Below are 117482 nucleotides of genomic sequence, written 5' to 3'. Positions count from 1 at the left end.
GTTACTGCTCTGAGCGGGTCTCCTGGGCTGGAAGAGCCTCCCAGGTGGGCTGGGTGTGGAGGCCCGGGGGCCGCCTCTGGGCTTGGGGAGCCTGGGAATGGGCTGGGGACAGAGGGAAACCTCATCTTCAAAGCCAGTGTTGCCCCCAGGCCCCGCCATCCTGGCCAGCCCCCCACGGCTATTTTAAGGCTGTCCAGGAAATGTCCAGAAACAAAGGGCCCTGTCCTCATACACAGCGTCCCAAGTTGGTGCTTATCTCATCTGCACCATTTTTTTTTTTCCAAAAAACTTTCGCCATCACCATCCCAGCTGTGGAACAAATTGTATCAGATCTGTTATTGGAAAAAACAACAACAAAAATAAAAATGGTCCAGGGAAATGGAAATAGGGCCGTCTGGGTCTGCTGCTTCATCAGAGCCCTTCCCCCACTCCCTCTCAGCCCATCACTTCACTGGGCCTCAGTGTCCCGATTCAGCCAAGGAAGTGGGAGCAGATGAGCAGGGAAAATCTCTCTTGTCCCCAAAATTGAGATGGGGCCTGACAGGGCTCAGCAGCAGACACCACCTTAGCATGCACAGGGCTCCACATGCTGGGTGCTGGTGGCTCACGCCTGTCATCCCAGCTACTCAAGAGGCTGAGATCTGAGGATGGGTTCAAGGCCAGCCGGGACAGAAATGTCCTTTAGACTCTTATCCCCAATTAGCCACCCAAAAACTGGAAGTGGTGCTGTGGCTCAAGTGGCAGAGCGCTAGCCTTGAGCTGAAGAGCTCAGGGACAGCACCGGGGCCCAGAGTTCAAGCCCGAGGACCAGAAGAAATACATGAATAAGGGCTGGGAATATGGCCTAGTGGCAAGAGTGCTTACCTTGTATACATGAAGCCCTGGGTTCGATTTCTCAGCACCACATATATAGAAAAGGCCAGAAGTGGCGCTGTGGCTCAAGTGGCAGAGTGCTAGCCTTGAGCAAAAAGAAGCCAGGGACAGTGCACAGGCCCTGAATCCAAGCCCAGGACTGGCAAAAAAAAAACAAAAACAAAAGAAACATGAATAAATAAATCAAATGTTTCCGTTGTTCTGATCTGATTGATTTGTTTAGAGACAGGGCCTCACTCTGCTGCCCAGGCTGTCTCTGAACTCATAGGCTTAACCACTCATCCCATCCTCCTGCCTCAGCCTCCCCAGTAACTGGAACTACAGGCTCCTCCCCTCCATTTAGTTTTAGAAAGCTGAAAGGGGGGGGGGGGGGCTCTGTGGGAAGACTTGCCCAGTGTGACAAAGGTTCTGGGCTGAATTGTGCAGCAGCACAAAAGAAGTCTGGGCGTTTTTATCTACAAGTGACCACCTGGCCTGGCCAGAGACCAAACTGAGTAAGGGAGGGAGGCAGAGCATCTCACCGCCTCACGTCTTCCCAGTCGTTCAGGTACAGGGAACTGCACAGCTTATCTGGCTATAGATTGGGCAAGTCAGTCCTTATCACTCTAATCCTCATTTCTCAGAAGTTCTGATAAGCAGTTTAACTTCAGCTGGAGCCTGTGGAACTTTGGTCCCAGGAGGGTGTTCGCTTTTTAAATTTTTTGCAAGTCCAGTCCTGGGATTTGAACTCAGGGCCTGAGCACTGTCCCTGGCTTCCTTTTGCTCAAGGCTAGTACTCTACCACTTGAGCCACAGCGCCATTTTTTGTGGTGCTAAGGAATCGAACCCAGGGCTTCATGCATGCAAGGCAAGCACTCTACCGCTAAGCCACACTCCCAGCCCTTTCTCTTTTCCTCTGCAGGAGGGAGTGGTGCCGTGGCCGAGATGGTGGAGCACCCAGCCTCGAGCACAAAGGCTGAGGGACAGTGCCTGAGCCCTGAGTTCCAGCGGGCTTGTCCTGTGTGGTCACCCTGTAGACCCTGGCCCTCAGAATGCACAGCCAGGAACAGCCCACCCCTTTCCCCCGGCCTTGGGGTGCTGGGCACCCTGCTCGTTCTACCCACAGGGCTGGTGGGGACAGCTACCACCTCCTGCGGTAACACTGCTGCTCCGGTGACTCAGATCAAAGCCACAGACCTGGGGCCACCAGGAAATGCGGCCGCCAGGGCTCCAGTGCTGCTCACCATCTCGGGACAGTCCCCTAAAGGCCAATTTGGGGTCAGGGGTGAAATCAGGATTGACTGGGCCAAGGACAATTCAGGCTGTGCTGTAGCAGGTAGCATAGGAGTTGGATCATCAAGTGAAGAATTATTTCCTTAATGAAAGGCTGAAGACAGCCTGAAAGTTCTGGAAAATGGGCCAGCTGTCCACCCTGCCTGGAGCCTCAGTTGCATTCTCTCCCCAGCTCAGGGGACCAGGACCATCAGGCCACGGGCTGCCCTGTGCACCGCTAGGGGCAGAGACTGTGCAGGAAGCTGGGGTAGGCATCTTGTTCTGTCCAGTGTTGTGGCCTCCCTCTTCCAACCAGCCCCTGCCGTCCTCAGATCTTAGCCTCCTGGGTAGCTGGGATTACAGGGGTGAGCCCCCAGCCCCTTCCTTTTTTTTGCTCAAGGCCAGCACTCTACCACTTGAGCCACAGTGCCACTTCTGGCCATTTTCTATATATGTGGTGCTGAGGAATTGAACCCAGGGCTTCATGTATATCAGGCAAGTACTCTATGCCACTAGGCCATATTCCCAACCCCTTTGTTTTTGAGACAGGGTTTTGCTGTATGGCTTGGGCTGGCCTTGAACTCTCCATCCTCCTGCTTCAGCCTCCAGAATGCTGGCATTACAGAAATGCACCATCAGGCCCAACAGAGCACCTGGGTTTCTGAGCCCCTTTGCCCTGCACATAAGGTCTGAGCATGCACATGGTACGTGTGCCCAGCAGGGGGGAATATTCTAGAACCACAGCTGAGCCCTCTTCCAGTCCCTCCATGGGGCCCAGGGTGGCTGCAAAACCCTGCTTTCCAGGAAGCTTCTCGCCCTGGGCCACAACCCCCACTGTCACCCCATTTCATAGAAGAGGAAACCCAGACCCAGCATGTGGGAAACACAGGCCGCCCCGAAGCCACAGGGCGTGCAGCCAGAGGCCGCCCTAGGCCCTGGGTTCCAGCCCCAGGCCAGCCGCCAGCCCATCCACAAGGCTCAGTGCTGGAGCCTCACTGTCATCCCAGCTACTTAGGAGGCCGAGCTTTAGAGTGGTACAGTTCGAAGCCAACACCCAGCAGGAAAGTCAGTGAGCCTCTTATCTAATGAACCAGCAAAAACCTAGAAATGGAGCTGTGGCTCAAGTGGTACAGTGCCAGCCAGCCTTGATGAGAAGAGCTCGGACAGCACCCAGGCAGAGTTCAAGCCTCCCCCACACCCAAGCCAACTAATAAAACCCTGACTATGTGAGCTTCCATAGAGAGGCTTACAGGGAAAATTCCACTCCCAAAGAGGCACCCCAAAAGAAAAGATGTTTGTACCCCCAGGTTGCCAGCAACTTTTCCTGAGAGCTGCTCAAGCAGGTGCCTGAAACCCCAGATCCTTTGGTGGCTTCCCAGAGCTCTCCATTCCTATGATTCTAGTTCTGGGGGGCAGCCAAGGCCCCCAAGATGATGACTACGTTAGTCACTGTGTCCCCCACATTGAGTGGGCTCCACAGGAGCATCGAGTAATTGTGGCCATCAGTTAGGCTGTGCAAAGGCCCTGGGGTGGGCAGTCAGCCCCAGCATCAGAGGCAGCAGGTGTGGAGGTGGTGTGACACCTGCCTGAGGACCCCCAGGACCCCAAGGGGTCCCCACAGCGCATCAGCCAGGCAGCCTGCTCTGCCCACTCCCATCTCTGCCAAGCTGTGTTTGGGTGATGGAGCTCGAGGCCCCAGGGCCTCTATCTAGAAAAGAATCACTGAGTCATATGCTAACTGCGCTTTTTTGCCTTTTGAGGAACTGCCCCACTGCGCTCTCTCCCCTCTCCCTGGCCTCCACCTGTGCCAGGCCCTGGGGGACTCCAGGATGTGCCGGGCCCTGGGGGACTCCAGGGACTCCAGATTTCGGAGGTGGAGAGGAACAGGGCCAGTCCACGCCTTTGGGCAGGTGGAAGGTTCCAGTCAAGGGGAAGAACTGCGTGGATGGGGCCTACCTTGGAGTCTTGTCTCTCCCATTTCAGCACGTCAGGCCCCCTTACATGTAAAATGCAAGGGTAACTGGGCACAGAGGTCACACCTACAATGCCCACACTTGGGCTGAGGCAAGAAGACCCTGACTTCCAGGCCAGCCTGTGCTGCACAGGGAGACACCCAACTCATAATAATGAGTAGCAAGCTGGGGGACTATGGCTCACACCTGGAATCCCAGTTACACAGGAGGCTGAGATCTAGGGGCTACGGTTAAAAGCCAGCCCGGGCAGGAAAGTCTGAGATTCATCTCCAATGAACTGCCAGGAAACACTGGCCACCTGTCACTTTCATCTGCACTGACCACCCCATGTTCCAGATAAGGAAACCGAGGCCTAGGACCTCGGCGGGGGAAGGGGGGCAGGGCAGATAAGTAGCTATGAGGATGAGGTGGCCCTGGGTGGACGAGGGACTCCTGACGCATAGGGGCAGCCAGAACCCCCTGCAGTGCCCCAACCAGAGGCCAGGCGCTGCCCCACCCCAACCCCACACCCCATACAGGAAACTCTTTCCCCCCCAGCCACACCCCAACCTGCAGGGGGGTCGGTGGGGAGTGCCAGTCCTGGGGCATTTAATCACTCAGGGCTGGCGCTCTACCACTTGAGCCACAGCCCCACTCCCAGCTTTTTGCTGGCTCATTGAAGATGAAGAGTATCTACCACACCAACTTTCCTGCCTGGGCTGGCTTTGAACCACGATCCTCAGATCTCAGCTTCCTGAGGAGCTGGGATGACGGGCGTTTCTCAGGGACCTGTTCACCCATCTGCCTGCTTTACAGGAGGGCGCTGGGTGCCACCCTAGACAGGCAGGAATTCAGATTTACCACATGGGCAGTTGACCTGGGCTGCTGATCTTTCAAGAACCTTTGGCAGGGCTGGGCTGGGCGGATGGGCTAGCCCCCCTCCACCATCCCCCACCCCCATGCGGGGCAGAAGCTCCGTTAATCATGGCAGCACCTGCGTCTGCTTTTGGCGCCAGGCCAGGGAGGGAATCCCAGCTCGGTGAGGCAACCGGCTGCAGTGTTTGCAAACAATCTCTTCATTGTCTGCAACTTGGGAAATTGCTACCCAGGGCAAAAAGTGGGGAGGCCAAGAGATGGTCCCCCGGCGGGACTGGGCCCCTCAACTGTCCCTCTGCCCAGGGCCACAGGTGCAACATTGGTCTGTGCTGTCCACAAGAGGACAGAAGCCCCAAGGTCCTGGACAGCCCTCCATCAAGAAAAGCCCCAGGAGCCGGGCACTGGTGGCTCATGCCTGTAATCCCAGCTGCTTAAAAGGCTAAGATCAGAAGATCACGGTTCAAAGTCAGCCTCTCAGCAGGAAAGTCCATGTGTTGAGGCTACTTCAAAGTAACCAGTCCAAAAAGCTGGACTGGAGGCATTGCTAAAGTGGAAGAACACCAGCCTGGAGCAAACAAGCCAAGCAGGAATTCATTTTACTTACACACACACACACACACACACACACACACACACACACACTTGGCTAAAATCTCAGAAACTGCCAGAAAGAGGCATGGTATTTTTTTTTTTCCCAGCTGAGAGGAGGCCACGTCAGTAGAAGCGGACTCGGAACTTTCGCCAGCTCTGGGGAGAGAGGCAATTTATGGCTCAAGAAACTTAAAATAACCCAGGGCTCGGATCTGAGCGGTGGTGTCTCGATTTATAGCAAAACCGCAGCTGCTGCAGCCACACCCCGTGGGGCCCTGCACACCCAGCCTGCCAGCCGCACCCACCCCAGCCCCAGAGGAGCCCTGGTGACCCCAAACTACCAAGTCAGCAGGGGATAGTTTTTGTTTTTTTTTCCAAAAGATGCAAAACTTTTCTTTTTAATTACAAACAAAAACAAGACAGCAAATGTTTTATAAAAACAACCAGGCTCCCTTATTTACAATAATACAATCTGTGTCACAGTCACTATGTACAATCTTCTATAAAAAACACGAACGCCGCAGGCGGGCCGTGGTCAGGGCTGCTGTGTGGAGGCTCCCGGGGAGGGAGGCAGGCAACACCATTATTGCACCTATATATATTTTGCTTTGTTGGAGATCAACACTGGGGCGTCTCCCCTCCGGGGCTTGCGGTTGGAGCGAATGGTGGCCGGCGTGGTGGCCTGGGCCTGCAGTGGCCACGCTGTCCAGCCCGGTCCTGGGGTCCAATAAATACAGTCACAGCATGGGAGCGGGCTTACGGACGCGTGGGACCGGCCACGGCCGCGGGCGGGGTGCAGGGGTGCGGGGCTACATGTGTCTCTTCATGTGCAGGGCCAGGTGGTCGGAACGGGAGAAGGCCCGCTCACACAGGTGGCACTGGAAAGGCCGGTGGCCCGTGTGCTTGCGGTAGTGGCGCGTGAGCTCGTCGGAGCGCGCGAACTTCCAGCCACAGCCGTCCCAGTTGCAGTGGTAAGGCTTCTCTCCTGCGGGAAAGGGACCCGGTCTCAGTTTCCCTCCTTGGGACCAGAGCTCTCCCCCTCCCCCCAGAGCAAATCCCACCCCGCCCCAAGCCGGTGTCCCTCGCTTCCGTCCTCACTCCCAGGTAGACCAAAGAACACAGCCCACTCCCAGCATTCCACACCAGCACCCTGCCGGTCCTGGGGCTTGAACTCTGGGCTGAGCGCCGTCCTTGAGCTTTTTCATTCAAGGCGGGCTCTCTACCACTTGAGCCACAGCGCCACTTAGGGCTTTTTGGTGGTGCATTGCATATAAGTCCCACGGACTTTCCTGCCCAGGCTGGCTTTGAACCGCGATCCTCAGATATCAGCCTCCTGAGTAGCTGGGATCACAGGCGTGAGCCACGGACGACGGGCCACCCTCCAGTTTCCTGGACACAGGGTCCCCCCCATAAGTGTCTTAGGCCCACACTTTTCTCACGAGTCCTCGGCCACGCCGCCACCCCAATTCCCACAGCAGCTTCTCCCAGCACCCGGAGCTTGTGCTCCAACGGGCTGAGTCCAGGGCTAGAACCCGGATGGCTGGGGTCCTCCAACCCCCGGGGGGCTCTGACTGCGTCCCCTCCCCGGTCCCGCCCCCTCGAGGCCCCGCCCCCGTGGGAGGAGCTTGTTCCAGCACTCACGCCCTACTGCCCTGATCGCCCAATCCGCGCGCGCGCCCCGGCCCCGCCCCTACCTGTGTGCGTGCGCAGGTGAGCCTTGAGGTGCGAGCTTTTGGTGTAGGTCTTGCTGCAGCCTGCGTAGCTGCAGGTGTGCGTGGCCGTGCGCTTGCGGGGCCACGAGCGGCGGCCGCGCTTCGGCTTGGCCTCTAGCAGCTCCAGGGGGGACGCGGGAGGCGTGAGGAGCCCGCGCGCGGCGGGGGGCGCCAGGCCCAGGGCGGCGGCGGCGGCCGCGTCCTCAAACAGCCCGAAGGCGGCGGCGGGCGCGGGGCCGCGAAGCGCAGGCCGGGCGCGGGGCCCCCGAAGCCGGGCCCGCCGAAGGATGGCGCGAAGGGCGCGCGCGGGCCGGGCAGGGGCAGACGTGCGGGGCCGTCGGGGCTCAGCGGTGGCGTGTCCGCCGGCGGGGGACGCGCACCAGTGCCCCGCATGCAGGCGGCCGCCGCGCCCGGGCCCGCCTCTCGCTTCAGGCCCCGCGGCCCCGCGCAGCCGTAGCCGCCGCCGTCCGTCTCGGGAGGCTCAGCCTTCACCAGGCGTGCGGGGGGCGCCCGCAGGAAGCGGCCGTGCAGCGCGGGGACCGCGTCCGGCGCGGGCCGCAGCAACTCGGGCCCAGGGCCGCCGTAGGGCGGGGGCGGCTCCGGGTAGAAGAAGGGCGGCGGCGGCGGCGGCGGCGGCGGCGGCGGCGGGGCTGGCTCCGGGGCGGCCTCAGCACCCAGCCCGTCGAGCCCCATGGACAGGATGAAGTCCAGCACGCTGTTGAGGTCGTCGTCCGTGCCGCCCACCTCGGGCTCGGGCCGCGGCCAGCGCTACGGGGACGGGGACGGGGCGTGAGCTTGTGGCGTCCGAACCCGCCGCCGCCCGGGGTCCCCGCCACGCGCCCGCTCCCGGCTCCCCGCCGCCCGGGACCGACGCAGCAGCCCGCGCTCGTGATCCGCTCCCCGCCTCCCTCACCTCCTGGAGGCCGCGCTCGCGGCACGGGCTGGCGAATGTGGAGAAGGACGGCAGGATGGGCTCGGTCAGCGCCATGGCCGGGTCGAGGGCGCGGACGGCGGGGATCGCGGGGACAGCTCTGCCCCGCCGCCCGGCCCGCCCGGCCTTATAGGCGCGGCGCGCGCGGGGGCCGGGCCAGGGCGCCGGAGCGGAAACGCGTCCCGGATGGGGACGAGCTCCGGGCGCAGCCTAAATTTAGCCGCGGTATATAAGCCGGCGGGCGGCGACGGCCGAGGCCTCGGCGGGCGCCCGGGCTCCGCGCGGCCAGGCCACGCCCACCGCACGCCCCCTTCCCGCTGCGGGCCACGCCCCCGCCGTCTCCATGGCGACGGCGTCAACACTCCCTGCACAACAGCCGCGGGACGCCCCGAACCCCGCTTCCCCTGCGCAGCGTATTGAGGCTCGGAGCGGGACGCGCCCAGGGCCCCCCCAGTCCTGCGCCTGGACGCAGCCTCCCCGGCCTTGGTTGTTGAGGCTGGCCCGGCCTCAGAGTGCACCCCAGATCGCTGTTCGCTGGGGACCCACTGTGTGTTTACCCTTTAGACAACCTTGAGTGGTCGGTCCTATCCACGCATGTTAGTTCTCACTGGGCTGTAAAATGCACACCTGCAGTCCCAGCGAGGCGGGCGGCGAGGACCGAGCAGCTCCAACTCAGGGAGACGTGGCCCAAACAGCAGCAATCAAGATCAAAAAGAGGCACTGGGGACGCTCCCCACAAACCTCAACCAGGCCCTACAAGTGCAGGGAAACTGAGGCAGGGACGCTGGTAACGGTAGGAGGCCTGGCTGGCTGCCTTTACTAGAAGCAGCGGAGACACACACAGTGCCACCTCTCTCCCCACAGACACACCTTGGACCTCTGGCCAGGGCCACCACTGCTGTCCCTAGTCCTCGAGTAGGGGTCACCGGGCGCCCGGAGCTCAGGCTGGAAATGGCCCTGCCCCTGAGGGCTGCCCCTTAGTGGAGGACCCCAAGGGCCGCAAAGCAAACCTTTATCCCATTGGGGACCAAAGGAAGGGAAAGGTAAGGGTAAGGTGGTGGGGGAGACGAGGGACCAGGTCAGAGGCCGCCAGAAGCACTGGAGGAAGAGCCTCTCTGGTGCGAGCCCCTTCCTGGAAGCCAGGCATAGAGGTACATGCCTGTAGTCCCAGCACTTGGCTGAATCAGAGGGCTCACGCTGACAGTAGCCAGCTGGACTAACACAGGAGGTGTGCGGGCTCCCTGCAGCTCCTGGGGGATCCCCCAGCCCCTCCCAGCAGGCAGCTTCCAATTGGGCTGGGCTCCTGGGGGTGCGGGGGGCTTCAAGTGAAACAAAAAGGGGGTGCTGGGCAACGTCGGCCCAGTGCTGCCTGTGTGAAGCTGAGCAGGTAGCTTGGCCTCTCTGGGCCCCAAGTCCCCGTGCGCACAGCCGCTGGGCAGGCCCCGTGAGCCGCACCCCCTCTCCGCTACTGAGGGGCTCCTGCTCTGCTGTGCCCGTAGGCTCCAGTGCAGCTGACTATAGCCCTAGCAGTGGCGGCCGCGAGCACCTGGCCCCGTCCCAGAACCAGGCTCTGGAACTGAACTCTGCAAAGAACGAGCCACTTTCAGCACAAGCCACGCCTCCAGGCGGGCTCCGCGCGAGGTCTGCAAATCCCCTCCCGGGTCGGGTCCTGTCTCGGGTGTTTTGGGGCCCCGAGCGTCTTGGGCAACAGCAGGTGGACCAGGCAGGGAAAACAAAGCACTCAACATCGACCACCGCCGCGTGAAGGGATGCCATGCGGGTTCAGGGGCTGGGGAGGGAACGCGGGGCCTTGCACTGGCTGGGCCAGCGCAACCCCGAGGCTCCTGGCCACGCCCACCGATACGACCACGCCCCTTTATCCTAAACACGCCCACCGTTCGTGAGCCATATCCACACTAGCGCTTTGGTGAAATCCATTTGATCTATTTTTTTCTCTTTGCTCTTTGTGCTTTAGTTATGCCCGGGTTGGTCTGCAACTCCATCTCCTTATTTACACTTCCCAATTTAGCCAGGATGAAAATTTTATGCCACAGTTCCCATGTGTTATTGGGATGGAGTCTCTCTCTTTTGCCTAAGCTAGCCTTGAACCACTGATCTTTCCAATTTCCACCTCCTGAGGTGATAGGATGACAGAAGTCAGACCAAATGGTTTTCCAGGCCTTGTTGACCATTCCCCACTGCGGGAAAGAGAGACTGTTACCCGTGGGCCTGACCCAATGGGGTGATTGCTTTAGGAGCCAGTGGCCTGGGGGCTGGGAATGTGCCTTAGGGGGCTGGGAATGTGCCCTAGCGGTAGAGTGCTTGCCTAAAGGTGGAGTGCTTGCCTAGCATGCATGAAGCCCTGGGTTCGATTCCTCAGCACCACATATATAGAAAAAGCCGGAAGTGGTGCTGTAGCTCAAGTGGTAGAGTGCTAGCCTTGAGCAAAAAGAAGCCAGGGACAGTGCTCAGGCCCTGAGTTCGAGCCCCAGGACTTGCAGAACAAAACAAATTAACCAGCCTAGGAAAAGGGGGAAAAGAAGCTAAACCTCCCTCCCCAGGTGTGGGGGCCTCACATTTCTTTGCTTCAGGGTTACGGCCCCACCCCAGTTGTATTTCACAGGGCTGGGGGGCTGTCCACCTCTGTACCAGAATCACCCAATTTCTTTTCTTCCCTGAAGACCAGGGGGCCTGGGGGCTGAGCCCCTAGGTCTGTGCTGATCTGCCTGGGGGGCGGGGGTTGGGGATCAGGTCAGGGAATAGATAGCTCATGGCAGCCCAGGCCCTGAGTTCAAGCCCCAGAACCAAAACACACACACACACACACACACACACACACACACACACACACACACACACACACCCCTAAGTACTATTGTCTCCCCACCCCACCCCAGACAACCCCTCAACTGCAACCAATTTCAGCTTCTGGCTGACAGACATGGAAGGGTATGCCTGTAAACCCAGCAATGAGGAGGCTGAGGCCAGGAGCATCTGGAGTTCAAAGTCAGCCTGGGGCACATAGTGAGACCCTGTCCCCCAGATAGAGGATGGACAAGAAGAGAGAGAGCGAATGAGAGGAACAGGAAGGAAGGAGGGAGGGAGGGAAGGAAGGAGGGAGGGAGGGAAGAGAAAAAGGGAGGGAGGGAGGAAGCCCAGGGTGCCTCAGGCTTCTGTGAGGGCTGAAGTCCTTCTGGGGCCCTGGGTGATTTAGGCTGTGTCCTTAGCCAGGCTAAGGTAGCCTGTCTTCCCTCGCCCCTGCTCCCCTCTCCTCTTCTCTGCCCTCCCTCTCTCCCCTCTCCGGGCCACCAATGTCCTGGCATGCAGATCACCAGCTCTGCTGGATGGGGGGCTTCTAGTGCAGTTCTGGAAAATTATGATTACGTTTGTTTAAGACCCAGATTCAAACTCAGTACCTGACGTTGTCAGTTTTTGGCTGACACTCTACCATCTGAGCAACACCTCCAACTCCTGGAAAATTCTATTTTCCCCTCTGATAATTTTCTCCCCCCCCCTCAGTGTCCCTGATACCTCACTGTGGGGCATGTTTATGGGAAGAACCCCGTGCTTAAGAGACAGCTGAAGCCAGATGGTGGCTCACACCTGTCATCTCAGCTACTCAGGAGGCTGAGATCTGAGGATCTCAGTTCAAAGCCAGCCCAGGCAGGAAAGTCTGTCAGACTCTTATCTCCAATTAACTACCAGAAAACCGAAGTGTCACTGAGGCTCAAGTGTTAGAGGGCTAGCCTTAAGCTGAAGACCTCAGGGGCAGGGCCCAGAATTAGAGTTCAACCCCACGACCCCCGCCCCCCCCACAAAGAGACAGCTGAGTGCATGAATGAGCGCCTTAGGGCCCAAACACATGGAACTCCACAAGAAAAAGAAAACAACTGCTTGTTGATTGGAGTGTTGGTGTTGCCATTTATCTTTTATTTGGGGGCTGGGTTAGCTCCCCGGAGCCACCCCTCCTTCATCACCCCACTAGGTCCCAGTCACCATGGGAGTTTGCTTTCCTGTCACTGTGAGCATGCCTTTGCACACCACCAGTCTCCTGCTATTTCTTTCCACGCTAACGCTTGGAGCGAATCCCGCCCCTCCTCCACCTCCCTCCACACACAGCCAAGCAATGTTCTGGAATATTTTCGGTTTCTGGTACTCCTACCTGGCTCGCAGCCCAGTACCCCAGCCTGCCCACCACATCACACCAGGCCCAGGGATGGACGCTGGCCCTTCCTGGCCTGGGCTGCAGGCTAGTGTGACCCTAGGTGTTAAAAATAGTCACCGTTTATTGCAGGCCTGGGGTAACAATCAGGACTTAAGTCATAAGGGGGGGGGAAGAAGAGAAAAAAACCTTTCCACTGGAAAAGCCATTTCCAAAATATGTGTGAGGGGCTGGGCTTCTTCCCCGGGGACAGCCAGGAAAGGGTTTGGCTTGTTCTGCCTCAGTGTGTGTGTGTGTACACGCTGGGCCTTGGGCTTGAACCTAGGGCCTGGGCTCTGTCACTCCAGGCTGGCTGGTGCTCTACACCTGAACCACAGCTCCACTTCCAGCTGTTTTGCAGGTTCATTGGCAATAAGAGCCCCACACATATGTTCCTGCCTGGGCTGGCTGTGAGTCCAGACCCTCTGGATCTCAACCTTCCCGGTCACCGGGATGGCAGGCATCCTGTCCAGACACTTGGAAAAGCACCACCGCAGGAGGCTGGTCCCTCTGTCAGCCCCAAAGCTCTGGGGACCAAGCTGTGTGGCGGAACACCTGCCTAGCCCCTCAGCCAGGAGGCACCCGGAGGCCTGGGGGCCCCTCAGTCAGGAGGCACCGGGGAGGCCTGGAGGGTCCCCCTCAGCCAGGAGGCGCCCGGGAGGCCTGGAGGGTCCCCCTCAGCCAGGAGGCGCCCGGGAGGCCTGGGGACCTCGGCCAGTGCTGGCGGCCTCCACTGGCCACGCTTCCGGCCAGCGGAGGCTGCGTTTAAATACAAGGAAGCTGAATCAGACCCGGGCCCAGGCGGCTGTCCGCGCTGTGCAAGGTCAGCTCTTTGCCCACTGGACTTCCGACCGCTGGGTGCTGGAGACGAATTTAGAGCAAGTGTCGTCCGATTGCAACGGACCTTCAAAGATTTCTCCAGGCATTGAACTCAACCTCGCTCACCAGACTTTCCTGGCAGAGCCCAGGCACAGACACTAATAATAACAATAATAAATAATAGCAAGCCATCTGGGGTGGTACAACCTATTCTTCCAGCTACTCAGGAGGCTGAGGCCGGAGGATCCTTTGAGGCCAGGAGCTTCAGGCTCCAGAGCCAGAGACTCTGTCAAGACAAGCCACGCCCTAAATGAGCCAGGCCCCCTTACAGCCACCGCCCCCACGTGGAGCCACGCCCCCAAAGCGAGCCCCCGCCCTACAGCCCCACCCACAGCAGTCACAAACCCTACAATGAAGCCACACCCATGTGCGAGCCACGCCCACACCAAAGCCACGCCCCTAGAGCAAAATCGTACACACAGGTGAGCCACGCCCCTCATAGTCACCCCCACAAAGGACTCACTCCAGGGCTTAAGCCACGCCCATAAAAGGCTGAGTCACACCCTTGGAAGTAAACTATGCCCCTCGTAGCCACAGCTACAGCCAAGCCCTGTCCAGAGCATCGACTCTTAAGCCACACCCCCATGCTCAAGCTTATGCCTTGCGACTAAAAGCTGTGCCCCAATACTGAGCCACGCCCCCTCGATTGAGCCACGCCCCTAGTTATAAGCCGCATTTCACCTCTAAGCCACACCCCTACTACTAAGCCACTCTACAGCTTGGTCACTTGAAATTGGGTAACACCCCCACCTAACCACGCCCACTTGGCCACTCGTTTCCAGAGCCACGCCCCTAGTGAGGAGCCACGCCCCTGCGCCCTAATCCCACCCCTCTGCTGGCAGAGGACCTGGAGCCCAAGGTCTCATGGGCTTTCCTGCTCAGGCTGGCTTCGAACCTCGATCCTCAGATCTCAGCCTCCTAGCGAGGATTACGGGCGTGAGGCACCGGTGCCTGGCTGCTTTGGTTATTTTTCGGTGGGATTTTGCATGTAGGTCTGGGGCTGAGCTTCAGATTGTGACCCCCCTTCTGCCTAGTCTCCCGGGTAGCAGAGGTGACAGGCCTCTGTGCCCGGCTAGTGTGTTAAGATGGGATCTTACCACCCTTTTGCCCAGCCTAGCCTCAAATGGCGACCCTCAGATCTTAGCCTTCTGAGAGGTTAGGATAACAGATGGCTTTTGCTCTTTTGTTTTAATTTTTGGGCTGAGGGTGGCCGGATCCTGGGTGCGGCAGCTCGTTATGGGATGTTAGCCATCTTCCAGCCCAGAGGATGGAGGAGGCAAGGCTCACCCTCCTCTCTCCTCACACTCCTAAGTGTGCAGCAGAAAAACAAAAACAAACCAAAAAACCAAGCTTCTGATCTCCATTGCTTTTCATCCAGGAACAGCCTGCAGTGGCATTTCCAAGCATGAAGCTGAAAGAGTTGTTTCAGAAACTCCCAGCACATGGTGCCAGGCCTGGGCCACTCACATGAAGTATTTCCGCCCTTACATCCTGCTGGACTGATTGTAAGCTGAAAATAACATCAATGGGGCACGGTCGTACATGCCTGTAGTCCCAGCTACCTGGGAAGTGAAGGTAGGAAGATAAAACTGAGCCTAGGAATTCAGAATCAGCCTGTGCAACCCAGCCAAACCTCAACTCCTTTTCAACTTGAACTTGGAGTGGATTTAATGTACCTAATTCACTTTTTTAAAAAAGAAGAATTAAAAAAAAAAAAAACCCCTCTGCAGAGCTGGGCTGCCTGGAATGCGGCCAGAACACTGCCTTGGTTGGCAGCCCGGTAAAATGATCCAACACAAAGCGCACTTCATTCTGAATGGCTGAATGGCTGGGTCTCGGGGAATTCATTGAATATAGCCCTGGAAGAGAAAAAGAGAACATTCATGCGAGTTTGATGCTCACAACCCTAAAGTAAAAACGTTTTAAGTTCAGCAGGACACTGCAGGGTATGCCTGTAGTCCCAGCTACTTGGAAGCCTGAGTGGAAGTTCAGGGCCAGCCTAGGTGAGACTCTGTCCATCTCTCTTTCCTTCCTTCCTTCCTTCCTTCCTTCCTTCCTTCCTTCCTTCCTTCCTTCCTTCCTTCCTTCCTCCCTTCCTCCCTTCCTCCCTTCCTCCCTTCTTCCCTTCCTTCCCTTCTGACACTGATTTTTATTTCTTTTGCCAGTCCTGGGTCTTGAACTCAGGGCCTGAACATTGTCCCTGGCTTCTTTTTGCTCAAGGCTAGCACTCTACCACTTGAGCCACAGAGCTTCTTCCACTTTTTTTTTTTTTTTTTTTTTTTTTTGTCGCCAGTCCAGGGCCTTGGACTCAGGGCCTGAGCACTGTCCCTGGCTTCTTTTTGCTCAAGGCTCTGCCACCTGAGCCACAGCGCCCCTGCTGGCCGTTTTCTATATATGTGGTGCTGGGGAATCGAATCGAGAGCTTCATGTGTAGGAGGCAAGCGCTCTTGCCACTAGGCCATATTCCCAGCCCCCTCCCACTTTTTGTTTATGTGGTGCTGAGGAATTGGACCCAAGGCTTCATGCATGCAAGGCAAGCACTCTACCGCTAAGCCACATTTCCAGTCCGGAGACTCTATCTCAAAAAGACAAAAGCAAAAGCAAGTGGGGCACAGGTGGCTGGTGCCTGTAATCCCAGCTCCTCTGAGCTCTGAGGAGCAAGGGTCAAAGCCAGCCTTGTCCAGCAGTGAACTCAAGCCCTGGGCTGCAGCCCATTGCACAGGTGGGAAGATGGAGGCCACAGGAGGTGGCTGAGCCCCAATCCCAGCACAGGCTGTCGGGGGGATCAGGTCCTGTGCCCTGTGCCCTGTGCCCCGTGCCCTCGCCCGTCCTCTCCAGCCACAAGTGCACAGCGGGGCTGCTGGGGAGGCCGGTGGAAGGACGTGAGTGGGGCCGGTGTCTCCGGCTGCAGTCCCGGGCCTGGCCGGCCACCTGCTGCCCCGGGCAGCGCCTGCCCTTGCTCCTTATATACCCGGTTATTTTTACCCCGCCCGCCCGAGCTTCCTCTCCCCACTCCCTCTCAGGAAGCCGGGCTTGGCGGCACTTCCTGTAGCCCGGCCTGTAGTCCAGCTCCTGCCGGCTGCGGCTGGACCAGGGGTGGACAGGGCCTGGGCCCCGCACGGAGCCCCAGGCCCTGTCCAGGGTGGAGATAAGAGTGGGACCCCCTGGTTCCCAGCCACACACAGGATGTGTGCGGAGGCAGAAACTTCCAGAAATGCTTCCTCTAGTTTAGTGTGTGCCCGACTTGGGGCTCGACCTCAGGGCCTGGGTGCCAACTGCGAGCTTGGACACTGGAGGCCGGCGCTCTGCCACTCTGCCCACAGCTCTGCTCCAGGCTTTTGCACTACCGCAGCCCCGCGACTGGCCAGGCCAGAGTGGCGAATCCCGGCTATATTTGGCAATCACCACCCAAGTTGTTTTGATTTTTTTAAAATTTTTATTTATTTATTTTTTTTGCTAGTCCTGGGCCTTGGACTCAGGGCCTGAGCACTGTCCCTGGCTTCTTTTTTGCTCAAGGCTAGCACTCTGCCACTTGAGTCATAGCGCCACTTCTGTCCTTTTCTATATATGTGGTGCTGGGGAATCGAACCCAGGGCTTCATGTATATGAGGCAAGCACTCTTGCCACTAGGCCATATTCCCAGCCCCTTGATTTTATTTTCTGCAAGCTACAAACAGTTGTGGCTGCCACAGGCTCCCGAGCCTCAGTCCAGCATTCCAGGGGTGACTCGAACCCCAAGCCCTGCAGCCAGCATGGCAGAACACAGCCCTTACTTGGCCCCTTGGTTTCTATTTTTTCTTTTTCCTTCTTTTTGCCTGTTCCGAGGCTTGAACTCGAAGCCCAGGCGCCGTCCCTGAGTGTTTCTGTGCCAAGCTGGTGCTCTGCCACTTGAGCCACAGCACCATGTTGTTTTCTGTGGCTCATTGGTGGAATCAGGGCCTCAGCCCTCAGCCCCCCACCAGCAGAGCAGCAGGGGCTACAGGGGGGCCCTGCGGCAGCTCTATTTCTGCTTGCTTTGCTAGTGGAGCACCTGCCAAGCAAGCAGCAGGCCCCAAGTTCAAAGCCTAGTACTACCCAAAAAAAGAAGAAAGACTGGAGTGCATACTTCCAGAGCAGTGGGACACAACTCAAGAACAGAAGGCCAGGGCTGTGGCCTGTGGGGTCAGGACGGGGGGGGGGGGGTGTCCAAAACATGGGGTTCCACAGGTAGGGGGGAGGCTGTCGGGCTGCCAACTGCAGCCACCATGGATGAGTCTGAGCATGGTGGTCCCTGCCTGTCATCCCAGCTACTCAGGATGCTGAGATCTGAGGATCATGGTTCAAAGCCAGTGAGACTCTTACCTTCAGTGAACTGCCAAAAAGCTGTGGCTCAAATGGTAAAGCACTGGCCTTGAGCGCAAAAGCCCAGGAGCAGCATCCAAGCCCTGAGTTCGAGCCCCAGGTCCTGTGGCTGTCCACTAGGACCCATGTGACTGACTGGGTGTGGGGGGCGAGGCTGAGGGAGCCAAGCTCCGCTGGGACCCCAGGGGATCAGGTATATTGGGGTACGCAAAGCTTGAGGGGCTCCCAGGAGCACCGAGCCCTGCTGCATGGGCCACAGAAGCCTGGAGGCCCCACCCGGAGAGACCCCACGCAGCCCAGCCCTGTGGGGGTCTCAGGGTGACCCAGGCTCAGGGTCCCTACACCCCCAGGGATCTGCCTTCCCCCAGCCCCCCTTGTTCCCGGGCCCAGCAGAAAGGCTCTGGAGGAAGGGTGCATTTTAAACGCCTTCCACCTGGGGTAGTAAACTCAGAGGGGGGTGCGGAGCTGGGGTCCCCACCTTCCACCTCTGCGTCTTGCAGTGAGGCATGGGACCCGGCCCCCAGGGGCCCGGCAAGGTTTCCACCTGCAGGCTTCTCTCCCCCCACCGCCGGCATTTTCTTGGTTTTGGTGTAAAACCACGGGTGGGGGTATCTTTCCTGTGCAGCACCACAATCACCGCAATCCCTCAGATGCCCTCGGCTTGCGTCGAGTCCCCTCTGCAACCCAGGCTGACCAGGAAGCCAGCTCCTCCTGCCTCCTCCTCCACCACTGCCGGGCTGGGATTACAGGTGTGTGCCAAAGTGCTCGGACTGCAGGAGAGATGAGGAGAGGAGGGAGAGACTTACACTGTGGACAAGGGAGTCAGAAGGGCCTCTCCCAGCAGGGGACAGGAGGAGCGGCAGTGCAAAGGCCCTGGGGCACACAGCACTTCTGCAGCACTGGCATTTTCGGTCTCCCTGCCCAGGTAAAGAAACTGGGCTCCTGAAAATTGTCTAGGGGAGGGGCTCAGAGGCAGAGTGAGGTTCTGGGGTTCACTGAGTGTGGCACCTAGCTGGGCAGGGGCCTGAGGGTGCCAGTGGGCAGACAGACAGGAGGGAGCAGCTTGGCAGGTAGACAGCAGAGGTGCAGAAGCTGGGGGGCAGGGGGCAGGGGGAAGTAAGAGTGGGGTCCCCAGCTCAGGGTCACCCTGGCCTGCTCGGGTAATGGGGGTCTCACAAACCCCACAGCACTTCTCAGCAGAAGTGTCAAACTTTTCTTGCTTTGTGAGCTTGGGCCAGCAAGTAGCCAGTGTCTCCCCATCACAGCCAGGGTCTGGGTTTGAGCCCCAGCACTGCAAAAATGATGAAAACGGAGATCTGGATTTTGTTATTAAAGCTGGAGCCTGCGGCAGGCTGGAGGGGGACTGGCGGGGGCTGCGCCCCCCCAGTCTGCACCCCTGCAGCCCATGGTGTCCAGGTGGCTGCTGCCCAGGCTCATGTGCTGAGGGGGAAGTGAGCTTTTGGGGTCTTGGGGCCCCCCATTTGCATCAAGTACCTTTACATAAAAACCTTTCCAGGCTGCGCCTGGCGGGCCCTGACCCAGGGTCCGGCCACCCCTGGTTCCTGTTTTGGGGTATGTTGTTGCAAATGGCTTCTTAGAAAGAGCGTGAGGTAGTGGGGGGCCAGGCAGCACCCCAGCTTCACTCTTAGCCACAGGAGGCCAGGGCAGGGACATTCTCAAGCTCCCCCACGCCGGGTTCCCCCAAGCCTGGCAATCCTTAGGGACCATTGTGGGATGCGTCAGCCCCAGAATCTTCCGTTCAGCCTGGAAAGCCAGGCATTGGGGCGGCAGGGCCAGGATCCCCAAGTCCATCAACAAACCCCATCCTGAAGCTGAGGCCGGGATCGCCACACACAGACAGAGGATGAGAGGACAGGCCTCACTCCCAGGGGCTGAGCCAGCGGGGGCAGGCTAGCTAATGGGGGTGCAGTGACCAGACCAGATGTTCAGGGCCGGGGGAGGGCACTGGGCTTCACTTTCCTTTCTGGGATCTGATTTACCCTAGGGGCCTCAATTTGCATTACTAACATCTTTATTTTAAAAGCTCCCAAAATAGCTGGCCACTGCTGCTCACGCCTGTAATCCCAGCTACTCAGAGAGCTGAGGACCCCAGTTTGAAGCCAGCACAGCAGCAGCAGGCAGGAAAGTCCATGAGATGCTTATCTCTAATTAACCACAGAAAAAGCCTTAAGTGGAGTTGTGGCTCAAGTGGTAGAGCACCAGCCTTGAGGGGAAAAGCTCAGGGACAGTGGCCAGGCCCTGAGTTTGAGCCCCAGGACCTTGGTGTTTGGTTAAACAACATAAGTAGCTTTCTATCACTATAAGCTTCACAGCCTAAGAAAAAAGAACAGGCTGGGGATATGGCCTGGTGGCAAGAGTGCTCGCCTCTATACATGAGGTCTTGGGTTCAATTCCCCAGCACCACATATACAGAAAATGCCCAGAAGTGGCGCTGTGGCTCAAGTGGCAGAGTGCTAGCCTTGAGCAGAAAGAAGCCAGGGACAGTGCTCAGTCCAAGGCCCAGGACTGGCCAAAAAAAAAAAAAAAGAGAGAGAGAGAGGTAGAAAGAGAAAGGAGAGGCCCCTTCCTCCTTTTGGTCCTCCTGCTAGTCCTCCCACTCCAGCCCAACTTCCCTGAGAAGCTGCGCAGCTGTTGGCCCGGGTGGCCAGCAGGAGGCAGGAGCCAGGCCACCTCCTCTTTCTCCTGTGCCAGCCTTAGCCTCCCCCGCTGGGAAATGGGCCGCTCCTGGCATTGGACACAGCCACTTTAGGCCACCAGTGTCTGCATGGCCCAGGGGGTGGGACCTGGGCAGTGGGGCCTGGGCGCTGTCATAGGGTTTTTTCACTCAAGGCTGGTGCTCTACCACTTGAACCATAGATTCTGGATTTTTGGAGGGGTTGGGAATGTGGCTTAGTGGTAGAGAGCTTGTCTAGCATACATGAAGCCCTGGGTTCAATTTCTCAGCACCACATTTACAGAAAAAGCCAGAAGTGGTGCTGTGGCTCAAATGGTAGAGTGCTAGTCTTGAGCAAAAAGAAGCCAGGGACAGTGCTCAGGCCCTGAGTTCAAGGCCCACGACTGGCAAAAAAAAAGTCTCATGGACTTTCCTGCCCAGGCTGGCTTTGAACTGGGATCCTTACATCTCAGCCTCTTGAGTTGGGATTACAGGTGTGAGCACTTGCGCCTGGCCCTTTCACACATTTTATTCAAGTATAATCTCTGTACATAGAAACTCCCAAACTGGAAGTAGAAAGTTGTGAAAGTTTTTAGTGAACTCCCTCCTCCCCAGTGTAACTCACACACAGATTCTCAGCCCCCACACACATGCCAGGGCCTGCGTTCAGTTACGGGAACCATGGCTTCCAGGATGGGGGAGGTGAGCCAGTTTCTCTCCATTCCCCTAGGTGATCTCACCCAGCACCCAGCCCCATTACAGTGGAACGACCACAGGGAGTGGAACAGGGAGACTCAGTGGGGGGACAACAGCCTGTCCCAGGTCTCTTCCCACCTGCTGGTCTTTTGGGCCCAGTTGGGCCTGGCTGTTCAGACAAGGTTCTATCTGGCTGCCTGCAGCTGCTTGGCAGAGAGCAGCAACCACAGTCCACTGCCGGCCCAGCAGGTGCTGGGCCACTTTACATAACCACGGTGCCTGCCCCCCAGGAGCCTGGCAGCTTCCATCCCCAATTCGGGGTTTCACTTTTACCAATCCCCCCACATGTGCCCCTGAGCCAGGCTAGGACATTGATGGCTCCATCTTGGGCCTAACCCGCGGTGGAGGAGGTGGACCTGGGTTCGAATCCCAGCCCCGTGGGGCATAGAGCATTCTGGGAGGTGCCAAGCACAACCTGACACGGGCTGTGCAGGTTCAGGCAGCAGCCAAGCACCACTGCCACATGGGCCTGGGGCTTGCTGGGGTTTCTGAGGGGCTCTCAGGCTGCGGAGGGGGGGGGGGTCGGCTGTGATACTATCTTTTTGTGCCAATCCTGGGGCTTGAACTCAGGGCCCCAGCACCGTCCCTAGGCCTCTGTGCACAAGGCTGGTGATCCACCATCGAGCCACTGCCACGTGTTTTGCCAGTTAACTGGAGATGAGTCTCACAGACCTTCGCCCGCTGGCTGTGGCTGCGGAGCAGCTGGGATGTGGAACCGGGGTCTTGCTTTGGGGCCAGGCCTGGCGGGAACTCGCGATCCTCCGGGCCTCTGCTTTCCAGGGCCAAGGTGGGATTTGAACTTGTGGATTTGGATGTGCAGAGTCTGGGGCGGTGGGGGTGGTGTTTCTATGCTGTGGGAATTTCAGACCAGACTCCAGCAGGGCGGAGAGGGGAAACGGAGGCCCAGAGAGGCAACGCAGCTGGGCGGGCCGGTCCGCAGGGCTGCAGGCGGGGAGGCCGCGCTCCCAGGGCCCGGCTACATCGCGGCTCCTGAAATATCCGGCTGGGCTCGCGGGCACGGGCCGTGCTTCCCGCCGCCCAGGTGCTTCCTGCCGATAGCAGAGAGCGTCGGTCGGACGCCGCCTGCAGCCGGGAACGGGGAGTGCGCAGGCCGGGACTAGGGCCGCGGGGCACGACGCCGGGGAGTGGGGGGGCAGGGCCACGGGGCGGGGGAGGGGGGGTCAGGGCTGCGGGGTACGGGGAGTGGGGGGGGCAGGGCCTCGGGGCACGAGGAGCGGAAGGGGGTCAGGGCCGCGGGGCACGGGGAGTAGGGGGGCAGGGCCTCGGGGCAGGAGGAGCGGAAGGGGGTCAGGGCCGCGGGGCACGGGGAGTGGGGGGCAGGGCCGCGGGGCACGGGGAGTGGGGGGTCAGGGCCTCGGGGCAGGAGGAGTGGAAGGGGGTCAGGGCCGCGGGGCACGGGGAATGCATGGCGCAGGGGCCCGGGGAGCCCGGCTGAGCAGGTCGGAGACAGGATGCCGCAGCGGTCTGGCTCTGCGTCGTCCCCGGGGCCCGGGCTGCCAGGCCAGGCGGGGGTGATGCACTCACCCCCGCGCCCGCCTCTCCCGGCCCAAAGGCGGCGGAGGGCGCAGCGCCACCGGGTTATTTTAAAGGATCTCACGCCCGCCATCCCGGCTACTCGGCAGCCTGTTATTTGAGGACCCAGATCCGAGGCCAGCCGGGGAAGGGAAGTCTGAGTAAGAGACTGTCATCTCCAAAGAGCCAGCGAAAACCCGGAAGAGGTGCTGAGGCTCGGGTGGCGGAGCGCCAGCCTCGCGCAGCGGCTCGGGGACAGCGCCCGGGCCAGAGACCGAGCCGCAGGACTGGCAGGAAAAAAAGCAAAGCACAGCGCAGCGGACGTCACCCCCCCCACCACGAGGAGACCGAGGGGGGGGGGTGCGGTGATGGGCCAGGTTGTCTCGGGCGTGCGGAACCTTCTGGAATTCTGGTCATTCACAGGCCGCGGGGGCGGGCCCCTGCGGACCCCGGGATGGCGGGGACAGGACAGTGAGGGCGGAAGCGGAGCCGGGCTGGACCCTGACACCTGACCCGCCCACGGCCCGCGCGCGCCCCCTGCCGGCCACCGCGGGCGGAGCCCGCCCTTCCCGGGTCCCACGTTCCGCCCCAGGCAGAGGGCATTCGGGGCGGTGTGAGGGGGCGCAGGCGGGCGCCCTCCCACACTGAGTGGGGAGTCGGCCCCCATGGCGGGCACGCGTGGAGCGGAGCCGGGCGCAGGCGGAGAGGCAGCCGTGGCGTGAACATGTTTAATGCGAATGCTGCCCAGAGGGCCGCGCCCCCTCGGCTGGGGAACACTGGTGCGGCCCAGGGCGGGGTTGTGGGCTGGGGTGTGGGCCGCAAAGGCCGGCGCCAGGCTCCCCACACAGGGCTGGAGTTCCCGAGCCACCAAGTGCTGCCTGGCAGCGGGCTGGGTGCAGGACACTGGGAGGGAGGGCGACAGCATGGCAACAAACGCACAGAGGCAAAGTGGGGACCCCAAGGGGACCCAGAGCCCATGAGGTCCAGGCGGCCCCGGGAGCACGCAGGGCCGCAGTGTCCACGTGTGGCGTCCAGGATCGCAGTGAAGGCGGCAGAGTCGAGACAGGGCTCACTGAGTGCGGAGCTGGTAATCTGGAGGGCGGGGCAGGGGTCACCGGGGTCCAAGAGCCCCATCCCCAGCCGCCCACGTACCTCTGTTCTGGGTCGTGTAGTGCACCCCACTCGTCCCGCCCACTGCTCACCTCCATTCTGGGTGATGTAGCGCACCCAGGGCAGCGCCTGGTAGCCGCTCTTCTCAATGATCTTCAGGTAGCGCACCTGGATGCCCGACGTGGTGAAGTAGGGGATCTCAAACTTGACGCTGATGGGCGGCTTCCCCTCCTTGTCCTCTGCCTCCACACTGGGCAACCCGAAGTGAGCACGCATCAGGTACTCCTTGCCGCCCTGGAGGGGGGTGGAGTGGGGGTGGTCAGGGCCTGGGGTGGTAGTGTGGGGGTCTGGGTGGGATGGGGCCCCAGGCCTTACCGGGAAAGACTTGATGGACCAAACAATGTCGCTGTTCTCGGGGACCCACTTGACGCTGCCCACTGTGGTCTTGAACTTGGGGGAGTCGGCGTCGTTGGGCACAGGGATGTGAATCTCCACATTGTTGGCTGTCGAGCGCCGCTTGAACTGGCTCTTGGCCTGAGAGGCAGGGAGGGTGAGGCCTGTCCCCTCCCCTGTGCCCTTCCCAGGCCCCCTCACCCCCTCCCCACCTTGATCATGTACTCGATGCGGCTGTGCGAGTGCTTCTCGATCACTGATTCAATCCAGATCAGCGGCTTCACCTGTGGGGTACCAGGAGGGGGAGGCCTTGCTGCAGAGGGGAAATGGAGGCACGGGCGGGGCAGGGGCGCGTCGGGGCACTCACGTGGGTGTTGAGGCGGTAGGACATGAGCTCGAACTCGCCATCAGGCGGGATGAAGGAAATGGTGCGGTCGTTCTCAAATCGTGAGAGCCGCACACACTGGTGGAACTTCACATCCTCCAACTCCACAGACTTGCTTTTGCCGCCTGGGGGAGGGGAAGGGACGGGTCAGGATAGGCCCCGCCCCACCAACCCAAGCCCCACACATATCCCAGCCCGGCCACCAAGCCCCACTTAGAGCTCCAAGCCCCAAGTTCCTCAAGCCCCACCCCAGCCAGGGCCAAGCACCGTGACAGCTCCAGCCCCGCCCCTAAGCCCCACCCACACAGCCTAAGCCCCGCCCAGACGCCTCATGCCCCGCCCAGACGCCTCATGCCCCGCCCCTCCCCAGGGACTCACGGCCCGTGTTGTCGAACAGGACCTTGTCGTTGAGGCCCAGCCGCAGCTCTGGCATGCCCGACAGGAACACCCGCATCTTGATGGAGCCCACGATCTCACTGCGGAGCACGTTGCCATTGGCACTGACCTAGGCACAGGCACGGGAGGGCGGCCGCCTCTGCACACCAGGACTACCCAGGACCACCCCCCCCCAGCACCTGCCCACAGCCATTCCTGAAGCCCCGCAGAACAGGCAGGGGTGTGACTCCAGGGCAGCCCTGTTCAGCATGGGATCGGTCTGGGCCCCCAGAATCCCTAACCACAAACACCACGAGTGGGCAGCCCACGGGTCTCGAGTCAGTGCAGACACCTGCAAGCTCACATGGGGTCCTGGCAGGGGCAGGGGTGGCTAGGCCACTGGGGGGCTCTCAGCGTGGGGCTCACGCCTGTAATCCCAGCTACTCAAGAGGCGGTTCAATGCTAGCCCGGGGAAGGAAAGTCCATGAGACTCTTCAACCAACCAACAAAAAGCAAAAGGCCGGAAGTGGCACTGTAGCTCAAGTGGTAGAACATCAGCCTTAAGCAAAAAAGCTCAGGGACAGCGCCAAAGCCTGAGTTTAAGTCCCAGGACTGATACAAAAATACAAATGAGGGCTGGGAATATGGCCTAGTGGTAAAGTGCTTGCCTCCCATACATGAAGCCCAGGGTTCGATTCCTCAGTACCACATATATTAAAAAAAGCCAGAAGTGGCGATGTCGCTCAAGTGATAGAGTGCTAGCTTTGAGCAAAAAGAAGCTGGGGACAGTGGGACTCAGGCCCTGAGTCCAAAGCCTAGGACTGACCAAAAAACCCCAAACAACAACAAAAATATAGGGCTAGGGATATGGCCTAGTGGCAAGAGTGCTTGCCTTGAATACATGAAGCCCTGGGTTCAATTCCCCAGCACCACATATACAGAAAACGGCCAGAAGTGGCGCTGTGGCTCAAGTGATAGAGTGCTAGCCTTGAGCAAAAAGAAGCCAGGGACAGTGCTCAGGCACTGAGTCCAAGACCCAGGACTGGCAAAAAAAAAAAAAAAAATATATATATATATATATATATATATATATATATATATATGTATGTTGAACAAATAAATACAAAGGAAAAAAAAGTCAAACAGAAGCTGGAGGCATGGCTCAGGATGCACACCCAGCTCCTCAAAACAAATGAACCCGGGCTGGGAATATAGCCTAGTGGCAAGAGTGCTTGCCTTGAATACATGAAGCCCTGGGTTCAATTCCTCAGCACCATAAGGCCCAAGGCTGGCAAAAAAAAACCCCCAACAACAAATGAACCCAAGCATTTAAACTATGGAAACTCCCAGAACGCCCACACTAAACACTGAACTCTAGAGCACCATTTTGGGGTCTGGCTCTGTGGAAGTGGCCAGTCCGAGGCCCAGGCAGGTTCTGCCCTTTGCTCATCCCTTGTCCTCCTCTGCCTCTGCCAGGAGCTTCTCTGCTTTCCTGCATTGCGCTGGGTGGAGGACCTGGACCAAGAACCCCGACCAGTTGGCAGACGCCTACCAGGAGGTTGACAGACTCGATGACGTCAAGGAACACCTCGTTTTTGCGGTACTTGATGCCCTCGGAGCGCCAGGACACAGCATTGGTGACAGTGGCAGGGGGCCGGGGGGCCCCCGTCTCCAGCTTGTGGCCTTCCTGAGTGATGTACCTGTGGGCAGCCGAGGTCAGGGCACCACGCAAGTGCCTTGGGGACAGCCCAAGCCTCCCCACGGGCGGCACTCACTCCTGTAGGATCTTGCTGTCAGTGGTCTGCGGGTATCCGAAGTCCATGAGCTCATCCAGGAGCTCGTAGATGATGACGAAGTTGTCGCGGATGCTCTCCTCCTCCAGCTCCTTAAAGTACTCGGAGAACACCTGTGCATGTGACCACTGTCAGACCTGCACCATCCACACGTGGACATGGCAGCCGCCGCTGTGTCCACCTGGCTCCAAGCCCTCGTGCCCACTCACCTGCACCACCTTGTAGAGGAAGGAGAAAACCAGCGACACACATGCGTTCTTCTTGGACGTGGCCACCACTGCAAACATGGTCAAGGAGCCTGTGGGGGGACTTGCGCCCGCCCCAGCCCGCCCCCCAGACCTGGTGCCTGCCCTGCATCTGCCCGGGCCCCCGCCCAGGCTCCTTCCCAGCCCATGCCCGAGGATACAGTAAAGGTTGTTGTGCTTGATCCACATGAAGCGCACAGCACCGTGGGCCAGGATGGGCGACAGTGCGCCCTCCTCCTCCTTCTCCATGAGCGAGGGCATGAAGTGCTCCACCTCCGACATGTCCACGTCCCCACGGTAGTTCCGACAGATTAGCACCTGAGGGCATGTGAGCTCTGTGCTGCACCTCTGCCTGGACCCCCGCCCCAGCCTGCAGCCCCTGCCCTGGCCTCCAACCCTGCCTGCAGCCCCGCTGGGACCCCTGCCCCGGCCAGGACCCCTGTAGCTGGGGCCACAGGGTGTGGCTGGCACCCATTCTGCTTTGCCAGAGCTGGAGGTTTGAACTCAGGACCTGGCCTGGCGGGTGACCGAGTCACTCCTTCCACTCTTTCTGGTTTTCTGCCCTATCTATCTTTGTGGACAGGGCCTTGCAGTGTTGGCCAGAGTGCCCTCCCATGTTCACATCTCAGGTGGATGGGACTACAGGTGTGTACCACCTCACCGGCATAGAAGCTTCATTGCAACAGTCAAGACCAGAGACCGTGGCTGCTCCGGGGCAGGGCACAGCAAGGACGGGGTGACTGGCCCCCACTGGCCTCCGAGGCCTGCCCCAGTGCCCCTTACACGACCCTGTCCTCTAGAAAGTGGCCACAGCAGACTCAGTTTCCCCCAGCACAGGTGTGGGCTGTGGCAGTGGAGGGACAGAGGCCACCCACTTGGCACACCTGGGGGGGTGGCGCTTACACAGAAAGTTCTAGATCATGGGGACCAAGACTCGGGCATTGCTGGGCAGTTGGAGGTACTCTGCGTCAAGGCCTGAGGGGCCAGTGGGTCGTGGATGTGTTGGGGAGCCCCTGGAGAGTGGGTGTCAGGGTGCCTGCCTAGCCTGCCAGTGCCCTGGGCCTCCCCATGAAGCATGAAATGCTGCAGGGCCACCTGCATGAGCCTCGTGGCCAATGCTGCCCCCATGCCACAGGGCCGTGACACCTTCTTGCAGCTACACTCTGTCCACACTGTGGGCCGGGTGGCACCAGGCCCCGGCTCAGCCTCCCAAGAGGAATGCGTACCCAGAGACAGGGCCGTGGCCACGGCCTCTGCCACCACCCACAGCGCAGTCCCGGCCGCCCACCAGGTACCCATGCCCTGTCTGGACAGGTGGCCCTAGGCCTGCACGGCCGGGGACATGCTGGCCATCAGTTCCGTGGCCTGAGGAGGCCTGATACCCCACATCCACCGCCGGCCCAGCACCAGGAGGACACCTGTAGTCCCTTCCTCACCAGGGCTGGGCCGAGCCCTGCGGTTCCTATGCCTCAGGGAGCAGTGGGTCACCTTGTCCACACGGGCTGGGCAAGCCCACAGCAGCTGCTCGCGCCCAGGCCCGGCACCGTGTGGCTCGCGCGGGGCACCTGCTGTGCACACCTGGGCCCTGGCTTCCACTTTCCGCACACCAGACACAGTGCGCATTTGAAGGAGGGTGTGGTGGCTCACCCTGCAATCCCAACTACTCAGAAGGCTGGGAGCTGAGGACGCCAGCCTGGGAAGGAAAGTGGGTGAGACTCGACTCCCCAGTTAGCCACCAAAGAGCCAGAGTGGCTCCAGTGGTAGATCACCAGCCTTGAGCAAAAGGGCTCGGAGCAGCTCCCAGGCCCGGAGTTCGCGCCCAGGTCCGCCCCGGCCCGGACGGTGAGAACTGGCCTGCCCCAGTCCGTCCGGCCTGGTGACTCGATAACCCTCGGAGGTTAATATGCAACGGGAGAGCTCGGGGGCCACCGGCCACGCCACGTCTCGAGTCAAAGGTCGCGGGGTTCCCGGCGCCCGCCCGCAGCATCCTGGCCCCCAAGATCCGACCTAGGCATGCGGGGGAGGGGCGGGGTGCGGGAGGTCGCCTAGCAACGGCGGCGACGTTACCTAGCAACGGGGCGGGCCCGAGGGGACCGCAGGCGGGTCCCCAGCCCCGGGGAGGGTCCCGGGGAGGCGAGGGCCTGCGCCTCCGCCCGGTGACGGGCAGGGAGAGAGCTTCCGTACCTTGCCCTTCAGGTCCAGCACGTAGACGGCGCTGGCAGACATGGCGGCGGCGGGAAACCTCGGCAGCGGCCGAGGGCAGCAGCGGCGGCCGGGACTGCCGGGCGCTGAGCGAGGCCGGGCGCGCCCCGCAATACCTCGCCAGCACTTCCGGTTCGGAGAGTCGCGCGCGGACCGTTATGTCCGGCTGGGGTGGGGCCAAAGAGACGCGCATGAGCACGACGGCATTTACGCAGGCGTAGTGAGCACCGCGGGACCGTTTTTCTCGCCTACGACTCAAATACCCCGGAAATGGGTTCGGGGAGGCGGGGCGAGGCGGAGCAAACTGGACCTGGGTGGTCCCAAACTCGGGCGGCGGGCAGAAGCGAGGACCGCCCCGAACCGCCTTCCGGGGGCCCCAGCAGGCGAGCCCTGGATGGGGGCCCGTCGGCTCCGTGAGGGGCCTGGTGGCGGCTACTAGATGAAGACTTAATAAATCCACTCGGCCCTCGGCCCCGCCAGTCACCTGTCAATCACCTGCCACCTGTCTGTCAGCCCTCCTCAATGAAGGTGAGGCGTGCTGCCTAGGAGCCGCCAGGCAGGAGGGGAGCGCGGGCCTCCGCAGTTGGTGTTCCCCGGGGTAATGGGGATTGAGGCTGAGTGGATTGATTTCGAGGTGTTGGGTATCGAACTCCTAGTCTCACTCCCCACCTCCACTTTGGTACTGAAGTCTGAGGAGGAGGGCCTCAAGTTCTAGGCCATTCTGGACCCACACAGAGCAAGCAGCCAGGTCTCCAGCCTCACCCCTGAGCACAGGCGCTGTGCTTCGGCTCAAGGCTGGCACTCTACCATCTGGAGTCACAGGGCCACTTCTTGTTTTTCTGGTGAACAAGTGGAGATGAGTCTCATGGGCTTTCCTGCCCAGGCAGGCTTTGAACCACCTACCTCGGATGTCAGCCTCCTGGGTAGCTAGGATTACAGGAATGAACCACCAGACCTCCACATCCTGCAGTCTTACAAAGCAATTAAAAAAAAAAATTCAGGGGCTGGGGATATAGCCTAGCGGCAAGAGTGCCTGCCTCGGATACACGAGGCCCTAGGTTCGATTCCCCAGCACCACATATACAGAAAACGGCCAGAAGCGGCGCTGTGGCTCAAGTGGCAGAGTGCTAGCCTTGAGCAGGAAGAAGCCAGGGACAGTGCTCAGGCCCTGAGTCCAAGGCCCAGGACTGGCAAAAAAAAAAACTCACTGAAGAAATGCTAGACTCTAGCCGGCAAGGTGGCTGGTGAGGCCTCCTTCTGTCTCTTCAGTGGCAATGTTTGCAGATGTTTTTGTTGGTTTTGGGGCTGTAACTCAGGGCCTGGGCACCATCCCTGCGCTCTCTTGTTCAAGGCTAGATAGCGCTCTACCACTTTGATCCACCTTGCCACTTCTGTTTTTTTTTGGCCAGTCCTGGGCTTGGACTCAGGGCCTGAGCACTGTCCCTGGCTTCTTTTTGCTCAAGGCTAGCACTCTGCCACTTGAGCCACAGCGACACTTCTGGCCATTTTCTGTATATGTGGTGCTGGGGAATTGAACCCAGGGCCTCATGTATAGGAGGCAAGCACTCTTGCCACTAGGCCATATCCCCAGCCCCACTTCTGGTTTTTTGAGTGTTGAATTAGAGGTAAGTCCCACAAACTTTCCTACTGAGGCTGGCTTTAAACCATGATCCTGACCTCAGCCTCCCGAGTAGCTAGGATGAAGGGTGTGAGCCACTGGTGGCCGACTTGTAGATATTTAAGATCAGCACCAGGGGGCCTTTAGCTATGGGACAGTGGTTGCTAAGTGTCCAGGGGCATGGTTGTGGCAGTCCTGTGTGATCCCAGCACTTACAAAGCTGAGGCAGGTGAATCTGGAGATTGAGACCAGCTGAGCAACATAGCAATTATGTCAGTAATAAAAGCGTCAAAACGAACTGTTCCAGAGTATAGAGTGACTACCCTTAAGACAACAGTCCCACATCCAAAACAGGATGCAAAGAGAATTCCACACCATGAAACTGTCTCATGCTCACAATTATTAAAAAATACACTTCACTACACATGTCCACCCAAAGGGTCTGCAATGTGGAACACTGGTTCCAAGTGTTTGGGATAAATGACACAGTGTCCATCTCCCTTAGATGCCTACAATAGAACAGTTAGACCGGGAGCCAGTCAGTGACTCCTGTCTATAATCCCAGCTACTCAGGAGACTGAGATCTGAGGATCATGGCTCTAAGCCAGCACAAGCAGGAGTTTGTGAGACTCTTATTTGCAATGAACCTACTGAAAACTGGAAGTAGAACTGTGGCTCAAAGTGATAAGAGTGCTAGCCTTGAGCAAAATAGCCAAGGGAGAGTACCCAGGCCTGAGTTTTACACTTACACACTCACCCACATTCTGCACCATTCCCTGCCCTTTGTAGACACACACGCACATTCTGCACCATTCCCTGCCCTTTGTGGACAATACATTCACATTCATGGTAGAGTTCTCATGACAGCCAGACCTCCTGTAGTGGCAGCTGATACTGGTTAGCTTTATTGTACAGGTTACACACAGCCTGAGGACTGTTATTGGGGTTGCTTACTTGTTTCAGGGTCTGTCTGACCACGAGGTACTTGGCGACCCTTAAAGACCCTGGCTGAATACTGGCCCCAGGCATCACTGGCCTGCCCTGCTCCTGTCACTCATAAAGTGTCTTCAGGCCAGGAGGCCAGGCAGCCATACACAGAGGACAACTGCACACATACTTGGGACCCCTAGGTTCTCTCCTGACTGATCAATCAGCAAGATCTGCCATGGTGGCAGAGAAGGGCCACTCCCTAGCGGTGGCTCAGGAGCAAGGCTCCACCCTGGCCTTGAGTGGCTACTCTGCCATGCAGGCTGCCTGGCCTCGGTGTCCATGGCTTGGAGGTCACACAGCTGCAGGAGCCTGGATGGAACAATGAGTCCCAAGTTGGAGGGAGGCAGCTGGTGGAAGCAGTTCCTGGAGGAGTTCCGTGAGGGCAGCCTGTGGGGGTGCACCATTTTACAGCTGACTGGGCCTCTTCATATAGCACCCACCTACAAATGACCTTTCACCCTGGATAAGGCCCCAGCTCTCTCCTAGGAGCTGCCAAGGGTAGCAGAGCTGGAAGCCACAAGGTGTGAGTTTAGTGAGGCCAGGATGGAGGATGGAAATCAGGAGGAGGCTGGGCAGATGGGGAGATGGAAGGGGCACCGCCTGCAGGCAGCAGCTCTACTTGGTCCAGCTGACTTTGGGGATGTCGTAGTGCTCCGTCAGCGTGTCCAGGTGTCTGTTGAAGTCCTGGGAAGCAGAGCACCACAGCTTGGGTCAGGAGGGCAACCCACTCCTCTCCCCAGTGACCCCCACAGCCCACAAGTCCCCCACCACCACCTCACCTCCACTCTCTGCTTGTGGGTTTTCGATGCTTTCTTCAGGATCCTTTCCATTTGCTGTAGAGAGAAGACAGGGGGTGAGATGGGTGTGATGAGTGAGAGAGATGGGTGCAGTGAGTGAGATGGGTGTGATGAATGGTATAGGAGGGAAATAGGTGTGCTGAGTGAGATGGGGGGAGATGGCCTGGCCCTGGGAGCTGGAAGCCACGGGCAGCCAGGTCAGCTGAGGTCTGGCTGCAGGACATGGGCACCCCACAGTCTCAGCAGACAGCCGGGGGTGGGGGGGAAGAGAGGACAAGGGAAAGGCTTTATCCATAGATATTATCAAAGGGCCCAGGAGAGCTAGTGAATGTCCAGTTACTTGTGCATTTCACTTGGATACTAGACTGTCACCCACGCATGTGACATGTGAGGGGGAAGGGCGAATGGTCCTATTCTTACCATCACATGCCACACACACATGAGGCCCTGACACTGTGGGTTATTTCAAGAATGCAACACAGGATCTGATCACCTGCCCCATATAATTGTGGGTTCAAACCCCAGGACATTCTCTGGAAGGATGGGACCTGCTGAGAAACACCAGCTGAGACAGCAAGGCTGCCTGGCACGTTGCACACCAGGCCTGGCTCCACATCACAGATGCACACCGCCTCCCCCCATGCAATCCTGGCCAAGCTGCCCCTAGGCTGTCACCCTTGTGCTACAGCCCCTGCTAGGAGGTATGGCAGGCCTACTATGAGCACAAGCCTAGCGAATGAGCTGGCCACAGAGAAGTCCTGAAGAGGCACAAGAGCCAGACCCATCACGGGAACACAGAAAGCACATGCAGGCTGAGCCAACTGAATGAGCGTGGACTCTTGCCACCAAGAGCCCCACTGGACCCCAGCAGTCATTAGATGCACCCCAGTGGGCTGGGGATATGGCCTAGTGGCAAGAGAGCTTGCCTCGTATACATGAGGCCCTGGGTTCGATTCCCCAGCACCACATATACAGAAAATGGCCAGAAGTGGTGCTGTGGCTCAAGTGGCAGAGTGCTAGCCTTGAGCAAAAAAGGAAGCCAGGGACAGTGCTCAGGCCCTGAGTCCAAGGCCCAGGACTGGCCAAAAAAAAAAAAAAAAAAAAAAAAAATAGATGCACCCCAGCAAGCCCAGGTGCTGGTGGCTCAGCCTACAATCCTTCCTAAGGAGACTGAGATTTTACCGGATCTCAGATGGAAAATAGCCCTATAGAGAGACACATACAAGACACTCTGAACTCTAGTTAGTGAGCAAAAAACTCTGGTGGTGTGGCTCAAAGGGTAGAATGCAGGCTGGGAATATGGCCTAGTGGTAAAGTGCTCGCCTCATGTACATGAAGCCCTGGGTTCAATTCCTCAGCACCACATATACAGAAAAAGCCAGAAGTGGTGCTGTAGCCTTGAGCAAAAAAGAAGCCAGGGCCAGTGCTCAAGCCCTGAGTTCAAGCCCCAGGACTGGCAATAAACAAAACAAAACAAATGGCAGGGTGCCAGTGTGAGAAAAGGGCTAAGCAAAAGCTTGAGGCTCTGAGTTCAAGCTCCCAGTAGCAGAGCTAAAAAGAAAAAACAAGTTTATAGAGACTATCTCAATGTAGAACTTAGCAAAAATATTAAAAGGCTGCTCCATAGAACGGGATCATGGCAGGCAGGGCGCCAGTGGTACACGCCTGTAATCCCAGCTACTGAGAAGCTGAGAATAGTGGATCAAAGCCAGCCCAAAGAAGAAAAAAAGAGACTCATCTCCAATTAACTACCGAAAAGCCAAAACTGTTGCTGGTTCAAGTGGAAGGGTGCTGGCCTTGAGTGAAAAAGCTCAGGGACAGTGTCCAGGCCCTGAGTTCAAGCCCCAGGACTGACACAAGCAACAAACCCAAACCACCCCCCAAAGTCAGATGGGGAAACTGAAGCACGACGAATACACACAGGCGACGCCGGCCAGCGCATTACAGCCCCTGCGCACAGCTCTCCCGGTTTCCAGGTCCCACCCCCCAGGCCTCCGCATCTCGGTCCGTCCCCTCCCAGGCTCGCACTCGCTTCTCCTGCATTTTCTCGAAGGCTGCCTGCGCCGGCGTCCGCGGGTCTGGGCCGCGCCGCTTCTCCTCCTCGCTCTTCTTGCTGGAGCCCATGGCTTCCAGAAGCTTCGCCGTGTCCTTGTTCTTCTTCTTCTTCTTCCTGGAAGAGAGAGACGGAGGAGAGCAGGTCAGGGGCCGCAGCGCGGGCTCCGCAGGACTGGGGGGGGGACAGAAGGGCCTCCTGAGGGTCTCACCGCTTGGTCACGCCGACCTCGGCGCCGCCCTTCAGCTTCAGCGGTCCCTTCTGGACCTGCTCGTACGCGGCAGCCATTACTCGCGTCCGGCCAGCGACAACTGCGGTCTCTTCCGGTTTGCGGACGCTATTTGTGCCGGCGCGCCCGCCCCCGCGGCTTGCAGATTGGCCTGCCTAAACGTCAATCCCGAGCCGGCGCCACACTTCCGGTTAGGGCAGGGCAGACGTCGCACTGTGGCTCCCGCCACACTTCCTGTCCTGACACCCTCTTCTGCTTTCTCTTAGGTGTTTTTCTTTTTTTGTTTGTTTGTTTTTTGTCCTTTCACAGGAGGCTGGGATCTGAGGATCGCGGTTCAAAGCCAGCTCGGGCAGGAGAGTCCGTGAGACTTATGTCCAATGAACTAACTACCAAAAAGTTGGAAATTGGGCTGTGGCTCAAGTAGTCCAGTGTTAGCCTTGAGTGAAAAAACTCAGGACAGGCCCCAGGCCCTGAATTCAACAACGATAGAGAGAGAGAAAGAGAGAGAGGGAGGGAGGGAGGGAGGGGCCGGCCGGGCGTGTTGGGGGCGTGGCCGGCGCAGGCGTGGCCGCCGGGCGGAGGCAGGGCGGTCCCGGCGTCAGCGGCCCACCTCTTGCCCGGTCAGTCCCAGGGGTCGGTTCCCCTCGCTGAGGCGGTCTGGAGCGGGGCCCGGACAGCTGCGGGCCTGGTTCTGGTCTCCTGAGGCCGAAGGCTCCGAGTTCTTCACTCCCCAGCAACGGAAGCCCGCACGGCCTTCCCCGGGTGCCCCGCCGCCCTGAAGATGAAAATTAAGTGTTGGAACCGCGTGTCCACTTGGCTGTGGGTAGCCAAGGAGAACTGCGGCATCTGCAGGATGGTGCCAGGAGACGACTGCCCGCCGGTGTGGGGCCAGTGCTCGCACTGCTTCCACGTGCACAGCATCCTCAAGGGTCTCAGCGCGCAGCCGGTGCAGTAGCACGGACCCATGGGCCGCCAGCAGTGGAAGTTCAAGGAGTGAGGCCCAGTGTGGACCGCAGTCCTCCGTGCCTGAGATGGTGTCCAGATGAGATGGCACTGGCGCGAGACCCCCCTTCCTGACAGAGTTGAGACAAGGACTCTGGCCTCCTTTGTGCTTTTTTCTTTTCCATCACAATGATGACATTTTTACTCCATAAAGTAAAACTCATTAAAGTATCTGAGCCTTGCAGAGGGAGGAAGGGAAATGGGGGGGGGGGGGGCGGGGAAGCTGGAGATGGTGTGTAGCCGAGCAGTAGAGCACTGTTATACCCAGATTTCAGGTCCCCAAAGACCACCAAGGAGCAGATTCCGATGCAAATGCACGAGAGTCTTGATTGCAAGCTGGAGCCTGGACTCTCAACCTTCACCAACACAGCAGATCTGGATTGAGAGCCGTTTTTATTGTGATTACAACAGGGGCAGGGTATTTCCAAGTTGGCAGATACTTGATTGGATGGCATTTAGCAAGCAAGTTTTGTACCCTTTCAGATACCTATTTTGGCTTTGATAAGGGGAACTGGCCTTGGTATCAGGAACTGACAGCAGGTGGTCATGTAGCACTGATGCAGGGGGTTAATGCAGGAGGTAGAGCAAGTCACAAATGGGTTAAGCAAGCCATTTACAGAAGCAGAGTTTTGTGGTCAGGCTGACCTAATACCAACTTTATTTTAACAATTGCTGCCATGTTTTCCCATTACCACTAAGCAAGCTTGAGTGGGCCAGAACAATCCAGTACTCAATCATAAGTAAACCAACCCAACAGTTACCATGGCATTTCTACTACTATTATAGTTATTTCTATAGTCAGTGACTATGATTTTTTTTACTGTCTGTTACCATGGTTGCTACCTAGGTACAGAGGGGAACAAGTGCTCCCTATATTTTTAAATGTCAAACTACAAGAAACTAGTCTCACGGATGGGGGTGCAGCCCTCTAGCATGTAGTCATCACCAGGGTTTAGAAGCTGCTATAATTTTAACACTAAAAATTATATTTAGTCACTCAGGTTCTCAGGTTAGCCCTTACAGCAAGTTCAGGGCCTTGAGTTCAAATCCCAACACAACCTCCACCAAAATAAGAGAAAGGAGAGAGGAGAAAGAAGACACACACACACACGCACACACACACACACACAATCAGACTGGTCATTCTGGAGAGGAGAGTGGAATGTGCCCTGGGCCCTTAGAGATTCCAATCCATTTTTTCCAGGCCCAAAGATTCCACTGATTGTTTTTGCTGTGAGAAATCGATGAGGTCCTTGAATGATGTATGGAAAGCAGTTTGGGGGAGTGGGAATTTGGGGGTGACAGGAATGAGGATTGTGGTGGCCAAATTGAAGAACCGGGGGCTGGAGATATGGCCTAGTGGCAACAATGCTTGCCTCCCATATATGAAGCCCTAGGCTCGATTCCCCAGCACCACGTATACAGAAAATGGCCAGAAGTGGCGCTGTGGCTCAAGTGGCAGAGTGCTAGCCTTGAGCAAAAAGAAGCCAGGAACAGTGCTCAGGCCCTGAGTCCAAGCCCCAGGACCGGCCCCCCCCCCCAAAAAAAAAAAAACAAACCAAATTGAAGAACCGCCTGCCTGTGGTCAGGCCTGTAATCTAAGACAAAGTGGCGATTGTCTAAAATAGGCCCACTTCTTACTGACATGTCTATATACCTGTGAGCACTTCAACCATAGATTTAGAACATTCCATTCCCCCCCCACCCCACAACACTTCTCTATTCCTGGCTAACCTCCTCCCCCCACCCCCCTCCCTGGAAGGCTTCTGACTTGACCTGTTCTGACCATCTGAGTTTCTTATCTGAGCTGGGCATATGAGATGTTTCTGGTGGGTGTGACAATGGGGCATTCATTGTGCGGAGAAAGTCCTTCTGTTTATCCACCCACCTGGTGACAGTCTCTGGGCTCAGGTCCAGTTTGGAGCTGCCCACAGTAGAGTTGTGTTCGGTGCCAGTTTCACTGCATCCTCTACATTCATCATCCAAGAGTCAGGAAGACATGGAAAAACCCTCTCTGGATGTTGAGCATGGTGGCACATGCCTGTAATCCCAGCATTCAAGAGACTGAAGCAGGATTGCAAGTTCCAGGCCAGCTTGAGCCACAGAGCCACACCTGGTTTCAAACAGAAGAGAACAAAATTGAGTCTTGGGCAGAGCCGAATGACAGCTGCTCCTGGCTTGGCCAGCAGGGGGCAGGAAGCAACTGCTTCATTCTGGGACCTGGGCCCCACAGGTAAGAGACTGAGACCAGGGGTCCAGGACAAGCCTGGCACCTGGCTCTCCTGGGCCACCCCTTCTGCAGGGGCCCCAGAGGGAAAGCCCAAGACTCTTGGACTCCAGAGGTCTTATGAGGCTGAGCCTGGCACTAAGGTTCACACCTATAAACCCAGCTACTCAGGAGGCTGAGACCTGAGGATCCTGGTTCAAAACCAGCCTAAGGAGGAAAAGCATGAGCCTCTTATCTCCCATGAACCACCAAAAAGCCACAGCTGAAGTGGTAGAGCACCAGCCTTGAGCTAAAAAAAAGCTCAGAGACAGCACCCAGGCCCTGAGTTCAAGCCCCAGGACTGGCACACACACAAAAAAAGTTTGGTTCTCTTTTCTCAAGTTATAAAACAATACAAAAGGATAACACAGACAGCGCACGTCTTACAACCCCATGCAGCCTGTTGGCACTTGTGTCCCCAGGGCGTAGAACCAGCTTTTGTAGCCCTTGTCAAATGCAAATGCTCGGTCACTTGGGCACTCCTGTAATCCCGATCTCACAAGCAGAGTTCAGAGATGTCCAGCCATTTCCCTGAGGCCACACAGGTGGCAGGCAAAGAGCTGTGCCTGTTGACAGCAGAGGCCCATCTCCAAAGGTGACCGGGGCCTCCAGTCTGGCAGGATCGGGGGGGGGGGGGTCACCCAAGGGGGCCACCCCCTGCCCCACCCAGGGACACCTGCATACTTTTGCCCAGAGAGCTTGTCTGTAACTTGAGCCTCGCCAAGCAGGGGGTGACAGGGCGGGCTGGCGGGTGAGGGCTGGGCTGGAGAGCTGTGCCCGCGCACAAAAGGCGGCCATCCGACAGGCCCGGGCAACTGGGTATGGGCGGAAAGCAGACTGTGTTCACTACGGTGCAGCTGGAGGAGTACCAGGTGGGGCACTGGGCCTGGCCCAGTTCTTCATTGGTACAGCACCACTGGATCTGCATGTGCCGCCAGCCAGGGGTCCTCACAGAGTGCTGAGCAGCCCAGGGGCGGGGGGGGGGGGGAGGGCAGCGAGAGCAAACCCCAATTTGGTAGCCAGGCCTGGGCTCAGAAGACATTTCTCCCCACAGGACTGCACCTTCTTCACCAAGAAGGAGATCATGAGGTGAGTCTGTGTTGTGAGGGGATTGTGGCGGGGCCAGAATGTGCCATCCTCCTGCCTCAGCCTCCAGAGTGCTGGGATTACAGGCATGTGCCACCATGCCCGGTCCTATTAGAGATGTGAGGCAAGGTCTCTCTGAAGTGGAGGCACTGGCCAGCAGTGAATGGGAGAATCACAGCCCTCACACTGGGGAAGGTGCCTTTTCTGCAAGGGTGCTAGGGAGGCTGGGAGCCATGGAGAGGCTGGTGCCCAGCCCTGGGGGGGGGAGCACCCAGGAGAGGGTGGGCAAGTGGAGGGGGCCTCTGTGGGTCCCTGGCACTGGCCCAGCCAGATAGACACACCTGTCCTGCGGACCTTTGTGCAGAGGCCATGACTTATGAACTTACAGCCTTGAAACCCAAGCTGGCCCAGGCTGGGGACAGAGCGCACCCCACTGCGCGGGCACAGCCATTGATTATTGATGGGTACAGGCTCAGCCAGGCAGCACCATTGTGTGGGGGGACAGCTGACCTGGTCACCCTGGTCATCATGATCAGGTTACTGCCAGGGAAACTGAGGCTGGACCTCACTCAGTCCATTGTCAGACAGAGAAATGAAGTGTCCTAATCAGCCACCCAGAAACCGTAATTTAGGGTGCTTGGGGGAACTGGGGTCCAGGTCTGAGGTTCTAGATCCTTCTCTCAAGGGCCTTACTGCCATGCCATCCAAGGGCTCCTGAGGCCCTCAGATGTTGGGGATTTAGTTTGGCCTTGAAGGGGAAAGGGCAACGAGAGCTCCCGAGACACTGCCCTTCCCCCAGCCCTGGGACAGTGTGGAAGGTATTCACTCCCACCTTCCGGCTTCAACCGGAAGAGAAGCAAAGCAGCCCCCGCCTCTCGGCTCGGCCACGTGTGTAGTGGCGGAGACCCGGTCTTTGGGGGGCTGTGGTCTCCGCCCATAGAGGAAGGTCCGTGACATCCCCTGATAAACAGTCCTTTAGCCAATCGTTAAGATCCAGTAGCCCCTCTCCTGTGCGCACCTCTGGGGGTATAAACTGTTGGCCCCTCCCTTGAATAAACCAGAATGCCCCTGAGGCTTTCTCTGGGACACCCACGCACCCCTGTCTTCCTTGGCTGGCGGCATGGGGGTCTCACGACTACGGGTCACCTGAGGCTACCTGTGGACTCTGCTCCCGCAGTTATTTCCCTACTGGCCAGGGGGATTTGAGAGGGCGGTAGAGGACCACACACGGAAGAGGCAGAGAAGCCCAGGACCCCCCCACGTGGATGGGGGGGGGTAGAGCGAAGCCCGGCACTCAGAGAAAGGCCCTGGTAAGCTGGGGACCTCAGAGTCACCCAAGATGGCTCAGCCCAGCCCAAGGAAGCTACAGGTGGGGCTCTGCTGGTAACATAGGGGCTATGCTTCCAGTGCTTCTTAAAACACCTTCCTGGGCTGGGAATATGCCTCACATACATGAAGCCCTGGGTTCAATCCTCAGCATCACAAATACAGAAAAAGCTGGAAGGGGCACTGTGGCTCAGATGGTAGGGTGCTAGCCTTGAGCAAAAAGAAGCTCAGGGAGAATGCTCAGGCACTGAGTTCTAGCCCCAGGACTGGCAAAAAAAACAAAAATCAAAAACAAAAACCACCTTCCATTTGCCCTTTTATTATTTATTTATTTATTGTTGGTTGTGGGGCTTGAACTTGGGGCCTGGGTGCTGTCCCTGAGCTCTTCAGCTCCAGGCTAGCGCACTACCACTTGAGCCACAGCACCACTTCCGGTTTTTGGGTGTTCGTTGGAGATAAGAGTCTCATGGACTTTCCTGCCTGGATAGGCTTTGAGCTGCGATCCTCAGATCTCAGCATCCTGAGTAGCCGGGATTACAAGTGTGAGCCACGGTGCCCAGCTCCAATTGCCCTTTTAAAATAAGAATATCACCATGCTCAGGCCTCTAACCCCTGGAGGGGAGGCCAGTGTTCTGACAGACAGCTCCCTGGCTGGGAGGCGAGCAGCATGGCCCCTCTTATGCTCTCCCTCTAGGCTCTTCTACCGCTACCAGGACCTGGCCCCCCAGCTTGTGCCCCTGGACTACACCAGCGGCCCCCACGTGAAGGTGCCCTACGAGCTCATTGGGAGTATGCCAGAACTGAAGGTAGGCTCGTGTCATGGGCCAGGCACCCCTACAGAGTTGTGATGATGTCCCCATCGCAGCTACACAAGGGGGGGCAACCATCCCACCTCACAGACAGTTCAAGCACACAGCCATGGTGAAAAAGGAAGAAACACATGCCCAGGGAAAGGAGCCTGGGCACCCTGGCTCACACTTGTAATCCCAGCTTCTCAGGAGGCTGACATCTGAACATCGAGGTTCCAAGCCAACCTGGCAAGAAAGTCCATGAGATTCCTGTTTGTTTGTTATGCTGGTCCTGGGGCTTGAACTTAGGGCCTGGGTACTGTCCCTGAGCCTCTCTGTGCTCAAGGCTAGCACTCTATCTCTGGTGACACAGTACCACTTACAGCTTTTTCTGTTTATGTGGTGCTGAGGAATTGAAACCAGGGATTCATGCATATTAGGCAAGCACTCTACCACTAAGCCACATTCCCAGCCCCTCCATGAGATTCTATTTTTTGTTTTTGGTTGTGGGACTTGAACTCTGGGCCTGGGCACTGGCCCTGAGCTCTTCAACTCAAGGCTAACAATCTGCCACTGGAGACACAGCATCACTTCTGGTTTTCTGATGGTTAGTTGGAGATAAGAGTCTCACAGGCTTTCTTGCCCAGGCTGGCTTTGAACCACAATCCTCAGATCTCAGCCTTCTGAGCTAGGTTTATAGGCTACCAGTGCCCGGATCGCTTCATAAGATTTTTTTTCCTTCATGAGATTCTTATCTCCACTTAACTTCCAAAAAAAAAAAAATCAAAAGTGGAGCTGTGATTCAAATGGTAGAGCTCCATCCTTGAGGGAAAAAAGCTCAGGTCATGAGTTCAACTCCCAGGTCCAGCACACACTCAGTGCAGAACTTGAACACATTCAATGCTGATGCAATGGTTTCCCCTTAGTCTTTCTGACACATGGTTGGTGGATCTGAGGATGCAGAGCCTTTGGACAGGACCCTGGGCTAGTTGTATTTCACTGTGAATTATGAAAAGCTCATGGAAGGAGAATGGAATGGACTGGAACACCAAAAACTAAGTAAAAAACCCAGGTGCACAGCTAGTGTCAGGTGTGGCTGGAACCAGGGCCTCCATGTGGACTCAGGACTTTCCTGCAACTTCCCAGCTTCTCTCAGGACAAGGCTTTCCTCTCAGGCAGCTTCTGCTTGGTCAGTGTCAGTCACATTTCCATCCAAGAGCCAAACACAGTAAGAAAATGAATGAGAATCTCTGATTGGTCCTTTTGAGAACCATGTCCCTTTTTTTTTTGTTTGTTGTTGTTGTTTTGCCAGTCCTGGGGCTTGAACTCAGGGCCTGGGCTCTGTCTCTGAGCTTCTTTTGCTCAAGGCTAGCACTCTGCTACTAGAGCTACAGTGCCACTTCTGGCTTTTGCTGTTTATGTAGTACTAAGAAATCAAACCCAGGGCTTCCTGCATGCTAGGCAAGCACTCTACCACTAAGCCACATTCCCATCTGGAAACATGTCCTGTTAAGAGCCAATCACAAATACCCAGTGAATATCACTGATTGGCCAGGTTGAGTCACATGCCCATCCAAAAGTCAATCACAGTAGGCAGGTGAATGAGAATCTCTGGTTGGTGCCTTTGGCTCACATGACTACTCAAGAGACAATCACACAGTAAGAAACTGAGAATCTCTGATTGGTCCTTTTGAGAAACCTGTTCCTTTTAGGAGCCAATCACAGTGCCAGGTGAGTGATTATGCCTGATTGGTCAGTTGTCACATGCCCATGCAGGAGCCAATCATGGTAAGCAGGTGAGTAAAACCCTGTGATTGGGTCACCTGCTTCCCTGGGACTCCCATGCCCTGTAGGGACCCTGGGGCTAGGCCAGGTGCCCATCTTGGTCCTGGGCCTTGTGAGTGCAGAACTGGGGCCAAGGGCACAGAAGGCACAGAACCAGGTCCTTCTTGTCCCCAGGACAACCCTTTCCGCCAGAGGATTGCCCAGGTCTTCTCTGAGGATGGTGATGGTCACATGACCTTGGACAACTTCCTGGACATGTTCTCCGTGATGAGTGAAATGGCACCCCGTGATCTGAAGGCCTACTATGCTTTCAAAATCTATGGTAGGTACAAGGCTGGGGTGGATGTCAGAGGCAGCCCGAGTCACTATGGCTCCCCAAAGTCTCTAGTGCTCCCCTCCCAGGCCCTCTGTACATTCTGCCCCTTGCTTGGCCCTTCTGGCTGTGCCTTGCTCTCCATGGTGGGGGTGCACATCGAGAGGTGTGCTGTCCCTAGCTGCACCCCAAACTGAACCTCTGAGTCACACTCCAGCCCTGATTCTTTCTCCAACAGAGTTAAAAGAATGAGACAGAGTCTGTTATTCACCGTCTGTCTCTGGTACCTTGCACATGTTAATAAATGTGTGTTCAGTAAGTGAATGAAAAATACATTATAAATGCCTGGTATAAAACCAAGTGCTGGTGACTCATGCCCATCATTCCAGCTACTCAGATCTGAGGATCTGAGATCTGAGATCTGAGATCTGAGATCTGAGGATCGTGAATCAAAGCCAGCCTGGGTGGTTCTGAGACTCTTTTGCTAGTCCTGGGGCTTGAACTCAGGGCCTGGACTCTGTCCTTGAGCTTATTTTGCTCAAGGCTAGCACTCTACCACTTGCGCCACAGCGCCACATCTGGCTTTTTCTGTGTATGTGGTACTGAGGAATTGAACCCAGGGCTTCATGTATGCTAGGCAAGCATTCTACCACTAAGCCACATTCCCAACCAGTGAGTGAGATGCTCCAATAAACCACCAAAAATCCTGCAGTGGAGCTGTGGCTCAAGTGGGATGGCACCCCCTTAGCAAGTGGGAAGCTCCACGTTCAATCCCCAGCCTGGTCCTCCTTCAAAAGCTATGCCCACCACCCCATCTGCTCTGCAGACTTCAATGAGGATGACTACATCTGCGCATGGGACCTGGAGCAGACGGTGAAGCATCTGACTCGAGGTGAGCTGAGCCCTGAGGAAGTGCGACTGGTATGTGAGAAGGTTCTGGATGAGGCAGATGGCGACCACGATGGGCGGCTGTCGCTAGAAGACTTCCAGAACATGATCCTGCGGGCTCCTGACTTCCTCAGGTGACGCTGCCTGTACCCCACACAGCAGAGCATTGGTCCCTGGTGGGAACAGAGCAGGGTGGGAACAGAGCAGGGGGGCCTGGTGGGAACAGAGCAGGGGGCCTGGTGGGAACAGGTTTCAGCCCTCTGAAACCCCACTGCACATTCCTGTGTGGCCTCAGGAAGAGAGGAAATGGCTACGAAGGGGTGGCACAATGGGTCTCAGCCTCAGTGTCCAACCCTGTGTCATGGTGGATGCGCTGGGCAGCTGTGCTTGTGGCCTAGGGGACAATTGGCATCTTTGGGGCCATGGCTGGGTTTTCTCTGGGCACCCGGATCCCCATAGGGCTGCCCTGGGGTCTAGAAGGCAGGGGAAGGGATGCTAAGGTGGACAACGGAGGGGCAGCCCTCGCAGGCGGTGACCACTCTGCTCCTGTGTCCACAGCACCTTCCACATTCGCATCTGACGCCTGGAGGAGAGGCCAGGGCAGCCAGAGAGGCAAGGGTGGCAGGGACACAGCACCCACAGGGACTCCTTGAGTGGTGAGAATAAATCATCCTAACTGCTGGCTGGCTGGGTGCTCTCTCCTCCCTCCCTCCCTCCCTCCCTCCTCTGGAAGTTTAGATCCTCCTGTCTCAGCCTTCCAAGTGCTAGGAACTTGTTTGTTTGGTTTTTTTGGCTTAAATCTGAAACCAGATGTGATAGGAGCCCGGGGGCTGTGTGGCCTCCAGTGTGGCCATGACCACACCTGGGCCTCCACACTGGGAACCTCCACATCTTGTGAACTCAGGGAGCCCCACACCTCACTCCACTTGAGTTTATCTCAAGTCCCTCAAAGCCAGTGGAAATGACCTGGAGCCCTGGCTTCAGCCCTTCCTCTCCCCCTCCTCCTCTCCCCTCTCCCTGTCCTCCTCTTCCTCTGACCCTCCAGCTCTTTTTCACAGTGTGGGATGGATGCGTTTGGAGAAGTCAGGGTACAGCCACTCCCAAGGATCCTCAGGCATCAGTGAGGTGCCAGGACCGCCCATGCCTCAGGGGATGCCCACATCTGCAGGTTTCCATGAAATCCCATGGTGTGTGTGTGGGAGTTTTCCACTGTAAGGTCCCCCCCCCCCCCCCCGCAGGCTGTCCCCCTGTACCTCGTGCCCATCCCCCCACCACACACACCGCAGCACTGCATTGTGAGGGAATTGCAGCATGGAAACCTGTGCAGGCACCAGGGGAGTAAATAGCTGTATTTTTTTTTTTTTTCATCTCTGAGCCTGCAAATAAAAAGGGCCTTAGCTGGGCGCTGGCGGCTCATGCATGTCATCCTAGCTACCCAGGAGGTTCAGAGCTGAGGATGGAGGTTCAAAGCCAGCCCAGGCAGGAAAGTCTGTGAGATTGTTATCTCCAATAAACCATCGAAAAGCTAGAAGTGGAGCCGTGGCTCAAATGGTAGAGCACCAGTCTTGAGCAAAAAAATGCTCAGGGTCAACATCCAGGCCCTGAGTTTAAGCCCCAGGACTGGCACAGGAAAAGGGGAAGCACAACTGTGATGATCCGAGAGGGTCCGGTCAATGTCCCTGGCCACAGCCATCGCTGTGACAATGATGGGTCTCCCCACGGCTGCTGCCATTGCACCACGGTTCCCTTGGGACACAGGAGGCCCCACATGAGGTGCTGGACTGCAAGCCTGCTTCCTACAGGTACCCAGGGGTGAAGGGTGGTGGGAGCAGGTACTCCTCAGGGAGCCAGGCTTCCTGGGGTGCTGCTGGGTCCAAGGGCTCCGGCCCAGGTGCTGAGGAGTGTTAGGTTTTTAAAGTAGGTAGCCGGTAAAGAAGAACGCCACGAGGTATTCAGTCAGGAGAGAAAGTTTTTTACCGAACTGCTGGCCTGTGGCCAAGATGATCCATGGCTGGAGAGAAGGGAGAGAGAGCAGAGAGAGACCCCCCCCCCACCCAGCCCTGCCTTATATCTAGGGCAGGGGCAAGGGGTGTGGATTAGGATGTGACCTCAGGGAAAGGGGAGGTAACTGCCTCCAGGTCTGCAGGTTACCCAGGTAACTGGGTGGAGCCTTAATGAGGTGGGGGCATCTGCTTGTAGCCCTCAGGGAGAGGACCTAACAAGGAGGACCAGGCCCTCACCAGCCACCCATGCCATTGTCTGATCACCGTGCACCACGCTCCAGCTGCTGGACCTGGTGGCTGACTGCCCTGGAGGAGGCACAGCTGCTTCCCAGGCGCGAAGGCAGTGAGCCAGCCGGGAGGGTCGCGGCCCCATGCAGGCCCATGGGTCCCCTGCCCCTCCCCACTGTCTGTCCAGGTATCCCAGTCTGGGGGCAGCGGGGCGGGGACCATGAGGCCACACTACTGCTGTCATCAGATGCTCCTACCTGCCTCAGGCAGTGCTTTGAGTCTCCTCCACAACTTCTTTTTTTTTTTTTTTGGCCAGTCCTGGGGCTTGGACTCAGGGCCTGAGCACTGTCCCTGGCTTCTTTTTGCTCAAGGCTAGCACTCTGCCACTTGAGCCACAGCGCCACTTCTGGCCATTTTTTTTGTATATGTGGTGCTGGGGAATTGAACCCAGGGCCTCACGTATACGAGGCAAGCACTCTTGCCACTGGGCCAGCCTCCTCCACAACTTCTGCGGGCTCCCCCTGGAAGGCACTTTCAGGGAGCCAGAAGAAGAGGGTTTTTTCTCCATCCTTCCTTTCCAACAACTGAGGGGACACAAATGGTTTTTGGGGTCCTGAAACAGGGAAAGGGGCCCTGGGGCCAAGGTCTCCCTCAGGCTCTGAGGCTGAATATGTAGTTCCCTAAGCCTGAACACCCAGCTGTCCTCCCATCTCAGGATCCTGCTGCCCAAACTCTATGCAGAGCCGAGCTCTGGGCCAGAGGCCTGGGAATCCACCTCAGCACCTCAAGAAAGACTTATAATCCTGGGGCTGGGGATATGGCCTAGTGGCAAGAGAGCTTGCCTCGTATATATGAGGCCCTGGGTTCGATTCCCCAGCACCACATGTACAGAAAATGGCCAGAAGTGGCTCTGTGGCTCAAGTGGCAGAGTGCTAGCCTTGAGCAAAAGGAAGCCAGGACTCAGGCCCTGAGTCCAAGGCCCAGGACTGGCCAAAAAATAAAAAATAAAAATAAATAAATAAAAAAGAAAAGACTTGTAATCCTAGCTACTCAGGAGGCTGAGATCTGAGGATCATGGTTCAAAGCTAGCCTGGGCAGGGAAGTCCATGAGACTCATTTCCAGTTAGCCATCAGAAAACTGGAAGTGGTGCTGTGGCTCAAGTGGTAGAGTGCTAGCACGCAGGCCCAGAGTTCAGGCCGCAATACCCACTAAGAAAAAAAAAGAGCTAGAAAGTCATGCAGACAGCTCTGCAGGCTGCCTGTCTGTGTCTCCGTCTTGGTGCACCATTAACACCGGGTCTTATTCAGAATTTATGTCATGTGAGCATCATGGTCCCTACATGCACGTGATCCGCGATCACAGCAAGCTCAAGAGAAAACCACACCATGGAAACCATGGAGAGATACAGAAAGGCCAAGCATGGTAGTACCTCCCTATAATCCCAACACTAGTGAGACATAAGCAGGAAGATCACAAATTCCAAGGCTACACACTGAGAACGTGTCTCACAAACTTAGCCAATAACTTGGGACCATTGGGGGCTGGACACCCCCATCCCCACACTGAGGGGCACTGAGGTGCGTGCTTCCCCCAGTCCCTGTTCACCCACCAGTTTCCCCCTTGGAGGGCCTCGGAGACCCTGTCCCCACTGAGGAGGATGAGATCTGAGGTTCAAGGTTCAAAGCCAGCCCAGGGCAGCTAAGTCCAGGAGAAGTTTATTCCCGAAGGAAAATGCCGGCAAAAAGCGGAAAGTGGAAGACAGCCAGCCTTGAGTGGAAGAGCTCAGGGACAGACCCAGGACTGGCGGGCACACACAAAGACCTAATGACCTTTCTAGAACGATGCTTCTCTAGAAGCAACTGTCCATTTTCTGCTCTGCGCCGCCCCCCTCCCCGCCCCGTCTCCAGACGAGGGTGGGCCGCAGGGGTCCCTGGTGCCCAGGCCAAGGGTGGCCTCGGCCAGTGCAGGAAGAGGTCCGCGTAGTCGGCGTGTCCTCTTGCAGGGGGACGGTGGTCAGATCCACAGGGAGGGGTGGAGACCCCGGGGAGGGGGTCAGAGTGCATGTCCCCCAGGGGGCTGGGGCCTAGTCGATGCCCACCGAGCCTTACAAGGAGACACACCCTGCCCACCGAGCTTTATAGGGGAACATGCCCCGCCCACCTCGGGGTCTCCTGGAGATAAGCCCCACCCACAGCAGAGGCGCATGGTTGGCCACGCCCACTTGGCCTCATAGGGAGCCATGTCCTGCCCACAGCCTGGACTGGGGGGTGGTCACGCCCACCCTCTGAGCCTTGCAGGGATGTAAGCCATGCTCACAGCTGGGTCTCTGGCTGGCCTTTCCCACGGAGCCTCACGGCCAGTGCCCCTCATCCCAGGAGCCCCTGGGGTCTGGGGGGCGAGGACACAGCTGAAAGGTGACCCAGGACAGTCAGGGGGACAAGGGCAAGTGGGGCCTGGGAGTGGGGAGGGGTGTGCGGCGGGACGATACAGGCTGTGCAGGCCCCTGACCTGCAGGCAGGGCTGGGTCAGCAGGTCCACCCGTGGCGGGTGACCAGGGTGTCCAGCGAGGTGTGGGCCTTCCCCCAGGGATGGGGACACAGCCATCGTCCAGCAGCTTCACCATGAAGTGGCGGAAGCAGATCAGAGCTCTGCAGGGGCATGGCAGGGAGGTGGACATGTCCACTCTGGGCTGCCCCCATGTCCCAGCTGCTGTGCCTCTGTTTCCCCATGTGACACAGACATCCTGAGCTGCTCTCTCGAGAATGCTAGAGAGAGAATGCTAGAGAATGCTAATAGAGGATGCTAGCATTCCTCTTTTAGATGGTGACTTCCAACAGAGCAAGGCACAGCCCAGCATCACCCAGTGGGTAATAGCTCAGCCTGTTGAAAATTAGTTTTGGGTGACTAAGTCCTCTGAGATACCAACTCAGGCTCTCCAGACCTGAGGATCTTGACAGCCCTGAGTTTCCTTTATGTAGGGGTAGAAATCGCCACCTTGGCACAAAGGAGACAAGGTCGGGAGGATCCCAGAGGGAGCTAGCCCAGGTCAAACATTCTCCAGACCTAATCTCAACTCATAAAGGGCTGGGCACAGGGGTTTCTGCCTACGGGCTGTCTCCACAGGAAGTATGAATAGGGGGTTTGCAGTCCAGCCGGGCTGAAACTAGAGATCCTGTTTGAACAAATGTGCCTTTGGCTGCTAAATCCAGCCAGACCTGTAGCCATGCCAGCGTAGTTGGAGCCCCACACCGTGCCATCTATGAACCTGTGCAGCTCAGGGGCCGCTTGGCCAGAGCCCCAGAGTCCACCTGCCCCAGCCCCATCCCCGCCCCCAGCCTTACTTGGAGGAAAGAGTGTAGCCCTTGTGTCTGTGGCTCACCGGGATGAGGAAGGCCCCTGGGGGCTGGGACTCTAACAAGTTCTCAGCAGCCCTAGAACAATGCACACAGCTAGGAGTTGCCATGGTCCAGCCCTGTGGCATGGCAGCAGAGGCCCCAGAGCCATGGAGACTGGGGAAAGTGAGTACAGGCCTTTGGCCAAGGAATTCACAAGCCCAGATGGAAGGAGACAGGGAGGTGGGCTGACCTTTGACCTCCTAAATGCCCCTAATTCTACACTGGTGGGCCCAGTAGGGAAGTTCAGGGAAAGGGTTAAGATTGATTGGGGATGGGCACTGCTGCTTATGTCTTTTTTGCCAGTCCTGGGCCTTGGACTCAGGGCCTGAGCACTGTCCCTGGCTTCCTTTTGCTCAAGGCTAGCACTCTGCCACTTGAGCCACAGCGCCACTTCTGGCCATTTTCTGTATATGTGGTGCTGAGGAATCGAACCCAGGGCCTCATGTATATGAGGCAAGCACTCTTGCCAGTAGGCCATATCCCCAGCCCCATGCTGCTTATGTCTTTAATCTTAGCTACTTCAGAAGCTGAGATCTGATGATTGTGGTTCAAAGCCAACCCTGGGCAGGAAAGTCTGTGCGACTCATATCTCCAGTTAACCACCAGAAAACCGGAAGTGAACTCTGAAGGGCAAAGCTGTAGGGGTTGGAGGAGAGGAGGGGACAAGGGGCAGCATGGGATGGGGACCTCCTCAATCTCCCGAGATGGCCCCATGGAACCACTCAGGGTTCCCATCTTCAGTCAGCTGGGCCACCTGCTTGTGCAAGAACCAGTCCAGCTGTGGGGCAGCAGCAGGGGCAGCTTCCCAGCTTCCATCAACATGGGGGACTGTCACCTGGGGGTAGGGGACAGAGTCACACATAGCCTCCATCAGGATTTTGCACAATTCCGGCTGCACATGGTATCCCACTCTCCAGAGAAGCCATCCAGGTTGCCCAGGGCTGGGGCTCAGCTGGGGCTGCATTTAAATCTTAAGCCCAGTATGGCTGTGCTGGCCTGTTATCCTCGGGAGGCCGGGCAGGAGGACCGTGAAGTCCCAGGCCTTTCCAGGGGGCCTGACTTGCCTTAAAAAATGTTGTGCAGGTAGTGGAGGCAGCAGGTAGGAAGGAGGCCATGGTTTTATTAACTATGGAAGAATGTGGCCTGCACTGTGGCCCTGGCTGTCTTCCCTCCAGGGAGAGGCGGGGACAAGGTGCAGGGAATAGGATTTTCCCAGCCAGTCTGGCCCAGGGCGCCTTTTGCTGTCCCTTCCTGCTGCCCCTGGCCCTGTGGTGACCCTGAGGCCCAGGGTCCAGGGAGACAAAATCCTGGAGAGAGGAAGAACGCAGGGCTGGGGATGTGGCTCAAAGGTGATGTCCCTGCCTTGCCAGCTGGGCCCTGACCTCAAACCTCAGAGCGACCAAAAAGAAGGAAAAAATAAACTCAAAACTGGAATTGGAGGCAGACAGCAAGCTCGGCGTCCAGCTGCTTGTGTGGGCGAGACCCTCACTCACCCCTTTGTGTCCATATTTAAGACAAAGTCACTGCACCAGGCCCCTCTCAAGATGTAATCCATTGAGCCGGGTGCTGTGGCTCACATCTGTAATCCCAGCTACTCAGGAGACTGAGATCTGAGGATCCTGGTTCAAAGCCAGCCTGGGCAGGAAAGTCCATGAGACCCTTATCTCCAATGGACCAGCAAAAAAAGTGGAGCTATGGCTCCATTAGTCAAGTACCATCCTTGAGTGCAAAAGCCCTTGAGTTCAAGCCCTATGACCAGCTCCAAAACAACAGAAAAACCCACACGGGGCCAGGGGCCAGGGGCCAGCACAGCTTCCTCCGCGGCCTTCCTCGGGCTGCTGGGCCCTTCTGCATCAGCCTTTGCCTTTTTTCCTTTTTGAAATACTTGAGATGGGGCTTCACTGTGAACCTCAAGCCTGGCTTATCAAAGGCCATTGTAATGTCCTCCCTTCCCCAACCCCCCCTCCCAGGCCCACGTACCTGGAGGCTCTGGGTGCTGGGTTTTGATTCTGGGGCTGAGTGTCAGCAGGGTGGCCACTTCCTGGGGTGCAGGTGGGGCCTGGGGCGGGGCCAGGACCAGAACTGGACCCTGGTGGCAAGCCCCCACTGTATCCCAGATGCCAGCAAATGGGAGATCCAAGGGTGACCCCAACACCTAGGGGCATCACAACCCTTGGAGGAGTCCAACTGCAGTCCTGGGGCCATTGTGCCCCCTGGGCAGGGCCCCCAACACCCACAGGAACAACCACTTCCTCCTCCGCACAGGCAAGGAAGCCCAGGGGACTCAGCCCTGTGCCTCCCCCCACAGGGGGCCTAGGAGGTGCTGGTGTCTGTGGCTCCTCCCTCACTTGCTGTGTGGTCCTGTATGAGGTTGAGCCTCTCTGGGCCTGGCAAAGATTTTATTAACTTTTCTTCTTGTCTTCTTTCTCTTCAGTGCTGGGGTTTAAACTCAGAGCCTTGCTACACCTCCACCTGCTCCTTCCCCTTTTTAGCTTTTTTCTTTTTTTCTGCCAGTCCTGGGGCTTGAACTCAAGGCCTGAGCACTGTCCCTGGCTTCTTTTTGCTCAAGGCTAGCACCCTTCCACTTGAGCCACAGCACCACTTCTGGCTTTTTCTATATATGTGGTGCTGAGGAATCAAACCCAGGGCTTCATGTATATGAGGCAAGCACTCTTGCCAGTAGGCAATATTCCAAGCCCCCCCTTTTTAGCTTTTTTATTTTTTTACATATGGTCTATAAATTATGCTGTCTGGCCTTGGATGGATCTGTCCCCTGGGATGGCAGACATGCGCCACCACCCCTGGTGTCTTTGTTGAGATGGGGTCTTATAAGCATATTACCTAGCCGGCCTTGAACTGTGGGTCCTCATGTCAGTCTCCCAAATAGCTGGGATTCAAGGAGTGAGTTTAGATGCCAACTCCATGGGAAGATTCTTGCCTGTGGGTTGACCCAGTAGGTTTGGACTTTGGGGGAGCCCATGCTGGCCTTGGGGAGAGGACAGGGGGAGCTGGGAGGGACATTTACCTCCCCTGGCTCAGCTCTGAGGACAGGGGACCCGGATGTCGTGGGGGACTCAGGCTCCCCCAGAGCTGGGGGCTTCCTAGTATCTTACTGTTCTGTGTCCCTGTAGCATCTCCATCCCACCCATCCATTCAGACTAATTCAATTGCTCTTCATCCACTCCACTCTCTTGCTCACTTATTCAGCCAATCTATCATTCATCCAGTCCCATTAATTCATTCAGTTACTCTCACCCACTCAATGGCTCATTCATGCATTCACTCATTTGATCACCTGCTAACTGGCCTGCTCATTCATTTACTCATCCTACCACTCACTTATTCATTCATTCAGGATGAACCTTGTTGGGTGCAGATACCACACTCCATGCTGGGGAAGGGGCAGCTAGAAGCAGGACAGGACAGAAACAAGCTGGGCCTGTTGGCCCATGCATGTAATCCGAGGCCAGCAGAGGCTGCGGAGCAGGGTTATGAGTTCAAGGCCAGCCTGGGCTACAGAGAGAGACCCTGTCTGAAAACACATAAATGAAATGCACACAATGACCCCCATTTTTCACTGATACTACAGCAGTCAAGAAAGCACTTTAGGGGCTGGGGATATAGCCTAGTGGCAAGAGTGCCTGCCTCAGATACACGAGGCCCTAGGTTCGATTCCCCAGCACCACATATACAGAAAACGGCCAGAAGCGGCGCTGTGGCTCAAGTGGCAGAGTGCTAGCCTTGAGCGGGAAGAAGCCAGGGACAGTGCTCAGGCCCTGAGTCCAAGGCCCAGGACTGGCCAAAAAAAAAAAAAAAAAAATGAAAGCACTTTAGGGGCTGGGGATATGGCCTAGTGGCAAGAGTGTTTGCCTCGTATACATGAGGCCCTGGGTTCAATTCCCCAGCACCACATATATAGAAAATGGCCAGAAGTAGCACTGTGGCTCAAGTGGTAGAGTGCTAGCCTTGAGCAAAAAGAAGCCAGGGACAGTGCTCAGGCCCCAGGACTGGAAAAAAAAAAAAGCACTTTAGTATAAATAAGGCATTGTGTCTCTCAATTTGCACAACTCCCTAGTGTGTGTGGCCCTCAATATATGACATGAACTCTGTGGGCTTTTTTGCTTGTTTTGTGTGCCATTCCTGGGGCTTGAACTCTGGACCTGGGTGTTGTCCCTGAGCTGCTTTTGCTCAAGGCTAGTGCCACGTCAGTGACAGCTCCATTTCCCCCTTCCTTCCTGGTTAGGTGGAAATAAGTCTCATGGGTTTTCCTGCCTGGCCTGGCTTCAAACTACCATACTCAGATCTAGGATTCTTGAGTAGCTGAGATTACAGAAAGCCAGGGAATTCAATATTCTTTTAGGTGGTCTTGAGCTTAAGGACTCATCCTTCCGAGAGAAGGGCTCTACCACTGTAGCCAGGCATAAAGCTTTAGTTACTTTTCAGTCTCCTGCAGCTCCCTTGGCGTGCTGGATTGCATGCAGATGCCATGCCGAGCTTGCTGGGCTATGTGCATGAAGGTTCCGGCTCTGGACAGGTGAATTACATTTTAGTTACATACAAACTTTTTCTCAGCACTTTTTCTTTTCTTTTTGCCAGTCTTGGGGCTTGGACTCAGGGCCTGAGCACTGTCCCTTGCTTCTTTGTGCTCAAAGCTAGCACTCTACCTCTTGAGCCACTTCCGGCTTTTTCTATTTATGTGGCGTTGAGGAATCAAACCCAGGGCTTCATGCATGCTAGGCAAGCACTCTACCACTAGGGCACATTCTCAGTCCCTGAGCACTTTTTCTTTGGCCAGTCCTGGGACTTGAACTCAGGGCTGGACACTGTCCGAGTTTCTTTTGCTCAAGGCTACACTACCACTTGAGCCACAGCACCACCTCTGGCCTTTTCTGTGTATGTGGTATAGAGGAATTGAACCCAGGCCTTCATGCATGCTAGGCAAGCACTGTACCACTAAGCCAGCCCATCTGAGCACTTTTTTTTTTTTTTTTTTTGCCAGTCCTGGGCCTTGGACTCAGGGCCTGAGCACTGTCCCTGGCTTCTTTTTGCTCAAGGCTATCACTCTGCCACTTGAGCCGCAGCGCCACTTCTGGCCATTTTCTGTATATGTGGTGCTAGGGAATGGAACCGAGGGCTTCATGTATATACAAGGCAAGCACTCTTACCACTAGGCCATATCCCCAGCCCTATCTGAGCACTTTTAATTAAGGCATCCTGTTAAAACACTCCTTGAAGCTAAAGCTAGGCATGGTGGCTCTTGACTGTAATCCTAGCTCCTCAGGAGGCTCAGATCTGAGGGTCATGGTAGGAAGCCAGCCCATGTAGGAAATTCTGTGAGACCTGTGAGATGCTTATCTTCAATGAACCACCAGAAAGTGGGAAGTAGAGCTGTGGCTCAAAGCAGTAGAGTACTAGCCTTAAGGGAAAAAGCTCAGGGATGATGCCCTGGCCCAGAGTTCAAGCCCTACAAGCAACAATAAAAAAGAAAAGGGGGTGGGGAGGGAGAAAGCTCCTTAGGTTTTAGTGGGGGGGGGGGAATGAGGAGATAACAAGTTGGATAAGAAATGTACTTGCTTTACATATGAAACTGTAACCTCTCTGTACTTCATTTTGACAATAAAGAAAAAAAATTTAAAAATCGAGTGACATACACTTAATTAAGCCACATCCTTTTGCAGATTGTGGACCTGAGCTCAGCCAACAGGGGCAGAGGGGCATGAGGTCAGCCAATGGGAGTGAAGGGTCTGCCCTATCTGGTTAGGGAAAACAAAGGGAGCTGCCTTCTTGCTCTGTGCTGAGTGTCAGGTTTTTGGAGCCAAATTTAAATTTGGCCTTGCAGAGTTAGAGTTGGTGTCCTTATTCTTCCATGACATCCCCACATGCCAAGCTATTTCTACATTGAGATGAGGTCTGGTCTTTTTTTTTGACCTGGTCTGGTCTCTAACTGTAATCTTCCAGTCTCTGCCTCCTAATACATTGTTTTTTGGGGGGAGGGACAGTCTGGGGCTTTAACTCAGGGCCTGGGCACTGTCCCTGAGCTACTTTTGCTCAAGGCTAGTGCTCTCACTTGAGCTACAGCACTATTTCTGGCTTTTTTTGCTCATGTGGTACTGAAGAATTGAACCCAGGGCTTCATGTATGCTAGGCAAGCACCCTACCACTAAGCCACATTCCCAGCCCTATTTATTTTTTGCCAGTCCTGGGACTTGGACTCAAGGCCTGAGCACTGTCCCTGGCTTCTTTTTGCTCAAGGCTAGCACTCTGCCACTCTAGCCACAGCGCCACTTCTGGATTTTTCTCTATATGTGGTGCTGAGGAATTGAACCCAGGACTTCATGTATGCTAGGCAAGCACTTTACTACTAGGCCATATTCCCAGCCCCTTATATTTATTTTTACTTAGGATGTTTCTAGAGTTTATGATGGATTTACCAGGACACACTGCACTGCTATCTAATGATAAAGCCATACACTATCATTCACTCTTTGCAGGGTTGGAACCTTCAGCCTTGCTGGGGCTGTGCAGTCTCTGCCACTCAGACTTGCCCACGCCTACCCCAAGCTATTCCCAGATACGAAAGAGGAAGTTGTTTGGGGGACACAAAGATGGCCTATTGGGGTGCCTGTGGCTGCCGATCTGAATCCTTCTTCTTTTTTTTTTGGGCCAGTTCTGGAGCTTGAACTCAGGGCCTGGGCACTGTTCCTGGCTTCTTTTTGCTCATGGTTAGCACTCTGCCACTTGAGCCACAGTGCCACTTCTGGTCGTTTTCTGTATATGTGGTGCTGGGGAATCGAACCCAGGGCTTCATGTAGTCGAGGCAAGCACTCTTGCCACTAGGCCATATTCCCAGCCCGATCTGAATCCTTCTACTCAATGTCTCTGTGCAGCCTCAGGTGATTCTGCAGAGGGAGAGGGTCTCAGGCAGAGAGGGATGGGCCCAAGGTTGGGCCTGCTCTGGAGCTACCAGCCCTGTAAAGGAGTGCATTCCTGAAATCCCAGCACACTGGGGACTGAGGTGGGGGGATAGAGTTCCAGGTCAGTATGGGTTCAGTACACAGACCCTGGTCTAACAAAACTAAATGAAACTGCCAGGTGCCAGTGACTCATGCCTGTAATCCCAGCTACAAAGGAGGCTGAGATGTGAGGACTGTGGTTCAAAGCCAGGCTGGGAAGGAAAGTTCAAGTGACTTTCCAGTGAACTACCAAAAAGCTGTTGGTTCTGTTGCTTAAGTGGTACAGTGCCAGCTTTGGGTGGAAAAGCTCAGGGATGGCACCCAGGTCCCTGAATTCAAGCCCCAGGCCCAGCACGTGTACACACACAATCAGACCTTGAGCGCCTCCCATGAGGCCTTGGGCAGGGCTGGGAGTTTCAGGCATGGTGGGGGATGGGGACTCTGGAGCTTTAGGAGGGAACTTGGGGTCCTCCTGAATCGAGTGTCTGGCAGGGGACAAGCCTCACCCCCCCTCACCTGGACAGGTGACAGTGGCAGCAGGATCCCAATTCCCTTCTCTTCTCTGGGCTCAGTCTGGGCCAGAAATGAGGCTGGGAGGGGTAAGTCTCATCAGGTGAGGAGGACCCTCTAGGGGTCACAAGCAGATCCTCCATAATCCCTTTTCTCCTCTAATACCTGGACTTACAATTGAGCTGGGGCTGGCATGGGAAAGCGGTCTCCTGGGACTACAGGAGTGCACCCCCATGCCCAGCCTGGGAGGCCTCAGCCCACAGCAACGCTCCTCCAAGGCCTCCTTTGAACCTGGTGCCCACTTGTCTGGGACAATGTAGACACGAGGTGTGTTTGCTAGGAACCAAGTTTCAATCCTTTCCTGAAGTGCACATGTGGGAAAGAGGTGCTGGCTGATGCTTTTAATTCAAAAAAAGGAGATGAGGGGCTGGGCCGGGCAGGCCCGAGCAGTGGTGCTGTCCACCAGCCGCGTGTGGTCCGGGCCGGGTCCGGGCCGGGGTGGATGGGGTGGGTCTGGAAAAATAAATCTCAGGTAGAAACCACGGCGTCCGGCCGGGCGCCTGGGGCAGAGCAGGGCCCTGCCTGTGCCCCACTTCACTGCCCTGCAGGCTCAGTTCGAAGGCTGGAGCGTCGCTGTCCCCACTGTCACCGTCGGCGGGCCTGGGCTGCAAGTCCCTCGTATCCTCGCCTGTGGGAGGCCGGAGGCTGGAGGCCATGTCCTGGTTCCAGGTCCTGGGTCGCGGGTGATGACCTCTCGGCTGCGTCCGGTGGCTGGGCCAGGGTGCGGGTCCCGGGATAGCGGGGTCCGGGAGCCCCGGGGCCTCACAGGAGTGAACAGCGAAAGAAGCTACTGCGCTTCTGGTCCGCGGAGATCTTCACACCCTGACTGCTGCCCTGCGGGCTGTTGCCCTCCTGCGGGCACAGGGTCAGCAGTCAGCCGGGCCCAGCTGCCACCATTGTGCACCCCACCCCGCCAGCCCCAACCAGGCTCAGTGCACTCCAGCCCAGCTCAGAACCCACGGCACCCACCAAGGGAAGCCTGCCAGGTCACTCACCAGCTTTTTGTCCATTTTGGCTTTGATGTCCCTGGCAAGTGTGAAAAATGCCTGGGCAGGGGTGGAAAAGAGGGGGGGGGGTGAGCACGAGGGAGATGGGAAGGAATGGGGGGCATAGGGGATGAGTGCGGGGGAGATGAGCATGGGAGGTGAGGGTGGGGAAGAGATGGGGGGCATAGGGGCTGAGCATGGGGGGTGATGGGGGAGAGTGTGGGGAGGGGATGGGGGGTATGGGGTTGAGTGTGGGGAAGGGATGGGGGTGAGCATGGGGGAATGGGGAGGCATGGGGCATGAGTGCAGGGAGGGGATTGGGGGTAATGGGGGGTGAGTGTGTGGGGTGGTGGGAGGGAATGGGGGCGAGGGTGGGTAGGTGATGGGGGAAATGGGGGGAATGGGGGTTGAGTGCAGGGAGGAGCTGGGTAGTGAGCGCAGGGAGGGGATGTGGGTAAATGGGGGGAACTGGGGGTGAGCACAGGGAGGGGATTGGGGGAATGGGGAATGAGCATGGAGGGGATGGGGAAAAGGGGGGGAACCCGGAGTGAGCGCGGTGAGGACACCGACCCCCACCGGAAACCCTGTCTCTGTCTGCCCAGCACAGCCCCACCAGGCACAGAACCTTGGGACTGGGACCTGGGGGGCCTGGCCGCCCACTGCCCTAAGCCGGCAGTGGGTGTGGGTGCTGGGGACCCCAGGCTTCTAGAAGGATCTAGAGTGTCCGGTGTGAGGTAGCACTGCCTGGCCCACTCTGCCCGCTTCCCCGGCCATCCGCAGACTCACATTCTCCACATTGATATTAGCCTTAGCGCTGGTCTCCATGAACTTGATGCCGTAGTCGAGCGCCAGCTGTGGATAGCACACCCCCATCACTCTGGCACCCAGGTCACCCTGGAACCCCGCAGGCCGGAGGGCGCTGTAGGGCTTGGGTGCTGTCCTGGACATTGTCACTTGAGGCCTGCGCTCCGCTACTCGGAGATGCGAGTCTCACAGACTTTCCTACCTAGGCTGGCTTTGAACCAAGATCTTGGGACCTCACCCTCCCTCCTGAGTAGCTGGGCCCATGGAGGTGGGGTGGGGGAGGACCCTCAGGGCGTGCAAAGGCAGGGGCAGCACCCACCTTCTCTCCCCGCTCCTTGGACACTTGTCTCTTGTCATTCACATCGCACTTGTTCCCCAGGATCATCTTTTCCACGTCTGCAGAAGCGTGCTGCGGGACAATGCCACCCCGTCACCCCAGCACCCCCCAGCAGCCCCTACCCGCTCCTATACTCCAGGTTCCCTCTCCCTGCCCCCCTCCTGTACCCAGGCACCATCACCTCCTCGATGTTGCGGATCCAGTTGCGGATGTTGTCAAAGGAGCGCTCGTTGGTGATGTCATAGACCAGCATGATGCCCTGGGGAGCAAGGGGCTCAGCCAGGGCCCCACCCTGCTCCACCCCAGGCTGCCCCTGCCCTTCAGGGCTGGTAGTGGAGCCCAGGGTACTGGCACAGAGGCTCCCTGACCCCTCACTCCTGGGGTTCCAGGAGGCCCGGGCGTGCACCCCTATTCCTGCAACCTGATGGTCACTGGCCTACATGAGGCCAGGTACAGGGACCAGGGCCTCAGCCCCACTGCACTGTAAAGGGCCCAAATCCTGATGTCCCTGGGGAAATTGAGGCTCAGAGGTGGGGCACGGGGTGGGGGGGCGAGACCATCGGGACTGATGCCTGGACCCTGCCTTTCAGCTGTCAACCCAGCTACCCTTGAGGCTAAGATCTTAGGATCACAGTTCAAAGCCAGCCCAGAAAGGAAAGTCCATGAGCCTTATCTCCACTGAATCACTAGAAAACCAAACTTGTGCTGTGGCTCAAAGTGGGAGAGTGCTAATCTTGAGCAAAAGAGCTCAGAGTCAATGCCCAGGCCCTTAGTTCAAACCCCACAACTGACAGAAAACAACAACAACTACAAAAAGACAAATAAGCAGCCAGGCACTGGTGGCTCATACTCCTAGCTACTTAGGAGGCTGAGATCTGAGAACTGGGGTTCCAAGCCAGCTGGGACAGGAAACCCAAGACTCTTATCTCCAATAAACCTCTCAGAAAAAAAAAAATCTGGACATGCAGCTCAAGTGGTAGAGCATCAGCTCAGAAACAGTGCCCAGGCCCTGAGTTCAAGCCTCAGGACCAGCACAAAAAGAACAGGAAGATGAAGAAAGTCACAGCCATTCAAGTCCTAGGGGCACTGGGAGAGGGTGAGGATTTGGGGAGCTGTGAAGACCCTGGGATCCCCACACTCCACTCAGGGAGTCTGAGAGGAAGACACAGGCATTGTAGGTGCCTGCAGTCACCCACAGTGGCAGTGCACACCAGATCCCCAGTTGCTGCCATTCCCTGAAGTGGGGGCCAATGAGAGGAACCTGGGAAACTCCTGGCCTTTCCAGTCCTGCCCAGGGCCACAGTGGAGCCCGAGCTGGCTGTGTCTCTAGGAATGTGCTAGGTTTTCTTTTTGGTGGCATAGGGTTTGAACTCAGGGCTTTGCACTTGCCAGGCAGGCACACGACCATGAAGCTATGACCCTGGGCCTTTGTGCTTTAGTTGTTCTATAAGAAATGACCTGTGTTTCTTCTCTTGGACTGCAATCATCCCGTCTACACCTTCCGAGTAGCTGGGGCAACAGGCATACCCCATCATGACCAGCTTTTACTGACTGAGATGGGGTCTTGCTAACTTGTTGCCTGTGGCCTTGAACCACAACCCTCTAGATCTCTGTCTCCAAAGCAGCAGATTTTGGTCTCTACTTCTTTTTTTGGCCAGTCCTGGGGCTTGGACTCAGGGCCTGAGCACTGTCCCTGGCTTCTTTTTGCTCAAGGCTAGTACTCTGCCACTTGAGCCACAGTGCCACTTCTGGCCATTTTCTGCATATGTGGTGCTGGGGAATTGAACCCAGGGCTTCATGTATACAAGACAAGCACTCTTGCCACTAGGCCATATCCCCAGCCCCTGGTCTCTAATGATTTAAACTAAAATGGTAACCAGGTAGTGACGGGTCTGGGAGATGCCAAAAAGCCACCATTGGGGACCCCTCCCCACCCCCAGGCCAGCCAGGGCAAGGGGAGGGGATGCAGTGCATGATCTGCAGTGAGCAGCACCAGGGCTGAGAGCTGGAGATGGGGCTTGCAAGTGTCTGCTGGACGGCAACCAGCCACTCCCACGCGGCATTCCCAGAAGGTCTCAGGTTTGGGATGGGGAATTCCATGATGCCTACATGGTGCCTGTTATTGGGGCGCCCTGGGGACTTGGCTCCTGGAAGTCCTTGTCTAAGTAAGGATAGTGTTGCTGGGGACACAGGATCAGGAGAGATGGCCTGGGCTGGGCGCTGAGGCCATGCCTGCCATCCCAGCCCTTGGGAGGCTAAGGCCAGAGGACCAGGAGTGGGAGGCTAGCCCAGGCCACACAAGGAGACCCTTTGGGAAACCCGATCCCCACAGAGCCAGGGCCCCATCCTACCATGGCGCCCCGGTAATAGGCAGTGGTGATGGTCCGGAAGCGCTCCTGGCCCGCTGTGTCCCTAGATGCAGGGGAAGTGGGGCGTTGGTGACAGAGGCATGCCACTGCCACCAGCGCTCAGCAGACAACACTCTACCCGGGGCACAAGCACGACTTTCCACTGCTTATCACAGCACCGGGATTTGAACTCAGGGGCTCAAGGCTGGTAGGCTGGCTCTGCCCCTCAAGCCACACCCCCCAGCCCTTTCTACTTCTCATTGATTCCCATAGGGCCTCAGGTTTTGCCGAGGTCCCGAACCTCCTTTTTGTGCTTCCTCTGGTGCTGGGAGGGCAGGCACAGACTGCCACACCAGCTTCTGGTGAAGACAGGGTCTCGCCAACTTCAGCTATGATTTCCAGGAGCCAGGATGACAGGTGCAAGCCTGTGTAAGTCTGTTTGTTTTTGAACAGGGTCTCACTATGGAACCCAGGCCGGCCTGGAACCTGCCATCCTCCTGCCTCTGCCTCCTGAGTGCTGGGACTATAGGTGTGGCCACCAGGCCTGGCTTTCTCCTGGGGGTGGCCCTTATGCTCAGCCAGCAGTCTGCTCTGCCTGTGACCACAGAAGGGCCACAACTGCATCCCCAGTCATGATCTTGCGTCCTTGCTGGGGTTCTGGAATATTCTCTCCATACTTTGTAAGTCACACTACTGATGGTGAAGAGAAATGCTAAGGGATATGGTAGCTCATGCATGTAACACTAGCAACCTAGGAGGCAGAGGCTGGGACTGTTGTGCCATGAGGCTAGGCTGGGCCCCATCTGAACCAATAAAAAGCTGGGCATGGTGGGTGTGCCTGTGACCTATGCAGGACTCAGAAACAGGAAAATCAAGGTCCAGGCCAGCTTAGAAGAAAAAACAAAACAAAACAAAAAAGACACCCTAATCATAACAGTAAGGAAAAATGGTTGGGGATCTGGCTCAGGTGAGAGCATAAGACTAGCAAGCCAGAGCCCTGAGTTCAATCCAGGTGCCACCACCCTGAAAACAAAGAAAAAGGGGATGAGGGGGAGAAAGCGCACGGGCTAGGTGGAACAGCATCTCTCCAGATGTGGGCACCGGGGCTGCTGACCAGAACCTGGCAGACACCAGACTGTAGGAATGGTGTCAGGCGCTGGAGCTGTGCCCAGGTGGAGGTGGGAGAAGAGATTACAGGATGCATGTGAAGCCCACCTATGGGCTGGAGTATGCAGGGATGCAGGGTGGATTGACCAGGGGCTTGGCGGAGGGGTGGCCTGGGGCTCCCCAGGGAAGGAAGAGGTGACAGTGGACCTTTGTGGTTTGGGGTGACTGAGTGGCTGGGCATGGAGATGCTCCCACCATCCTCCATCAGACAGGTGGATCTTGAGTTCAAGGCCAGCTAGGGCTACAGAGGGAGATCCTATCTCCATGCAGACAGCCCACCCCCACCGCCATGCCAGGGGCCTCCTGGCTGAGACTCTGCTGTAGGGCCCGAACAGTTCCATCATGAGACATTCATATCCAATAAACCAGCAAAAAAACTGGGAGTGGTGCTGTGACTGAGGTGGTCAAGTGCCAGCCTGGAGTGAAAAAGCTCAGACAGTGCCCAGGTCCTGAGTTCACATCCAAGGATTGACACACAAAAAAAAACACGTCCAGAAGGCTGTGGAATCCAGGTGCCCCAAGGAGACTCACCAGATCTGCAGTTTGATTCTCTTGCCATCGAGCTCTATTGTTCTAATTTTAAAGTCAATTCCTGAAAGGAAAAGAAGATGGCTGCATCAGCCCCTGCGCAAGCTGAGCCTCACACTCCCACAGGGTACTGCGAGCCCCATTCCCACAGGGCACCTCATGTCCTGTACTCCCAACAACGCACCACAGGCCCTGCTCTGCCAAGGTGCACTGCAAGTCCCGAACTCCCACAGTGCACTGCGAATCTTAAACTCCCATAACACACTGCAAACCCCGAATTCTCACAGAGCACTTCAAATCTTGAACCCACAGTGCATGGCAAGCCCTTCATACCCACGATGCACTGCAAACCCTGTACTCCCACAATGCACCGCAAGCCCTGTACTCCCACAATGCACCGCAAGCCCTCCATACCCACAATGCACTGCAAGCCCTACACACCCAACAGCACACTGCCACGTGCACAGGCCTCGCCCTGTGCCCTCAGGACCCCTCCTGTCTGGGTCATTTTCCCTCTCAATGGCTTTGCCTCCACTGGCCCAGAAGGTCCCCAGCTCTTGCTGCCCCCTCTCCCCTTTCACCAAGCTGACTGCTCCAGTCAGGAACAGGAACAGAGTGCTAACACTGGAACAGTGAGCCATCTCCAAACTGCAGAGTAGGTGAAGGTGGACAGGAAAAGCCAAATGTCCTGGACATGCAAACCCATGGAAACAAGAAGAGGGATGGCAGCCTGGGGCACGGGGAGATGAAGAGCCCGGCAGAGGGGTAGGTGGGGTGTCTCTGGCACAGTGAAATGTTCTCAAGGTGACTGGTGATGGTGGCATAGCTCTATTTATACTAGAAGCCACTGACCTGTGCACTTAAATGGGTGAAAGTCATGTGGTCTGTGAGGTAGATTTCAAAACACTTGATTAAAAAAAAAAAAAAAGAAGAAGAAGCAATGGCTGGGAATATGGCCTAGTGGTAAAGTACTTGCCTCATATACATGAAGCCCTAGGTTCAATTCCTCAGCACCACATATATAGGAAACGGTCAGAAGTGGCACTGTGGCTCAAGTGGCAGAATGCTAGACTTGAGCAAAAAGAAGCTAGGGACAGTGCTCAGGCCGAGTCCAAGCCCCAGGACTGACCAAAAAAAAAAAAGCAAGCTGGATGGGTGGTATAGGCCTGTAATCCCAGCACTTGGGAGACAGAGGTTGAAGGATCACAAATTGGAGGTCAGTCTGGGCTACATGGTGATACTTGGTCTCAAATCTCAAAAACATGAACTGGAAATGTGGCTTAGAGGTAGAGTGCTTACCTAGCATGTACGAAGCTCTGGATTCAATTCCTCAGTACCACATAAACAGAAAAAGCCAGAAGTGGTGCTGTTGCTCAAGTGGTAGAGTACTAGCCTTGAGCAAAAAGAAGCCAAGGACAGTGCTCAGGCTCTGAGTTTAAGCCCCAGGATCGGCAAAAACAAAACAAAACAAAAGTTTCACAGATTTCCCCAGCTGTACACAGAGCTCATGCCTGCACACTAGGCTACAGTGAGACCTAGGATGAAAGGGGTCAGAGCAACAGGCCACAGGTGTGCCAATGGACTCTAAGAGCCATCCATCTCCATGAAGCCATAAGTGGCCCCAGAGGAGACGGTGGAGGCCGAGCCAGGCTGCTGACAGCCCATGGAGGGTGAACCTGCCAAGATGCTGCCATGTTGATCAATGGCACTCAACGAAATGGACTTTGGCAGGAAAACTGGGCCAGGAGGCACAGCAGCCCCAGGAAGCACAGCTGCTGGCTCTGATCTATAACGGAACTGAGAGGTCCTCTCACTCCAAGTTTGGGATTGCTTCCATGCTTCTGTTTGTACTTAGCCAAACAGGTCCAGGGTGTGCTCTTTCTGGGATGTTCCCCACCTTTTGGTTTCTACACCCCATGGCCTGTCCTTTACATGGGGCTTTATTAATACACAAGACTTAATAAGGAAGTATAAACTTTATGAGGCCATAACTTCAAGGTAAAGTGAATTAGGCTTTCCTAGAGGACAGAGGCCATGGGCAGCTCACAGGCCTAAAGACAGGGGCAAGGAGTGATCAGTGTGGTCTTGGGTTCAAGTGCTGCCTCCACTTCAGTAGGCCACCTTGACCAAGCCCCATCCTACCTGCAAATGAAGAAGGTGTCTCCGTGCAACTGTGCAGGGCTTCGTGTGTGTGGGGGGGGGGGGAGAGGGGTGTTTCTGGGCCAAAATGTAAAAGCAACCAACCAGACAAGAAGCCCTCCTGACTTCATGCCATCTGTTTGAATTGGGGGCAGGAGTCTGAGGCTGGGAAACTGAGGCACAGCTTGGCTGAGAGGGAGCCACAGCCTGTGGGGAGTTAACATTTCCTGGTTTGTGGGGATTCAAGGAACCATCCCCAAGTTGGACCTTGGAGTAGGGTGGGGAGGGTGTACACCTGTGCCAGGCATGGGACCTCTGTGCCCACTGATGGCCCGGATTGCTCTATCACTTTGAGCCACAGCTCCACTTCCAGCTTTCTGGAAGTTAATTGGAGATGAGTCAGATTTTCTTGCCTGGCCTGGCTTTGAACCTCAATCCTCAGATGTCAGCCTGAGTAGCTGGGATTACAAATTTCAGCCACTGGTACTAGGCTTCCCTGAGATTCTTATCTCCAATTAACAACCAAGTCAGAAGTAGTCTCCAGTAGAAAAGCAAGACACTGCCCACTGTCCCTTCCAGTCTGAGCTTCTTCTCAAGGCTGTTTTTGTGGCCAGCCCAGAGGTTGGCTCCACTTCTGTGGACAACAGAAGCAGGCTGTGAAGTTGGTTGTGGACAACTACCCTGAGGGCCCGCCTGGCTTTGCCAAGGGACAAGTTACCTGGGGCCTGCGATAGGGAAGCCAGTGGCCAGAGCGGCCTTTGCTCTCTCACTGAGGCTTTTTATCAGGCCTCTCCCAGGGCAGGGGTAACAGGACCTGGGCAGGAAGCTGTCACTCACAGGGCTACTTCGCTTTGCCAATGCTCCTGGAGAAAAAGCCACTTATGTGGGGATGAGGGCCAGGAAGAGGGGCTCAACTTCCGAATGGGGTGGGGATTGCAGGTGAAGGGTAGGCTGGGGCTCTGGTCCTAAGAGTGCTCGGCTGTGTTGGGGGGAAGGGGGAAAGGTGAGTGAGAGATGGCACCTCTGGGTGGTGAGGCTGCCTGGGCCTCGAGTTTAGGGGGAGGGGGATCGGACAGAACAGGGTCAAATTCCATCCCATTCCATCCCTGCCACCTGCAGGCTGCGACCTTCAGCAAGAGTCCCTCACACCGCAGCCCGGGCTCCCCGGTAGTGAGCGCCTAACTAGGGGCGTCATGGGGCAGGGGCTGGCCCGGCAGAATCACGTGATCACGCCCCTCCATCACCGCGCCAACCTCCCAGGCCTCAGTTTCCACTTCTGCTACGCCTGGAAACCCCAACGCTAGATCGTCTTGGGAAGTTGCTTGGAGGACAGCGCGACGAGACAAACGACAAGACCCGACCCGCGGCCGTAGGGAGAGGCGGCCTCAGTGTCCCTGTCTGTACAATGGGCAGCGGCTCCTCGGCTCAGGCCCCAAACCGCCCCGCAGGCCTCCCACGCCTCCCCCCGGACCCCTGCATCTCCACCACGCCCCGTTCGTTCCCCCGCGCCCCCTCCGGACACCGCGGCGTCTTCCTGAGCCCCGGCCCGGCCCGGCCTCTCAGGGCGCGCCCCGCCCGGCCGCCAGCGCCCCCGGCCACCTACCTATGGTGGAGATGAACGTGGAGTTGAAGGCGTCCTCGGAGAAGCGGAACAGGACACAGGTCTTCCCCACCCCCGAGTCCCCGATCAGCAGCAGCTTGAACAGGTAATCGTAGGTCTTCGCCATATTACACTCTCTCCAGGACGGGAAGTGCGGCCAGCGCCTCGCCACTGGCCGACTGGCACGTCCATCACACCCGAACCCTGCTTCTATTGGCTTCTGGCCCGGCAACGTCACCGCGGCTACGCCCGCCCCCACCCCCGCCCTGCGCGGGGAGAACTGAGGAAGGGGCGAACGCCGCGCAGAGCCGGAAGCAGCTCGGGCGCGCCGCCCATTGGCCGGCGCGCGGGACCAGGCGCGCTCTGATTGGCCTGCATTGGAGTCGGGGGCTACAAATGAGAACCAGGTGGGGGGCGTGGTGGCTGGGCTCTCAGACAGTCCCACCCCGCCCTCTCGTCGGGAGGGACGCCAACAGCTCCGCGCGCCCGCGGCCCGACGCACATGCGCACGGGGCGAACGGACGGCTCCTGCAGGCGGCGCACGCGCGCCGAGGCGCTGCAGCCCTGCCCTTCCCCGCGGCCGTGCAGCACAGCAGCGAGCGCGGGAACGGCCCGAGCCACGAGGGCGCCATCACCGACGAGGCGAGGAAACCCGCACCGACAGAGTCGTTTATGTAAAAATTTTATTTTGACCAAAATGTAGAAAAAGTGGTAACTATTACATATGATACAGAAGGGGGAAGGGACAAGCAGAGAGAGAAGTGTGTGTGTGAGGGTTGACTCAGCTGCTCAACTGTTTACTATTTTTCCCTTGGGTTGCGTGGTGTTTACTAATAATAAATAGGAGCGGGGGATGGGGCCGGGGAGGCTTCTAGAAGCAGGGAGGCCTGACATTGGGCTGTAAACGTGAGTTGGGCCCCACGGTGAGATGTCCACTAAGAGATTCAAAATGAAAACCAAGGGGGGGAGTGTGGGATTCCCCGCTCCCCACCCCTGGGCATGGGGGACACCCCGGGTCCAGTCCTGGTCACCCAGAAGTTTCTACGGCCTTTATGAGCTTGGTCCCCAAGGAGCTGAAACTCTCCACTTCCTCTTCCCTGAACTCAGGTGATTATCAGCCATGCCTCTTAAGGAGGCCTTTGATTTGGGTTTTATTTGGGGGTGTGGTGGCACTGGAGATTTTGGCTTAACCTCCCCACATATCTCCTCTGGCTCCAGACACCTCTTTTTTTTTTCTGCCAGTCCTGGAGCTCGAATTCAGGAGCACTCTACCACTTGAGCCACAGTGCTACTTCCAGCTTTCTATATATGTGGTGCTGAGGAATTGAAGGCAGGGCTTCATGTATGTGGGGCAAGCGCTCTACCACTAGGCCACATTCCCAGCTCACCTCTTTTTTTGTAATAGAGAAAAAAAAATTTCTACACAAGATGCTGAGGTGCCTGTGATGCCACCTACTCAGGAAGCTGAGATCTGAGTGTAGTCCCGCATCCTGTCACCGCCAGCGGTGGGGAAGGTTCTGAGCCTGTGTGTTCTTGGCTGTGTAATATTCCACCATTTCCTAATCCAGTTTGAAGAGAATAAATCAACCCTGCCTAAGGAAGAAATGTAGTGGATATAAAAACAGAGCTAGAAAAAAGCTGGTGTTCTTGGAAGGGGAAGAAGAAAGAAAGGAAGGAATGGGGGTGAACCTGCTGTGCTCAAAGCTTGTCATACACAATATTTGGTCATGAACTCAGCATTTGCTCGTCATATTTTGTGCCGAGCCAAGCTGGAGTGGATTCCAGGATTCCTTAAATACAGTTGAGTTCATTTAGTGTCTGGTCCAGTGTTTGGTGCAAACCCACGTTCTCTTCTTTGGCCTGAGCAAGTTTCTCTGGGGGAGGGTAAAGAGAGAAAGAAAGGAATTAATGAGCATTGTCGTTGTTAAAGCAATGCTATGGGAACCTCAAACTTCCAGAGTAAGTCAAAATGCTTCTCTGTGTGTGTGTGTGCTTGTATGCATGATCCAGTCCTGGGGCTTGAACTCAGGACTTGGGCACTGTCCCTGAGCTTTTTCCTTCAAGGCTGGTGCTCTATTACTTGAGCCACAGCAGCTCCACTTCCAGTTTTCTAGTGGTTAATTGGAGATGAGTCTCAGACTTACCTGCATGGGCTGGCTTTGAACTCATGTCTCAGCCTCCTGAGTAGCTAGGACTACAGGTGTGAGCCACTGGAGCCTGGCCACAAACATGTTGCATGTATTATATGAGATGCGCTTATGCAAAACGAAGATTCTGAAATGCAAACTGAAGTCACTGTCCTCCCCCCCCCCCCCCCCGCAACAAGCACGTGAATGGCATCACATTCTGGCTGTGTAATCTTGTGTGTGATACACAGCAGTGGGGGGGGGGGGGGAATAAGACACAGCAGAAGCTATAGTCATAGTGAAGATTTTAATCCTAGGCTCAGAGATGGTGCTCATGCCTGTAACCCTGGCTTACTCAGGAGGCTGGGATGTGAGGATCATGATTCAAAGCCAGCCAGGGTAGGGAAAATCTGAAAGACGCCAGTTATCCAACAGCTGGAAGTAGCTCTGTGGCTCTAGCCTTGAGCAAAAAGGCTGGGGGGCAGTGCCCAGGCCCTGAGTCCAAGGACAGAGTTTAGCTGTCATGATGACACATTTCCCTGCTCGCCAGCTGGCCCCGGCCTGTGGACAGCTCCCCGGCCCTTCCTTCCTCCAGGGCTCTGGTGGATTCCAGTCAGTTGTCCGTGTATCCACAGCAACGGAAAGTGAAGCCAGAGTGGAGACAGAGAGCAAATAAAACAAAACAAGGCCGCACCTAAGGGCCTGGCAGGGAGCAGGTAGAGGGCACCACAGCCATGAGGGGAGGAAGAGACCTCCCCATGGCATCACCTGGAAATCCTCACAGGGAAAAAGAAACTTCCAGAGCTTTGGCCCTTTTCATTGAACAAAACAAGAAAATTTGACTGAGCTCAGTGACTCCCACCTGTAATCCCAGCTACTCAAGAGGCTCAGATACGAGGATCATGGCATAAAGCCAACCTGGGCAGGAATATCCGTGAGACTCTTATCTCCAGTTAAACACCAAAAAGCTGGAAGTGGTTTTGTGGTTCAAGTGGTTGAACACCAGCCTTGAGGGCCCAGGCCTAAGTTTAAGCCCCAGGACTGGCACAAAAATGTTTATTTCCTTTGAGGACTGCACAAGCCTCTGGGCCTATGGACATCACAGCTGGACTCAGGAGCAGATCTTTATCACATGAGGCCCTCCTAGCCGCTTAGCCGGGAGAAAGGTCTGGAAAAATCCCAGGCAGGAAGAAAATAGTGATGAAATCCTGACACAGCCTGCAGACTCTCCTGGCCGCCTCATGCCTGTCATCCAGCTACCCCGGGAGACAGAAATTCGAGGAGATTTAAGCCAGCCTGGGCAGAAAGTTCCCAAGACTCCATCTCAAGCGATAAAAAGGGGATGGACAGTGTATGTCTGTCATCCCAGCTACTTAGGAAATGAAAGTAGGAAGATCACTGTCAAGATGGCCAGAGCATAAAGGAGAGATTCTACAAAAAGAATAATAACTAAGGGAAAGAGGGCTCAGGTGTGGCACAAATGGTAGAATGACTGCCTAGCAAATGCTAGTCCTGGAGTTCAAACCCAAGGATGGCCTTATCACAACCACACCCCCAAATGCAGTGAGAGGTTAAATTCTCACCTGCATTAAAAACAAAAAACAAAACAAAACAGGTCACCAGCCTGTCATCCCAGCTTCTCAGAAGGCTGGGATCTGAGGATCACGGTTCAAAGCCAGCTGGAGCGGGAAACGATGAGACTCTTATCAACCACCAGCAAACCAGAAGTGAAGTACAAAATTGCTCAGGGACAGAGCCCAGGCCCTGAGTTTGGGCCCATGACCAGCAAAAAAACAAAAAGAAAGAAAGAAAAGGAAAAAAAGATGGTGAGGTGTGGGGAGCTGCGCAGGCACCAGGGGCAGATGTGCTGGCAGGTGGGTGGCAGCGGCCGGGCGGGGCTCCCAACACTTGGAATTTGAGGCCTGTACCCATTAGGCAACTGGGGCTTCACACGGGATACCTGGAATTTTAAGGACTGTGGCAAATTCCACAATGCTTGGTCATGAGCTGTGTGTACGTGTGGGTGCCTGCCTGTGTGCATGTGTGTGTAAGGGTGCTGGTCCTTGGGCTGGAACTCAGGGCCTGGGTGCAGCCCCTGAACTTTTCCCCTTAAGGCTGGCGCTGTACTGCTTGAGCCACAGCCCTACTTCTGTCTTTCCCTTCCTTAAAGACAGGGCCTTGTGACATGGCTGAACTTGAACTGGGTCCTGCTGGGATTACAGGCGTGTACAGCAGGCCCAGTCCCTGGTTTCACTGCTAGTGGGCTGTGGCATGTTATAAGTGTAGGGAGGAGGTGAGCAGCAGGGCTGGAGGGTGCACAGTGAGGAAATGGGGTCCCCTGAGAGAAACAGAAGAATGAACAGGAGGTGTGAGGAGACCACAGAGTTGCCACTGTTTGAATTCACAGCTGACAGACACCCCATTTCAGCCTCTGGGACCAAGGCTGGCTTGTATGTCCTGTAAGCACCCCCCCTACAGCCCAGCCCAGACTCCTGGAGGAGTGAAGCCCCCCCACCAGCATCCACCCTCCCTACTATGACTCCAAAGGCAGCAAGGAGAAAAGATAGCAGTGAGAAAGGGAGGTGAAGACAGCCCACCTTTATTGCGGACATTGGAAGTTTGAGAGTGTAAACCAAGACACAAAGGCTGGAGCCCCAGCAGCCTGCGGAGAACATGAGGCTCAGGCCTGTGCAGAGGCTGGGCCCCTACAGCGAGGTCATGTCATTGACCACATGGTCCAGCACCTCGCTGATGGCTTTGTACTTGAGCTTGTGAGCATGGAGCTCTTCTGGGTGGGGAGGAGGCGGGGAGACAGGACAGGGGATGGCACAGAGAAGGGCAGGAAGCACACGTGGGTGAGGGAAGGAGGAAAGGCAGAAGCAACAGAGGTGGGGGAAGGGGGGTGAGTGTCACGGGGTGGCCCACAGTCATGGTCATTTCCAATGAAGTCATCAGTTCAAAGGCCACAGACTAGATTGAAGGCCATGGTGTGGATGTCCTTATAAGGAGATCTCATCTTCCCCAAAGCTGGAGAACCAGGGCAGAGCCTCATACCAGTCAAGCCAGGCACTGGTGGCTCACGCCTGTAATCCCAGCGGCTCAGGAGGCTAAGATCTGAGGACTGTGGTTCAAAGCCAGCCCAGGCAGGAAGTCCATGAGATTTTTATCTCCAGTTAACCAGCAAAAAGCTAGAAGTGGAGCTGTGGCTCAAGTAGTAGAGCACCAGCCTTGATTTTGAAAGAAAACTCAGGAACAGTGCTCAGGCCCTGAGTTCAAGCCCCAGGATCAGCACACATATAAAAGAAAGACACAAGACATGGCTGAGACCTGCAAGAGGGCTGCCGGCCATACATACTGGTAGGACGCACGCTCACCTTCCAGATCATCAATAGTCTTCTCCAGTTTGGCCACTGTTCGCTCTGCAAACTCAGCCCGGGTCTCAGCCTGCAGGGGAACAGAGTCAGCACCCGTGCCTCGCACGCTGGGTGGGGGGGTGGGGGGGCTGGGGCACACTCACCTCCTTCAGCTTGTCAGACAGGAGTTTGATTTCTTCCTCATATTTATCCTCCTTTTCAGAATACTGTGGGAGAAACAAACGCTTACGAACCAAAAAGGTGGGCTGGGAATGTGGCCTAGTGGTAGAGTGCTTGCTTCGTATATATGAAGCCTGGGTTCGATTCCTCAGCACCACATATATAGAAATAGCCAGAAGTGGCGCTGTGGCTCAAGTGGCAGAGTGCTAGCCTTGAGCAAAAAGAAAGCAGAAACAGTGCTCAGGCCCGGAGTCCCAGCCCCAGGACTGGAAAAAAAAAAAAAAAAAAGAAAAGAAAAAGGTGAGGGGCAGTGGTTCATGCCTATGACCCCAGCTACTCAGATCAGGACAGTAGTGTGGGTGAGTCTGGACAAAAAGCTAGTGAGACACCCCACTTCCCATCTCAACCAACAAGCCAGGTAGGGCAGGACCTGCCTGTAATCCTAGCATCCAGAAGGCTGAAGAAGAAGGATCTCCAGTGTGAGGTCAGCCCCAGTGGTTTTGTGAAACCCCATGTCACAGCAGGCTGGCACATTTCCCGGTTCCCTGACACCCTGCCCAGGACCCGGGACACAGAGCATGAGCAGCAGGGGGTCCAGCACCCACCTTCTCAGAGGCCGCCTCCAGGGACTTGAGGTTGTTGGTGATGTTCTTGAGCTCCTCCTCCAGGTCCCCGCACTTCCTGCATACATGGAAAGGAGGCCAGCCCTCATCAGGCTGCTCTTGAACCTTGGGGCTCCCTAGAGGAGTGTGGGGGACCCAGGAGAGGGCTTGGGGTCGGAGCCCTGTCATGGCCCGAGAAGCCAGGCACCCTAGGACAGGGCATGCACCCCAGGGAACCAGCAGGCATGAGCCCCAGGGCTCCAGGGCCTGGCCTCCTCCAGTGTATTGGAATTCCTCAGATTCCACTCAGGGCCTCCATCTCAAGAAAAGGAGCCAGGGCTGGGCACAGGGGCTCGCACTTGTAATCCCAGCTCCTCAGGAGGCTGAGACCTGAAGATCACAGTTCAAAGCCTGTGCAGGAGAGTGAAAACTGTCCATCTGGTCCCCTCTTGCCAGGCTATTTCTATCCTTTCCCTTGTAGAGAGACCAAGCCTTTCATCCCCTTATGTGTCCCCCTATCGCTCTCAACGCATATCCTCTGACCAGTAGGAAGTAGTGCGGGAGCAAGGGTCACGGATGGCCTTGGTCAGCGTGTGATTGCGAGAATGCCCTTCCCCCTCCCTATACTCGCCTAGGAGGCTGGGTTAGCATGGACACCTTGGAGAAGCTTCAAGAGCTTTCTGTCTATTCAAGGGAAGGGCAATCAAACTTAAAGCAGTAATGAGGAGGGAAGGAGAGGGACTGACCAGGTGCTAACAATAGGCTAATGAGCATGTCCATCCAAGAGCGGTGCCATAGGGCCTCCCCCACGGGCTGATGTCATACCCCAATAGAACCGCCCCTGGGCCCCGGGCGGTGCCATCTTGGAGGCAGACATGTGGACTCAAGACCAAGATGGGCTGGTCCAGAACTACTCCTTCCAGTTCCGGACCCGGAAGGAGGTGGGAGTAACTAGTAGCCAAGCAGCCCCAGGTCTTAAAGGTATAGCCATCCCCTACATCCTCTGTCAGCCATGGCAGAGGGAAGGAGCCATGGCAGGGACCCGGGAGGGGCCCCCACACCCCATCAGCCCCCACATCACTCACAGCTCTGACACTTCGGCTCGCTCCTCAGCTCTCTCCAGCTCGCCCTCCAGGATGACCAGCTTCCGTGCCACCTGCAGGGACACGCAGGGCCAGATGACCCGTAGCCAGACTCAGGTACCACAGCCTCTGCCACCCCCAGGGGCCCTTGAGGGACACAGGGAAGGTGGGAGAACCTGGCTGAGGACCCAGAATCCCAGCTTTCACCAAACTGCCAAGACCCCATGGCTAGCCGAGCGCCAGTGTGGACGCCTGTCATCCCAGCTACTCAGGAGGCTGAGAGCTGAGGATAGCGGTTTAAAGCCAGCCAGGGCAGGAAAGTCAGAGAGTCTTATCTCCAATGAGCCAGCAAAAGCCATAAGTGCCGCTGTGACTCAAGTAGTAGAGCACTAGCCTTGAATACAAAAGCTCAGGGACAGCGCCCAGGCCCTGAGTTCAAACCCCAGGACCTGCACAGAACAAAACAACAAAAAGCCTCGGCATTTCCATGAGTCAGGTCCTCTGCGCCCTGAGAGCCAAGGGCCTGCGGTCTGCAGCCCTGCCCCAGTCCCGACGGAGCTCACCTCCTCGTACTTGCGATCTGCCTCCTCAGCAATGTGCTTCGCCTCTTTCAGCTGCATCTCCTGGATCTCCATCTTCTCCTCGTCCTTCATGGCCCGGTTCTCAATGACCTTCATGCCTCTGCAAGGATGGGGCCCCCTCAGTACCCACCATAGTCAGACCAGCACCCCAACACTAAGCCACGGCACCCCGACTCAATGTCACCATGAAAGACAACCTCATAGCTGAGTCATAACAAAACATGGGAGCCCACACCTGTCACCCCAGCTACTCAGGAGGCTGAGATCTGAGGATAGCGGTTCAAAGCCAGCCAAGGCAGTAAAGTCCATGAGATTCTATCTCCAGGCCAAGGGCAACAAGATCCAACAGGCAAGCAGCCTTGACAGGCTGGAGAAAGCCGGACAGGCTGGACCTGCCAGGTGCCAGGCACCTCGGGATCCTGGGATGATGGGGGTGCATGCCCAAGCCTGGCTTGTTTTAGAGATAGGATCTCTCTCATTCATGTTCTGCGTAGAAGACAGTGATGTCTCCCATCTCTGCTTCCAAGGTGGCTGGGATTACAAGCGGAAGCTACTGCGCCTGGCTCCTTTGTTGTGCTGCTGGGGAAGGGATCCTGGGTCTTGGCCCTTCTCCACCTGCAGAAGCCCCCCTTTCTCAGCCGCCCTCGGTCCCCTGTTGGGGTGACCCCCAGTGACACTGTGCCACGACCTAGTGGTTGGGCTGCGATGATCACCAGCCAGGCCCACACTGTGGCCACACAACGGACCTATTGACAGCCACAAAGACACAGGCATTTGTGTGCACCCCACAACCCACCCTCAGTGCTTGGGCACGCCAGGTCGTGGGTAGCACTGCCCAGCAGGGCAGGGGCCAGCGCCAGGCCCACAGGGGCCACAGTGTCCCTTCAGGGAGTGCCCACCCCACCCCAGGTCAAGGCAGAAACCCATAGAAAGGATGGAGGGAGGGAGCAAGGACAGAGGCTCAGAAGCAAGGCCTGGTAGCTCACCCCTGTAATCCCACCACCCAAGAGGCTGAAAGAGAGATGGAGAAGCTTTTCTGGCCAGCCAGGACAACACAGCAAATCAAAAACAAGCCAGGCGCCGGCAGCTCTCGCCTGTAACCACAATGACTCAAGAGGCTAAGATCCGAGGAGGATCGTGGTTGGAAGCCAGCCCCAGCAGGAAGTCTGCAACGCTATCTCCAATGAACCAGCCAAAAGCCAGAAGGGGCACTGTGGCTCAAATGGTAGAGCGCCAGCCTTGAGTAAAAAAAGCTCAGGGACAGCACTCAGGCTCTGAGGTCAAGCCCCGGGACTGGCACCCCCCCATAATAATCATAGTAGTAATAATAATGATGCACATGCTCTTATTCCCCCTTTCCACGCTACCCCAGAAACGTCTGCCTGCAGAACTTCTCGGACAGCAGCCCTGGAAACAATCACCCGGGTCACCCTGCCTGCAGGGTCACCCGCCCGGCCCCTCACCTCTCGCTCTCATCCGCAGCCTTCTCTGCCTCCTCCAGCTTCTGCAGGGCAGTGGCCAGCCGCTCCTGCGCCCGGTCCAGCTCTTCCTCCACCAGCTGGATGCGCCGGTTCAGAGCCGCCACATCACCTTCCGCCTGGAAGAGACAGACAGACATGAGCAGATCCCCGGGCGCGTGAGCACAGGTCCATGGGTGCCCTGGGAGGAATCTCACACTCTGGATTCCAACACCATCGCTTATTACTGATAAGACCTCCCAGTCTCGCCCTCAGTGAGCCTCTGACTCCTAGGCTTCTGCCTCCCCAGCAGCTGGGGATTATAGGCATGCACTGCCTCGCCCGGCTTTGCCCCCCTGTAGGCTGTAAAAATGTCATTGGGTGCTCGCTTCGGCAGCACATATACTAAAATTGGAACGATACAGAGAAGATTAGCATGGCCCCTGCGCAAGGATGACACGCAAATTCGTGATGCGTTCCATATTTAAAAAAAAAAATGTCATTGGATTTCTTCATTATGAACACCAGGGAACATTCTAGCACTGGAAGCCAGGTGTGCTGGGGAGCCAACAGGGAAGGCAGCCCAATGCCAGCGGTATAGGGTGTGAAGCGCAGCAGCGTGGGGCAGGCCTAGAATCCTAGCACTGGAGAATTGGAGGCAGGAGGCCTGGGGGGGCGGGGATGTCCTGTAGGAAGGTCCTGGCTCCAAAATTAACCAAACCAAGTAAAAACAGAGCCTGAGAGTCAGGGACGTGTGCAACACACTACAGAGGCAGAGCCAGGGTCTCCAGGAACTGGAAATCCCCCAACAGTAGGAGGAGAGACAGTGTAAAGCCGGGCCCACACTGGTGGCTCCCGCCTGTAATCCTGGCTACTCCAGGAGGCTGAGATCTGAGGATCTCGGGGTGAAGTGCGCTCAGGCAGAAAAATCTCTGAGACTCTTCTCTCCAATGCCCCACCAAAAAAAAACCAAAAAAAACCAAAGCAGAGAGCATGAGATCCTGGGTACTGAGTTCAAGTCCCAGTACCAACCTTCACTAACTCCCCTGCTTTCCCCTCCGAAACAGAGAAAGAACCAAGCTGCACCCCAGGAGCTGGGGCGAGGTTCCTGGGGATGGAGTCAGGAATCCTCCAGCCCCAATTGACCAAGACTGATCGGCTAGGCCACATACCAAGGCCCAGAGGTGGCCACAATTGGGGGGTGTTGTGTGGCCACAACTGGGGGGGGGGGTCAGCATAACCCCCAGGTTGCCCCAAGGGAGAGCAGCACGCAGTGGGCCAGGGTTGGGGCTCCGCCCTGACACATGGGTAGGGCTGGAAACTAGGAATGACAGGAGGAAGGGAATTGAAGGGCGCTGCTGATGCCTCATGCCTGTCACCCCAGCTCCACAGGAGGCTGGGATGTGGGAATCTTGGTTCAAAGCCAGCAATTCACCACCAGAAAACCAGAAGTGGTGCTGTGGCTCAAGTAGTAGAGTGCTAGCTTCGAAAGAGCTCAGGGGCAGTGCCCAGGCCCAGAGTTCAAGCCCCAGGACCGACAAAAAAGAAAAAAGAAAATCAGAAAAGCCGAGGTGCTGGAGGCTCACACCTGTTATCCCAGCTACTGAGGAGGCTAAGATCTGAAAATCCCAGTTCGAAGCCAGCCCAGTCTCTGAGACTCATCACCAATGAAGCACTCAGAGAATGCCGGAAGCAGGGCTGCAGCTCAAGCGGTAGAGCACTAACCTTGAGCACAAACAACTCAGGGTTAGAGCCCAGGCCCTGAGTTCAAGGACCAGCCATCATAAAAAAATAAAATAAAAATAATCAGAAAAGGAAGCGGGCTGCACCAGAGGAAGCGAAGGCTGAGGAGTGGGCAGGAGGAAGGGAGGGGGGCGGCCCCCTCCCTTTCAGGACAAATAAAGGACTAGAAAAGCGGAAGGCGATAAAAATTGTGGGAGATCCCTGCCCTTGCCGCCCCCAATTTATACTTAAAAAAAAAAAAACAACAACGTAATACTGGAAGGTGGCCGGCCGGTCTAAGGCACGGGGCAAGCCTGGGGGTTCCCTGTGCTCGGGTACCGCCTAGGAAGGAGGAGGCCGGCTTTGGGCCCCATCCTCCGAAGCGGCGGAGATTAAAGGCATGCGCCGCGGCGCCGGGCTCGGAAACTTGACTTTTTAGCTGAGTTGACCGAGTCCCCTCCAAAAAAATACACAAAAACCCCAAACCCAGCGAACTCGTGACGTGGCGGCCCCGGCTCCGGGCAGGGCCTGCGGGCTGGCTTTCCAGCGTCTGGACGGAAGCGTGGAGGGCGGGGGCCCCAGGCCGGGGTCCCCCAACCCCGGTCCCCTCCCCTCCCCGCCCTGCTCTCCCCTCCCCGCCCCTTCCGCAATCAAAGCGCCCGGACCACAAAGGATTTGCCTTATAAGGGAAAAGCTGGCACCGGAAGGTGGGAGACCGTCACCCCAAAATCTAAACGGAACCAGCTGTGGGGGCCCGGCCCCCCGCCCGGCCGCAAGGGAGCCGGAGGAGCCCCATACTTTCCAAGAGCATCTCTGCTCCCCCACCCTCGCGGGCGGGGACCGCACCCCGAACCCGGCGCCCGGGGCGGGAGCGGGACTTAGGGCGCAGCGCCCGGGGCCGCCGGGCATCCGGGTTTCGGACCCTCCGGAGCCGTCGGCGGACCCGGCCGGGCGGCTGCTGGGGTCCCCGCCCCGGGCCGAGGCCGCGTTTCCGGGGTCCCGGGTCCCCCGGGGCGGGTGGGGCCCCGCTGCGCGCCCCCAGCTCGGGGACCTCGGGCCCGCGCCTGCCCGGAGCGCGAGAAAGTTCGACCGGAGCCAGCGCCCCCACGGCGGCGGCTTCGCTAGACGCCCGGCCGTGCCAGACCACGGAGTCCGGGCGCCCAGGGCCCCCGACCGGGACCCGCGCCCTCCCCCGGCCGGCCGGGCACAAAGGCGGAGCGCGGGAAGCGGAGGCGGGGCGGCGGGGGGCGTAGGATCGGGGGAGTCCAGGGGTCGCGCGCGGATCGCGGGGGCCGGTTGGCCGCGGGGGGATCAGGATCCGGGGGAGGATCCGGGGACCGGGGGCAGTCGGGGGGATGCGGGGTCACTGCGGGAGAGCCGGGAGGATCTCGGGACCGCGGGGGCCGGGGGACCAGGAGGAGCCGGGGGCCCCCGGGGCCTGCGGGGGCCGGAGGCAGCGGGGGAACGCGGGGTCGCTGCGGGAGACCCGGGGGATCGCGGGGTCGGCTCACTTTCTCGCGGCGCTCGCGCTCGGCGTCCAGCTCCCGCTGCAGGCCCTGCGCGCGCTCCTCGGCGCCGTCCGCCGTCTGCTGCAGCGCCTGGATCTTGCGCTTCACGGTGTCCAGCGAGCTTAGCGCGGCCATGGCGCGGCGGCGGCGGCGGGCGGGCGGGCGGCGACTGCGCGGCCGCGCCCGGGACCCCGCGGGGCCCGGCGCCCGCCCCGCCCCGCCCCGCGCCGCCGCCCGCCGGGCCCGCCCCCGGCCCCGGCCGCGGCCCCGCTGAGGTCACCGCCCGCCCCCGGCCCGCCCGCGCCCACGCGGGGCTTACGTGAAAAAGGCGAGGCTGGCGCCGCTGCCTCCGCCCGGCTGGCCTCCACCCAGGCCCGGGCCTCCACCTCCGAGGCCTCCGACTCCACCCAGACCCAGACCACCACGCCAGGCCTCGGCCTCCACTTCCACCTTCCCCTGGGCCTCCATCAGCCTCCAACTGACTACGGCCCCAGCCTCCACTTCTGTTTTAGTGCCCCGGCTCTGGTTTCCACCGTGGCGCCTGCCTCCACCCCGGCCTTCCACCCTGGTCCCTGCCTCCGTCCCGGCCTCCCACCCTGGCCTCCACCCTGGGGCCTGAGCCCCCACGTGCGCACACTCACTTCAGACGCCTTCTTCTCAGTGAGTTCCAGCCTCTCCTGCGCATCCTTCAGCTCCTCTGAATGCCTGTCCAGCTCATCCTCTGTCACCTTCAGCTGCTTCTGGAGCTGTGACAGCTCCTTCTCCACCTGGGGATACGGGGGTCAATGGGGCACTGGAGCCCCTAGCCCCACACCCCATCTTGGGCGCTGACCACACAGCCTCTGCCCCCCTCCCCCAGTTGTCCAGCGTTGAGCCCAGGACCCTGGCCTCAGGTCCTCCCTGCCTCCAGGGCCCAAACCTCAGCCCCACATCCAGACTCTCCTAACAGGAAGCCTCCGTACCCGTCCTCGGCACCCCAGCCTTCGCAGGCCCCAGAGGCAGACGGCTCCCCCCTGCCCATTGGGCAACTGCAGCCCTTGGGGCAGCAAGGTGGGGGTCCTGGGGATACAGCCAGGGCCCCAAGCCACCCCATGGCCTGATCGCCACCTCCAGGCACGGAGTGAAGGAGCTGGGTCACCCCACTGTCCCTTTTCTGGTCTCCATTCCCTTCTTTTTTTGGGTGGTTGTGGGGCCTGAACTCCAGGCCTTGTGCTTGGGGGACACATGCTCTACCCTGATTCCAAGCCCCAGGGCCAGCAAAAACGATAGGTAAACTGAGTCCTTGCAGGGGTGTGGCCACACAGATTGGGAAGATGGGAGTCCTGCCTGGTAAACTGATCCCCTAGACCTGGCGTCCAGCCCTGGCATCCTGGCTCCAGCCCCACCACCCCTTCCAGGGTCTATAACGCTGGGGCACCCAAGAGTGTTTGTTGATTGAGTCAGGGACGGCTCCCCTGTGGCAGCTGTGGACCAGGAGTCGGGTGGGGAGCTGGGGCCCCCAGGCCTTGCCCTGAGGGCCTCAGTTTCCCTTCTCATAAAATGGCCACAAGAGTCCCCAGCTGCAGACTGCAGTCCCAGGAGCTGGGCCTGGGCAGGCATGCAGGCAGGATGCAGGGTCAAAGGGCAGAGGTGGCAAATGTCACAGCTGGGCGGACAAGCAGGAAGTGGGGGGACAGTTTCTCCATCCTGTTCCCACAAGGAGCCGGCTTGGGATCCCAGAGTTTGCATGAGGCTTGGGGAGCAGGAGGGGGGGTAGTCTGACTAACTCCCACCACCCCACCTGCATTCCCAGCCAGGGCACTGGGAGGCTCTGGCTTCTGTTTGGGGGGACTCTGGGACAGGGAGTTCCACGCCCAGCCTTCAGGAAGGATCATCTGTCCCTATTTCACAATGTGGCTGAGAAATCCAGAGGCAGGTTGAGTCACAATGCAGGATTGCAGGCTAGACTTGAACCCCGGTCCCTCCTAGTGGGCGGCGGCTTTATAAGAAAACACCACTGTCCAGGCAAGGAGAAAAGTCCAGCAAGAGCCTGGGGAGGCAGCCTCCTCACCAGCCCAGCGCCTCAAGGATCCCTGCAGCCCGGGAAGACGGAAGCTGTCACTCACACCTGAGTCAGAGGCAGAGGCAGGTAAACTTTGCTTTTCCCTGAAGCTGACAGTTGGGGTCAAAAAATGAATAAATCAGGGCCCCGCCCCTCCTCAGGCTTCTGTCTTTGTGCAGAGGGTTTGGGTGTGTCTCAGGGCCATAGAGTGAGTGTCATGGGCCCCAGGTAGCCCCAAGACCCTTGGGGGAGGTGTGGGAGCCGGGCAGGAAATAGTCGCAGATGGCTGAGTACTTACTGGCACAGTGACAGATTCTACCTTCGGGTCCACCCCACCGCTGCGATCTCACCACTGACAGCCGGCCAGGGGTGCAGGCATAGGAAATCCCACTGCATCCAGGACATGAGGTGGGGATTGGCAGTGGGGGGGCACCCTGGCACTGAGAGGGTGCGGCTGGTGGGCCCTCACCTGCTTGCACCTGTCCTCCGCCGCCTTCCTGTCTGCCTCAGCCTGCTCAGCGCGGTCCATGGCGTTCTCCTTGTCCAGCTTCAGCATCTGCATCTTCTTCTTGATGGCCTCCATGGTAGAGATGGGGGGGGGGGGGCTGGCGGCTGGGCCAACAGGTGCAAGCCGGCTGCTGTGGTGGAGGCCACTGGCTGGAACAGGCCTTATAGGCAGTGCCGCCCTCCTGGGGCGAGCCTGGGCCGGGCCCTGGCTGCGCTCACCAGCCTCAGCCCTTGCCTTATTTGGGCCTAGTTGTTTCTCAAAGGAAAAAAAATTCACCTGGTGACTCAGGTGTGGATCCCGGTGGGTACCGCGTGGCCTCAGAAAACACGGGTCAGGTGCATGGGCGGCGGGGGGGGGGGCAGGCTGGCCTCCATTTCCCTGTTATCCCCCACTCCACTCTCCACATGGCCCTGTTTATGAAACCTCTATGCATCCTTCAAAGCCCAGGGCAGATGGCCTCTTCCCCCAGGAAACCTTCCTGGAGTCCCCTCCCCCCCAAGCCCTAGGTTCCCGGCCAGCGCCGGAGATTACTGTGTAATCTCCAGAGAAGGTTGAGAGGCTTGAGAGCCCTCCTTGAGGCTGAAGAGGGGAACTCACCCTCTCCATTTGACTCATGGGGAAACAGGCCCCAAGCAGCTCAGTCAGGGTCACTCAGAGTGTCAGGAGAAGAGTGTTTGTTTCCCTCTGCACCACAGCATCATGAGTTCACATCCCCAACATCCTCCCTAGTGTGGCCCCTCCCAGACCATCTCACCTCCCCCACCCCCAAGCTCCTGGGGACCAGACACCAGCACAGTGCTGAAAGAGATCTTCCGTCTGTGCCTGGCCCTGCAGGACATCCTCTCCTCCATCCCTGCTGTGGCCTCCCCACAAGCCCCACTCAGGGCACGAGGTGAGGGGGAGAGGGGTCAGCACCAGCCATCGCTCAGGACAGCCGGGGATGGCAGTGTGGCCTGGGGTGAGGCAGGCAGGAGCTGCATTTTTAGCTCAGAGAGCACACGGTCCCCCAAGTCTGAGTGATCCTCCATCCCTGGCCAGGACACCCAGCATGTCCCTGCATAGCAGAGGGGTATTAACCGGACTGATGGGAGCCAGAGGCTCACGCCTGCAGTCCTAGCCACTCAGGAGGCTGTGATCCGAGGACTGTTGTTTGAAGCCAGCCCTGGTAGAAAAGTCCATGAGACTCTTATCTCCAATTAACCAGAGCAAAGCTGAAAGTGGAGCTGTGGCTCAAGTGGTAGAGTGCTAGCCTTGAGCTGAAGAGCTCAGGGACAGCACCCAGGCCCGAAGTTCAACCCTAGGATTGGCACTCACAATTAAGGTAAGGCTGGATGGGGGCCTTGGAGGACAAGCACGCAGCAGTGCGGTGAGTCCAGCAGCAGAGCCTGGTGCTTCCGGCCGAGATCCCCCAGGAGCACACCTGAGGGGAGGAATTCAAGTTGGGTCGTTTATTGGGCAGTGATCCCCCAGGCTGGAGTAGAGGTGACAGTGAGATAGGAATGGGACCCCAGCGGGGGAGATGGGTTACCCAGGTGCCGTCCCACTGCTGACCTGTTGGTGGAAGCAAAGAGCACACTCGTCCCCATTGGTGTAGGGCTGGCTCCAGAGGATGCTGATTGGCCAGCAGTTGTCTAGGGGCAGCATGCAAATATAGAGGGTAGGCGTGGCTGTGGTGGTGGGCGTGGCCAGAAGCAAGTAAGGATTGGGAGGGAGGGGACAGACTCAGTTTACTCCCAGGGTACAGCAGAGTGGAGTTTGTCCCCTATGTGGGCACTGAATAATAACACAATGAAGGCGGTCATGAAAATGGCCTGACTGAGACAGGTCCCACTTTAGATCCCCCAGCTCAGCCTTGAGTTGAACAGTTCGTCTTCAGCGTTATTTTGGGGTGCTGAGGTTCCAGTATTGGGGGCATGGGGGGAGGGGGATCCTGTGTAGACGGACAACCATTTGAGGCCACATAGCCAGCATGTGGCAGAGGCAGGATTTGAACTCATGTCCCTGTGAGTTGCAGGACTCTGAGCCCCTTTGGCTGGCATGTCCTGAGGATGTGGCAGCCCAGGACGCAGCCTGGACAGGTGGGAGCACTGCCTTCCTGTGCCTGACTTCACTTACATTCCCCCTGGCACAGGGGCTGGCCATTCCCCTTGTTTTGCAGGAGGATAAACTGAGGCACAGGAAGGTACAGCAAAGTGCTCAAGCAGAGCTGAGATTTGAACCAAGTTCCTCAGACCGCTGTGTCCGTATCCTGATTCACTCAGCCATCCCGGCACCAGCAAGCCTGGGCAAAGTCAAATGAGACTTTTTATTTCAAAAAAAGAAAAAGAAAGGGGCTGGGGATATGGCCTAGTGGCAAGAGTGCTTGCCTGGTATACATGAAGCCCTGGGTTCAATTCCTTAGCACCACATATACAGAAAATGGCCAGAAGTGGCGCTATGGCTCAAGTGGCAGAGTGCTAGCCTTGAGCAAAAAGAAACCAGGGACAGTGCTCAGGCCCAGGACTGGCACAAAAAAAAAAAAAAAAAAAAAGGAAGAAAGAAAGGAAGGAAGGAAAGAAGGAAAAGAAATGTAAGCATAAGCATAAGAGCTGGAGGTGGGGCTCAGGTGGCAGAGCAGCAGAGTACTTTCCCAGCCTGCACAGAGCCCAAGGTTTGGTCCCAGTGCAGGAACTTTGCTGAGTAGGGGCTGGCACATGCGTGTGTGCGTGCATACATATATGCCCATAGGGACTGCTTAGCCCCACTAAATCAGCCATTAGTCCCTGAGCCCCATGTTTCCTGTCTTATAACATTCATGAGCCAGCCTTTCAATAGAGTAAACCTCCAATCTTCATTGCTGGTGCCACAGTCCTGGAGCTTGAACTCAGGGCCAGGGCACTGTTCCTGAGCTTCTTCACCCAAGGCTGAAGCTCCACCACTTGGGCCACAGGCTCCACTTCCAGCTTCTTACTGGTTCATTGCAGGAATGACTTCCAAGGACTTTCCTGACCAAGCTGGCTTCCAACTGTAATGGTCAGCCCCCTTGGTAGCTGGGATTACAGGTGTGAGCCACCAGCCCCTACCTTCAGGTAGAGCCTGTGGCTGCCTCCCTCCACAGGCACCCAAGTATCCACACAGGCCTGGCAGCTTCCTTACTGGCCTTGGTGAGCCTGTGCCTAAGGACTTCCAAGGCAATTGTCACCCAACTGGTTTGGCAGCTCTGAGGCCTGGGTGGACTGATTTTCACATGACAGGTGCATTCTTTTCAAACACACATTTGTATTTCTTAGCCCTTTGCTACTGGGGGACGGTGGTGAAATTCCAGTTATTCAAGGCCCAAAGACCTACCAGACTCAACACACACACACACACACACACACACACACACACACACACACACACACATCCCTCCCTTTTCTCCCACACACTAGCTCCTTGAACAAGCTGAGCCTGCACCTGCCCAAGGCCTTTGCACAGCCCATGCTCTCTGCTTGCAGCACTTTTCTCCCCATAGCTCATATTTCTTGTGTGTGGCCCCTATGCTACCATCTGTGCCAAGAAAGAAAGAGAAGTCCTAATGAAAGCAGATCAGATCTCATCCTCCATGAATCCTTTGCTCTTTAATATTTGGGTGTTTGTGGGTTTTTTTGTTTGCTTGTTTTTGTTTTTTTGTTTTTGGCCAGTCCTTGGCCTTGAACTCAGGGCCTGAGCACTGTCCCTGGCTTCTTTTTGCTCAAGGCTAGCACTCTGCCACTTGAGCCACAGTGCCACTTCTGGCCATTTTCTGTATATGTGGTGCTGGGGAATCGAACCCAGGGCCTCATGTATACAAGGCAAGCACTCTTGCCACTAGGCCATATCCCCAGCCCAATTGCTCTTTAATATTTGGAATAAAATTGCAAATGTTAGATGAAGGCATTAGCCTATAATCCAGCTACTCAAAGGGCTGAGATCTAAGGATCAAGGTTTGAAGCCAGCCCAGGCAAGAAAGTCCCTGAGACTCCAATGAGTCCCCCAAAGCCAGAAAGTCCAGATTTGGCTTAAGTAACAGAGTGCTAGTCTTGAGCACAAGTGCTTCAGAACAGTGCACAGGCCCTGAGTTCAAGATCCAGGACCAGCACAATTATAAATATAAGTCAACAAGTAAGTCTTAGCATGCTCTGGCAGCTGGAGGAGGCTAAGGCAGCCAGGAATGGAGTCCTGCCCCCTGTCTCTGCCTTTGCTTTTGCAGCCAGGCCTTGGGCTGGGCATGGAGAATTCACTTCTCCCACATTAGGATGGTGTGTGAGTCTCGGACGCCATCTGCCTGTGAGTGCAGGAAACACAGCCACCTGAGGTGGGGAAGGATTAGGGTCCTGAGGGAGAGAGTTGGGTGCAGAATCTGCACCTGGGCCTCAGCCCCCCAGCCTGGGTTCCCCTCTTCTCCCAGCCTGAGCTCACCTCCTCCCCAGGCCCAGGCTCCCCTCCTCCCCTGCCAGGACTCCCCTCTTCCCCCGGCCCGGGCTCCCCTCTGCAAGCAGCATGCCCTTCCTTCCCTTCCAACTTCCTGTCTTTTTCCTTCTCAGCTTTCCTCCTCCTCTTTCTCTTCCTTTTCGTTCATCTTCCTCCTTCTGCTTCTTCTTATGCTGGTCACGAGGCTTGAACTCTGGCCTGGGTGCTGCCCCTGACCCTCTTTTGCTCAAGGCGAGCACCATACCACATGAACCACAGCTCTGTTTCTGGCTTTTTCTGTGGTTATTGGAGATTAGAGTCTTACAAGCTTTCCTGCCAGGACTGGCTTTAAACCAAGATCCTCAAATCTCAGCCTCCTGAGTAGCTAGGATGACAAGCCTGTGCTACCAGCATCTGGCCCTAAGGCAATTAAGGAGTGCCATTGTGATCAAGGAAAAAGTATATGCATACAACAAGAGCAGGTATTTATGCTAAAAGAGTCCATGGTGGATACTGGAAGGGGAAACAGGAAACTGATCAGAGCAGTTGGGAGAATTTGTCTCCTGAAGGGCTTGTGCACAGAATCACCAAAAATTCCATACACAAAGAATGATAGGGTAAGATTACTGACAAGAAATCTATAGGCATTCAGCGGTACATCCTCCTTCCCACAGCAGTGTGCAATCTGGCTCACTCCACTGTCCCCACCCCAACACATCCCAACCAGTCAAGTTCTCACTCAGCCCCCCCCCCTTTCCTTTCCCTCCCCTCCGTTCCCCTCCCTTCAGTGTCAGAGGGGAAGGGAGTGGCTTAGCAGTGGCTAAGTGGAAGCCACAGCCCCACTTCTGGGTTTTTGCTGGATCAAATAGAGATAAGAGGGCTGGAAATGTGGCTTAGTGGTGGAGTGCTTACCTAGTTTGCATGAAGCCATGGGTTTGCTTCCTCAGCACTACATACACAGAAAAGCCAGAAGTGGTGCTGTGGCTCAAGTGGTTGAGTGCTAGCCTTGAGCAAAAGAAGCTCAGGGGCAGTGCTCAGGCCCTGAGTTTAAGCTCCAAGACTGGTAATAAATAAATAAATAAATAAATAAATAGGGGCTGGGAAGATGGCCTAGTGGTAGAGTGCTCGCCTCACATACATGAAGCGCTGGGCTCGATTCCTCAGCACCACATATATGGAGAAGTGGCACTGTGGCTCAAGTGGTAGAGTGCTAGCCTTGAGCGAAAAGAAGCCAGGGACAGTGCTCAGGCCCTGAGTCCAAGCCCCAAGACTGGCAAAAAAAAAAAAAATTTAAATAAGTGATGATGATGATGATAACAACAACAATAAAATAGAGACAAGAGTCACACGGACTTTCCTACCTAGGCTGGCTCCGAATCTTGATCCTCAGATCTTGGCCTTCTCAGTAACAAGGTCTCGCTTCCCGTCTGAGCTTGGGCCAGACTGTGATCAGCCTATTTTAGGCTGGGATGGCAGGCACCCCCCTCACTCCCACACTTGACCTATTCCATGAAGATGAAGTCTCTTGGATAGTTTCACAAGGGCTGGCCTGGAGCCGCCGTGCCGGACATGAACTGGGCATGTCAGCGAGGCTCCCCGGGGTGCTGTGGTCGGCCACGCCCTCGCCCCAGGCCAGCTCTGCGGAACCCCAGCGGTGGCGCCTCCCGGATGAGCGCCCGCGGCCACAGCAGGATCAGCACCCCCGGGGCGGACAGCGCCGCGCACAGGTCCGGGCGGGGCGCAGGCCAGGCAGAGCAGCCTAGCAGTGGACGGACGACAGGGAGGAGGAAGAAGAAAAATCGCAGGGAGTTTGTAGATGTGGCTAGTTGGAAATCTTAAAATAAGATTCAGGCTCCTGGGGCTGGGAATATGGCCTAGTGGCAAGAGTGCTTGCCTCGTATACATGAAGCCCTGGGTTCAATTCCCCAGCACCACATATATAGAAAATGGCCAGAAGTGGCGCTGTGGCTCAAGTGGCAGAGTGCTAGCCCTGAGCAAAGAGAAGCCAGGGACAGTGCTCCAGCCCTGAGTCCAAGGCCCAGGACTGGCAAAAAAAAAAAAGAGATTCAGGCTCCTGAATGCAATGCTGGAGTCCTCATGAAAAGAGGAGAGAGAAAGCCAGGCGCCGGTGGCTCATGCCCATCATCCTAGCTACTCAGGAGGCTCAGATCTGAGGATCATAGTTCGAAGCCAGCTCCGGCAGAGGAGTCTGTGGAATTCTTAGCTCCAATTAACTAATCAGAAGAGCTGGAAGTGGCTCTGTGGTTAAAATGGTACAGCACTAGTCTTGAGCACAGGGGGAGAGAGAGAGAGAGAGAGAGAGAGCACTTGATTCCTGGCATGACCTTGATCTTGACTGTGGCTCTGGAACTGAGAGAAGGTTCATTTTCCCCCAGATTTAACCCACAACTGGCCCTCTCCCTCTGGAGCCGCCCCCCCAGGCCCTTTGTGCACTGGTTAGTGTCTGGAGAGGAGGAGGAGGAGGAGGAGGAAGAAGAGGAAGAAGAAGAGGAGGAGGGGCTGTGCCCAAGCTGAGTCTGTAAATCGAATCAAAATCACCCGAAGGTGGCGTGGAATGTGACTGCTGGGAGGAGAGGCCTGCGGAGCCCGAGCGTCCCAGGCCCAGAAAGCTCTCTGAAGCCCGGGCTTGGCTCGAGTGGGTAGGCAGCTCCCAGCACCTCCCTTTTTATTTGATGTAACCGGGGTTTGAAGGCAGCACTGCAACTCACCTGTGTGGAGAAACTACGCCCCCACGAAAACCACGCCCACCCACAAACCAGGGTATGACTTCCAGGGTATGACTTTTGGGAAAATGGAGGAGAATGGGAAAGGAATAGGACTGACTAGATGAGGGATTGGAGGCTGTGCGAGGGGGTGGATTTAGGGCTAGGCTTACATGTGGTCTGAGCAAGGAGACAGAGGTTATTGGAAAGCACCACTAGGTCTAGCAAGTTGGGGCTTTTCCATTTGGCCCACAAAGGGGTGTTTACAGCTGGGCCTAGGTGAGATGTGCTGCCTGCACATAAAGCAGGTTCCCATGGAGGTTTTGCCTGGTGCCTGCATATCAAAGCAGGTTCTCACATTGAGGTTCCTGCCCGGTGTCTGTATGGGCCTGAGGCAATGGGGGGGGGGGTCAATCCTTCATATTCCATCTTTGGATACATAGAAAGAACGGGCCTAGAGGGGAGAGACCAGTCCTTCATATAGGATCTTTGAATACATAAAAAGAATGTGCTGTGAGGGGAGCAACAAGGAGAACAAGGCAGATTCCCATCCTTTGAAACCTTGAAGGAATGTAAAAAGTTGAGGGACATCGGTGGTCTTTTCTGGTTACTTCCTGCAGACATGGGGGAATCAAGGAGTCACTGGGGCTGGAGTCTTCAGGGTGCAGGTCTGTGCTAGGCTGGGGAGGGCAGTGTCCAGTGGCCTGCAATGTCTTGACGTGGTCCCAGGTAGTGTCCTGAGTGAGGGCTGTTATCCTGTTAAAGAGAAACTTGAAAAAGGTGAGATCAGGCAAAAGGCTGACAAGGTGGCAGGACTCTTGGTAAGAATGACAGAGGTGGGGCTGGGAATATGGACTAGTGGCAAGAGGGCTTGCCTTGTATACATGAAGCCCTAAGTTCAATTCCTCAGCACCACATATATAGAAAATGGCCAGAAGTGGCGCTGTGGCTCAAATGGCAGAGTGCTAGCCTTGAGGTAAAGGAAGCCAGGGACAGTGCTCAGGCCCCTGCATTCAAAGCCCAGGACTTGCAAAAAAAAAAAAAAAAAGAATGACAGAGGAAAACAAACCGTGGGCACATTTGAAGCATAATCCCAGTTTGGCCTATTACCAGGAAGGAGGAATTTCCATATAACTGGGGATATAGTATGGATAGGAAACAGAAATAGCAGGTGACAAAGGCAAGAATGTAAATTTCTGTCCAGTTAGAAGGTAGACTGGCATGGACCTGGACCTTAGATGGGCAAGCCTCTTAAATTATTTCCCTTGATCTCCTGGCTCTGGTTACTTTTGAAAGGGCAAACACAGAGTGGCTCCATTTAGGATGTGACACCAGGATGTCTATATTCTCTTGAACCAAGCTTCCAACCTGGCTTTTTGCTGGTTAGTTGGGAGATGGAGCTCTAGAGGGATTTTTCTGCCTAGACTGGCTTTGAACTGCAGTCTTTCCCACAAAATCCCTTTTTATGTCCAATTAAAGCAACAAGGAGATCAAATAGAGATACAGTTAGTCTTAATTGCATATGATACTTTTAGGATACTAATTGAGGTTAAGACAATGTAGGTGTCACTAAACCTTTGTGATTATAAGAAAGAATGCAGGAGCTGGTGTCCTTTTAGCTCTGTATTTAAGGAAGCTTACAGATCAAACAGGAAAAATGGCATTTGAGTTAAAAGGTGTTCATTTGAAGGACCTTGACATAAACAAACATTTAAGTGAACTTTGGTTTACACAAACAATTACTTTCATAGATGGGACATAAAGAACGAGATAGTTGTTTTTACTTACTGTAAATCGTAGTCAACTTAATTACATACCAACACGGGCTGGGAATATGGCCTAGTGGCAAGAGTGCTTGCCTCTTATACGTGAGGCCCTGGGTTCAATTCCCCAGCACCACATATACAGAAAACAGCCAGAGGTGGTGCTGTGGCTCAAGTGGCAGAATGCTAGCCTTGAGCAAAAAGAAGCCAGGGACAGTGCTCAGGCCCTGAGTCCAAGGCCCAGGACTGGCCAAAAAAAAAAAAAAATTACATACCAACTTGACTCAAGCTCTGTCTTTTAAGACATACTCAAACCATCTGCTACATACTCACACTTTTTGGGGTTTGTCATAATTTCCATGGAGCATACATTTAAGACAATTGTTTTGCTGGGAATATGGCCTAGTGGTAGAGTGCTCATCTCATATACCCTGGGTTTACCAGGATACCCTCATATCGAAGCCCTGGGTTCGATTCCTCAGCACCACATGGATAGAAAAAGCCAGAAGTGGTGTTGTGGCTCATGTGGCAGAGTGCTAGCATTGAGCAAAAAGAAGCCAGGGACAGTGCTTAGGCCCTGAGTTCAAGCCCCATGACTGGCAAAAAAAAAAAAAAAAAAAAAAAGCAAAACAAAAGACAATTGTTACTTTCCAAATCCTTTCTTATCCAGGGGAAACCATTTCTTGTTTCCTCAATTTCCCTTTCCAAGCCTTTCTTTCCTACCTTTTTTAAAATTCACATTTCTCCTTACTGGATATTTTCTTTTCTTTCTTTCTTTCTTTTTTTTGGTCAGTCCTGGGCCTTGAACTCAAGGCCTGAGCACTGTCCCTGGCTTCTTTCTGCTCAAGGCTAGCACTCTGCCTCCTGAGCCACAGCGCCACTTCTGGCTGTTTTCTGTATATGTGGTGCTGGGGAATTGAACCCAGGGCTTCATGTATACAAGGCAAGCACTCTTGCCACTAGGCCATATTCCCAGCCCCCTTACTGGATCTTTTCATCACTACTATCTGGAAGAGGAGCCAGGCCTATCCTGCTGCGGGGCAGTGGCTAGTGAGTCTGCATGATGGCTGCCTGCTCCGGAGCAGTGCAGAATCCAGGAGGTCCGGGATAAAGGTGGCAATAGGGGATCCTTTTAGAGTTAAAAATCCTCTCTCCACGCAGCATGGTGGAGGGCGCCTGTTAGAGCAACCAGCTCTGCTTGCTTTGAGGTGGTGTGCCGGGCTAGATTTACCTCCCCTGGTGTGGGGATGCTAAGCTTACTCCCTTATCAGTGCTCCCCTTTCCACCCTCTCCCCTGGGCACCTGACCAGCAGGTGGCCAAGGTGGGGTGAGGGACACCGGCTAGCCTAAGGTGCACATGGCCGAACGAGATCCCCTTTTCCTCCCTCCTTACCCACCAAGGAAGCCAGGCACAGACGGATCTTGGAGATGCTTCGGAGAGCAATCCAATTTAATCGGGAGGGACTCACAGTAATATAGTAGTGATGACGACGATTGAGCATGAGCTGGCAATAGGCTGGCGAGCTTGTCCATCCAAGAGCAGCTCCCAAGGACCTCCCTCATGGGCTAACGTCACTTCCCATAGTACCGCACGAAAAGGGGAGCACACCTGCTCACTGGTGCAAGGTGGGGGATGGTCTCAAAGCTACCCCTTCTGTTTCCAGACCCAGAAGGAGATAGGTGTGGCTCACTTCCACATTGCCCCAGGGCTGGGGGAAGGGCAGTGTCTTGGGAGCGCTCGCCTTGCCCTTCACCCCTTAAGGCCAAGATGAATCCCCAATCCCCAACAGTGGTGTGGGGGCAAAGATTTTACTTCTTCTTTTTTTTTTTGGCCAGTCCTGGGATCAGGACTCAGGGCCTGAGCACTGTCCCTGGCTTCTTTTTGCTCAAGGCTAACACTCTGCCACTTGAGCCACAGTGCCCCTTCTGGCCATTTTCTGTATATGTGGTGCTGGGGAATTGAACCCAGGGCCTCATGTATATGAGGCAAGCACTCTTGCCACTAGGCCATATCCCCAGCCCCAAGATTTTACTTCTATGTGTAGAGGATGGCTGGGTTCCTCTGGGTTACCTTGAATAATGGCATACCCTGTCACATAGGGGGAGCATCTAAGAGAGCTGCCATCAACAAACCAGTCAGAGGCTCCAGGGATAGGCAGGTCTGAGATGTGGGAGAATGGGTTTAGAGAGAGATCTAGGGGTTTAGGGAAAGGAATGTATGAGAGGTTCTGGTTCTTGGGCTGAGGTGGGCAAGAGGGTAGCAGGGTTTAGAGTTTGTTCAAAGAATAAGGTAGTGTCAAGGAGAAAGGTATGAAGAGTCTGGATTTGGGAGGGAGACAAGGAGAGAAAGACTTTGTGGCTGAGGAAATCCTTAAGGGAGTGAGAGGTTAGAATGTGGAGTGGGGGGCGGGGAATATGGCCTAGTGGCAAGAGCGCTTGCCTCCTACACATGAATCTCCTGGTTCGATTCCCCAGCACCACATATATAGAAAATGGCCAGAAGGGGCGCTGTGGCTCAGGTGGCAGAGTGCTAGCCTTGAGCGGGAAGAAGCCAGGGACAGTGCTCAGGCCCTGAGTCCAAGGCCCAGGACTGGCAAAAAAAAAAAAAAAAAAAAAGAATGTGGAGTGGTTTGTGGAGGGAAATTATTTGGGCCGAGTATGAGTGCCACAGCTGCTGGAACCTGGAGACAATTGGCCACCCCTCTGTCGCCTTATCCATTTGTTTGGATAGGTATGCTATGAACGAATCTGTCCCAACACCCCCAGGGGACCATGCGGAGATAGTCAGGAGGTAGTCAGGGACAGGAGTCAGGAGAAGAGTAAAGGACAGGAGGTTTATAAGGAGGTTTATTAGTGGGACCAAATCTCCCATGGCGTCTGCACCTTAATCCAAGTGGTATCTTAATATAACTCTGGGGCTATAGGGAAGTAGGTAGGTCTGAGAGGTGAGTGGGAGTGGCCAATTACAGCTCTAGGGCAAGAAGTTCAGTATGGGTACAGCTGGGAGCTACTGGGAGTGGCTGAGCACCTGAGGTGGAGGAAATAACACTCTAAGTTTTGACAGAGAATAGAAAAGGCAAAAGGATTTGTTAAGGTCTGGGAGGGAGAGGTTAGAGGCCTTGGACAGAGAGAGCTTAAGTAGATAGATAGGAGCTGGGGTGGACAGGAGCTGAGGATAGGAAGAACAGGAGGGGCACATCCAGGGGCCCTTTACTGGCAGAGTACAGAGGCTGGGCTAAAGAGAAAAGTTGGGGATCCAGATCCTTTTTTTTTTTCCTTTGGCCAGTCCTGGGCCTTGGACTCCGGGCCTGAGCACTGTCCCTGGCTTCTTCCCGCTCAAGGCTAGCACTCCGCCACTTGAGCCACAGCGCCGCTTCTGGCTGTTTTCTGTATATGTGGTGCTGGGGAATCGAACCTAGGGCCTCGTGTATCCGAGGCAGGCACTCTTGCCACTAGGCTATATCCCCAGCCCCCCAGATCCTTTTTAACGGAAGTTAGAGGTCCAGGAGGGCCAAGAGGCTTCACTTGGATTGAGGCGGGGGATAGTTGAGGAGCCCCTGAACCCTATGGGGAGGTATTGAAGTGCCAGACTTTGAAGTCAGGCCCCATTTTACCACATGAACCCCATTTTACCACGTGAACCCCATTTTAGAATTGAACCCTGAGCCAATCAGATTTGTACCTGTGTTCTAATCTTGCTTGCTAGCACACCTGATTGTTGTTACTTTGTTCTTTGCCTTTATAAGCCCTGTGTAATCACAGCTCAAGGCTCCCTCCTAACCTCCGCTGTGTCAGTGGGTAGGACGAGGCCCGAGTTACAGCTCGCTTAAATAAAGCCTTGCCTTGCTTTTGCATTTCGGAAATGTCTGAGTCTCGGTGGTCTTCTTGGTGGTGGTTTCGCGACTTGGCACAACATTTGGGGGCTCGTCCGGGATGGCCCCAGAGACCCCCGAGACCCCAGACTCCGAAGGTAAGAAAATAGCGCTGTTCATTCTGTGTGTCTGTGTCTGTGTGATTTGTAGTTTTGTTTTCTGTTTAGGCCAGCCGCTTGAATCTGAACCTGTAGGTAGTGAAGGACCAGCCGGAGTGGACACGCTCGTATGGGCAGTCCTGGGGGACTTGGGGGACACCTCAAGCCATCCACAGGGGGCTCAAGCTTCCCACTACCACCCTGAACCTGAAGGACTGGACCGGGAGGCCCTTCTAACAGGCGCCCGTCTAGTCCACTTTATATTGGGGGTTGTCTGGTCCACTCCTACAGAGGAACAGGAGAGAGAGAGCCTCAAGACTGTGTGGTCTGCCCCCTCACAGGGGCAGGAGAGACACAGTGAGACTGTGTGGTCTGCCTCCTCACAGGGGCAGGAGAGACACAGTCTAATCTGTAAGCCACGGCTCCCTAAGTCTGTCTGTAAGTGTTGTCTGGTCTTTGTGCCTGTGATTATTTTTCTGTGTTTCTTTCTTGCTCTGTGCCTGACTGACAAACCGATGATGGGGAACGTTCCTTCCACTCCCCTGGACTTGACTTTAGCTCACTGGAAAGATGTACAGGTGACAGCCCACAGTCAGTCAATCAGTGAGAGTGTCCGCAAAAAAAGAACTCTAGGGGGACCCCACCCAGCCTTCTTAAGCAGAAAATTGTTTGGTGCGTTAAAATGTTTTACTAAGACTAAAAATGTTTTACTAAAACTATCAAGCCCTGGAAAATGAGGCTGGAGAATGCTAAAATCATTTGTTAAAGGTTTTTGTCTTAAAATGTATGGTCGATGCTTATTCAGCATACTTTAAGATTTTTTGAAAATGTATGTGTGTGTGCATATGTGAGTGTGAACATGTTCAAGACTGAGGTATGATACAAAACTAAGTTTAAGTTTAAAGTCAAAGGGTCATCAAGTTTGGGCATTACCAAATGCTTTAAAGGATTTCTCAGGGTTCTTTAATTAAAATTAAAAAAAAAATCAGAGCTAAGTTTCAGAAATTTGGATTTAAAAGGATATATATATATATATACATATATATATACACTAAACTAATGGGGATATAAGTAAACTCTCATTAACTCTATGCATGTAGGAAGAAATGGCAAAATGGGCCAATGTTTCTCACTAATATATTGGAAAGCTGAATGGATAAGTATTTCTAATTGTAATTCTTGCATTAAGGAAAAATTCAAAGGTCTCATGCCATGCAGTAACTGGGACTGAAGAAAATAAAAAAAGAGGCTCTTTTGAAACAAGCAGCCTGTAGGCAAAGGGCGGCACCTGGTTTCAGAATGCCTGTGAGCTTCAGTTTTTTCCGATGCAGATAAAAGCTAAAGTGTTGTGTTAGTGTTAAAAAGGCTTTGGAAATCAAGAATACATTTCTAGATAAGAAATTTGGAAGTAAAATTGTCCTAAATAATTATTGCAAAGTGAGAAAAGGAGAATTATGGCTACCAAAAAGTTCAATTGCCATTCCAGCTTCTTTGTAGGTTTTTTTTTTTTTTTTTTTGCAACAGTTTCCAGCAGGCCCACAGAGAAGCACAGGTGATTCCTACAAGTTTGTCGAGATCTAATACTGACCCCTAATAAGTTCCAGGTAAGAGAGCATGCTTAAAAACTACTTCTGTGTGGACCACCTTGTTGCTTATAATTGGAGTAAAGTGGCCCCTTATAAGACTCACTGATCTGAATCTGCGGTTTGAAGCCAGCCCAGGCAAAGAAAGGTCCCTGTGAGAGACTTGTCTCTAATCAGCCAGCAGAGTGCTGGGAACGGAGTGGTGTGGAGCTCAAAGTGGTAGGGTGCTAGTCTTGAGCTGGAGAGCTGGGGGACAGCGCTCAGGCCCTGAGTCCAAGTCGAAAGTCACTCCTCCTGGGACAAAAGTGATGGAGCATCCAGAGGCAGTAAGCCACTGCTTGGATGGCAGAGATGGTGTCAGATCCTAGAGTCACTACTGTTTGGCCTTTCAAAAGTTAATCAAAGCCGGGAAGTCCTAGAAGAATAGTTCATAAACATGCCTTTCCAATGCCCATGTCTGTCTACTGGGCAGGAACTTGCCAGTCATCTGTGATAGTGGTTAGTAAGGGAAAGTTTGTCAACTGAGAGGATAGATTAAAATCTCACCCCCCTCCCCGCATTTACTCAAAGCTCTGACTGTCAGTAAGAATTTTAAGCTGATACATCTGTTTAGTAAAGAAAGCTTGTAGACCTGAGATTGTGTCCTTATTGAGATCTGTTAAAGGCCTGTCAGCTTGCCAATGCCCCCAATCAACAGATTACTAAAGGAGCTCGCCTCTGTGGGAATAGGCCAGGCGTGTATTGGGAAGTAGATTTCACAGAAACTACAAATATTTGCTAGTTTTTGTAGACACCTTTTCAGGATGGGTTGAAGCCTATCCAACAAAGCATGAGACTGCGAATGTAGTGGCTAAGAAGATCCTGGAAGAAATCCTACCCAGGTATGGCTTCCCATCCACCATTGGGTCAGACAATGGACAGGCTTTCGTCTCAAAAGTAAGTCAGGGAATAGCCGCTGCACTGGGGACGGATTGGAAATTGCATTTTGCTTATAGACCCCAGAGTTCAGGACAGGTAGAGAAAATGAATCGGACTCTAAAAGAGACCTTGACTAAATTGGCCTTAGAGACTGGCACAGACTGGGTGTCACTCCTTCCTTTTGCTCTGCTTAGAGTAAGAAATTCTCCCTATCAGCTTGGCTTTACTCCTTTTGAACTGAATTGCTTGCTGATTTGGATGATGCTGAATTTTTGTATAAACTCGATTATTTGCAGCTCGTGCACAAGAATGTGACCCCAACTTAAGGCATTATATGATTCTGCTTCTGTCCCTACCCCCCATTTATTCAGACCAGGGGACTGAAATCCTTAGAACCACGGTGGAAGGAACTCTAGACGGCATCGCCACTTGGGTTCATTGCTTCCACGCCAGGCCAGCTGACTCCTTTGCCCTGGATGACAACTACCGTGGTGGAACATGGGAGGTCTCCAAGCACCCAACTCAGCCCCTTCGCCTGTTGTGCCAAGTTGCAAGACCACCACCAAGAAGACCACCGAGACCCAGACATTCCGAAATGCAAAAGCAAGGCAAGGCTTTATTTAAGCGAGCTGTAACTCGGGCCTCGTCCTACCCACTGACACAGCGGAGGTTAGGAGGAAGCCCCGAGCTGTGGTTACACAGGGCTTATAAAGGCAAAGAACAAGGTTACAACAATCAGGTGTGCAAGCAAGATTAGAACACAGGTACAAATCTGATTGGCTCAGGGTTTAATTCTAAAATGGGGTTCACGTGTCTGGCACTTCAGCCTTTGCCTCAAGAAAAGAAAGTTAGACTGAATATTGTTATAATTTTCTTTTTGCCTTCTTTCCTTACTACCCTGGCTAGTGTTGATGTTATTTTGGCAGCTCACTCCAAAGTGAGGTGACCCCCTTATTTTAGGTAGTTTTGGGCTTGCTCAGGAATACGGGTATAGCCACCCGACCCTTAGAGCACAGCTGAGAAGTTTATGTATTATTTTGTTGCTTACATTTGGATACTAAACACTATACAGCTAATGGTAAATCTGTATAGCTGAAAGTTAATTTTCAGTTTGCAGTAATCCTGCAGTCCCTTGGTAAAGTAGACTAAGGTTATAGGTTCCTGGCTAGGTAAGGTCAACGCCCCTGAGTCAGCCTGAAGAAGTTACAGAAGATGGATGATCTTCACCCATCAGCCCCCCTTTAAAACCAAGGGACCAGAGTTGTTTTTGGGAAGATGAGGCAGGATAAACTAGAGGCATGCAAAACAGAGGTACAGAGACTATTCTTGTAAGAAATGGTGACAGGCCCTTTGGTTACTACATTGGGCCCTATTGGCCCATGCCTTACTTCTATATCATCCCCTAGACATGCAAGCCATTGAAATGGACAGAATGGAGCCATGATTGGCTCCCAAGGTACCAAAATGAAGTGCCAGACTTTGAAGTCAGGCCCCATTTTACCACGTGAACCCCATTTTACCATGTGAACCCCATTTTAGAATTGAACCCTGAGACAATCAGATTTGTACCTGTGTTCTAATCTTGCTTGCTTGCATACCTGATTGTTGTTACTTTGTTCTTTGCCTTTATAAGACCTGTGTAATCACAGCTCAAGGCTCCCTCCTAACCTCCGCTGTGTCGGTGGGTAGGACGAGGCCCGAGTTGCAGCTCGCTTAAATAAAGCCTTGCCTTGCTTTTGCATTTCAGAATGTCTGAGTCTCGGTGGTCTTCTTGGTGGTGGTTTTGCGACTTGGCACAACAGTATGGCTTGTCCCTCTTGGGAAATGGTTAGTCCCAAATATATTACTGATCTTTGGCATATCTGGGTTTTGTCTTTGGAGGCCCTATAACTCCAGGAAGCAAGGGCGTTAAGGAGAGTAGAGTGTTTGAGGTTTAGGTCAGCAGGACTGCAGAGAAGGTCATCTACATATTGAAGGAGGAGGCTGGGGAGAGAGCTAATGAGGCCAAATCCTTTTGCAGGGCTTGGCCAACTTAATGGGGGCTGCCATGGAATCCTTGGGGAAGTGCGGTCTAGGTTAGCTGCTGGCCTGGAGGGTGTCTGTGTCTTCCCAGGTAAAGGCAAAGAGGGGCCTAGAGGTGGGGTGTATGGGGTATGGGAGAGTAGGGTGTAGGGATTGGACACAGTAGATCACATTGGAACAATTGCTTGGTTAATTTTTTGGAGGTCTTGAACCAAGCTGGGAGTCATTTGGCTTTTTTTTTTTTTTTTTTGGGCCAGTCCTGGGGCTTGGACTCAGGGCCTGAGCACTGTCCCTGGCTTCTTTTTGCTCAAGGCTAGCACTCAGCCACTTGAGCCACAGCGCCACTTCTGGCCATTTTCTGTATATGTGGTTCACTAGGCCATATCCCCAGCCCTCATTTGGCTTTTTGACTCCCAGGATTGGGGTGTTAAGAGGAGAAAGGAATTAGGAGTGAGGCTGAGAGAAGCCTGGAGAATAATAGGCTTTGGAGAATAATAGGCTTTAGCCCCAGGCGGGTAGAGGGAGAAAGTGGATATTGGTTTTGGGTTACACAAGTAGGGGTTTACTTTAGGGAGGAGGGCAGGGAAGGGAAGACAGAGGATTGGGTTTGGGGAGGGAGCTCAAGAAGGTCCGGTTTCATCTGAAGGAGGAAAATAGTGGTGGATTTTAGGGGAAGTATATATAAGGAGGTATATATAAGATATATAAGGTTTATATAAGGAGGTATGTAGAATATATATGGTATATATAAGATATATATGGTATATATAAGTCTAGAAAGCAAGTCTTTAAAAGTACCTAAAGGTAGGAGACATTGAGGCACAATTAGAAAGGAATGTTTCTGGAATTTCAGCAATGAAATTATTATTATTTTGCCCACATGGTCAGTTTTAGATAAACTGGCAATACTAAACAAAATACAAGACAAGATTTAAGATTTAGCAAACAACAAACAGAATTTAACAAAATCTCCATGCTTAAACAAACATTGTCAAAAACAGAAAACCTTTAAAACAACTTTGCTGCTGAGGCACATTAACATATGAATTGGATAGTTCAACACCTAGAACAAAGAAAAGTAAGCATGGCGGAAGAGTGGGGGATTGCAGAAACTCCCCGTGTGTCCTTTGTGGCTTTTCAGGTGTCAGTCTCCAAGGTTGGTAAAGAGAGTTGGCGGAGGGGGTGGGTGAACAGGTTTTTAAGGAGAGGAGGCAATTGATTAGAGCTATCAGATGGGGTAGAAGTGAGAGGGAGAGATTCTACTCTGTAGCTTTCTAGGAGTTTACCTTGAGGGAGAAATTAAGAATCCAGATTTCCTGAGCCTCAGTAGGCTGAAAAGGAGTGGTTTAGTGTCTGAGTCCCAAAACTAAAAAGGATAGATTTGTTTTGGGTATGCTATGGGATTTGGGGGGGGGGGTGAAGGGCAAAGGAGAGAAGAGAGGGCAAAAGTCAACAGAAGTTTGCTTGGAGCAGTTTTTGCTTAGAGAATCCAGACCAGCGAAAGAGAAGAGGAAAGTAGTTACAGGAGCCACTAATCCAGGATGGCTAGCCTTTAAGAGGGGCTCCCTGGGACCCTGCCTGCATCTCACTCTCAAGGGCCATTAGGGCTGCCAGAGAGAACGGAGGTGATGTAATGGTAATGATCTCGGGTCTAGAGGTCGTCAGAGAAAGAAACAGACAGACAGACAGACAGACAGAGAAAGGAGGGAGGAGATGGAGATTGTTATAAGGCAAGCAAAGTTCCCTTTCTTGAGGAGAGAGCTAGAAGGCTTACAGTGGAGAAGGACTGGGCGAGCAAGGCAGGGGAGCAGAGGGGGCTCTCTGGAGTGGAGGCAGAGGAGGGCTTGGGTGTAGGGGGCCTCCGATCCCTTGGCATTTTGTTGGTGAAGTGTTTAAATCGCTAAGAGTAAAAATCGAAGGTTGGAATTTAGGCCAACGGTGGCCATGGTTTACTGAAGCCAGATTGTGGTAGGCAAACAGGTCAGTTTTCCTTTACTGTAAAGCAGTCAGCCGAGAGTCTGAGGTTAGACCTCAGGCATGCCAGTGGGTGTCTCTGGGAGACAATTTGGAAAATTTGGTAGGACTACGGAGGAGCCTGTCCCGCCGCTTCAGGCGTCCCCGAGGCTTTGGGAAGGTGAACGGTAGGACAGGGTGTCCCCAAAGGTTCTAATTAAAGGGTGCCAGAGGGTCAGGAACGAATGAGACTGCTGGAGTCTCTGGGGACCCTACAGACAGGAAGGTAGGGGACTCCTGGAGTCCCCAGGTCCGTGTCGGGGCGCCTCCACCACGGACCCGGCTGGTTACCTCGTCCAGAAGGCTTTTAGTTGGTGATGGGTGGAGTTGGTCAAACGGCGAGGAGCCTCCTGCCTGGAGATCGGAGTCCGGGGACAGGTGAAGGAGAGAACCGGGTAGATGAGGCCATTTTTGGGTTTACGCAGGGGGCCATTGATGCCTCAAGCCACGCGGGGCGGCGTCCACGAGGCCTGCACGGCTTACGGAGGCAAAGGCGCTGTTTAACCCACAGTAAGCTCGGCGGGCTCTACGCTCCCGCGAAAGGATGGAGAAAGGCCTCGGAATGCGCAGGAAAAAGGCTCGACGCGAGGCGGCCAGGAGGCAGGCCGGTGGAGGGACCCAGTCACTCCAGGCGCTTTTCCTCTCCCGGGTTTCGCGCACCATATGTTGGGAAAATGGAGGAGAACAGAAAAGGAATAGGCCGGACTCGATCACCAATAGGCGAGGACTCTTCATTGAGGAGCAGCGAGGGGCACAGACCTTCCCGCGGGATTGGAGGCTGTGCGAGGGGGTGGATTTGGGGCCAGGCTTATATGGGGTCTGAGCAAGGAGACAGAGGTTATTGGAAAGCACCACTAGGTCTAGGAAGTTGGGGCTTTTCCACTTGGCCCACAAAGGGGTGTTTACCGCTGGGCCTAGGTGAGATGTGCTGCCTGCACATCAAAGCAGGTTCCCCTGGAGGTTTTGCCTGGGGCCTGCATATCAAAGCAGGTTCTCACGTTGAGGTTCCAGCCTGGTGTCTGAATGGGCCTGAGGCAAAAGGGTGTGTGTGTGGGGTCAGTCTTTCAATGACCATACCCAGGGACAGCACCCAGGCAGGAGCCCCGCCCCGCGGTGGAGCCCCGCCCCACTACCTCGCCATGCCCCATCCAGAATATGATTATGTGTGAGACCACGCCCAGTACAGAGCCACGCCCACAAGTCCGACCACCACACCAGGGCGGAACCACGCCCCCTATGAGCTATGTCAACTCCTGGGTTACCAGTGAGACCACGCCCTCTATCAACCCAGGTCCACAACAGAAACAAAGTCCACCGTCAAGCCACGCCCCACACCAGAGCCACGCCCCACAAGGCCACGCCCCCAGCCCAGTGTGTCTCTGTTTCCCTGCTATTTGATCCTAGAGCTTAAGAACTCAACAAGTGTTTGCTGGAGGAGGAACATCGAGGGGACCCCCTTCCCCCCCCTACTGGGTGCTGGGGAACGGGGAGGGAGAGCGACAAGAACATCCTATGGGGGGGGCGATTCCTGGTCATGTGGTCACTCTACTGTCCTGGCATCTTGGCCTCCTAGAGCCCCCTCTCCAAGGTGACCTGTCTTGCTCTGCAAGAGCAACTAACAGCTTTAGTGCTGTTATCCCTGACAAAAAGCTGGAAGGGGAGCTGTGGCTCAAGTGCTCTGGCCTTGATCGTAAAAGTTGAGAGACAGCGCCCAGGCCCTGAGTTCAAGCCCCAGGACCACACACACACACACACACACACACACACACACACACACACAGAGCAATCTATTACTTTCAGCTCAGCAGCTCCATGGCAGCCCAGGGGTGGGCTGTGAGTCTGAGTGTGTCCAGGTTCTCTGGAAGGTGCCTGCACTAAGATTACACAAATGCTCAGCAGCTCACCTGTGCGTGTGAGCTGGGGTATAGAGATGTGCCTAGCTTCTCTTCCTCCAAGTTTCTGCAACTGAGAACATGAATCTAACGCCAGTAGCTCAGCCAGGCACTTTTTGAGCCATACTCTATGCAGCCTAGGTTGGCCTTGAACTCTGGGTCCTCCTGCATCTGTCTCCTGAGTTGCTGGGATTACAAGCACATACTACTACCCTTGACTTTCAATTGATTTTTTTTCTTTTTCTTTGTTGGTGGTGGAGCTTGGGCACAGGAACCTGAGCGCTGTCCCTGAACTCTTTTGCTCAAGGCTGGTGCTCTACCCCTTGAGCCACAGCTCAATGTCTGGTTTTCTGGTGGTTACTTGGACATAAGTTTCGTGGACTTTCCTGGCCTGGCTAGCTTCTAAATATGATCCTCAGATCTCAGCCTCCAGAGGAGTTAGGATGATGGGCGTGAGCCACCTGCACTCAGATTTCAGTTACTTTTAACTGCACATTAAAATGGGTAGAAATTCTTTATCCCCCTCACTCTTTTCCTTTCTAATAATACCAGACACCAGAAAACTCTACAATCAGTAGACAAGCCTTTGTTTTAGGATACCATCCTCGTCAAACCTCCTTAGAAGCCAGAATCTCTTGTTAATGAATCTCAGAGGCCCCAGGAGCCACTTAAAACAATTCTCTGAGGACCAGGGCCGGCAGAGTGTGGCTGCCTCAGTAGGCACTTTTTATAAATCTCCTCTTTATTTTCAGACAGAAAATTAACAGCCATAGGAGTTGGAGCCTTGAGACTGTAATTAGTCTCAGAAGATTGTGCAAAACAGTTTCCAGCTGTCAGTTCCTGGAGGATGAAAAACACCAAAGTGGATGATTTAACTTTCCAGACAACACAAACAGAAATATTGGTTGAGATGATTTCAAACTCTTTATTTGTGGAGCTGGGGATATGGCCTAGTGGCAAGAGTGCTTGCCCCGTATACATGAGGCCCTGGGTTCAATTCCCCAGCACCACATATACAGAAAATGGCCAGAAGTGGCGCTGTGGCTCAAGTGGCAGAGTGCTAGCCTTGAGCAAAAAGAAGCCAGGGACAGTGCTCAGGCCCTGAGTCCAAGCCCCAGGACTGGCAAAAAACAACAACAACAACAACAACAAAAACCTCTTTATTTGTGCTTTTGTTAAAGAAGAATCATTAGTTCTGGTGTGTGCATATGTGTTGGTCCTGGGGCTTGAACTCAGGGCCTGGGCACTATCCCTGAGGTTTTTAACTTAAGATTGGTGCTCTATTGCTTGAACCACAGCTCCAATTCTGGCGTCTTGCTGGTTAACTGGAAATAAGAGTCTCTTGGATCTGTTTGCCTGGCTCCATTTTGAACCATGATCTTTAGATCTCAGCCTCATGAGTGGCTTATTTCTTGAGCAATAGGATGATGAAGACATGGATGTCTGTGCCAGCCTCTTCTCTTCCAAACACAGCTCAAGACACAGAGCAAGAATGACAATGTCTGGAAGGAGAGGAAAAACCGGTCAAGCTTCATTGCATTATAGTAGATAGTGTCTCCTGCCAGCCACAAACATAACAAAGGAAAATACACACACACACACACACACACACACACACACACACACACACTTAAGTCTAATGAAAAGCCGGGTGCTGGTGGCTCACACCTGTAATCCTAGCTACTCAGGAGGCTGGAATCTGATGATCAAGGTTTGAAGCCAGCCTGGGCAGGAAAGTCTGTGAGTCTCTTATCTGCTATAAACCACTCAAAAACTGGCAGTAGCACGGTGGCTCAAGTGGTAGAGTGCTAGCCTGAGCAAAAGAGCTCAGGGACAGTGCCAAGGCCCTGAGTCCAAGCTCCAGGCCCAACAAAAAAAATAATGACGGGGCTGGGAATATAGCCCAGTGGCAAGAGTGCTTGCCTTGTACAGATGAAGCCCTGGGTTCAATTCATCAGCACCACATATACAGAAAATGGCCAGAAGTGGCGCTGTGGCTCAAGTGGCAGAGTGCTAGCCTTGAGCAAAAAGAAGCCAGGGACAGTGCTCAGGCCCTGAGTTCAAGGCCCAGTACTGGCAAAAGAAAAAAAGAAAAGAAAAGTGAATAATAATAATAATAATAATAATAAAGGGCAAACCAAAATCATATTAAGTGAAATAGTTTCCTCTCAAGTCAGGAATGAGACAAGGATGTCCATTCTCCCTTTGTTTATTCAAAAGTACTAGAACTCCCAGCCAGAGCAACAAGGCAAGAAAATAAAAGAGTCAAGGAGGGAAGTGTTGGGGTTTTTTCTCTGCCCCTCCCGGCTCGGGTACTTATTTCTTCTTTGTTTCCACCCTCCTCATCGTCCTCTCCCCTAACCCTCGGCCTGCAGGTAAGTTAGAGTGGGACGTGGGGGTCGCTCTGACCTGACGAGCACGTGATCTGCCGTAGATGTGAGATGGCCTGTAACGAACACATGCAACGGGGCCAGCTTCTGAGAGCGAACTAACTTTATTGAGAGAAGGACAAGGGGAGATGATTCTGAAGGAAGGGGGTTGGCCAGGATTCCGATAGGCTGAGAGCTGTCACCTGACCTCCAAGGGCTACTGTCACTCTGAGCGCGCAGAACCAGGGCGGGGCTGGTAGGCGCCGGGCTGGCTACCAGGATGAGTTGGGGGCTATTTGCCCAACCGGTTTCTCCGGATTCCAATCCAGAGAGGGTAGAAGGGCCGCATTCCCCAGCTGGGGGAGGTGCATCAAGCCCCTTCCATCAACGGGGAAGATGGATCCCAACATCTGCCTCTTTTATATTTAATTTTTTTTGAACAGCAGGAGGCGCCCTACTTGAGAGCGCGCCATGTCTTAGGTTGCCCCCCCCCATGGGGAGTCTTACCCGTATTGGGCTAACGCCCTAGCTCTTCAGGCTGACCTTCCTGCCGGACTGGCGGGCCCGATGAGAGGCCTCGGGGAGAGTGGGATTGGCACTCGAAAGAGAGCCCTGATAATTTTCTCCCATGCCAGCGGACCTCAGTGAGCAGCAGGTCCTAGGGTTTGAGTGACGAGCCTCTTGGGGTTCTTATATGGCTAAAAGGCCAAAGGCCACTTGGTACCTAGACAGCTCTGGCCCATCGCTTACAACAAGAGACCCGTGTGTCTAGCACAGGGCAATGTAAACATGATGTAAATGGGAGCATAAAGCAGACATGAGCATAAGCAATCGTAATACAAGGCAAATGCAAACATGAGCAACTGTAACACATGAGCAATTACAACAAGGCACAAGGCAATGGAGGATCTCTTATCGGGGTCAGTCCATGGAAAACAGAGGAATTCTGGTCCAGTCTGGTGTCGCTCAAGGTAGCACAGATGGCTTTTCCTTCCCTCGATGGTGAGGTAGAGGGGCAGGTTCAGGTCCTGGTGATGTGGCAGCCAGGATGCTGGTAACTTAACAACTGAGGTTAGTAAACACTTCATAGTAAACATTGTAGCAAGGTACCAATCCCTTGCTTATTATAAACATTTATCATAAAACATTAAAGTGTCCAATTCCTTTAGCTCCTATTTCCCTCCAATGGGGACCCTGAGATAAGCAGCAAAGGGGGGAGCGAAGGGAGGGACAACCGTGCAACATTTCCCTTCGGTCCTTGTGCAAGGCTGTGGGCCACGCTGCCACAGCAAACGTTACTCCAAAGGGCATCAGGCAGGGTCCAGGGAAGAAACAGGGCCGACACTGGGTCCATCGCTGGTGCAGGCAGGCTTTCCCGTTTCTCCTTAGAAAATTCCACCTCGGTCTTTGCTTTCCTAAGAGGAAACAAGGGGAGACATCCCTCAAAGGCAGGTGCCCTTGGGTGGTCATTCTGATGGACAATATTTTACATCTCTAGCCGGTATCCAGATTGGATTCGGTTCCCCAGTAGGGAAAACACAGGTGAAACCCCTTCCGGCACTGATAAGTGGGTCTGGGCCACGCCACGCCCCTGTCAGAGAATCCTTCCACCGGGCCTCCACTTTTAAGTAGGGTGTTTGGCTTGACCAGTGTCTCTGGAAAGCCGACAGAGGTTGGTCCTTAGAGAAATTTAAAATATTCAATGTAAACATCACTGTCCTCAGCTGGTCCTGGGGGCTTCCCCCCCTTTTTGTTTTAATAATTGATCCTTCAGGGTCTTATTATGCCTCTCAATTATGGCTTGACCTTTTGGGTTATAAGGTATTCCAGTGGTATGTTTAATCTTCCACATTTGGAAAAATGCCTGTAGAGGCTTACTGGTGAAACAAGGTCCATTATCTGTTTTAACCTGTAAAGGCAGCCCTAGGATAGCAAAACATTGTAAGAAGTGGCTTTCAGCATGCCGTGCTCTTTCCCCGGTATGGAGAGAGGCCCAACATGTGCCAGAGCATGTGTCAATAGACATAAATATATATTTTAGCCTTCCAAAGGGGGCGTAGTGCGTCACATCAGTCTGCCAAGTTGAGTTAGGTTTGAGACCTCTTGGATTCACCCCTGGAGATTGCAGGGGAGGGACTTGCATGAAAAGCATACACAATTTGCAAGTCCTTATAATCTTTTTTAAGTCTTTTTATAGGAATTGAAGGAAATCTCTGATGTAACCCTCTCCAATTTAAGTGAGTACGCTCATGAAGTCCTTTGGCCATTTGGAGGTTTTGAGGTTGTACAATGGCCAGAGCTATGATGGTTCCATTAGTGGCCAGCTGGTCAGCCATACGATTACCTTGTGCCAGGTCCCCAGGCAGTCCTTGGTGTCCACGAAGGTGCTGTAAAAAAATAGGCTCACTCCGCTCTTTTAACAGAGACCTGACTTGGATCATCAGAGGAGTGATTGGGTTTTCATCTAATTTGATATATGAACATACCAGGTTGGGTAGCAAATTAACCACATACAGACTATCAGAGAACAAGTTCATTGGCTGTTTAACATGGGTCAGTGCCAAGGCGACTGCATACAACTCTTTAAATTGTGCAGAGCCAGTGACGGCTTCAAAGTAATGGGTGTTATCTTTCCCACTGGCAGGGGGCGAGGCGGAGCGCACCACTACGGCAGAGCCGGCTCGCCCACCATCTGTAAACACATTGGCAGCCTTGACAAGAGGCTTGGTAGAGAAAAGCACAGGGGGCGTCCATTGCAGCCTGGAAAATGAGGTCACCCATCTTGAAGTGCCATAGTGGCAATCTATCTTACCCATAAAGCCCTCCAGGGCACTAGACACACGTGCATTATTTCTTCTGACCCATTCAAAATCTGACAACAGGTAGGGAATAGTTAGCATGTCAGGATCTCTTCCATAATGTCTCAGGGAAGTATCCCTGCCCTTAATTACCAAGTCAGCTAGCTGGTCTAGCTGGGAATAAATTCTGGGAGCTCCTCCCACTGATGCGTGCACCCATTGAAGGGGCTCGCCTGATTGCGTAATTGCAGCTGAAGAAAGTTCGGACCCGGGGAGGATCCAAAGGCAAAGTGGGCACTCAGGCTTGTAGCGTGCCAGCTGTGCCTTATTTAAGGCCAATTGGATTTTCTGGAAGGCTGTTTGAAGTGATGGAGTTATTGTAATAACATCAGTGGGCGCTTTGCCCTTCAAAGAGTCATGGAGCGGTAACAACTCCTCTGTAGGCAGTTGAAGCCAGGGTCTTAGCCAATTAATTTTACCTAATAGTCTTTGTATCTCCACCAGAGTATAAGATGACTGGGCAGGTGTTTTAATACCATTTCTTTTAACTTTTTAATTTGTTTGAGGGAATAGGCCACTGTTCCACCCAAATCGGGGTGCCCGGGTGCCATCGAATGGCAGGAACAGTAGGGACAGTGGTCCTTTGGATTGCGGGTGAGGCTCTATAGAAGAATTGGGAGCCTCCAGCCCCGAGGCCTCAGAGGGAGGCGCTTTCTAGCAGCCACTAGGGCTACCTGGCAGGTCCTGGTCTGTGATGACCGCAGCCTGAGTCTTTTCCAAGATATCTCGTCCCAGCAGATTATCTGATGATTTTGTTATTATTACTAAGGGACGCACTATTCCTTTGCCACCATTCATATCATTCCAAGGAAGCCAGTCTCTGGTTGTTTCACTTCCAATTGTGCCTCCTACCCCCGAAATCTGGGGGCTGGGGATTAAGTCCTGTTAGGTTTTTTAAAGTAGGTAGCCGGTAAAGGAGAACGCCACGCGGTATTCAGGCAGGAGAGAACGTTTATTACCGAACTGCTGGCCTGTGGCCAAGATGATCCATGGCCGGAGAGAAGGGAGAGAGAGAGAGAGAGAGAGACCCCCACCCAGCCCTGCTTTATTTAGGGCAGGGGCAAGGGGTGTGGCCAGGTGGATTAGGAGGTGACCTCAGGGAAAGGGGAGGTAACTGCCTCCAGGTCTGCAGGTTACCCAGGTAACTGGGTGGAGACTTAATGAGGTGGGGGCATCTGCATGTAGCCCTCAGGGAGAGGACCTAACATTCCAGCCTTTTAATAGTTATGAAAAAGGACGTAGACTCTCTCTGGCTGCTTCCTGCTGGCAAGGGGCGTCAGCATTAGGGGTAAAAGGCAGAAATGTGGCCTCTCCTGGAGAAGGCGAGCAGCAGGGTCCCTTGGTGGTAGATGCCAGTCCTTGAATGAAGCCTGGAAGAAGTCTCATGAGGCAGGGGCTGGACAAAAAAAAATATTAAGGCAAAAAGAAGGGTTTAGGGCACAAAATTAAAAATTGGATTACTTGGACAGTTCTTATACTCAGGCATGGACATTAGATGGACAAGCTACTATCTCTTGATCCCCCGGCTCTGATTAATTTTGAAAGGGCGAGACAAAATGACTCCATTTAGGATCTGACATAATTCTCCTCTTACTCCTCTCCATGATCCTTGTTCCCTGAACTGGCTGAGTCCCAGGGATCTAGGTGCTTGTTGCTGGGATGGCTTGTCCCTGATGGCATTCACAGGATTTGAACTCAGGGCCTGGGCACTGTCCCTGAGCACTTCTGCTCGAGGCTAGTACTCTACCACTTGAGCTCCACTTCTGGCATTTGGCTGGTAAGAGATAAGTCTCTTCAGCCATGCTTCCATCCTGGCTCTTCGCTGGTTAGTTGGGAGATGGAGGTTGAGAGAGATTTTTAGCCCTGGCTGGCTTCGAACTGCAATCCAAGGAGTCTTTGCCACAAAAGCCCTTTTTGATTTCCAATCAAAACAGCAAGGAGACCAAGGGGACTAGAGCTTACCTGTACCTTGTCAAGAACTGACCAAATACTTGCCAGAATTCTGCAATGACAAAACTCAGTAGATGTGATGAGTTTTAGCAGATATACAGCTAGATGGACATACTAACAAATGACATTTACACATATATACACACATGGAACACACATACACACTGTGCACATAGGTTTTACAGCATGCAAAAATGAATTTCAGCAGTAGAGTCTTTTGGAATTCCAATAGTAAATGACATTTTTTTTTGCCCAATATTTTAAAACCATGTGGTCAATGCTAGAGAAGAGAACTTTTAGATATCTTTGCTGACAAAGCACATTGGTGGTCAAGCCTCAGTTTTGGAGGTCTGTGAAAAGAAGCAGCTTTGTGAGCAAGGCACACAATGATGGTACGACTTGGGAATTTTATAAAGTAAGCAAGTAAGCAGGAAGATGAGAGAGAGAGGGAGGAAAAGGAAGAGAAAGAGAGGAAAAGAGAAAGAGAGCCTAAATGTAAGTGACTTCTAACCATTTACCATTGCAGTGGCAAAAACTGTATCTGAGCGAGTATTTCGAGCAGGCCTCATTGCACTGTCAAGAGGCGTGCTAGCAGTTTCCCAGCTTGGGTGTGACTGTGATGCAAAACCCAAAAAGCACGGGAGGGAGGCGCCTGGTGAGTGGATGAGCTTACCCGGCAGAAGCGGCGGACGGAGCGGCAGAGAACCCGAGCAGCAGCAGTTTCACTCACCAGGGTAGACAAGTGGTGTGGAGGTGGAGGTGGATGTGGAGGCCAGCAATGGTATTAGTGAAAAGTGCCGCGTGGCGACTCACAGCAGTTCGGTTCGCGGAAAAAGGGCCGTCAGGACTGGGGATACTCCCAGAAAAAGAAGAAAAATAGATGGGAATTCTGCCTGTCCTGACTCTTAAGCCCTTCCCGAGTCACGGCACCATATATGTTAGGTTTTTTAAAGTAGGTAGCCGGTAAAGGAGAACGCCACGTGGTATTCAGGCAGGAGAGAACGTTTATTACTGAACTGCTGGCCTGTGGCCGAGGTGATCCATGGCCGGAGAGAAGGGAGAGAGAGAGAGTGACCCCCACCCAGCCCTGCTTTATTTAGGGCAGGGGCAAGGGGTGTGGCCAGGTGGATTAGGAGGTGACCTCAGGGAAAGGGGAGGTAACTGCCTCCAGGTCTGCAGGTTACCCAGGTAACTGGGTGGAGACTTAATGAGGTGGGGGCATCTGCATGTAGCCCTCAGGGAGAGGACCTAACAAGTCCCACCCTGGAGGCACTAGCTCCTTTTTTAATATGGTCCGATCTGCTCCTGTATCAATTAAGAATCGGAATTTTTTTCCAAATATCATGATTACTGTCTCTGGCCTTATCTCGGGGGCAATAGGGACTGCCCAGCAAGGGGCTTTAGGCTGTTTATTGCCTTGGTTGGTGGGGAATCTGAAAGTCAGGCCGTAAAGTTGATATTTTGCCCAGGGCGCGTTCGCCCGCCTCTGTCAAGAACCATCCTGCAGAACTCATGGAACTCTGTAGTTTTAAGGCCTCTGAATTTAAAAGTGGCCAGGCCCTTTTTTTTTTTTTTTTGCTGCGGGGCAGCGCCACCGCCGCAGGCAGGGAAAAGCCGCAGCTCAGGGCTGCCGAAATCTGCATATGTATAGAGTCAAGCTGAGCCTCACATGGGGGAGGGGTAGCAAGCCTGCGGCTGCTCCGTTCATCTCCTACCTGCCACGGCTTGAGTTCCGGGTACCAAACGAGCTTTTGTCCCAGGGCCTCTCGGAGTGGGGCTTCGGGGGCCTGCTCCAGGTCAAAATTCCCTCCGGCTGCCCTCTCCTGAATCCAGGGATTCCCCGCCGGGGTCCCAAGAGAGGCACGCCTTGAGAGTCTTAATGGCTCGCAGTGGGAGTTTCTCCTCCCCTTTGTGCCGTTTGTAATTCCCACTCTAGTAGGTCCCAAGTTTCCTGTGAGAGTGGGTTGGCTCCAGTTAGCCACGGGACCCTGTGGGTCAATTCCTCCCAAATTTGTATAGCGCAGGGCTCTGAGATATTAATCCCCGCGTTTTGGAGGGTGAACTTTAGGATTTTAAGGGGCGAACTGTTTCGCCGACTCTGGACTTGTCCCATCCTCTTACCTGGGGTGGGAGGATGGCGTGTCTCAGGATTTCCAACCTGTTTCTGTCAGGGTCGGTCGGGAGCCGGGCTTCCTCGCGTGGATTCGTGCAACCCACGTGGGCGCCACAATGTTGGGGTTTTTTCTCTGCCCCTCCCGGCTCGGGTACTTATTTCTTCTTTGTTTCCACCCTCTGTTGTGCCAAGTCGCAAGACCACCCCCAAGAAGACCACCGAGATTCAGACACTCCGAAATGCAAAAGCAAGGCAAGGCTTTATTTAACGAGCTGCCAACTCGGGCCTCGTCCTACCCACCGACACAGCGGAGGTTAGGAGGGAGCCCCGAGCTGTGATTACACAGGGCTTATAAAGGCAAAGAACAAGGTTACATCAGCTGTGCAAGCAAGATTAGAACACAGGTACAAATCTGATTGGCTCAGGGTTCGATTCTAAAATGGGGTTCACGTGGTGGGGCCTGACTTCAAAGTCTGGCACCTCATTTCCCCCTTTTTCTTCTTGGTACCTTGGGAGCCAATCATGGCTCCATTCTGTCCATTTCAATGGCTTGCATGTCTAGGGGATGATATAGAGGTAAGGCATGGGCCAGTAGGGCCAAAAGTAGTATCCAAAAATAACTCTGGTCCCTCGGTTTTAAAGGGGGGCTGATGGGTGAAGATCATCCATCTTCTGTAACTTCTTCAGGCTGACTCAGGGGCGTTGACCTCACCCAGCCAGGAACCTATAACCCTAGTCTACTTTACCAAGGGACTGCAGGATTCACCTCACTTTGGAGTGAGCTGCCAAAATAACATTAACACCAGCCAGGGTAGTAAGGAAAGAAGGCAAAAAGAAAATTATAACAATATTCAGTCTAACTTTCTTTTCTTGAGGCAAAGGCGAAGCGGCCCAGCTGGGTGCTTGGAGACCTCCCATGTTCCATCACGGTAGTTGTCATCCAGGGCAAAGGGGTCAGCTGGCCTGGCGTGGAAGCAATGAACCCAAGTGGCGATGCCGTCCAGGGTCCCCTCCACCGTGGTTAATCTGTTGATTGGGGGCATTGGCAAGCTGACAGGCCTTTAACAGATCTCAATAAGGACAACACAATCTCAGGTCTACAAGCTTTCTTTCCTAAACAGATGTATCAACTTAAAATTCTTACTGCCAGTCAGGGCTTTGAGTAAATGCGGGGGGTGAGATTTTAATCTATCCTCTCATTTAACAAACTTACCCTTACCAACCACTATCACATATGACTGGCAAATTCCTGCCCAGTAGACAGACATGGGCACTGGAAAGGCATGCTCATGAACTATTCTTCTAGGACTTCCCGGCTTTAACTTTTGAAAGGCCAACAGTAGTGACTCTAGGATCTGACACCATCTCTGCCATCCAAGCAGTGGCTTACTGCCTCTGGATGCTCCATCACTTTTGTCCCAGGAGGAGTGACTTTCGACTTGGACTCAGGGCCTGAGTGCTGTCCCTCAGCTCTCCAGCTCAAGACTAGCACCGTACCACTTTTGAGCTCCACACTACTCCGTTCCCAGCACTCTGCTGGCTGATTAAAGACAAGTCTCTCACAGGGACCTTTCTTTGCCCGGGCTGGCTTCGAACCGCAGATTCAGATCAATGAGTCTTATAAGGGGCCACTTTACTCCAATTATAAGCAACAAGGTGGTCCACACAGAAGTACAAGGTGGTCCACACAGAAGTAGTTTTTAAGCATGCTCTCTTACCTGGAACTTATTAAGGGTCAGTATTAGATCTTGACAAACTTGTAGGAATCACCTGTGCTTCTCTGTGGGCCTGCTGGAAACTGTTACAAAAAACCTACAAAGAAGCTGGAATGGCAATTAAACATTTTGGTAGCCATAATTCTCCTTTTCTCACTTTGCAATAATTATTTAGGACAATTTTACTTCCAAATTTCTTATCTACAAATGTATTCTTGATTTCCAAAGCCTTTTTAACACTAACACAACACTTTAGCTTTTATCTGCATCGGAAAAACTGAAGCTCACAGGCAATCTGAAACCAGGTGCCGCCCTTTGCTTACGGGCTGCTTGTTTCAAAAGAGCCTTTTTTTTTTTCTTCAGTCCCAGTTACTGCATGGCATGAAGACCTTTGAATTTAAACTTAGTTTTGCATCATACTGCAGTCTTGAACATGTTCACACTCACATGCACACACACATTTTCAAAAGATCTTAAAGCACGCTGAATAAGCATCGGCCATACATTTTAAGACAAAAACCTTTAACAAATGATTTTAGCATTCTCCAGCCTCATTTTCCAGGGCTTGATAGTTTTAGTAAAACATTTTTAGTCTTAGTAAAACATTTTAGCGCACCAAACAATTTTCTGCTTAAGAAGGCTGGGTGGGGGTCCTCCTAGAGTTCTTTCTGTGGACACTCACACTCTGATTGTGAACCATTGCCTGTACATCTTTCCAATGAGCTATGCAGGTTTGACACAAAAGAGACTGTTAGACTTACAAACAACACAGAGATGACAGCGCAGCATGGTGAGGTCACTCCCTGCCACCTGTGGGTGGCTTGGGCTGGCCCTACGTCCACCCTGTCGGCGGCTACGGGTCAGGACTTGGACTTGGGGCTGATGCGTCCGTGTCCTGGGCTGTCGGCGCCGTTGGGTTGACTGGGCAGGACCCTCCGGAGCGGAGGGCACAGCTGAAACATTTTCCTCAGAGTCCTCCTCTTGTAGAGTTAACTGGGATGGGGAGTATGGAGCGGGAAACATTTCCTCCTCCGTGCTTCCTCCCTATGTCAAAGCTCCCTCAATTTCCTCAAAGGTGGACCATTCTGACTTGCACAGGGTGATCCACTTTTCCTTTTTAAGGGCCACACCTTGGTTCTGAGCTATCTCCTTAACCTCCCTCCAGTGAGCTAGGATCAAGTCTAGGGGGCTAGATGGAGGTCCTCAAGATAATACAAAAGGAGGAAAACACACAGGCCTAAGAAAAGCTACGAGTTGGAGATCTCCCAAGCTGGCCCACAACCTCCTACAAGGGTGCAGAAGGAATGGACCCGAGTTGGCCCACAACCTCCTGCAAGAAGGAGTGGACCCGAGTTGGCCCACAACCTCCTGCAAGGGTGTAGAAGGAGTGGACCCGAGTTACGAGTTGGAGATCTCCCAAGTTGGCCCACAACCTCCTACAAGGGTGCAGAAGGAGTGGACCCAAGTTGGCCCACAACCTCCTGCCAGATAAGCAGAAGGAGCAGACCCAAGTACAAGGTGGGCGGGTTGAGTCTCGTTTAGGAGGCCCTCCTGGTCAGTTCCGGCCAAAAGCCAAACTGACTCGCGCCCTACAAGTATAAGCAAAAGCAAAACAGACAGACAAGACAAATGAACAGCGCTGTTTTCTTACCTTCGGAGTCTGGGATCTCGGGGTCTCTGGGGCTATCCCGGACGAAACCCCAAATGTTGTGCCAAGTCGCAAGACCACCCCCAAGAAGACCACCGAGATTCAGACACTCCGAAATGCAAAAGCAAGGCAAGGCTTTATTTAACGAGCTGCCAACTCGGGCCTCGTCCTACCCACCGACACAGTGGAGGTTAGGAGGGAGCCCCGAGCTGTGATTACACAGGGCTTATAAAGGCAAAGAACAAGGTTACATCAGCTGTGCAAGCAAGATTAGAACACAGGTACAAATCTGATTGGCTCAGGGTTCGATTCTAAAATGGGGTTCACGTGGTGGGGCCTGACTTCAAAGTCTGGCACCTCACTCCTCATCGTCCTCTCCCCTAACCCTCGGCCTGCAGGTAAGTTAGAGTGGGACGTGGGGGTCGCTCCGACCTGACGAGCACGTGATCTGCCGTAGATGTGAGATGGCCTGTAACGAACACATGCAACGGGGCCAGCTTCTGAGAGTGAACTAACTTTATTGAGAGAAGGACAAGGGGAGATGATTCCGAAGGAAGGGGGTTGGCCAGGATTCCGATAGGCTGAGAGCTGTCACCTGACCTCCAAGGGCTACCGTCACTCTGAGCGCGCAGAACCAGGGCAGGGCGGGTAGGCGCCGGGCTGGCTACCAGGATGAGTTGGGGGCTATTTGCCCAACACGGTTTCTCCGGATTCCAATCCAGAGAGGGTAGAAGGGCCGCATTCCCCAGCTGGGGGAGGTGCATCAAGCTCCTTCCATCAATGGGGAAGATGGATCCCAACAGGGAGAACATGTGAAATTCTCCCTACTTGCTGAAGATATAGTCTTGTGCTTAGCAGACCTCACAGTTGCCACCCCCCAAAAAGAAAATCCTCCTTCTAGATCTGATGAATAAGTATGGAAAAGTCTCAGGGTACAAAACCCATACCACCCCCAAATCGGGAGCTTTCCTGAACAACAAAAATGAACCGGCTCAGGAAAACAATTCCTTTCACAATAGCCACAGAAACAATGCCATCACTAAACATTAAGACAGGCAGTAAGGGCTGGGAATATGGCCTAGTGGCAAGAGTGCTTGCCTCC

At 55.0% G+C, this 117482-nt stretch overlaps 7 protein-coding genes, 1 non-coding gene and 1 pseudogene across 12 annotated transcripts; 3 read left to right on the top strand and 6 right to left on the bottom strand.

Annotated features, from left to right (window-relative positions):
- Window positions 1-6158: 6158 nt before the first annotated feature.
- Window positions 6159-8281, bottom strand: Klf2 (Kruppel like factor 2). The gene is given in 4 exon segments (XM_048342683.1): window positions 6159-6528; window positions 7238-7478; window positions 7481-8023; window positions 8169-8281. Coding segments are annotated over 4 exon segments (1035 nt in total). The 5' UTR covers window positions 8244-8281; the 3' UTR covers window positions 6159-6352.
- A 14996-nt stretch (window positions 8282-23277) lies between these two features.
- On the bottom strand, window positions 23278-29243 carry Ap1m1 (adaptor related protein complex 1 subunit mu 1). Its single transcript, XM_048342682.1, has 11 exons — window positions 29056-29243; window positions 27033-27189; window positions 26836-26903; window positions 26609-26739; window positions 26386-26533; window positions 24837-24963; window positions 24441-24583; window positions 24286-24357; window positions 24056-24214; window positions 23773-23974; window positions 23278-23662 (listed from the first exon to the last, which is right to left on the bottom strand). Exons 1-11 carry the CDS (start codon window positions 29095-29097, stop codon window positions 23640-23642), a joined length of 1272 nt encoding a protein of 423 aa, XP_048198639.1. The 5' UTR covers window positions 29098-29243; the 3' UTR covers window positions 23278-23639.
- A 2327-nt stretch (window positions 29244-31570) lies between these two features.
- Window positions 31571-34833, bottom strand: Fam32a (family with sequence similarity 32 member A). Its single transcript, XM_048342686.1, has 4 exons — window positions 34743-34833; window positions 34507-34648; window positions 32461-32514; window positions 31571-32365 (listed from the first exon to the last, which is right to left on the bottom strand). Exons 1-4 carry the CDS (start codon window positions 34817-34819, stop codon window positions 32297-32299), a joined length of 342 nt encoding a protein of 113 aa, XP_048198643.1. The 5' UTR covers window positions 34820-34833; the 3' UTR covers window positions 31571-32296.
- A 139-nt stretch (window positions 34834-34972) lies between these two features.
- Window positions 34973-44894, top strand: Cib3 (calcium and integrin binding family member 3). Of its 2 annotated transcripts, none has more exons than XM_048342684.1 (6): window positions 34973-35117; window positions 39083-39117; window positions 41135-41246; window positions 43188-43335; window positions 44153-44348; window positions 44773-44894. In XM_048342684.1, the coding sequence occupies exons 2-6, from the start codon at window positions 39113-39115 to the stop codon at window positions 44792-44794; spliced, it is 483 nt and encodes a 160-aa protein (XP_048198641.1). In that variant the 5' UTR covers window positions 34973-35117; window positions 39083-39112; the 3' UTR covers window positions 44795-44894. The 2 variants fall into 2 exon arrangements, with proteins under 2 accessions (XP_048198641.1, XP_048198642.1); XM_048342685.1 differs by lacking the exon at window positions 34973-35117 and adding an exon at window positions 38850-38900.
- On the top strand, window positions 35464-35757 carry LOC125347723 (annotated as a pseudogene).
- Window positions 44895-48971: 4077 nt separating the features above from the next.
- Hsh2d (hematopoietic SH2 domain containing) lies at window positions 48972-50663 on the bottom strand. Its single transcript, XM_048340697.1, is given in 5 exon segments — window positions 48972-49027; window positions 49030-49094; window positions 49788-49877; window positions 50537-50627; window positions 50630-50663. Coding segments are annotated over 5 exon segments (336 nt in total).
- A 7027-nt stretch (window positions 50664-57690) lies between these two features.
- On the bottom strand, window positions 57691-67436 carry Rab8a (RAB8A, member RAS oncogene family). The gene is made up of 8 exons (XM_048342681.1): window positions 67277-67436; window positions 63538-63598; window positions 61843-61903; window positions 59673-59750; window positions 59474-59563; window positions 59137-59202; window positions 58360-58410; window positions 57691-58216 (listed from the first exon to the last, which is right to left on the bottom strand). The coding sequence occupies exons 1-8, from the start codon at window positions 67398-67400 to the stop codon at window positions 58127-58129; spliced, it is 621 nt and encodes a 206-aa protein (XP_048198638.1). The 5' UTR covers window positions 67401-67436; the 3' UTR covers window positions 57691-58126.
- Window positions 67437-68672: 1236 nt separating this feature from the next.
- Window positions 68673-82530, bottom strand: Tpm4 (tropomyosin 4). 4 transcript variants are annotated; one of them, XM_048342677.1, is made up of 9 exons: window positions 82395-82525; window positions 80526-80651; window positions 76661-76794; window positions 75180-75297; window positions 74620-74690; window positions 73538-73613; window positions 72917-72979; window positions 72774-72843; window positions 68673-69147 (listed from the first exon to the last, which is right to left on the bottom strand). In XM_048342677.1, exons 1-9 carry the CDS (start codon window positions 82506-82508, stop codon window positions 69065-69067), a joined length of 855 nt encoding a protein of 284 aa, XP_048198634.1. In that variant the 5' UTR covers window positions 82509-82525; the 3' UTR covers window positions 68673-69064. The 4 variants fall into 4 exon arrangements, with proteins under 4 accessions (XP_048198634.1, XP_048198635.1, XP_048198636.1 ...); XM_048342679.1 differs by lacking the exon at window positions 68673-69147 and adding an exon at window positions 71950-72187 and having other exon boundaries at window positions 82395-82530; XM_048342678.1 differs by lacking the exons at window positions 80526-80651; window positions 82395-82525 and adding an exon at window positions 79888-80063.
- LOC125349835 lies at window positions 77036-77142 on the top strand. Its single transcript, XR_007210632.1, has one exon. It is a non-coding gene; the product is annotated as a U6 spliceosomal RNA (small nuclear RNA).
- Window positions 82531-117482: the final 34952 nt, after the last annotated feature.

Source organism: Perognathus longimembris, chromosome 3, assembly GCF_023159225.1.
Source record: "Perognathus longimembris pacificus isolate PPM17 chromosome 3, ASM2315922v1, whole genome shotgun sequence".
NCBI classification, from domain to species: domain Eukaryota; kingdom Metazoa; phylum Chordata; class Mammalia; order Rodentia; family Heteromyidae; genus Perognathus; species Perognathus longimembris.
The sequence above is the reverse complement of the archived record's forward strand: the minus strand, read 5'-3'. Positions and strand labels throughout refer to the sequence as shown.

Bases quoted from the DNA above. Each gene is read 5' to 3' on its own strand.
- Ap1m1 (XM_048342682.1), bottom strand. From the start codon at position 29,097: ATGTCTGCCAGCGCCGTCTACGTGCTGGACCTGAAGGGCAAG. The intron at 26,534-26,608 runs GTGAGTGCCGCC...GGCTGCCCACAG, and splicing joins GACAGCAAGATCCTACAGGA to GTACATCACTCAGGAAGGCC. The intron at 24,964-26,385 runs GTAGGCGTCTGC...GCCTGTGCCTAG, and splicing joins TCGAGTCTGTCAACCTCCTG to GTCAGTGCCAATGGCAACGT.
- Fam32a (XM_048342686.1), bottom strand. From the start codon at position 34,819: ATGGCTGCCGCGTACGAGCAGGTCCAGAAGGGACCGCTGAAGCTGAAG. The intron at 32,515-34,506 runs GTGCGAGCCTGG...TTCTCTCTACAG, and splicing joins AGAAAATGCAGGAGAAGCGA to CAAATGGAAAGGATCCTGAA. The intron at 32,366-32,460 runs GTGAGGTGGTGG...TCTGCTTCCCAG, and splicing joins CCCACAAGCAGAGAGTGGAG to GACTTCAACAGACACCTGGA.
- Cib3 (XM_048342685.1), top strand. From the start codon at position 38,850: ATGGGCGGAAAGCAGACTGTGTTCACTACGGTGCAGCTGGAGGAGTAC. The intron at 38,901-39,082 runs GTGGGGCACTGG...TTCTCCCCACAG, and splicing joins TGCAGCTGGAGGAGTACCAG to GACTGCACCTTCTTCACCAA. The intron at 43,336-44,152 runs GTAGGTACAAGG...TCTGCTCTGCAG, and splicing joins CTATGCTTTCAAAATCTATG to ACTTCAATGAGGATGACTAC.
- Rab8a (XM_048342681.1), bottom strand. From the start codon at position 67,400: ATGGCGAAGACCTACGATTACCTGTTCAAGCTGCTGCTGATCGGGGAC. The intron at 63,599-67,276 runs GTAGGTGGCCGG...TTTTCCTTTCAG, and splicing joins CACGTTCATCTCCACCATAG to GAATTGACTTTAAAATTAGA. The intron at 58,411-59,136 runs GTGAGTCTGCGG...ACCCCTGCCCAG, and splicing joins CTAATATCAATGTGGAGAAT to GCATTTTTCACACTTGCCAG.
- Tpm4 (XM_048342679.1), bottom strand. From the start codon at position 82,508: ATGGAGGCCATCAAGAAGAAGATGCAGATGCTGAAGCTGGACAAGGAG. The intron at 76,795-80,525 runs GTGAGTGTGCGC...TGTCTCTTCCAG, and splicing joins CTGAGAAGAAGGCGTCTGAA to GCGGAAGGTGATGTGGCGGC. The intron at 72,188-72,773 runs GTGAGCGTGCGT...CTCCCCACCCAG, and splicing joins GACTATTGATGATCTGGAAG to AAGAGCTCCATGCTCACAAG.